This window comes from Coturnix japonica, chromosome 7 (assembly GCF_054131305.1).
Source record: "Coturnix japonica strain WE chromosome 7, WE-NBRP24, whole genome shotgun sequence".
Classification (NCBI taxonomy): domain Eukaryota; kingdom Metazoa; phylum Chordata; class Aves; order Galliformes; family Phasianidae; genus Coturnix; species Coturnix japonica.
This window is the reverse complement of record NC_140669.1, coordinates 7483333-7627511: the sequence shown is the minus strand read 5'-3', so window position 1 is coordinate 7627511 and position 144179 is coordinate 7483333. Positions and strand designations below refer to the sequence as shown.

Here is a 144179-nt window from a genome sequence, read left to right as displayed (position 1 = left end):
GAATATTTTAATAAAACAGTGATGTGCTGAAAGGGGTTCACAAGAACTCACTAGAGGCCCTTGTTAAAATTCTGCCACCCTTCAAAAAATTATTCTCTTGCCTCTCAAGGAGTTCACCCCCTCTCTGGATACTGCTAAATCATTTCTGCCAGGGATGAGTTTCATCCCTTGGGGCTCATAAAGATACTTCTGAAGAGCAAATTGTTTGCCTTTGAAATAGACCAGATTGCATGAAATAGCAGACACTTTAAAAATAAATTCCTGGGGTAGCAACACTTCCCTGCTCCCCCCGTGCCAGCATCCCATCCGAGCTCCACCACCCGTACCTCTTATTGTGTTATACTATCAAGTACTCAATCTATTTCTCAGGAACAAAGTATAAACAGTTCCAGCAAGTGCACTTAATGTAACTTTTTTTTTTTTTTTTTTTTTTTTTTTTGCCAAGTGGCATTGCCTCCCTCCTAAGCTGTGGTTATAGGAAACCTTTCATATATAAAGGTAAAAGAACAATGGAGCCAGGTTCACCCTGCCAGCACACTGCGCCTGAGTTTAATTCAGTTTAAAGGAGGACATTTTTGTAGGACTCTGGTGTTAAAGTATTGTAACATATGACTGTAATAAAATAAAAAACATATTAGGTGCAATGAAAAAAAATGCAGTACTTGAAATAAAAATCAGAATTCTGGTAATGTAGCCCAAAGTGGTTAATTCTTTTTTGCTTATTTTGATGTGATAGAAGTTCTAACTTAAGGCTGTGTGTACTTATATGTGGTTTGCCTGGAGACCTGATGTCTCAGTTCCTACATATGCCAGACCGTCTTTTTAAATGCTTATTCAAAAGAAAATATCTGTGTTGAAAAACCCGTCTCCTAAATGTGATCTTCCCAGTCACTCAAAAATGGGATCTAGTCTGTACCTTTGTGCTATGTAGGATGCCCATGCACCATATTCTGTTATCACAAAATTTTTTCTGAGATATTCTTCTTTGTTTAAAAGCAGAAGTAAAACGTTGCACATGTGATCTAAGTGTAAATGAATAAATACTGTTGTTTTTCATTGGCCAAAAAATTTTTAAAAATGAATGGTCCTTTTTCTTCATTGGTTTGTTAATCTCAGAACATGAAGAGGACTGCTTAAATGGAAAATGATTAACTCCTTTCACAGCAAAATTCAAATGGCCCATCTGAGACATAGTATAGCTTTGCTTTGATTGCTTCTGCCAATTCAAAGTCTGTGGAAACTGAAAGGAAAATATAAAACACCATTTAAAATAAATATATCTTAATATAACAGCTAACAAGTATAGCAACTATCCTACTGTTGCATTGTGTGTTTTCAAACACTTTTTTAAAGTGCTGTGAACTCTGAGGTCTTGCTGTTGTAACCTACAGAGCTAAAATCCTCTTTAATGGTATCCTGCTTCTAGGCAAGGTTTAGGTTTGCTACTTGTGTTCACTTGTTCATTGACATTAGTCCAATTTCTGGGGCCAGTGCTGGATAATAGCACTGATGTGCACTGATGTGCCTCGTGTGATCTGTTGTATGGTCATCTTAATAAAAATTAACACACCAAGCAGCAATTTAATAGAAACTATCACTTAAAACCTACTCCAAGAATATGCTGGTTGACTCTGAAACTACAGTATCATTATATTGTGAGTGATTTCTTTGCAGGGAGTAAAACATGAGTATGAACAGGTAGCACTATTTGGAAAGAGCATCAAAAAGCTGAAGCTGTAATCCCTACTGACACACTGAAAAAATCTGGGGAAGCTACTCAGCCTCCCTGTGTTTTGGCTTCTCTCTGTTATATGGTGTAAGATATTTACCTCCTCTGTAAAGAGTTTTCAAGTGAATTTTGATGAAATATGTTAAAGGAAATACAGATACTAGTAATATTTTGATAGACTCACAGAATCAAAAGTGGCTGAATATCCAGGAGAATTATCGTTCTCCTTAGTAGTTCACAGCTGCAGTAACTTTTGCTGACTTGCAAATGGCTAAAGCCTGGAATTTCTGCTTTATTTTAAAGACATGAAATGTGTAATTACTCACTCAGAAGAGTTAGAGTTGAAGGCAAATGTATAATGTATAAACGTGTATCCAAAGATACTGCTTCCTATGCAGTTTAAAGTTAAGGGAAATAAACTTTTCTGTGAAAGGTGACTGTACAGATACCTATAAATCCTTAGGTTATGTAAAGCTGTGGACCAAAAGATTAGGAGAGAATCTTTCTTAGTTTTTTCTTTGTTGTTGTTGTTTAAGGATATTTTCTCTGTCAAGGTTATCTTCACAGCTGTAGCAGAAAGCTCTTATCTGGCATTTCTTGTATGTCCAAGTCCATAGCTGTAGCCAAAGCAGGATTCAGAGGGATGTTCACTGACATACTATTAAACAATATCTGTATACACATTTATTTATTTATTTATTTCCCTAATCACATTGGAAAGAACTTTATTGGGCAAGAATACTCACAAACTTACTTTTCAGTTTCATTTGTGATCTGCCTTTACAATATGTTATAGAAATATCGGGACGGGCTACAGTTGTTAAAAATTACGTATACTGTTTAATGCAGTGGCAATGATTTATGTTGTTACGCAGTACAAGTGCTATGGAGACATGCATTACAACATTGGATGGAGATTGTTACAATGATAGTGCAGAGCATATATCTGCCAACTTTTCAGGTGATGGAAAAAGAGAACATATTACCAGGACTCTAATGATGAATTTAGAAACAGTTTTGCTTCTTTGATTTTGCATAACATATAGCAGCCTATGAACACTTCCAGTGTGAAGACAGACATGAGAGTTGTTACATATATTTCATTTCTGTTTAGATGATGAGTTGATGAAACACCATTTCACAGTAGCAAATTGAAGGAATATGTCATATGAAAAAAATGTAGACATGCTAGTATTTTAATCGTTGCAGTCCTGCATAATGTTCTGATCTTAGGATCAATTAGCACAGTGCTGCTACACATCTACAAGGTGTTTATCGACTTGTTGGACTCTGTAATAACAAGTGCTTGGGCCTGAATTCAGGTTTTAATACAATTTGGATCATAAAAAATATATATGTGACTCCAGTAGCGTTCAGCAGAAGCTGGTGAAATAGTTCCTTCTCTAAGGAAAATATCAAATCATTATTACACAAGTTGCTTTGAAAGTAATGTTTCCTATTTATTTCCATAGAAATGGCAACAGATACAAAGAGCGCAATTACAATACTTCATAGAGAAAATTCTCAGCAATAAAATGCTATTTTTTTCAGCATAGGCTCCACCATTAGCATAGGGAATCACCACTATTAGCAGTTTTGCCAGCAATGAAAGGAGCCTGAATGTCATGCTGTTAAAAATCTGAACCAGCGGAGGTTCTGAACTGCTGAAACACACCTCCCACCACCTCACTATTCTAACACCACTGTTGGGTCTCCACAAATGTTCAGCAAGCATTGATGAATATCAGTGGGTGCCATTTTTTTCCGCATGGAGGAATTCAGTGACATGCCTTTGCTTCATCCATACTTCCATGTCAGGTGCCATTTTGTCAGAATGCTTCTCTGCTACTGTCTGTCACACAGCAACAAAATGTAGTGGAATATTGGTGGGAATTCATTCTCTACTGCCATTGCACCAAAATCAGTCTCTGATATCATGAGCCAACATAATAAAACAGGAGGCATCAGTTTTGGAGCAGCCCTCATAGTTACTGTTATACTACAGTATAGCTATCAAAAATTTCAGAATGGAGAAATTTAAACAGAAGCAGTGACTTTATAATTAGAAGAGGACATAGGAATTTCTGACTAAAAAGTCTTTAACAATAGAGTACAGTACTTCTCACAGTGCACAGACTGCGATGCCTTACTATACTGAGCCATGTCTACAATACCTGACTTACTCTGCTGCATGGGGAAGGTCCTTAGGCAATGATTGTGTTTTCTTATCTGAGCTGTGGGATGCTTTACTCTCTTCTGCTTTCTCTTTATGCCTTGAAACACTTTCCTTTACAGGTTTAAAGTAATTGATTTCTTGTAACTCCACACTTTCTTCTAAAACCCAAGCTTTTGTGATACAGGCTGTTAATTCTTTTTTTTTTTTTTTTTTTTTTTAAAGAAAAAAAAAAGTTTCTCACACTGATGTGGATTATGTTACTCACTATAGTCCATTATGTTACTATCTTACTATCTATGGCCCAGCATTTTCAGTCATGCTTTATTCCAAGCAGAAATAAGGAGGTTTGCATTTCTGTCTTTGTGCTTTTTTTCTATGCTACCTGAAATGGGACTAGGCATGGGCTCAAGTGTGGGACTGCAGGTTGAATGCTCAGAAATAGTTCCCAGTGTTTAATATGGGTTCAGCATCAGATCTGGCTCCCTGCACTAGAAATGGTCTTCACTCTGGCTCTGCTCTGGGTAAACAAAATCAACAATCCATAACTGAGAGACAAAGAAGCATCACATGGGCACCAGGTGCCTCATAGAGCAGACAGCCCATTGTGCTTAGTAGCTGAGCTAAAGCCTGTGCTTGCCACATGAAGCCAGACAGGCTAGAGAGAGAGAGAAAGAGGTCTCCAGCCATGAAGTTACCCTTTCTTTGCAGTAGCATGGTCAAAGAAAGTTCTTTTAAACTCAGATGATACATTCCCCTGTACTACCATAATTAGACATGACTATAGGCAGCAGATGAACAGATACTGCAAATGTGGCTTCAATGGACTGAGAGGCTGTGTCGATGGGAGTACCTAGGAGCCAGAAACTAGAATCAGCATTATCCAATATATTCACTGGTGAGCTTTAGAACAAAATTATTTTCATACTGATTAAAATTTTTAGACAACAAAACTGAGAAGTAGAGTAAATAGAGAAGTCGTTAAGTTAAAAATTCAGAGTATTGAATATTTTGAGGCTTTGTGTGGATCAAGAATAGGTTAAGTTCCTGTAAAGAAAAGCAGTGTGATGTATCAGACAAATCTGAAGATCTTGCCAAACATCAGTGAGTTTGGATAGACTTTTTACGCTACCAGTTCTGTCCTTTTTTGTCATAAGACTTTTTTTGTTCTTGTGCTCTCTCTAATCACGCATATGGGCCAACAGCACAGTACAGTAAAATTGCATCATTTCAAGGTGTGAATACTCCAGATACCTTCATTATATATGGACTTTTAGTCCCAAATCCATCTCACCTAAGTGCAAGCACTAGATCAGGTGCTCAGTTATGAAAGCTATATAGGATGAATCCAAACCTCACTGGTGATAATTAGAAGAACAAGTCCATCCTCATCTGCTCTTCAAGCAGCATCCTTACCTCACCAGTTATCTTGGCAGAATATGTTTTTAGTAGCAAAAAAGATAAAGGAAAGTGTCTTGAGTCCACAAAGGAAACCACAGAGATGGAGCAATATTCCAAAGCATGGAAAGGAGGCAACAGCACCAGTTTCCCTTGGGATCCAACTGTGCAAATGTGTTGAATCATCAGAGGTTATACTGAATAACTGTTAAGCAGAGTATGGTTTGAAAGAAATTAGTGTCTTGTAATAACTGTAAGGATGAAAGAGTCTAAAATATCCAACTATATATAATACCTCTGAAATTAAGTTGCATAATGTAATGACATGTTATGCTACCATTAACACGTTATAACTATGTAATTTGGAAGGCTAATTTTTTTTTGTAAAACCACTTAGCTACATAAAATTGAAAATAATGATTATTGCAACTACTTCCATTTTTTGTCTTTAGAAGTTCAAAATTAAATATGCCATATACAGTTATTTTATGGTGATGTGTAATTTTATGAAATGGTCGTATAACATGTACAGTAATTATTGACATAAAATCCCTAAATACATAAATCATAGTGTATAAAATCTGTTATAACACATTAACTTTACCAGCAGCCAAGGTAAGTCACTCAGCATCTCATTGACATAACACCCAGAGCTGACCAAGGAATCCAGATAAGATGACAGGAAATTGCAAATCTCAGCTAAGGAATAAAAATAATCATTTTGGACCTAAAAGTTCTCCTTTATAATTATGTTTGACTTTCTAGTACCTATTTATTTCAAGTCTTTGAAGAGAAACATGGAAAACTGTAAAGTCTGACAGGTCATCCATATGGCCTTCTTAATCTAGTTGTAAATGTTTCTTGCAGTTGAGTTCCCATCAGTCCCTTGGAGACTATTCAACTGCCTAATTCAGCTCATTTTCAGGATTTTTTTTTTCTGATAGTCAAATTTTTTCACTATTTCTCTTGCTAATATGCTTTAAAAATTTAGACTGTTATCATTCTCCCCATATGTCTTACTTATGACTGTGTGAAATTATATGTATACATGTCTTCCAGCCTCATAACCATTTCTATTAGTCTTCTCGGAACTCTCTGTAAATTGTTGCTATCAATTAGAGAGGTCTTCTGCACTGAGTCATAAATCCATATATATTTCGGCTACTTTGGGGAAACCAACCTTTTCTGCTAATGAATCAAAGTTATTAAAAGGAATATTTATTTCATGTCAGCAGTACTGGAGAGGGAAAACTCAGCTGTCAAATCAACAGCAAAAATGTAAGCTCACAATGAATTAGAGCTGATAAAAAAATGTCAATCTCACATTTTAAATTAGCCTTCACTCCAAAGAAGTAAGATTTTTATTTTTTTTTTTTGTAATCTTCCATGAATTTTAAAAAAAGAAAGAGATAAGAAACATGTTTTGAAGTATAATTTGCGGTAACAACAATAAATCAGGTACACAAATCTCTTCACTCTCCATACATTTAGTTTATTACCACTATTAGGTACCTGCAGGTGGCCAAATACCATTTTATCACCTTCTACTCAACCATGAAGTATGTCTATTCTGACTTTGTAATTTTAGTATATATTTAGATAAATCGAAGTATTAAAAATAGTAGTAGTGATATTATAATGAATGCTTTACATTATCAACAGACTTTGAAGTCTTACATTTGAAATTTCAACAAGTGTACATTAACTGGGAAAAATGTTTCACAGACATTTTTCGATCAGCTCCTGTCAAGGAGATAGACCTAGAAAAGCTACGTTCTCTAGCATATCTTCTTGATTTCACAGACTAAAATAGGTGTTTGACAGTTTCAAAGCACTTCTAATTCTATTATACTGTATCCTTAGAGAATAAGGCTGATGTACTAATGGGCACAGAGGGTTTTATAGAAAAATACAGAAAGAGTTTATGTGAGTTATCTCATGTGCAAGAAAGGCTTTGCAATCTCACATGAAAAAGAGATTTTATATGTTCTTTGTAATGTAATAGTCCTAGGAAGTTTAATGAGCTATCATAGATCTGAGCAATTTTGGTCATCCTGGGCATCTGGAAGAACATAGCAGGACAGCATATAATAAAGTCTGAATGTCCCTCCCTTCTCTAGAGTTTCTCCATAATCTGTCTTCTGCTGCTGCCTTACAATGCCAGACATCTTCCAGAATGGATATCTCACAGAATGGGAAAAAGGTAAATAGGGTAGCCTATGCTCTATGGTTGAGTACAAGGTGATAAAATGATTATTGGCCTCTCGCAGATATTCTATGGCAGTAATTGACCAAGAGGATGGAGAGTTAAGGGATTTGTGTACCTGCTTTCCTTTGTGCACCTGACTTATTTCCACTGACCCTTATTCTGGTCTGTAAGCTGTGTCCAACTAGAAAACAGATCTGTCTCAGACTTAAGATACTGTACAGTACTGAAATATTAGAGTTTCCAAGTAAGCGTGTCTGATGGTAAAAAGCAAACATAATCAGCTCAACATAATGATGTCTCTGCTTCCCACTGATACCGAGTTTGTGGTATGATGGAAACATGAAGTGTAGGAGTGCCATCTTGCCAAATCCAGATAATGTTTTCAGCAGCATTGGGTGAGGCCCAGCATTTTCTCCTAGCAGACAACTATTTGCTTCTCAGAAGCCTCCTTCGGCAGACTTTCATAAAGCAGACTCCAACACATTGTAGAGGTTACTTAGATTGCTTTACCAGTTACTGTTTAGGTATTTACTGAGGCCAAGTATCAAGAGAGCAGCAAAGTATTCATACGAGATCTTTCATAAAACTCTGTAGGTAGTTGGACAGATCTAGCTAAAGCATTTTTACTAGCATTCCCAAACTTTTATGCACTTGAATAATTTATTTCATCATGCATAAACTTTGCTCCCCAAATTTTATTTTCTCAAGATTGTATATCCAACATGCCTCTGTAAATTCAGCTGAAATGCTGGAAATCAGCATGTTTTTGAAAATGTTAAGTACTCATTTCAACAAAGAAGAAAAAATTATCAAGTATTTAAGAACCTTCTAAGGAATGGAAAGCCATGGTGTTAACTGAAAAAGAATAAATATTGTTAAAAAATGTCGACAGAAATGAAAGCTATTGAATTTAAAATTTATGCTGCCACTCAGACTAGCCTACGTGTGAGGAGGTGACAGTGTGCTAATAATATTCAATGGTATTTTAATGCTAAATTTTGTATGAATCCCAGATATCACCGGTTTGTTTTCTTTTGCTATTAATGTCAGCAAGAATTAGTATCAAGAGGAGGCTATAGATCCCCAAGATATTTTTTCATAACATTGAAGACCAAACTATGGAAGATCAATAATGTACCGAGGACACATCTTCTTCCTAGCTGTGACATACAACATGTTTTTTAATGTCAAACCTCAGGTAGAAAACAGGCTACGTGAATGGGAAATAGCAAATCATTTGGCTGGCTCACTTGAACTGAAAAGCATTTTCCAATGAGAATGTGGAGCAAAAGACAAGTAATTATTACTGATTCCTGTTATGCATTTTTATGGATTTTTTTTTTCAGAGTAAATGCGATATCCTACTGCTAACTGGCAGTGTTCTATAGTGTCTGTTCTGCAAGCCTGTCACTTTGGCTAACAAAATATTAGCTGGCAGGGTAACCTCAAGAAAAGCCCAAAGGGAGCTAGGTATCATCATGATGCGTTATATGAACAGCTTGGAGTTGAAAGGTATCCTGCAGTAACTATTCCATTTATACAGAATTTCTGCAAACAGAGTTAAGAAAATGTTTTATACCAGTATCCTGCTGGCTTTTGACTGTGGATAAAGATGTTGAGTGTGGCGCCTTTGAAATATGGGCTCTAATTTATGCAATTTGCACTATTTTTAGCGTCAGACAGCTGTTATAGCTGATTTTTTTCCATTCAAATAAAGAACATTTGGGGTTTTTTATAAGTTATTAATATTACTTGATAATTTTTGTGTAATATCAAGCTCAGGAAGCATGATTATATTTAATGAGGAATAAATTCAGAATTCTGGAAAGATATAATGTGCTATAATGGCATTATTTCCCGTAAATCATATTACATGATAATTGTGAGGGAAAACCTGTTTTAAAACTTCCTACACTCTTCCAAAGAGAGTGATAGTTGCTATTGAGAGTAAGGTCAATGAAAAAAAAAAAAGAAAAAAAAAACACTAAAAATGTGAAGAAAATCAATAAATACCTAAATTATTTAAGGATAAAATACAACGGGGTGTCTTACTGTCATGCACCATACCCTGCATCGGAGAGCAGACAGGTGGATTGTCTATAACCAGCGCTGGTTTGGACACTCTCTCCAGCATGCTCATTAGTAGCTCTGCGCCTGGGCTCCCTGTTAGTAGAAAGGCAGGGATCACAGCAGGGAAGTTAGATCTCAGGCTTCTCACATTCCTGCTCTATCTTAGCAAAGCTTTGCAAAGCCTTTTCTGGCAGCTCATTAGTAGGTGCACTGATGCATAAGAGAAAGTCATTAGAAGTGTTTTTCAACATTGGCTTTTGATCAGGTGACTAGTAGCTTCGTAGAGACATTTACTTGCATTGTTTTCTATAAGAGATTCTGTTGCTATATTGAGAATGACATACATATAAAATGTGGAAAACTAGCTTGACCTTTCTATGACAAAAGAAAAAAAAGCTCCATTAGTTCCCCGAATCTTGTCTTTATATTGTCAACTGTGACGTAATAGAAGCACAAAGTACTCACTCTTTTAACTTTAATAATCTATGCCAAGTTCAACTATATCATTTGATATGAGGTTATGACAAGAAGGACACCAGTGCAGTGCAGAGGAATACAGTTGGCATGCCTTAAGCTTTATGAGTTACCTTTAACGATAAGTATTAGCTACTTTCTTTCTCCATACAGACTGGCATTTTTAGCATTTTAGGACTAAATCTATCTACAGGGCAAAGTGAAACACACAGTAAAATTTTATTGGATCAGATAGGACGGAATGCTTAAGTGCCCTAAGTAGTATCTTCACTGGGAGGATTTCGTATTTCATAGGAATATTTTTCTAAATGGTAAGAAAACTACGAAAGTTTAAATGGAAATGGCTTTAACACAAACTATACCTAATATCTGATTTTTCAAAATCAGTAGAAAATGATACTGTGCACATAAACCAAAGAAGTGGAAGGTGTAGAAGTAAGACTTCAATAGTGGATGTGTTTCTTTTGTTATTAGCTTTTTCCAGACACCTGATTTTTATATAACATTTCCCCTGCCTATGTGGTGATACTCGTCCAACCCCAAATGCTTGCAATAGTTCTCTAATCCCTTTTCTCCCCAGAAAAAAAGTCATGTTAAGTACATGCAGTGACGTGCAACCAAAACAAGAGGAGGTAAACCTGCTTTTGTAAAAGTTTACTGAAACAAAATACATCAGCTTAATCAGGCCTGCTTCTGGCTATGTACGAACATGACATGCCAATTACATAAAGTTCCAGCTCAGCTAAGACTCCTGCTGACTAATTCAGTGTTGATTGTTTTCCGCTACATGGCTTTCAGTGCTTGTTAAAGCTAAAGGAAAAAAAAAAAAAAAAAAAAGGGAGAAAGAGAGGGGCCACAATTGTAGGAATTCTTTGCTTCCATCAAACTGTCTTATGATTGCCAGCAATTAGTTAAGCTCCTTGGCAGTAAAATGACAAGATGGGACTTGACCAAATACAATGTGTGGAGCACATAGGCATCTGCCCCAGCTGAAAGACATTACAATGTTTGTTAACCTTAAGGGTCATTCCTGATTCACTTCTGCAGACAGAAAACAAGATTTATATAACACAGATCAATACAGCCCTAAGACTTTCGCCATTGAGGATGCTAGATTGAGGCACTTCTCTTTATCAGTTTACCATGACACTAATGTATTTTGCCTGTTTTGCCTGGGCAGTGATGAATCTGTTGGCAAGAGAAAACAAATAAGTTCTGTTGTTGAGAGACATGTTGTCTATGATTTGTCTCAGCAGACATGCCAACTTGCTGGCCAATTCATTTCCTATTTAATTTAAGTGGCATATCTGTCTTCCCCTTTCTGGTATGTCTTTTGTCTGCTGCGCACCCATACTGGCATAGTGAAGAAGAGCCTACAGTAGATCTTTACAGGTACGACTGATACAGCCAGAACTGAAGCAAAGTATAGAATCAGAACCCCTAATTTTTAATTAGGAATTATTATTACTATTTAGTGAATAGTCCTTTTTGCTCTCTTTGCAGTCTGAGGAAATCAGTTTAATCATCTATTTCAGACAGACTGCAGTGATTTGCTTTACATAATCACAACCCAATACCCTTTGAAAAGATGTCCTGTAATGTGCTGTACTGACATGTTCTTTGAGATACAGTAGAAGTTATTATTTTTTATTTGTGAGAACAATTTAAAAGAAATTAATTTGCATGGGAAATAAAATGTATGTTAGAGGCTAATCCAGCCTTTGCTGGGCAGGGGTAAACTGGGTGCTTTTTAAAAACGTTATTTGCACCATGTAAGTCTTTTCTTTCACTACAGAATGAAAAGCACAATTCTGATGCTGTTATTTTCTGTCTGTCCCAGGTTTGTTATTCTTTCATTAAAGATTAGAGCAATTAGTTACAGTGGTTGCTCATTTTTTCTGAAAGTCAGATAGTATACAAACTCTATATAAAAAAAGTATGTGTCCTATAAAACCTACTGAAGAGAATGCACATTAAATGAGCATTTTCCAAAAGAGAACCAATATCTGGAGGGGTGGGAGCCAGTATCAGAGTCTTCTCAGCTGAATCCCCTTCAGCCCTGGAATTTTCTTACCCAGTTTGTTAACCTCTAGGGCAGGGTGCAGAGCCCATGTGCTCATTTGGGGCCAGATCCTGCCACTCTTATTTATTTTGAGTGGTAGCATGCTCCAAAAACAGTTAGATCAACTCCAGTGGGACCATATGGTTCTACTCAGTGCAAGAAATGGTGGCAGAATCAGGGCCTTGGGCTTTTTCCAGAAATGCATTAGATGTAACAGATAGGTGTTTTGTTTTGAGAACAATAATCTTCTTATAACTCTGTCCTTATTGCTGTGATAATAGATTTTAGTATTCTGCATTCCACTGGCAACATGACCTTTTTTTTGATTCAGGAGACTATGTCTGTGGGCACAAGCTGTCATAAATTGAATTATAAAATAATTAGAATATTTGAAGGGCTACAAGAGATGGGGAACTAAAAGGTAGCATTCAAATGGCTCAATTCTGAAAACAGTTGCTGTCAAGTTTAATGCTCAGTACCAAGTACAGCCTTATCACCATCAGTTTGTCCATCTACCACTGCACTACTGCAAGTTCTTAGTTTCAAAAGGACCACATCCTAAGATAGGAAGAAGCTTACTGACGGCTGGAGAGCAGTGTAGGTTAAAGCACTACAGTTCAGCAAGGACAGAATTCAAGCAGTGGAATAGTTAACATAAACCACACTACTCAAATATGCCAGCTAAATCTCTGTGGCAGAACACATTAATTATAGCAGTCAGTTTACCTTTATCCTTCACAACATTTCTGATTAAAATTTCACACATTACAATGATATGTGTCTTTTCTACAAGCTATGAAATTTACTCAACGTCAGTAAGTTCTTATTTTGTTATTGAAAGAGCTGATGCATGTATAAAAAAAAAAATCGACTTTTGATCTCTGACAGTGAAATCAAAAACTTAACTTCTGTTTTGGATACAGTCATACTACCTGCGTGCATCATGTGTCTGAGCAAAGCAGTCATTAGCAGTGCTGGATAAGAAGGAATAAAAAAATCCCTAACTTTGCTGCCAATAGAGTGTGTGTGGTTTCAAATTTTATATTTGCTAAGCTTAATTAAGCCATAGATTATGTTTTGAAAGGTATGTTCAATTAACTGAATCCCTCATGAGGAATTATGTACAGGAAGAGATAATCACAACATTTATCTGGTTTACAAATGTATATGCTTAGGTTAAAAATGTTTTAGATTTTTATTCCACAGAGATATAAAGATTGATAGAAAAATAATGTAAACCAATAATTGCAAATACTTACAACATTAATGTGTATAAAAGTTTCCAGTTATTTTTATTATTAAGGATATAAAACTATCTTTATTGGTAGATAATTACTGATGAAGGTCTCTTATATAAAATTTTATTTGTATCTTATTCAGGAATTAATATTTTAAATAAAGTTGCACGCTCACAACCAGTAGATCCAGTAGGGCATGTTAAGTACCTAAATCACCTTGTAGAAATTCACCTCTGTGGAAAGGGAATGTGCAGAGAGTAGGCCCTGTATAAACCCTTATAATTAAAGCATAAGAGTGCTTGAATTCTGTCTATATTTATTCTCCAAACCAGCTGCATAAACCTGAAAATACATTAAGCCAATCTAATAGCAAATATGTATTCTATATTTTAGAAATTTCCTGTATCGTCATGTACAAGATAAAAATGAGTATGTAATTCCATGCACAATAATGGAAGCAAAAATAGAAAGTTTGACAAGGGAGCAAAGTTGTGTACTGTCAAAACAAGTGTCTGGACTTTGCCTACACATATTTTTTGCTAATATCTGTCCTTCCAAAGTGACATTTATTCAGTGGGGCAGCACTTCTCCCAGACAATTCACTGACTATTCTCATTTCACCAAGAATAGTTCAGACTGTGAACATTTTACTTTGCTTAGAATGTTGCTCATTGATTTAAATAGGAGCTGATAGCCAAGCAGACTTGGGGCTTAGCAGGAGGCAATTGGTTTGATTGTTGGGAGGATGCAGCAAAATGTTATAAAAGTAGTCTAGTGGAGAAGTGCTCCTTCTTTTTAAATGACACCCTTGGGGAAACAAGTTGGAGGCATGTCCTCCCCTGTCTGTGGGAGTGAAATGCAGCTCAGGTTGAACACCTGCCTGGAGGACACATCTGCAGAAGTGATAGCTCTGCTAACACAGTGCTCAGGGCATGGGCAGCGCTGAAGGGAAAGGTGGTTCCTCTGGGCAGACATTTGTCTGAAAATAGAGTGATTGAAGAACTCTCCTGGTACATGAGCATTTTAGGGTTTAGATCTTCATCAGGATGAATGTCTAAGACTGCATATGAATATATTTCAGTAAGAATGCCCAAATAACTGTATTACAGACAAAGCTGAAACTGGACAACTATCTAAATTAATGCTGAAACTATGCCAATGTATAATACAAAATTTAAGAACATAGAATGAGCTTGAGTTCATAAAACTGTTTAAGGACAGCTTGAGGATAGGAAAGGATCATGCTCTGCTCAGGAACTGATTATTACATTTTCCATTGAGTTTCATGGTCTGCAAAGTGAGGAAATAAAGGCTGACCCTTGCCAGAACAGCTGGAAGATGCTCTGATCTAGTAATTACCAATATAGAAAGTCCATTTCTGTCTCATAGGCAGCAAGAGTGTTATTTTAGCTGATAAATAAGCAAGGCAACTCTTATTTTGGCTGAAAGGTAAATGTTATTGTTCTCTGTTCTACAATTGTCTGCACTCACTGATTGCTTCCAAGCAAAATGCAGTTTTTTGAAAGCACTTCAAGACTTTTTCATTTATAATGAGCTAAAGAAGGCCAATGGGATGAACTTTCTTGTTGAGAATACTTGCATAAAAGACATCGTGCATAAAAATAGTTTAGATAGAATTCTTCATTCAGATGTTCTGGGAATAATGTCTCCAAAGTAAAGACCCAAAAGGCCTCTCTTCTGCTAAATTAGCAATCTGTATTATCCTGTCTCCATAAAGCATTTTATAAATGCTTATGAATTTCAGATTAGAAATTTAATACTGAAAATTAATAAAGTGTTTAATTATAGGGCAATATCTGTCTTCTTATCTAATCAAACTCAAACAGCTGAACAAGTTGCTGTTTGTTCTACCAGATTAACCAATACATGTTAGCATCTCTCCTTATGAGAATTTATAAATAACAGTAATATAGATAGATTTAATTCTACTTGGCCATTTCAGCCTACAAAAACAAGATGAACGTGGCTTTTTTTGTCTTTTCACAATGATGAATGTTTTTCTGACAAGAAAATAATGTCATGGCATCACAATTCAGCCCAGTGGATGTTGTCATAGTATGTAAGAATGCACTCCAAGATAACATCTAAATTTCCTACAAAAACTTATTTTCCTGAAACCCACCCTTTGAGTCTACATAAGTATGCAGAAGTATCCATTTCCCAACAAGTGTTCCCTTTCCAAAATTGCTCAAGTGTATTATACAAACCAGTGCAAGAATATTAAGTGCTATTATACTCAGGATGACATCATTTAAAATTTCATGACCTTTTTATATTCAAAAGCAAACAGATTGGTTGGGTTTTGCTTATGTTTCTTTTTCTTTATTTTATTTTATTTTACTTCTAATTTTCTAAAATTTATTTATTCATTTATTTATTTTTCTCTAAAGTATTCTTAAAGTATTCTTATCTTCTGTTAACTTAGAAAGCTCTGAGGGGACGTTTGTCCCTGGAGATTTCTGAGAAATATGTAGATGTGGTACTTAGGGACATGGTTTAGTGGTCAGTGTTGATAGAAGGTGGATGGTTGGAGTAGATTATCTTTGAGATCTTTTCCAACATTCATGATTCTATGTTGAGCTCCACAAAAAGGGCTGTTTGGAGCAGCCTCATCTTGCCTCTCATGGGAAGATGCCCCTCCTGAGACCCTGTAGTGGATATGCCAAGTAATGACCTTAAACAGTAATTGAGCACCTGCTGGTAGGCAGGACCAATCTGTGGGAGCTCAGGTGCATGTAGTGTCCCTGAACGAATGACCAGATGGGTTGGATCCTGGCTCCACCCCTTCCCAGACCTCATCTATGGGTTTGCAGTGGAGTTGAAATCATCTAGCTGAAATTTCCTGCCTACCTGAAGTCTTCCAAAGGTAAGTGGCTCCTTTACTTCATTTTTGTGTCCTTGTTTGCTGCAGCCAAGTACTTTGTTACCTTGCTCTACTTTCCATCACATTATGACATTACAGCCCCTGATGTCACAATGCTGGTACCTCTACAGTGTGCCATGGTGCCAGAACAGTGCACAGAAGTGGATCCAGTATGCTCAGGTTTCACATATTGTTTATATTTACCTCATTTCAGTCAGAATGTATTTGTTTTTGCAAGAAGATGATCATGAAATAGAGGTGTGAAAATTTAGATAGCAGCTAATTAGTTTTAGTAAGACTGTTACAGCGTATAATGGATTTTCAGCTTTCTCTATTCTTTATCCTCTGACTTAAGGCAATTATTTGACAGTGCTGGTGTTGTAAGTTATTGTTCATAATTTCACAACATAGACTGCATACTTAAGCCCATATCAATTAATTGAATTTATATGAAAATGTTTATTCAATTTCAATTGGATTGAGCTATATTGCAGCCGGTATTGAATTAACTTAAGTAGTGGCTTTTCAGTTTCATTGCTTTATTACAAACAGGGTATAAGTTACTGAGTGCTTCTTTCTATCACTTAAAAAAAAAAAAAAAGGCACTTTCTTCCTTTGATAGTTGATAACCAACCTGTAAAGCAAGACTGATTTGGTTTAATGCATGTGATATTTGAGGGGGATGTGGGAATAATATTCAGTATGCTTCCCATCATCAGAGACTGGAGATGTGGGAGAAGGCCTGGGAAATCTGTATCTTTCTAAGAAATTGATTCAGCTCGGTGACTACAGCTGTAGCAATGCCCTTTTCTCATGTGTGCTGACCGGTGGACATATATAAAGCTTCTTTCCTATGCAAAATCTTATTTCACTCCCATTTTCTGCCTTCTGGCACATGGTTGCTCCTGCAATTGCTACCAAAAGCATATTTAGAGCTACATCCTAACTGCTAGAAGGAGAGTTGCGTTCTGATCTGGTAAAGCTTTATGTGGGAAGTATGGATATTAGGAAGAATTTCTTCTCAGAAAGAGTGATTAGACTTTGGAACTGGCTGCTCAGGGAAGTTGTGGTGTGACTGACCCTGGAGAAGTGTAAGGATGGGGTGCGTGTGATGCTGAGGGACAGGATTTAGTAGGCAGTATTTGTGTGCACGGCTGGACTAGATGATCTCAGAGGTCTTTTCCAACCTTAATGATTCTATGATGCTTTTTCAAGGTGTGACATGTGGCAGTTCTGGCATGAGGTGTCAGGTTGGTCCACAGCACAGAGAAAAATAGGGGTCTTCTTTGAGAGATTTATTTATTTATTTGTTCATAAAAAAACTCCTTAGGACAGTTGTGTTTTGCTCTCTGATTGAACTTGGAGTGTTCACTGTCATTGTTTTTCAGCTAATAAAAAAAATCCAAGATCCACCTTTCCTGACTCTTACTTGAAGCTCTCAATTCTGTGGGAAAGAGATCTATTGCAATCTGTTATGCTGATTAGACCTACTGTCAGGGCTCCTAAAAGGCACAGTTGTTTATTTGTTTGTTCGTTTAGTGTAAACATTGACTGGGTTGTTAGCTCTGTTTCTTATTAAGTTTTCCCAGCAAGTCCCTTTCTAAAACTCTGTTTCCCAAGTGTCTGCCAAATTTGAACCATCTGAGGTGAATTTTGCTATGACAACATCTTGTAAGATTCAGATGTTCCAAGAATATGGCTAATTTAAAATAAATAAATAAAAAAAAATAGTGGTGAGATTTGGCAATTACCTTTCCTAGCAGATCGAGTATCCTTGGATTTTAGAAAAGCAATGTTTTAGAATCGCAGTTGTATGTGATAAAAGTACTTCTTCCACTTTAGAAGCGAAGAGTCCCAGAGGTGGATGTGCAGAAAGTGCGTGCTGAGATCCCATGTGTGCTGTCCTGGGGTGAGAGGAGAGGCGTTGAGTCCTGCCCTGGCAGGGGGCGCAGGGCTGGGGGTGTGGGAGCTGGCAGCAGTGTGACTGTTAGTGCTGCCTTCGCACATGGTGACGTGCAGCACCGGGCGGCATTGAGGAGGGAGCTTGCTCATTAACATTCAGCGACAGCAAAGCTCAACTGAGTGGAGTGGGGGGGGTAAAGCATGAGACTGGGATGAGGGAGCTGGTGAAACTGGGAGTGACTGGGCAAGGAAATTATGTTCGCTGTTGGTGATTTAGATTTAATTAGCTGATTTTTTTTCACCCCCTCTAATTCCCAGCACCTCCTGTCAGTTATAAAAACAAGTCCATTTGGTTCATTAAAAATGTGTGTTTCTGTACATTTGAGCCATTTGGGAGTTCTTAGAATAAAAGAGCATGGAGAATATTTTGAATTTTTAATAATGGGATCCCTTTCAACATGTACAGTGATGGACTGAAATTGTTCTGCAGTTGAAATTAAATGAGAAGGCAGGGGGGCTTTTATTTATATCTTAGCATTGCACTTCTGGTTAGATATTACTTCACCTGAGAGTCATCTTTCAATGACTTGAGTGCTTGGGGATTTTTATTTTTTTAATTTTTTTAATTTTTTTTTTATTTTTCTGACCAATTTAAAGCAAGGCATGTATTGTTTTTATCTGTAAGAGGAGTTTCTGTTTCCTTTATCAACACAGAGCTTCCTGCCTTTGACTAACGTGAAAAACAGCTTTTGATTTTTCTATGGTAGTTCTGCAAAACTCTGGTGTTTTGTTCCTCAAACAGAAGGAAAGAAAGCACCTTAAAGTGGCACATATTCTAGTCAGTTTAATTGCTGCATGCTGCTGCATGTCATTCAGATTCACTAACTTCAGTCTGATTTAACAGTGCTTGAGTAACATGAATTTCACTTCAACTTAATTAAACAGAAGCATAAGCATTTCAGGAATGATTTTGATGCGGTCTGGACACTTCAAGCCTCGTTGTAATCTTACACACAAATGAGCATGCGAAATGTCACTTGAAAGACAGTTTTAGGTACTGAAGTTGTAGAGGTAAATTATGCATTTGTGTACAACAGCGTAATGTTTAAGATTACAAAATATTTATGTGTATCCACTGAAGATCCACTGGGAGAAAAGGACTCTTCAAATTGATTTTCAAGCCTTAATTTAAAACACAGAGCAATGAATTTTAAACTGAGATGTTTGATTCCTTGATAGCAGATCAACAATTTCTCTTTTTATTAGTTTTATAGGAGAAAAAAAATCAGGGGGTAGCCTTGTGCGTGTGCATGCACATGATTTTTAAACTCCTTTATTCAGACTGAAATTTAAAGAGAAAGTGGCATCAGATAATATATGGGTTGTCATTGCTAAGAAGTATTCATCGTACAACTTTCTCAGCTTCTGATGGCTCTTTGGATTCATTTGATCCTTGCTGTTACCATGACTAGCAGAGGTAAAGAGGGGAGCACTTCTACCAAAAATCATTTGAGTGAGCTATTTTTGAAGAACAGTCCCCTAAAGCCACACTTTCAGCTGCACCTGGGGAAGATTCGACATGATAGGGTTGGGACAGTGACAAAGTCAGTCATGCTAAAGACATTAGAAAATCACACTGGGTTTTCTCGCACATTACCATGCAGCGCTGCCTCTGTTACCTGGACCAGAAATATTTCAAGTCTCTAGATTGCAATCTTGTAGGACAGCCCTGTCATTTTGATTTGTCACTCGCTGGGTACTGTAGTGCATCATAGCCTAGTCTCCCCAGCCAAATGCCATCGGCTACTCTTCAGAAGAGTAACCTGTCACAGGGAATAGCAAAGGTATACACTACCAAACAGAAAGTTTATGGCTGAAGTCACCACTCTGTGCTCTGTCCCTGTGGGCCTGGCAGGTGGTATCATTGCCCCAAGCCCAACCAGAGAGATCAACAATTCCAGCTGCAGTGGGTATGTATGCATTGCTGCAACTGTACCTTGCCACAGCCTCTGGAGCGCTGTTACCCTACAATCCAAGTTCAACAGTGTCTGTAGCTCAAGCTTTTTTCTAAAGCAAGCATTCATTGGATAGAACAAATGCTGCCTCAGGTTTGGCTGCACCACCAGTATGACAAAGCTTCCTCACCTTGTAAAGGGAGTGAAGGCAGCAAAGCCTCGTGGTTTGTTTACATGTGTGAAGATGGCATGGCACAGTTCTGTCTTCCCTGAGTTGGATTTTGGGCTTCCCCTTTGGTCCACCCCCACTGAAGCAATTAATCAAAATAAATGAGGCAGCAAACATCTGATAGTAGCTGACTTCAGATCGCAGTACATTAACTGTCTGCTGGAATTTCAATTGCCATACTGTGCAGAACGCGCTCTAGGCTTTACTCCAATGTTTTGAAGTATGAGTTATTGGTAGAATACTGACTAGCATAAGGGATTAGCTGATCTTTGGTTATATTGTTTATAATTTTTGGAATGTCTGTATATTTAGCACTAAAGAAACCATGGGTGTTGTCAATTATACCAAGGCGTTCTTTACATTTTTCTGATAGGACAGGAGGCACTGAAGTAAGATAAAAGCTAATGTAAGTCAAATAATCAGAAAGCATTTGAAATTTAATGAACAATAAGTCATTTTCATATTTAAAAAAAAAAAAAAGAAAAGAATTTCCTATGAGCTGCAAGAAATCAAACATCTTTCATCAGGGATGCAAAAGTAGATATATTCCAATATTTAAAACAAAGATACTTGCCAAAGGCAGAAGGTAACACCATTTTGGAAATGCAAAACTTAAAGGAAAAGACTTTAGTAGTGGTATCAGCAGTTATCCTTGTTAGAAATTCTGTGCTTATTGGTTTTGATTTAACTAGAAATCTTGATAGACTTCATAGGTGGAGGTTTTTATCCATCACCTTTTTGTTAATTCAGTGTCTTCAGGGTGACATAAGAAGGGGATAGCTGTGAAGTGTCCGCATCTACTATGGTTTCAGCAGTCAGAGAGCAGATCTTGCCTTCTGAGAATGCCTTGGTGATAAGTACAGGCTTTTTTCTCTTGTCCATTCCCAGGTGATTTTACTGTATTGTTAATTATGGATGGGGAGGGAAAAAAAAGACATCAAATAAACCATAGTCTTTATTTTTTCTCCAGAACAGATCCCTGGATTTTTTTGCTATAAGCTTTGTCATCTAGAAGAGCCTTCAAATCCCTAGTGTGGCTAATAAGACCTACCTGCTAATATTACTTAAAAGTAATTAAAGAGCACTTCTGTGCAAGGTTTAAGTTCCTGATAAAAGAATGACTCAATGGTGCGCTTATGCAGATTCCTAGGATCACTGTCCTGTAATAGCAATTTATAATTGAAAAGTTTCTGAAACTATTTAGCAGTTTTCAGTGTCTATTTGAAGAGGTAAGTTGCCAGATTTTGCTAAGAGATCTTACTAAGCATAAGGAAAGGTATGAAAATTAAGGCAAGAGAGTTTGGAAGGGGCATCAGTAGAACTGTAGCTCTTGTTGTGGAGAAACAGAAACAAATAGTTTCAGTGATTTCATCAAGGTGAGAAAAGGAGTCACTGGTGGAATGAAGATTTGTGGCGGGGGTGTTGTGAGCTGAAATGATCCGCATGGCCGGGGCAATTTGGTATGAAATGTTATTTCATTTCAATAAGATGTAACTAATTAATCACCCCTTAAGGCCTTTCAAGATGTCCTTCCTTTGATTTAGTTTACATTTTCATTTTGAGAGCAAGATTTTAAAAATCCCAAAAAGTTGTTGCTGAATTCCAGCTTCCTTTCCAGCACAGCCAGGCAGATGTGTCCTCCATGCTGTGTGGCTGGGTTCTGCTGCACAATCAGGGTAGTGTGTAGGGCATGGTCAGGAGAAAAATATCCCCCAGAGGCAGAATAACTCCTGTACTGAAAAGAAAGCCAAAGAAATGCTCCATGTTCAGTTTCTCCTACCCAGCAACCATTTGAAAAGAGACTGTCCTGAGCACCAAAGGGTTCTAAGATCTAAGTGTGTTGGGGGTTTCCATCCTTCTTTGCCTCTCTTACACTGTATTACTCTGCACTTACTCTGACAGGGATGCAGTTTTTTTTTGTTTTGTTTTTTGTTTTTTTTTCCAACTGAAAACTATATTGCATAAATACAATATGCTTATTAAAATTGTAAATGCTGTACTGTTTGTTGGTATACCTATGAAACACTCTGTAGAAGGATTACACTGGGTCCCTAAGGAGTCATTAACTTGCATTATACAGAAGTATTTATTATTGTGGCATATGTAATGGATAATATTTGTTTACATTTTTAATTACTCACATTTTCAGCCAAGAAAATCTCCAAGGATAATGTCTCATTTACAAGTGTCCTGGCAAAAGACAACATAATGTAATCACACATTACTAACAATTCCATGACAACCTTGCCGTGGTTTAAATAGGTATTTTAAGTGAAGACATAATTATGGTAAAATATAAGAAATATATTTAAAAGGCACTGTTGCACTGCAACACTGAAATGAAAGGGAATTTTCTGTAGCTGCTCTAGATTTTTGAGCTTGTGCCACGGCCCTGCAAAGCCAAGGGAAAAAATCCAATTTCTGTCAACTGTCTCTCACCACGAGTAATGGAGCAAGCAACTGGAACTTGGTACAGTGAGGATTTCCCAGTATACTGAGTAATATAACTAGGACTGGAAAACATTTTTATTTTTTTTCCCTAGGAAGTGCACAAATAAATAAGTTTAATGTCTTTTTAATTTAATTGATAATAGTTTTATATTAAGATTTAAAGATGTCTTCTCTTTTGCAGTTTTCTGCAATAGGGAGGTTGTAGTAGACTGTGCTTGGGTGATAACCTCTTGCCATCAGAATCAGCCAGTGAATAGCTATGTTAGCCTACAGACTTGGTTCAGTCATGAAATGTGTTCAGCCAGTTTCTCAGAACCATCCTTTACAGAGCTTAATGTAAGCTATAGATCCTGCAAGAATCAATAGTCCATTGTCTCAATGTCAATTTCAATAGACTATAAAACAGATTTTAGGGAATAATATGTACAAAAATATTCACTTTGAGGTATTATATAGAAAATAATTATTTGTGGCTTTCATGGAGACTCACCAGATCTGAGACAGAGATGTGGCTTTCATCCTAAAAATAAAGTAAGAAAATAGGTATTTTGGTAGAAGCATTATGAGGAACATGAGGGTCTTAGCTGCTTTAGTGATGGGGCAATGACATGACTATGCACAAAATATATCTTTTCTATTCCTAAGAAATGTATTTAAATTAATTCTCTTTGACCTGTGTTTTCATTTCATTCTATTGCTTATGTTAACATAAGATGAAAATACAAATCTTACATCCATAGTGCCAGGTAAAGTAGCCATCTTCTTTTTAGATAATTTTTTTCTACCTGTGACGTAATGTGCCTTGGTATTAATCTGGAGTACCAGAACCTGTATCTTAGCTTTTGTCTACAGCATATTTTTGAGTGTTTTTAAGAGAACTGGACCTGTACAACCAAAATATCTTTACAGTAAACCCTCAGTTTTGCTACCTGTAGTTACTGAAAGAAAGCAGACCAGCAGAACAAAGTGCAAGGCATTCTGTTCCAAATTTCAATAAAAAGGCAGGGGGGTTGGAGCTTCATGATCCTTGAGGTCCCTTCCAACCAATGAATCTGTGATTCATGCACTTTGTTGCTTCAGTGGAAGGAGTGTATTCCATGCTGCTTACATAATATCTTTGAAATCAAACTCCTCTCTTAAAAAAAGATTGTTTGAGTAAATTAATGAGAGGATTACAAAGAATTTAGTTTAACCAGTGAGAGAAGTACAAACCTTTAAAAGGTTATATTGTAGAAGTCTCTTAGTCCCCCAGCCAACAGCACTATTGGATGCATATTGCATCAAATATCTTTCTTCAAAATAAGTTTGATTAGAAATACATAAAGTTAATGAATTGTCAAAAAGCAGTGTTCTTTAGGAGGCTATTTTTTGAAAATGCCTATTTTAATCTTTGCAGTACAACCATCTCTGGTATTTCTGTCATTTGATAATGCTTCCAGACACATTCATGGTGGTCATCTTTGATTGTATAAATTCAAGAGATTCCAAGGCTTTTTCTATTTGCATAAAAAACAAAGAAAGCATTGTCAGAAATCCCCAAATATGCATTTTGAATCAAGTTTCACCTAAATGCTATACAAAGACTCAGTGTCTTGATGCTAATTTATTGAAAATGCCTTGGCCTTTAGGAATTTCCCATTGGCACTTAGTAGAGCTGAACTAAAAGTGGCAATGGCAAAAAGCAGCCATTGAAACTGCGTTCATGATGACATCTAAGCCCTGGTGCTCAAATTATGAGTGCCCTGAAACAAAATACTGTGGAAGGAAAAGCAAAACATTAAAAAAAAAATTAAAAAAAAGCTTTACATGCCAAGATTTCACTTTTAAGGGTTGGAGGGGAAAATGAGCTTGTGCATTATTTTTTTAAAGTGAAATCTAATGTGCTAAAGACTTAGCACAAAGAAAGGATTTAATTAAAGTTATGTAAAGGGTTTGATGTTTAATGCACAGCTCTGCTGTGAGTGTTTTACATCTATAATTTGTGCATATCCATAACCATATTTAGATTCTGACATATGGTCTGTAAATAACATATGTAAGCAGGATTGTTGAGTGAGATGATTTTTTTTTTTTTCCTGCTGAATGTACGTGTTTATTTTATGAGCAGAGACGTGAAAAGTTCATTCATGTCAAAATGTGTTGCTAAGTATAAACATGCTGCTTCACTTTAGGCAGGATCAGGAAAGACCCTGGGTGTGTAATCTGTGAATTGACTCTATGCTGATGTTGCCCAGGTTTTGTATTACTAAACTATGGCTCACAACAACAACAAAAATTTAACCTTTAAATAGAGGCACCAAAATAATTTAAAACAGATTGGAGAGTTTAAAGGGCTCCAAGAGTAAGCAGCTCATATTTCAGTTCCTCTCCTCTAGGGCCTACCTATTTGGTGTTCAGAGTTCATCTCATATTGCAGCTGCTTATGTTCACATTTTCTGTGGTGTGCAGATGAAATGTCCAAGAAAAGGAAAAAAGTAAAAACCCTCACAAAAAAAATAATATAATAATAATGTAAAATATACTGCATTAAAAATATCCTCCCTAAAACAATGGTTTGGCTGTTATTGGGCAGGGAATAAAACAATTTCCCTGGAGGCTTTTAAGTAGGAACAATGAAGGGGGGGAGGTGGAGGAAAAGAGAAGAAGTGTGGAGATTTTAAAGGGACTTTTAGTTTCAGGGGACATTTTTTATTCAAAGTTCTTTCAGGTTATAGAGCGCATTATTTCTTTTTGTCCTTTTATTAAAAATTTCTTGGTAATTCATTTGGACTTCTTTGCCATCAGGCACAGACAGATAGTAACAGCAAACAATTATACTTCATATTTATCACTTTATTCTGTTTTACAGTGTATCTTCTATTATGGAAGCAATACATTTTTTTGCACCTTGCTTTGGTTACTATTTGTCAAGAGCAGCCTTTATAAACAATATATTTTCCCATTTTAATAAAAGGCTAGAGCTGCACTAAGTGCATAGTATATGATTTGAAACAAAAACCTATCAAGCTTCTAGACTAAGGTTACAAGTGTTTCATTTACACCACCCCATCTTATAATATGAGTTAGGAAGCCCTGTGTCTACTACATTTTCTATCCCTTCTATTCAGATATAGTAGGAATCTCTCTAATTAAAGAATGGAACTAATTACACCAGAATATCATGCAGTGTGGTCCTGCAGCTGGTGCACTTGTGATTGCAAACAATCCACTTGCACCCGACATTGGTCTACAAAATATCCAGGCTTTGAGGAAATACTCTTCCTAATTTATAATCTGTTCATTTTCTTTAGCCATTACTTATGCATGTGTAAAGATATTACGAAGGATACAACATCCTTTGAGTGAAAATCTGTCCCCTTTGAAGTCCATCTGAATTTTGTGAAGAGAATTTCCCTCTGTCTTCCTGAGTCTCCCTAAGTAGTTCACATGACTTGGGTTTGAATATAACAGAATAGTATGTATGAAAGTGACTGGCAACCCTAGTGGTTACTGGAGCTAAGTCCAATAGTTAAATCCAAACAGTGATAGAAGATATGGTAGGTGTTGTCCTGTGGTCTGTTACTCAATCCTCTCTATATGTCCCACTCCATTTCCCTTCTGTCACAACTCCCCACGGTGTTCATCTCAAAATTGGGGAGAATACCTTTTAATTGGAGGTGTAATCGTTGTGACTTATTTTAGTATTACCCCAGCCATCTGTGCTGGTCACTCCTGTCATGCACAAGAACCGGTCCCATAGATTTTGCAGTGACAATATTGATGACCTACTGATTTCCCTTGCAGCTCTCCCACTTATCTCTTCAGAAATTTCTTCCTTTTGACTTGCATTAGTAGAGTGGAACATATAGGCCAGGGCAACTAATCTTCTGGAGTAATATTTTAATTAATAACTAGATGAAGCTTGCGCTATCAAGATGAAAATATTTCTATTGTGACTAAATCTTTATTTTGGAAAAAGGCTTCATGAATAATGTTTTGAGCCATCACTTGGGAATAACAAAAATCAGATGTTTAAAAGAGTAGATTTCCAACAAAGCAAAAGTATATTTACACACATCAGTGGGAGGCAAGTACAAATTTCCATGAACATAATCAAGCCAATACACCACCTCACTTATTCTACCTCCTGCTCTAGGTTATCTCTAGACAAAAACAGCCTGTATCTATGTTACCCTTAAACATATATGGAGGATGATCCTTTTCTGGTTAAGGAAGACAAATTGCCGCCATACAAAACCTTGATTTAAATTCAGTACTTGCTTGGGAGGAGTGTATGAGAGTCAGCTAGTTTTGTTTCTCTTTCATGATGTTTCTAGATATCTGCCTGAATATTAAACAATCACGAAACTTGCTTCCAAACGTAGCAATCAAGATACTGCTAAACAAGTTTAATCCTGATCTGGAATATCCCCTAAGTTTTTGAATGATTAAAGTACATTACTTATGGTCTGTATTTATTTTCTACATATTTATCTGAAAGGTTAATGAAAATGCAGATGCAGTGGTTCCCTTCTATGGGTTTACCTTCCATGAGTGCCAGTTTTCAGGCTAATTGATTATGTCAGAAGCTCTATAAATATCAATAGCATATGGAAAGGTTAAGCCGAGGTCCCTACATAACTGGATTCATACTCTTTATTGATGGTACAACCATTATCTAACCATAATGGAAGTGCTTTGAGTGTGAAATAGAGTAGAACGTTAGCTAATTTTCACCAACAACAGACTGGAGGACTTGGATTCAATGACTGACTTATGCAAACTAATGAACAAATGGATGATGTATAATGTGTAAACTAAAATTAGAATTTAAAAAGTCAAGGGTAATGTAGAATATAACGTAGGTCATCATCATTTTGCCAGTCTTAGTTTAGTATTATTTATGGTGCCCTTTGGTTTCCTCTGAAATAAAAAGTGGCAGGCTGTGTTAGAATAACATCTTAAAAATAAGAGGAAGTATTCAAGTTCCTGCTACTCAGCTTTCTCTAACTGATATGAAGATAATTTTTCCTTTTTCTTTCCTTAGAAGAATTTTAGGTATTAGTTCTTTGAAAATGTAACTCTGCTTTGCTATCTTTTTTAGAGTATGTTAGCAGCAGTTCTCAGAATGATGTTACTACTCTCTTTTTGTTTTTTGGGTTCCCCCCTCACATAAATTACTTTCTTTTTGGTAGGACACAGAGAAATAAATCAACCCCTAAGTTTTGTTACTCTGGTAGCTCTCTATAACAGTGGTGTGGTCGTTCTGTTACCACTCCCCAGACTGTTTGGTGGCTGGGCCAGAGGAAGACAGCAGCTTTGTCAATTGCTATAACTGTCTCTGACAATGAAACCTGTGGCAATTTATGACAAGTTTGAACAGTTTTCAACTTGTGTTCCACATGCTGTGGGATAGCAGCAGGGGCACACTCAGGAGGCCATGTGGAACCATGACCCTGCTTTCACACTCTTGGCTGGGCTGTATGTGCTACAGTTCACTTGCCACTCTGCTCAGTCCAAAATGTTTTGCATGCTGGACAGCTTTGGCAGGAAGAGCAAGCCCTGGGCTTCACTGCAGTTGCATGTTTAAAACTAGGGAACGATGCTTTGAAAGTAAAACCACTGTATTTACTGAAGATTTCTAACCAGCTAGCAATTCCAGCTAAAATTCAGCTAAAAGTTCCACACATTTTCAAATCAGCAGTCAATATAGTGATTGATTCAGTAAGTAGTGTGGGACAGTGGTTTGGCTTTTCACATTAGGGATGAAAATGGGGCCATCAGAACAGTGTATATATTTTTCTGCATGGTGGAAACAGAAAGTAATTGCAAGTATTATACTCTGATAATGAGCATGCATAGGCCTTGATGCTTCTGTGGTTTGCCATATAAGTTTCCCTTAAATGCAGTGTATAACAGTAACTATGAATGCTGCCTTCTTTTGGTTTAAAAAAATTACTTGAGAGAATTTAAGGGAAAAACAGATATAATCAATTCCATCTTTAACATCTGTTTCTAACTGTGTTCTTGCATGAAGCTACATGTGGGAGTAAAATTCCCGTACCAGTGAAATCAAGAGCAAAATTCCTATTGACTTTATCCCAATTGATTAGGCCATTCCTTCAGGGCCAGACTTTTCCACCCTAATTCACATACTCCACATAATCTCCTCTAAATCAGTGTGCAGGAAGATGTACTTCACCGTGACCCCTGATTCTCAAAAACATACTGTGTCATCCAATTGATAGAGTATATATCTAAGATTGGTTTCTCCTGCAGAAGAGAAGTCATAAGTGACTTTATGCCAGATTTACTTTTCTGTTTGCTAGGCATTGTCCACAGCAGCCTTTGAACTCCAGCATCTAGCTGCCAGTGGAGCAATCCTTGCTGGACTGTTTGCATGGGAAGGGTAAACTGCTGCAAGGTGTGATGTGTGCAGCATAGACTGGAGGTGACCCACAGCTGTTCTAATTGTGAACAGCTTTGGTAACTCTGTTGAGTGCAGATGGCAACTGATAGGCTAGGTCTAGTAGTGGAAATATTGATTGAATATATGACTACAGATGCTCTCACATTTCTCCCTCCCAGTCTTCATTGATCCTTTAGAACTGAAAAATGGAGAATTTGCAATGGACACAGGGCGAAAAAGAAAAGTTGGCTTTCCTTCTGCTAACAGTGGAGAAAAATATCTTTTAGCTTCTGATATGAATGTAATATGATATGCTCAATGATTGTAATCCAAACCAATTGAAAATGAAAGGTCATTTAAGTCATGTAAAGAACCCTACAAAGCCAGTTTGATTAATGTTCTTCAGGGAGAGAAATGTAACTTTCAGCCTTATCAGGAGAGAAGAAAAGTTTAAAGCCATTCCTCAGAATTGCTGTTAAAGACATTTAAAGAAGAAAAAGAAAGGAAAAAAAAAAAGCATTAGATTGACTGAAGTAGCTGAAGAGTTCGTTAAGGCCTGGATTTTCCTTGGATCTTGGTGGAAACACCACATACTCTCAAGGAAAATGGTGAAGGTGCTGTGTAGACTGATGCTTTGCATGTCCCCTAAATGGAAGAAAGTTACTGAGAAGTACACTTAAGAAATCAGATTACACAAATTATCTCTAAAAATAGCAGCATTAATAAAACACTGGTTTATTAACTGCTGCTCTTTTCCACTGAGAAATGTGAAGGTCATGAGAAAAGTCATTGCTTTTTCAAATTTTTAAAAATAACATGAAGATTGCTATGACATGAATCCCATGATTTCTAAAAAGATCCCCAAATCCTTGTAAACAGACAATACAATACGTATGCTATTGTGAGAATGCCCCTGCTTCTGAACTGTGCTTAAATAACCTTGTACTACCGTAATTAGATTCACAGCATACCTATATTGTGAAGGGCCATCTTCTCTCTCAATTAGTTGGGAAGGATTAGGCACACTGATAGATAGTACCAAATGCTAATGGAGCAGATCCTAAAGCCGTTCTGCTGTTTTCATCCTGTCATCGTGCAGGCACTGATTTCACTAGAGTGCTGAGGAAAACTCAAATATAAACATCAGTATGCAGCTCAATATTTTATAGGGTGTTTTTTTGTTTTTGTTTTTATTTTGTCTTTTATATCTTTTAAAAATATTCTCTTACTATTCTTTAGCCAGAAGAGCAAAAAGAGCTACTTCAGCACTGGGGGGAAAAATAAATTAAAAAAAAAAAAAAGGCTGAGTGACAGAACTGAGGTTTGAGGAAGTACAAGTTTGTACATGGGCTTTTTTATCATCTCTAATGGCAAAATTAAAATTAGCTCCCAATTAAAAGAGAAAAGCATGAGTACAATCTGAGAACAGCAGATAAAGGGTGGCATGAAGGGAAGATTATTAAGCAGCATAGTATAACAGGACCCCAGGTGCAGAAGGGCCTCATTATACTCACATTTTTGTGCTGCAACATACGGATGTACAGTAAACCAAAAAAAAAATAAAAAAAATAAAAAATATTCCAAAGGACAATTTTTCACAATGGCTACACTTGAGATGAGTACATGTTTTTTGAAGACAGACCGTAACAACTTGGTTTTTACTTCCAAAATACAGTGGCACATTAATTGCTTGATCAGCCAAATGAAACTAAATGTAATTAAGACTAGTGTGGGGTTAATTTGGTCCATAATTATGTTATATAAAGTAAATGAAAATTGTTTCTTTCCCAAATTGCAATTCATTAAAATTACAGATATTAAAATAAGATACTATAAAATTACATGAAGCATGTACACATTAATAGCCATTAGTAATAGCTTGATATTTCTATCTAAGCAACAGTTTATTAGAATGCCAAAAGGTTATATTTGACAACTCACATGACTGATTTTTTTTTCTCATCTTTTCTGCTCCTCTAAGAAATTTAGTATTACTACACACATAGCATGTGCTATGTCATATTTAAGCGTGTTAGACATACTAGCTTTACATTTAGATTTGTTTTAATAATAATTACTATTTCTTAAAATACTCAAAGTTGATAGTTGTATCTCTGGAATGGACCACACAAACCTCAGCTTCAAGAGGAAGTCAGTGCTACATCTTCCAGCACAATACAGAGCTCTGTTTTAGGTCCAGAATCTTCTTGCTATATAGGCAAATGCATGCTGAAATACACTTGCTTTAAGTATAAATTTGAAGCTAGATCCATGCTTAGTGATTTTGCAGTGCTTTAGCAGCATTTCAGAAGGAACTGGGTAATTTGTAGAACTAGGGACATTGGTTTTCACATTGGAATCAATGGAGACGGTTGTGGAGTGCAGGTCCTGAGCTATACCAGTTATGAGATGCAGTATCCCTAGGTATTTCTACAAAGACTTGTAGAAAGACTCTCAGATATTGTTATGTTTTTTGCAAAGCTGTGAGCAAGTGAGTTTTATTCAATTGTTTTCTTATTTACATGAAATACTAAGACATCCTTTGTTGAAGGATCTGCTACTATTGCTGGGTCTTGGTGCGTGCTTTTATAGTATTGTCTGTGCTGCTACTAGATTTGCAAACAAAGTCATATTTATTTTTAAAATCAAGTATCTCTCATGTTTGTAGTAACTCTGAGTCAGGATGTTTAGTTTCTAGAATCATGTTATGGTCTGCAACAGTAAATATATTTGTATATCAGTCTTAATAATTAATTCCAGTAATTGAATGTTTCATAAAATTGGATTATAAACTGATGATAAAAGATCAGCACCCTACAATGTTGGTTATACCTGTACAAAACATTCATACAGTCTTGTTTAATAAGCAGACCAATGATAACATTAGGTGGAATATCTTAATGATGATATCTTACTTTCAACAAACCAAGAGATATGTTTTGCAGTATTTAATTGAGCAAATCTCCCAGTGGCTTCAGTGAAAGCTGTGCTTGATTAAGGACTACAAAATTTGGCCTTAATAATATTTTATCATTTATGCATGGATATGTAGGGTGATAACAGTTATTAGCATTCTAGGTATTCCGTTTTGCTCATGCAAATTATTCTGCTATTACACAGTGAGTCAGGTTGTATTTAATACCCCCAAATAGTTATGTATATTTAACAGGGAAATGACAATAGAAAAAAATGGATTTAGTTCAGTTGTTGAGCTGCTATGTAAACCAATTATCTATCCTGAGGGAAACAGCTCTGTCTACAACTACTTAGGCTCTAGGGCCTATTACAAATCCTGGAGTGGGCTGTTGTTTCAGTTCTCAAGGGAATCTGCCACGTCACACTGGAAATAGTTGACAATAATTAGAAAGCCTGCTTCTGCCAGTATTGCAGACATTTTTAATACCTTTCTAAGTGTTATGGGAGATAATATACAAGGTTTTTAGAATTCCAGTCAGGCTAAGGTGAACCATGGAAAGGACAACTACACAATAGCCCCAAACTGGACTGTGACAGGCTAATTATTGTGGCTTCATTATAAACCCTCTTTTTGCATAGGTCACCTGGGAAGTGTAATTAAAAATGCATTATTGGTGTGTATTTTTATTGAAGCAATTAAATTAAAAAGCAAAAAAAAAAAATTATTTGACGACCAAATAATAATGTTGGTCAACAGTGTTTATTTAAGAAAGAGAGAACATGTTAGTTGTTCATTAGCAGTAAATGTGTTAACTGGAATGTCGTTTGAAAAATGATCCATAGAACAGCTTTTAAATACTCAGATTAAAGGATTTATAATGTCAAGTTTAACACAGAAATTATAGATAGTATTACACTGCTGTGAGTAATAGCACCTTTAATCTGACTTACTAAAATGATTTACTATACATGGTATGCTTTTCACGATTAGGCAGCTATATATCTATCTAATATCTAACCTCTGTCAGCCAGGTATGGGATATCAGCACACATGTATCTACATGTAGGTGGACATGCACAGGTATGTGCAGATTCTTTAAAACTGTACAGCATCTGCTTCAGAAAAGCTTTTTTCTGAAACCTACCTCAGCAACACAGCTGTCATGGAGCCCTCATTAGCTGCTTTTTAGACCTTCCTGCCATGAAGCCTTATGGATGCCATGGAAGCATAGCGAGACACAAGGAGATGCTCCAGGATTGTTGTAGACTCCATAGCATGGGTTTCCTGGATAGTAGTAGGCAGAACACTGCCATGCTAACACCAACTACCTGTAGCACATATGCCTTGTAGGGATGACTCCTTCCAGAAAAACTGGATTGGATGAGTGCACACTTGGCAGTTACTTCCCGTGTGATGAGTTCTGGTTTCTTCTGAGGGTGTCACACTGGCTGTGCTGCTCAGGCTGTCTATGAGACATCTGTGGTAGGATGGAAGCCTTTATTTTAGGCTGTTTTGCTCACCACAACTGTACAGAGTGCTCAGAATATAGATGTACCTCAGGCTTACACAACTATCTTCTTTACTTATGATAACTCCAAGCTTTCACTTTGCCTTTTGGCTGACAATGTGCTGGACCTTCTAAAAGACTCACAACCATCTATGAACTCTCTCTGAAGATGAGTAACTTAAAACCTCTCCTTTTGCAGATGCTCTTAAGGCTGCTTTCTTCCAGGTATTTACCTTTCATTTCATCTGCTGCTTTATTAAGACATTTGTAAGACCTTTCTGCCACACTTTAAATATCAATTTACTCCTGAATCATTCTCCTCACTTATAAACTTTGCCATTTCACTGCTAAGCATTTTTCCAGATAATTTATGAATATGTTGAACAGCACAATGCCAGCACAAATCTCCAGAGGATTCTGCTAGTAATCATCCTTCTCTGTGAAACTGACCACTTACTGTTGCCCTTTGTTTCCTTCCTTTTCACCAGTTGCTAATCCCAAGGAATATCTTCTCTTTAGCCCATGACTAATCTTGAAGTTTTTGTTTCTCTAAGAGCCTTTGGTGAGGGATTTTGTTGAAAGTCTGTTGAAAATCCAGTCACACTGTATCAACTGACTGCATTATCCACACATACATTGATGTGATCTAACAACTATTAAAGATTTTGGAGCATGACTGCTGTACAAAAGTTAATCTTGACCCTCTTCTTATACTATTTTTTTATTTTTTTTTTCCTTCTCCTATGGTCTCAATGTATTTAACCTGATGCAAAAATGAACTTGCGGGACTAGAGTTAGGAGGATCATTTGCAAGGACTTTTTGAAGATTAATGTCACAGTAATCACATTTTATTTCTTTGCCTCTGTGTGCCTGCTTTGAACCAGAGCACCATTACGGTTTGATTTTGTGCACAGCCTCTTAAGATGGCTTGGGTGAATAACATCTCACCTTAGCAATTTCTTCCTGTCCCGGTGTGCTAATGTTCTACACTTTTCCTGTTCTATTGACAACACAGTTTTCCACAATTCCCCATTCTCTGCCCCTGCGTAGTGGTGCTGGTGTAAAAGCCTTCTAATTGTTAGAGAGTTAAAAACCCAAATATGTTGGATAGCATGGAGAGAGGTTTACTTTTTGATTTTGTTTTTTAATTTTATTTTTGATGGCTTTCAGTTCTTTTATGACCATGCTAATCTTTTTTTCAACCCACCTTAAATATTATTGTCACATTTCACAGCCAAAAAATATATATAAATAAATAAATAAAAATTAAAAGAAAAAATAAATTAAAGGCAGATAAATGTCTACAATTGGCCATTTTGTGTTCAGCTCTGCAAACGTGCTGTGCAGTGACATCCAAAACAGCAGGCTCTGCTCCCACTTTCACTGAAACTTAGAGTTTGCTGTTGGTCCCCACAATGGAACACTGTTGTGGCTGAGCACTGTAGTATTCTCATCAGTAAACAAGAAGTTACTGCATTTGATTTGAAGACTTTTTCAACAACAATTTATGTGCAATGTTATCTTTTCTAAAAATAAGCTCTTCCAGACTTTTTTCCTTCTTTATCTGCTCATGTTACATATGTTACAAGTATGCATAGAAGTATGGTTGTACTGAAACATAATTTTCTACCCTTTTATAAGTTTCATTCTTAAGAGCAGAACTTACGTCCCAATTTGAACAAAATGCCTAAATCTAAAAACAAATTAAACACACAAAGTTCTGTTACCAGTTAGAACAAAACCCTAAGGGTTGCATTCTGTATTCAATTATACAAGTGTTACTCCCATTGGAGTCAGGACTGGAGGGCAGAATTCAGCCTAAAATTGTAAACAAGAAAAAACTGAACTGAGCTTGTGCTTTCCTTAATATGCACTAGTGTGTTCTAGGATACTGTCCAATACTGGGCGATATTTGGAAAAAAGTGTGAGAACCAGAAATCCAGAAGCAAAAATCAGTGAGCAACTGTGGAAAGATTTTTCCTGGGTGGAATTTGCTGTCTTGATGTTTTGATACAATAGGTTTCATTAACGCCAGAAAAACTATGTTTTAAAACTGTTAAATTGAGTTTACTTTGTGTTACTTCTTCTCTCCATGTTGTGTCTATTTTATGGTTGCTCATCCTGTTGTAGCTCACAGTTCCCTCACCTTTTTCTGACACCAAAACCACCATACCCACTCCTTTCTTGATATCTTCATGGGTATCAAAGTTGCTCTGGTCACTCTTGTTTTGAAGTTTAAGGCTTATCTGTGTTTTACTCATGGAAGTTATGGCCTTTTCCTCTGGAAGTGCTTTTCTTTCCCACACTGTGCTGTTTAAAGCTTCCAATTAAAAGGGATGCTTTTCTTTTTGATGAAGTACTTAGTATATTTTTAATACTGCAGAGTACGGAGCAGAGGGTGCCCACAAGATGCAGGTTGGACTGGAAGGTTCACATTTTTACAATATACCAGCTCTCCTGCTCTCTGCACATCTCCATGTCTTGGGAAACCTCTATGGTTAAACAGACATGAGGTAGACAAGTTTATATTCTCAGCAACTGTTCTTCAGTTCTCTCTTCAGGAGAGATTCTGAGCACTTTAAGGTGTAAGTCATGGCTTGGTGTTCAGCTGAAGTTGGAGGCAGAAGAATGTTACATTTCAAAGTCATGTGTACGGCTAAGGTGACAATAAAAGCAGATATTATATGAAAGCCAGAGCATAAGACAAGGCTGATATTCATGTACTTTCCACAGAGGATGCTGTACAGACAGTTACCATTTTGGTGTATGAGTGGTCTTCCTGTCACACAGAATGGGGCCATTGTTGGCAGCAGCAATGCTCATGGCTGGCCAAAGGGCAGCGTGGGGGCTACAGCCCCCAGGAAGGCAGTGCTGAGAGTATTGGGGCTGATATGCAGAGCACCTACTTCACACACTTCAGCTGCTGCTGAAGGATTGATGCTTCAGAAGATGTTTTTCAAGAGTTTTCCATCCTTTGTCATCTCACATGGAATGTGACTGATATGGGATTTTGAAAAGGAATATTTTTCAAGTATACTGCCTGAAACATGGTAGGGAATTTAACAATATTTGAATGTGTTTATGAAAAGTATTCTTTTAGTTTGTCTGCATACATCTTGAGGTGCACACAGAAGCATGGAATATGCTGTTTTTTAAAAGCTAGCTCAGGTTGAACTGAGATGCCCCATGGCCACAGCTATCTTTTGTGTAAGAAGCTTGGGAAACTTGGCAGCATGATGTACTGTCCAGTTTACTTGGGTTTCAGATCCCTCACAGAAAGCACCATCCTTTTTCATGGTGAAATTGTGACCTACTGGCCCAAATACCTCATCTGATCTCAGGTGCTATGATATCTTTAGACATAAGTAGGACTCATGCTAGCCATGCAGTGATCCTAATCTTTGAAATCTTTACACACTCAACTTCATTCTGGCATTAGAGAAGGTCTGGTAACCATGCAAAAAATGTTAGCTCTCTCTAATATGTATAACTGTAATAAATGTAGAAATTGATGAAATGAGCAAATGATTATGGGCATAGTTAGGCAATGCACAGGTTCAGGGAAGATGAACTTTTCCTTTTTGAAAGTTCTAAAACTATCTATAAAAGTTTAAGTGGCAACAAGCATGCACAGACTCAAGTTCTGAACATTTCTTCTTGGAAATAAATGAAAGGAAATTGTTTTAAATGTGAGGTAATTAATAACCTCTATGACAAGGTATAAATTTTATTTTCTTTGGAAGAAGTAAAGGCTGACTTCTTCCATTCTGCATGATACGTGGCATTATATGTGGCAGCTGCATCCCAAATCTAATCCTGAATTCTGATAGTTTATTCCATTGTGGAAGAACAAAGATTTGGTTCTTGCTCTGGAATACCAGGGGTCTGAGAGATTTGAAAAATCTGGGAAAAAAGGGAAAGTGGTGTAATGAATATGACATTTCTGGAAATATCATTTTAAGTTTGGTCATGAAGGAAGAGGAATGGATGGTTAAGATCATCTGCTGAACTGGCATTTCAGTGCTTGGGCAAGCAGAGAATTGAGCAGATAGACATGTCAGAGTCATGGGTTAAAATATTGCTTTGAAGTGTAGACCATTGTATAAGTTACAGTTCTGGGTACATTTCTAGTTCTCTCTAGTCTAAGCTCGTGATTTTTTTTATTCTTAATTATTTTCTGTCATACTGATGACCTGAATACAACAGATGAGTTTGTCCCATTTTAAACCTTTTGCAGTTGTTTAGGGAAAAGGGGCTGAGCTGGTGGTACAATCTTCCAGCTCTTGAACAAATCAGCTGTTCACAACTATGGCAGAATTCAGCTTGCATATAGCAGATAGAGTCCCAGCTAGCTGAAAGCCAGAGGGAAAAGTTTCTTATTATCCACAAATATTTCACGTTTCTGCCCTTCACAAGTGTGTAAATCATAAGGCAAAAAATGGATGCTAGTTATTTTCCAGTTTTCCACGTAAACCACAGAACTTCCCTGAATTTTTTATCTTCTGATCTTACACCTGTGGTTGAACTGACTGTGTCTTTCAGATAAATATGTGATCTTAACCACTTAGTGGACATGAAAAGTCCTGTACAGTGCTGGTATTCTAATTCACAATGCCTGATTACCTATACTGTTAAAGATACAAGCCTTATGCCTAGTCTGAATTTTTCTTAGTTCTGTTTTCAGCTGTTGGGTCTTATCATATCTTTCTACGAGACTGAAGAACTCTACATTTTTCCAAAGTACTTTTCTCCATGTAGATAACTATAGATTTGAGCAAATGTGCTCTTTCAACCTTCTCTCTGATAAGTTCAGAATCTTACCACTACTGCATTGGTAACAATGCCCAGACTAAAACTTGAGCAAATATCTCAAGGCAAGTTGGCGATTCTGTATTATGGGCCTTCCCTTGCCTCTGACTCATATCATTTAACTCCATGCGTACTTACCCTTTTTTCTACATTTGTCCTAGGAGTATCTAGAGGGTATTCTTCCATATAAGCTGTAAGTTTCACCACTACTGATTGTATAATTAAGAACGTCACATTCTCAAAAAATGCTCCCTCCAAGAGTATATTCTTTCCAAAAGTAGTAGAAGTAGATTTGTCCAGACTAGATACAGAGTGAGCTGACTGAAATTCAGCGTGGTTGATGAGGATTCTGGACTCAGTCGTGAACAAACTGAGTTAAAATAGTTTTACCACCAGCACTGTTAATCCTCACAGTAATGTTTTTAAAACTTTTCAGTCTTTCTCTCATGTCTTTTCTGAAGCATCTGATTTTTTTATTTTTATTTTTTTTAAACAAATGCAGACAGCAGTGTTGGATTGCAATAGTGTGAGCTCCAATGTCAAGGCAATATAAGCTTCAACTATATTTTATTCCATTGAATCTTATGCCTTCTTATAATAGCCACAGTGTCTACTCATAAACAATTCATGTTCAGCTGAGTATCTGCTATGATTGCTTCTTTTTTAGAAATACTGCCTTAAAATCTTAGGTCATATTTAAACGTATGAAATTCCTGGCCATATATTCTATATAGATGAACAGACTTTCATCAGTGGCACTGAAGCACGTATTTGACTGTGCTTACTCTTTATATAGTGCAGATTCTTTTGCATCAATGATCTGTTTTTATCTTTATTTATTACTTATCAGTCTTTCTTTTATCTGAAAACTTTAGAAGAAATTAGGTAATTAATAAAAATAGGACAATGTGGGGAGAAAAGAATCCCAGTAACATGCTACCAAAGAGAACTGTTCAGTGATTATTTCCTTCTTACAACTAGTATCAAATGATTTTTAAGTTACATAATATGTACAACAGTTATTTTACATAGTTTCAGATCCCCAGTTCAGACCTTCAAAAAAGCACATCAAATAATTCATAGATCTTATTACAGGAACAATATTGTCATTATCAAGCAAATTTGCATTTTCATCAGATAGTTTGATAACATCTGTCTGCCATAAACTGAAGTTGATCAACATTCATTAAATTCTCCTGTTTAATACTTCAAAACAAGAGGTCACCCCATTACTGCTCGACATGAGTAGGACTGTACCTCGTAGTATTCTAGTACATGCCTGTTTTCCTCATGGTAGTGGCAAGCTTTATTAGCACTTATTGAAACCTAAGCAAGGAGATACTGAAGTCTTCTGTAATCAGGCTGAGGAAAAGCTTCTGCATATTCTGATTTCTTGTTAAATAATTTTTAATAGTCAGACATGAAGAGGACTTCATGTTTGTATGGCTCCAGTGGAAGTAGCATATTCTTTAAATAAAAGTGCTCCATTCCTTATTCTTTGCTGAGGATTTCTTAGTGTCTTGAAGGTTGAACTCTTAATGTTGAAGTCCTGCAGTATTTGTTTATAATCCATGGATAATAATCAGAATTTCTTTACATTTACTTGTGAATCTCTGTGCTAAGCAAATCAGACTGTGGCCTTCGTTTCCTTTGAGCAATAGCATGGTAATAAGTTAATGAAAAGCAGGATGAAGAAGGATATGAAGGAATATTAATGATAGCTATGTATTTGCATGTACAGTTTATTTATGCAGTGCAATAATACTCCAAGTAAAGCATATTTCTGGGATGTGTGCGACAACCCATGAATCCATAATGTAAGTACATACATATAGGTTGTGTGTGTGTGTGTGAGAGAGAGAGAGAAAGAGAGAGAGAGAGAGAGGGAGAGATACCAAGCAGGAGAAGTCTGCATGTAAACCAAAGTAGAAAGCAGAGGAGAGTGAGGTCCTGTGCCAGGAAAAGGAAGCTGGGATGCTTTTCAGCAGTGAGTCTGGGGAGTGCTGGCCTCTGGTAGAGAGGAATAGGAGAATTGTTATCTTGACTTCAGACAGCTGGAACTTAGAAAGCTTTATGTTCTTTCAGTGGAGGGCTACCATTAGCAGCATGTGCAACGGTAGCCCTCTTTTTTGCTAGGAAGCTGGCAAGCTTATGTCTTCTGCTTGAGGGTCTCAGTCCAAGTGAGGAAAAATGGTGGCTAATGAGAAGGCATTGCTGACTGGCCGTCCTCATCTTCCAAGTCCTTTGCTGTCTGTGGACAATGTGAGCAGTTAAGAAACACTGATATAATGGCATGGGGCTGCCACAATCGGTCTGTTTCCTCCTTCATTCTTATTGCCAGTTCTTTCTGTTTGTGTTCTAATTCTAGTTTTAGACAGTAGCCTCAGTATGTTTCTGACTGGTTTTCCCAGTTCTGGATTTCGTTAGTCACCTTTGGTCATTTGGCTGGTGACATTATGAAACAGAAGCTGTAAAATTCTTGATAGAACAAACTCCAACTATGCAGTTAACTGTTCAGTTAACTACCATATTTCAAGGAGTAGCTAGTCTTGCAGTTATTATTCTTGTTGCATAAATCTTTCACTTCTCATTCCTGTGGCAAGCCAGTGTCCATTCTGATGTATCTCCATGTGCAAACAACTGACTCATGGAGCTGTAGCTGGAGAGGTCTACTATATATCAGTAGCTCTGACCTCCTGCCATAGGTTGGTATAACCCAGTATACTACAGGTCTGCCAGAAGTCACTTAAGTCCTCACAGTTACTCCCATAGTAAACTCAGTGAGTTCTGCTTGACTGGAACATAACTTCCTTGAAAGTATCAAGCTCTGATCAGAAGATACGAAGAACTGACATTGCTTGTAGAGTGGCTATGTATTTATTTTATATGTAGTTTCTTGCTCATTTGAATTTTTCTGGTTTCCACTTGCAGTCAGATCTTGTCATTCAGTTTGTCTACGCTAAAGAGCTCTTTAGAGTCTGTTTTTTCTGCATGTAATCAAATTTGTCACCTCAAACTATTGCATCCAAAAGAAAATCCAGTGATAGATGTAGGCAAAAAAATCAACATCTTTGTTACCACTGTTATCAGAGAATATAAGGAAATAAAATAACATAGAGATTCAAATAATAAAAGCTGGCAGCATATTCTTGGAAAGCTTACAGCAGTGTTATTGTGCTGAAAATCACAAGCGCCAAAACAAAGCACTTCACTTTCAAGAGCAATCAGCTTCATAGCTTTATGTGTGCAAAAGCACCGTATGTATATACAGTGTGAAATAATTCTGCTTCATCTTGTATGACTGATATAATTTTAATTGCATGGGAAAACGTGACAGTATTTCTAGAAGCAAAAGATATTTGGGAACATCTGTTCCTGATGTTCTGTGTATAAATTTGTTCAATTTTGAGATGAACTGTTCATTGAGGAATTGTAGCTAACCAGTCTAAGAACTGACTTGACAATGTAACGTACCTGTATTGTTAATTCATTTTTTTTTTCTCTCAGAATTCTGCTAATCTCTAGCAAAATTATTAATAACGTGATGTCATATTCTTTGGAAGGAAATTAGTTTCAATACCTTTCCCAGAAGTAGCAAAGCTTTCTCTGAAGTTTGCCTTATTTTCTGTGTCCAGCTTGGTTGGACTTTAGAATACATATATGGAAAATAATCCTGTATGTTCATGAGGAAGACCAGAGAATATAGCTGAGCTCTTGCTTTTATAGTTTTTCAATATCCCCTGAGGTCGCAGAGGTCTATAGAATGTTTTTCATATTGTGAATCAGAAGGGAAAAAAAAAGAAAAAGTAATTTCTCAGATACTTTATTTTAAGCCAAGCACTGGCCGTCATCCGTAAATGTGCAGTGCTGGATGCTCCTGACAGCTCCCACAGTCCTGAGGATGGGGTTGGACCTGCTCAGCAGCGGTCGCCTGGGTAACCAGCAGGGCCTCTGTGCCAGCAAAAAGCAGCTGCTGTTTCCCCCTTTCCAGGATTTCTGCATCACTTAGAGGCGGCAGCCGCGCCCTGCCTCAAACTGACCTGAGCAGGGGCTGGAAGCGTGTCAGGGAATAAGGCTGTGTCAGAGGACTAAGATGTGCTGGATGATGAAGGGTTGATGTGATCAGGGGGTTCAAGTTCTGTGGCTTCGTTTGTTCACAGCTCAGCTTGTAATACCCACCACCACTAATGCTCAATAACTTCATGCATGTGTGTGTGTGCATGCATATACAGTAGTATATGTGTGTTGTGTTCTTGTGATAGGTATAGTACAAAACATTAAATGGACTAATGCTATCTTGAATATATATAATGCATGTTGATCCTTTTATTTAGTCACTGTGACTGTTGGGATGACGAGCCGTTGTATTTTCCTGCCCATTTCAGTACTTTTCCCAATAAAATCATGGCTCTATCCAGCAGACCTGGGCTCTCTCAGTCTGAGTGCTGCATATGGCGGGAAAAAATAAGTCAGAAACTCTAAAATTGCTTTTAGTCATTATTGAATGATGTGAGCTCATTAAAAATGAAAATTGTCCTCCAAAGTGCAGAGTAAGAGGGACCCTAAGAAGGTGTGTGGCTCTGAGGCTGCCTGGAAGCTGGGGTGTATTGCTTCCCATTAGATCAGAACCCAACGATGAAACCCAGGGATTACTGCAATACCATTGAGCACAGCATTGAGTGCGCCTCCCCATCCTCTGCAGCCATTGCACCCTGCCATTGCACCATTGTGAGTGGCTGGCTTCTACCTATCTTTACAGTGCAAGTGTAAAACTTGCGTACATGTTGGGTAGGGTCACAACCTGAGCAGAAAGAGCATTACAGATATGTAGGAAAGCCTAGAGAGAATGGCAAGCTGCAGAAGAAAAAAAGAAACACATTGCTAGTAGAAATAAGGGATTGCTTATTTCTGTTCACCAACTGGATTTGCTTTTCTTCTTATTAAATAATAATAATAATCCTATTGTCAGTAGCTTTCCAGTCCAGCCATATGAATCCTGAAAAGCAATACCAGCATTTCCTTTCTACCAGTCCCTGGTTTTCTACTTTCTGTTTGCAGCTCAGTGCTCTTTCTATGTAGTACAGTTCCTTTGGCAGTAGAGGGCACTTAGAATATGGACAAAACAAAGAAATTCCTTCTAAAACTTCACTCAGAAAGCTTTTGTTCAGCTATGTGAAAACCTTAGTGCTGTTAAATATTCTCAGGTTTAAAATAAGGAGATTTTAATTATTTTTGACTTTGTAGATTATTTAATAGATTACTGTAGATTATTTAATATTTCTGTTTAAAATAAAAATGGTTAGAGTCAGCTTTTAGCATTGCAAATAGTCTGTTTAGGTTTATGTATTTTGCCCAGTGTGCTATCAGCAAAGCAACATTAATTTATTATTTTTGCTGACACTAGGAGTAAAGGAAATCATTTTTCCTTAGAAAATGGTGAAAAAAATTTTAGTAATATTTTTGGTTATTCTGGGGTCAAGTGAACCCATTCCAAAATAGGGAAACTCAATTATACAAGCAGTACAGAAGAAAGATACTGCAATGAAAACCTAAGAAGTGGAAAAATGTGCCCCATTACTACATTTTGATTCTTCTAGGACAAGCATGACACTTCCATAGTGGCTTATAGAGGAACTGGTTCTTCAGGCTGCTAAGAACACTTATTAACCCTGAAGGACCTAGAAAGATCTGGATCTCTGATAGAAATTTGAGCATGGATGTTACCGCTCTATTCAGAGTCAAATGATACATTTCAATTACTGCCATTTATAAATATTACTGATGTGAGGTAGACTGTACTTCACATCTGTATAAACTTCAGTGATAACTCTTATCAACTTAACCTCATGTGATCTGTCCTTTAAAGTCAGTGGCATTTACTCATGAAGAGCATGTACCAGGTTTATGTGTAGTATTTTTTGCTACTTACGGAATCTGGTATTTTTAACGATAATTTGCTAAGTATGAGAAAACATAGCGAGCAGGTGCTGTTCAACAGGACAAAATAGACAGAGCTTTTCTCCTCCTGTATCTATTTGTAGGTGTTGGATCAGGTCCATAAGTGGAATAAACTGGTGTAGCTCCAGTGACTGAAATGAAACTCTGCTGATTTAGAGCAACTGAGGAACTGGTGAATTGTCTGTCAAAACACAGGAGTCAAGCTGTGTGGGTGGGTTCTGGTTAGATTAAATTACTGTCAGTGTTTGCAGTGCTTTTGAGAACAGGAAAAGAAGACCTTCTTTTCTAAACCTTCTTTCGTATATAGTAACAATGTTTTAGTAGCTCATTCTTTTTGTTTGGCCTAATTTGTGGTATCACTTGTGGTACTTCCCAACTTCTACAAAAGCAAAAGATTAATTATTTTTGCATGCATAAACTGTGGAACGTTCTCTGAGTCACACCAAGCAGTTGCAGCAATAGAAAACTTAATTTAGCAAGGCCAGTCATACAGCCATGCTACCAGCTAACCTTTCCTGTTCATTATAATAAATTCTTTCAGTGAAGCATCTTCAGCAAGTTTCAGCAGCAATGATGACCCTGCCTTCCAAAATCCCATCTTGCTCATCCTTGGGCCTCCCTACCTATAGAATTCAGTTGGTCTAGATGACCTTTAAATGTCACTTTTAACTCCTTGCATTGAGCAGGGTCACCTACTGCTCAAGCAGGTTGCTTGAGAGTCCCTTCCAGCCAGACATTCAAAAACGTCTCCAGGAATGATGCTTCCACCACATCTCTGGGCAACCTGTGCCAGTTCCTTACCACTCTTTTCTAAAACACTTCTTCCCTCTATCTGATCCAAATTTCCCCTCTTTTAGTTTAAAACCATTTCTCCTTGTCTTATCAGAACACGCCCTGCTAATGAGTCTGGCCCCTTCTAACAGCTTTCCCATCCTCTCCTTATATGCTGAAAGGCTACTGTTGAGTCTCCCCAGAGCTTTCTCTTCTCCAGGCTGAACAGCCCCAGCACTCCCAGCCAGTCCTTGTAGAAGAGGTGTTCTATTTCTTGGATCATTTTTGTGGCCCACATAGGCTGCTTCTGTGGAGATAATGGTGAACAGAACTTCATCACTCAAGCCACAACGTGGCTAATAATTAACTTATCTATCCCATAAGTGGATATTACAGATACCATGTACCTGGATGCAGGATTTGTGCTCTCCTACTGATGTAGCTATCAACAGGAGAAAGATTCTCATCAGCAGGAGAAGAGTATATCAGGAAGATGAAAGTCCTGGTTGCCCTCTGACCTGTTTTGGTGAGACAGGCATAATCTGGTGCAAAGTCTGCTACATGTGCTGTTGTGAAAGCTGCTGCTGTTGCACGTTTACACAGGTGTCTGCAGTTCCTGCCCACAGAGCTTTTAGTATCTGGTGTGATGGCTGCCCCTTCATTCTAGCATGTTGTTTCTACCAAGAGGTATCAGCAGCTTTCTTCTCTCTTTTGTACACTGTGAATGAAAGGCACTGTATGAAGCAGAAGTAATTACCACAAATGCAGCAGAAACCAAGTGCTTATTTTCAGCTCCACTTTCAAAAGCTGAGGAAAAATGTTAATTATATAAGGGTCTTTTGTTTGAGCACTAGAACAGGAGTAAACAACCAGTGGAAAGGAAGAGCTCAAGTTTTGTCCAATTTGTACAGTGGTTCACAAACATTCTCCCCAGTGCTTATTTCTTCCTGCCTTTTGCTTAGAGTCTGAATGCTGCTTATCACATGGTTAAGATTCAACTCATAAAAACATGTCTCAGCAATTGGAATTTACCCTTTGACCTTTGTCGCCCCCCACTCAACCCCCCCGTCAGACCCCTGCTGTGATGCACAAGCTTTGTCTTCACCAACATCACGGTTCCACTGGTGGAAACTGCTTTTTGAACAAGTTCAAAAACTCACCAGATAGCAAGGATGAAGTTTTTATGGATAGAAATACATACGTGTGGCTGATGCATTTTCTCCTTGTGCCTATGGAGACATCAGAATTTTCTGGCTTTTGCCATTTTACATGCAGTTATATCTCTCTAATGTCATACACAGTCAAAACAGTGCTAAGAATGGTAAATTACTCAGTGTGTCATAATATTTCTTTTCTTTTGAGCACTTTTTGTACTGTGTTTAGCCATGTTCATGCCTATGTGGGGCTAGGAATAGGCATAGCTCCCTGCTCCTGTTCTCTAAACTTCTGTGTGGGGTCAATGAGAAGGAGCAGCACATCTGCTTATGCTGGTTATTTGATGACATATGGTAATAGCTGCAGTGCTGTAGCTGAATGTTACACACCACAGCAAGTTAAGCAAAATAAACCTGCTAGCCTTTCTCCCCGCCCCTAGCTTAAAAAAAGTGTTTTTCTTTTTTACAGTGAAGAGCCATTATTAGCTGTGGGGAAAAAAAGACTCAAGCAAGCATTTCAAGTGCTTGGTTGCTGTGTATGTATGTGTGTATGTATGAAAACAAACCAAAGATGTGTTTCTGCATTGGTAAGTAATACATCTTATACACAAAAAACCATGTATGTGTACGCACATATGTTCAGAAATATTCGACCAGCTCTTAAGTAAAAATAATACCCTCAGACTGGAAGTTGAGCCTAGTGTTAATCTATCAGGCGCGCAAGTACAGTGTGTGGAGCAATCTGAGGACAGCTCTACTGCACAATTATGAGATTACATCCTCTTTAGAGGGTATAATTATGCCTCTTCTATATATCTTATTTAGAAGGCATAATGTTTCTCCCTTCAAAGAGAAAAAAACTACTGTTTAGAGTTGCAGTGATGCTTTGCTTTCAGCACACAGAAGATTGTAGACATCTGGAAAGCTGTATGCAGGATTTCTGGGCTGCAAGGAACAAGGCTGGACTCCTAATATGTACTTGGAAAAAAACAACAAAACAAACTCTATAAAATCCGTGACTTTTGGTGATAGGAAGTTAGGTCTTGTAAGAGTTTCTCCAAATTCATTTTCACAGATGTCTTAGTAATGATTATTTGACAGCTTAAATTAAACATGCCAGTCAGTAGCATCAGGACCTTTCTTTGCCAGAATAAATTGGAAGACATTTTTAAATGAACTGTACTTTGCATTTAGCACTGCCAGCTATCAATATAAACAGATCTGAATGTTACAGATTCAAGGAGGTGCGGAAGAGGTGGTAATAAGGCTGTGGCAAATTTTTGCCAGAAGGCAATCTATAATTTAGTACTTTGTTTCTCATTTTGTTGCGCTGTTTAATCTTCCTAGCTCAGATCATCGATGGCTCATTTGAGGTGATAAAGCTTATTGCTACTGTCCAGTATATGTGAGGATCACTTAATAATTTGCACCATCGTAGGGCATAGCTCTTTTTAGCTTGTTTTAAAAGATGGTAAGAAGTCTCTCTGCTATACTCTTTTTCATAGAGCTGAGGTTGCTACAAACCTAAAGATAAATCTGCAAATCTATGTGGCTATTCTTTATCATTGTCACTAGCTTAGTGGTGGTCTGCCATTTTTCTTGAAAGCCGGGCACCAACTGCTGGCCAGAAGTATTTTTCACTGAATTCTTTGTACTTTAAATAAACTACTGCTTCAAGAACTGCCAAGTGTTCCTCATTCATCTTCAGGACACAGAGCTTCATGTATATCTTTGCAAGCCTTGACTCTGTGAAATGTTTGTCTCATCTCGCTGCCATCTAAAGCAGTCTTTGAACTCACTTCAGGTTTATTGATGGCCTTGACTAAATTAATGCAGATGTATTTTATTTTTTTTTTTAAGGAAAAAAACAAGGGTTATGCTATGACTAATTGTATGCAAAATAAACCCTCATTTACAGCAACTCATCATATATTCTTCTCCTCTTGTTCTGAAAGGTCTTTATGGATCCATACAATAAATGTCACTGAAAGTGTAGGGAGGGGAAAATGTTGTTTCTTTTGGCATTTCTCATCTGAAAGTGGTAGAAGAGTATGCATTTGCTTTTCCCGCTGGAGGGGGAGATAATATGATAAACTTCTGATTATATACATAAACGGGAACAGATCGGCTTCTCTTGTGGTTCATTTTTAAGGGCAAGTTCCAGTTGGATTGTGCTAATGCACATATTCATGAATCTCTCCAAACAGGATTCACTGCTCTCCAGGGAACTGTTGAAGTATGCATCATTGTTTCAATGAAGTATCTTCATTATAAAACATAGGGACTATAAAAGGTGAATACCATTTGCCTCAGCCTAATATAATCTCTAGTTTGACTTTCTCCCACTGTAGTGATTTTTTTTTTTTTTTAACAGAATCAGAGAGAATAAAATGAGACAATTTGAAATGAAATATTACATTGAATTAGGTACATGTGCTTTGATGAAGAGAGTATTTTATTTTCCACTGTTTTATTGAAATAGAGAGAAATTAGTAGCTGTAGAACAAAAAAGGATTTTTAACATCAGGTATCTGATTCAAAGCAGCTCAGTGGGGATTTTTGGTCTCTAGTGGTATGTAGTTTCATTCTTAGGTGCTTTGAAACAAATGAGTATGATAGCCTGCAATGCTGAGTAAACACTAAGATTTAGGCAAGGAGGCAGATGAGATCTGTGCTGAAATCAATCATAAAAACGTTTTACTCATCACAAAGAATGGTGTGATGTAAATGTCTCCCTGGACTTTTTATTGTTAGTCAAGCATCGTGTTGCTTGGTCTGTAATTATTCTTTAAAGAGTTCAACAATATTATCTACTATATAATATGCACCTTATAAGCAGCAGTTAACATTGCATTTAAATATGGTGGGGAAAAAAGGATGCGGTATGATCTGAAGAGGCTTCTTAAGTCAAGTCAAAGAGCATTATGGTGAAGAAACACAATTGCTTTCTGTAATCAAAAATATATGTAATAACTTATATTTTTGCACTCATAAATAATTGTAATTTTTTTTTTTTTTTTTTTTTTCAGGTTACTGTGAATCAACAGAGAAATTCTTGGGTTGTTTGTAGCACTCTAGGTAATGCATAAATGAGGAGATAGGCATGATCTTTGTTAGCAGAGCTTGTGATCTGAGCAGGATATAGACAGCTCTGTTTAGATAGGTATAATATACTATGTAGTCTAAAGGTCCAATGTTAAAAGTATTAAAATAATATTGGACTGTTTTATTGTTTTGTTTTGCATTCTGGAAAAAATAACATGGTATTCAAGGTAATATACTGGCAAAGATATCTAGCCCTGGATGTCCTTGTAACTACACATAGTTCTGCATTACATTAGAAAAATGCTTTATATTTCAGTTTGTTTTTACAGCGTAAAATTCATGCTTGTGTATAGGAACCAAACGTGGCCTATGGCCCACTTAAATTCCACTCCAGCTGTATTTGGAAGCTTAAGTGGGGCTTATATAGTGAATAGGACTTTCCCTGGCACTTTGATCCATGATGGATTTCTCTTGTTGTAGCAGTGGTGACACAATTCATGTGCTTTATAATGACACCAGATTTATGAAAACCTGTCATGGTCAAAAGCAGTCACATGCACCAGGGGGAAAAAAAAAACAACAAAAACCACAAAACCAAAAACCTGGTGCTACATCAGTAGCTACGTTAGAAGAATTACACATATATTACAGCTTGGTTTAACGTCACTAGATCTCTAACAGCAGATAACTGACAGTCATATTATTACTGGGAGCTGCCAGCCATACCCCTCCTCTTCCTCATTCACCAAATTCTGTTTAATTGCATACATTGGCAACTAGACCTTGAAATATGGTTTGCAGTCAACTGCTTCCTTCTGTAAGGTAAAATATCAGTGAATTTCTATACCATTTTGTTCCTGTGATGGTAGCCTTGCTGGCAAACTGGTGCCTACAGCACATACTCATGCTAACAAGATATATCTCCATGGCAGAAATTCTGTATTGTTACTATATACTATAAATATATAGTATATTAAATCATAGTAAATATTATAAATAAATATATAATAAATATACATAAAACTATATAAAATTGTTCATTACTATAACAAATAATTTTTTAGGAACTGCATGAATATACTATATTTATATACATTACTACATGTAACCATCTACACACAATGTATTATTTAATATATAACATATATTTATTTGTAGGTATTATTTATAATGCACAGAACATAAAATGCATAGAAATTAGTTCTTATGTGTTTTATATATATATAGTATTATGTATATAAATAAAATGTATGGTAATAAATTACATTCATCTTATATATGGTTATAATGCATAAATTACAATATTTGACTTTTTTGTTTCTAAGACCAATTGCAAGTTTTTCAGTAGAATTTCAACCTGACCATTTAAAATTTGAGCTGTCCTCTTTCTACTAGCAGAAGAGGTCATTCAGTCTTTCTGTTTCTTTCTGGATAAGAATAAGTCAAATGTGATGAAACCCCTGTGGCTTTAAATATCACAATAAAGGGAACTGTTTTGTATAATGGATGAGCATATACCAATGTATGCCATACTTGGAGCATCATATAAGTATAAAAACCAAAGATGAGGTCGTATGTCGCACAAACCACTCATTTTTGAAAGGAAAGGTATGTGAAGAACTTTGTCTTTTATAAGTTTAATTGTATGGGATATTAGTCTCTGGCTTTCCTTCCTTGTACCTCCAGGTACTCTGTCTTATCTCACCTTCAATTTCTGGAGTATTCAATTTCTGTAGTTGTAGTTGTTCTATTTAGGATATTTATTTATTTCTAATCATCTTCTATATAGAAAATTTATAATGTGCCAGCTGCATATCTAAGCTTCACCTCCATCAGTACAATACAGAAAGAATCAGACCTATTTGGATCAATAGATAGGTAGAAAACCATCCTTAAAGAGAAAAAGGGAGCAGATGCAAAAGCAGCTGATTCATCTCCCCCCATAAAATAACTTGTTTTTGTTATGAAAATGCCCTGTGAAGGAACTGTGAGGGATGAACCTAAGTAAAAGTTACTCAGTAGTGGTTATGGAAATCTGAGCATAGGCTTCAGTGAATAACATCGATGCCTATATTATTTGCATTTGTGACAGTAACATAAATACCTAATGCTGTTCTTAGTGTTTTATTTTTCCAATATGTTGTATTCCTAATGTTCAGTAAAAAATAACTTACAAATAAGTAAAGGCTTTCATTATTCCCTCTCTACTTGGCTCTTGTGAAGCCCCATCTGGAGTACTGTGTCCAGGTGTGGAGCCCTCAGTACAAGAAAGACATAGAGATTTTGGAAAAGGTCCAGAGGAGAGCCACGAAGATGATCAGGGGGCTGGAGCACCTCCCCTATGATGACAGGCTGAGGGAGTTGGGCTTGTTCAGTCTGGAGAAGGCTGAGGGGTGACCTCATTGCAGCCTTTCAATACCTGAAGGGAACCTACACCCAGGAGGGAAGTAAACTCTTCAAAAGAGCTGACAATAGTAGGACTAGGGAAAATGGATCCAAGTTGAAGGAGGGAAGATTTAGGTTGGATGTTAGGGGGAAGTTCTTTCCTAGTAGAGTGGTTAGGCCCTGGCACAGGCTGCCCAGAGAGGTTGTAGGTGCCCCGTCCTTGGAGGTGTTCAAGGCCAGGTTGGGTGGGGCCCTGGGCAACCTGATCTAGTAAATGTGTATGTTTGGTGGCAATGCTAGGCAGGGGGGTTGGAACTACATGATCCTTGAGGTCCCTTCCAACCCGGGTCATTCTGTGATTCTGTGATTATCAGTGGAATGACAGAACGATATAATTATCGTGTCATGCACCACAGCATTTTGCAGTAAATAATTTATGTCATTATTGCACATTTTTAAATAAAAACTACTATTTTTAAGTGCACATTAGTGTCATGAAGACATCACACTACACCCTACCTTGCAAGGTAAGTTTTACATAGTCATACACTGGGGCCCACAAAAGTATTTATTCAGATATCTTCAGACATAGGTGGGACTCAAATGCTGTCAATGGGGTTTGCTTGGTGAAATTCTTGTTCCACTGAATGCAGTCCTCCCTTGGATTTTAGTAAGGTGTGACTTTCACTCACTGTTTTCACACTGGGCCATAACATAAGGCATCAAAAAATGACTTCTGGTCAATCAGGTTTTAGTACAGATCTTACAGTCTGAGAGATAAAGTAAATCAGTGTGGATCAAACCTCTTCTGAGAGGATCTTAAAGGTCAAGTTGATGGTCAAGTCATTGTGATTGTTTAACTCTTCAGCTCCGTGTAGAGACTTGCTGATTATCATGCTGGTTTTGGAGAGTTGAGTAGGACAGATCTGAGTCCTCTAGATTAATCCAGAGGTGATTCCACTGTGCTAAGACATTAACCCTCTCACACAGAGTCTGGAATGAATGTAGGACTTCTCATATTATAGTCTTAAACAGTCTTTCATCTGTTAGTGAGATTTGTTATAAAATTGCATAATAATATTAATATCATAAATAAAATTAAGTATGAAATCCTACCGTTACAATGGATTCTGTTTGTTGCAATTTTATGATCAGTTTATATTGTAAGACAGAAGTCATAACTTGTTGAAAAGTTGCCATTATTAAATCAAAATTAAAGATATAAAGTATGATTAAATGAAAAAGGCCTAGTTTCTTTTTCCCCAATTTTTCATACTCTGAAGGGCAAAGGAAGCTGGCCCCAGCCTGCATCTGCAGTCTCAAGCACATTCTTCAGAAGGTCTCCAGTATTAGAGCCGTACAGATGGCAGGAAGGAAGGTATAGCATTCTTAGTTCTGTGTAAGAAAGAGAAAGAATATTTAGCATACAGAATTTTTGTCTGTCTCAATAACAAAGCATACATCCTAGACCATAAGAACATGTTTGTTTGTTTTATTTCTTAAGAGAAATAAGAAGAAAAGGGAAGAGAAAATTACACTGGAAGCTAAATGGCCTTCACAATAAATAAATAAGTAAATAAATATTTTTTTCCTTTCTGTACAGTGATCCTAATACATTTGTATGCTAAAAGTGATTATTTATCACATTCCCTTTTTTTTTTTTTTCCTTTTCCCCAGAGGAAGGATATTATACAGCGTATACAAATACGTAAAAACAAATTGTCTAAAAAAACGCTTCCCTATGTATTCTTATAAAGTAAGAGAGAGAGAATGATGCTAGTGTGTCAAGAATGCAATAAAGCATAATTAATTAAATAAGTAATATGTTACAGATAAATAGAAAATGCTCTGAAATTTTTCACAGTACACAGGAGTGAACTAACCATTCAGTCCCTGTCCCACTTGAGCTCTGGTACAAAGCATCAAGCAGCTCTCAGCTGGAGACAAGTCTTGTACTTACTCTTTCCAAGTCATCTACTTATACAGTTTAGTCAAATAATAACACAAACTCCTTATAGGTCTCTTTTTATATTCTTTCAGAACAAATTTGTTTTCTTACCTTGTCCTATTATAAATAAGTTTCATGGATGATAAATAAGTCATCATTATTAAAAACCAATACAAATTCTTGGTTGAAAGTTCCATCTGGCTTATCTGGCATGAGCTCAATTTGATGATTATGACACAAGCTTTACTAACATCAAAGTCATTTGAATTCTTTAAACTTCTGAAAGAAGAAAGCAGTAGCCATGTACTAGATGTGCAGCTATATAGTGGCTGTTATTTTTCCATGCAAAGTATTTTAATAACTAATCATACCATGATAACTAAAAATATGAAAAACAAAATGAACAAACAAAAAAAACCACAACAAAAACATTAAGAACATTGAGCACAGTCTGCCAGTATTGATGCATGGACAGAGCTCTGAAGCTTTGGGTTGACTTTTTAAGTTAAAAAGACCTCATCTGTTCTGCAGAGATGACTGAGAATCAGTGAAGAAATTGTGAATTTTGAATCATGGAGACTTGTCTAGACTGTGCAAGTCCAAGAAAATAATAAAGATAAATAATAAACTAAATGTTTTGAAATCACAGGCAAGGTTAAATTCAGGTTTTATTTTCATTATGCAAAATCTACATGTGAAGAAGAAAGCCTTTTTCTTTGTTTTTGTTTTGTTTATCCCAACTGCTGTCTTTATCCTGTATAAAGGAGATTTCATCAAGTAGTAGGTTAGTATTATTTACTTGTGAGATAGTACACAGGAGTAAAAAATTCTTCAATAGACTATTTACCTGATTCCACTGCAACATATTCCTAAAGAAAAAAAAAGAAAAAGAAAAAAAAAAGGCTGTCTATGTCTATGAGAATAAATTAGCAGGCAACTATTTATCTTGATGCAGAGAACAAGTAGAGCTTCTCACCCTCACTCTTCAGTCCTGCATAGCAGAGTCCCTGTAGCCTCAGCTGGAGGAACTGCTCTGCTCTTCATTGCCACAGTTCAAAGAGATGCAGCTGTCAGGTCTGTAAAGCACACTGAGAATGGAATCGGTCAAGAAAAATGTTTCCCATACAGATAGAGGTCATTATTTTAGTGACTCAAGAGCTGCCACTTCAAAACACACCGGTATCCTGTATATTTCTGCCTCACTGTATCATCACAAATACCTTTAACTAAGAGCTGAGCAGTGACATTATTAGCACAAAAGGAGGGATAGGAACCCTACAATGCTGACTGCACTTTCGAGAAATAGTCTGTATATGGATTTTGTTACACTACCAAATCAAAACTATTACCTCAATGAGCTTGGCAAGTGTTTCAAAACAGGGAGTCCAAGGTAAACTACATCTTGTCTCCACTTGCCCTTGCTCTCTGGCTTTGCTTTCTCCAAGAATCCTTGTAAGAAGGAGGAATTTTGTCTGCATTAGACAGAAACTGCACAAAATAGGAAGAACTTAGCCCTCACTGCAGGGAGCGTGACACACCACAGAACAAGCATGGCCATTGCAGAAATTCAGCTTTCCTAGAATTGCTTGTAGTCTGAATCTGAATGCAAAGCTACTTCCCACAGGATAAAGCTGAAGAGAAATGACTTGCAGATAGATTGTCTGCTATATTCAGTACAGTTCCAACTGCAAGTCATCGTTTCAGACTCCTCTCTCATGGGTACCCTTAGACCAAAGCTTGGCATCTCAACTGAAGGCTTTGTAATTTAAAAAAATAAATAAATCTCAGCTGAAATTCAAGAGCTTTGCAGGCTTGGTTTCATTCTGCTACTAGGATGGTTGTCAGAGGGGATATGAAGCTCTTCGTTAAGGATGGAGGACTAGAAAGGTGTAAAACTTCTTGTCAAAAAGATTTTCCAGATTAAGTGATTTTAAACCGGATGTATATTCGGTATATTCGGTTCCAGATTCCAGCTTTCCATTCTAAGTACATTAGGGCTGGGAAACAAAAACTGGTTGTGCTAGATTTGTCTTAACCTTATCTTAGGCTTTGCTTGGGATTGCTCAGAGAACTGGATGAAGGTTCAGACAAGCTGATCTCTCATTCATGAGAGTTGGCCCATCTCTAATCATAATGCTACAAACTAGCTTGACAGCTCCCACAACCAAGCTATTAACATGACCTTGTCATTTCAATTTTTCACACATTTTCTTTTCTCCCCGCCCCCTCCTCCCCTCCCCCCCACCCTCCACTGCCTGTGTACCATATCGCACTAAAATCTCATCTCTCCAGCCTACTGCCATGGGCTACTAATCTGTAATACAGCTCCATTTCAGAAATGTCAAATAGGATGAAAAAGGTAAAACTCACAAAAGAGAAACTTCACTTGGCCATCACTTATCTTGTGAAACTTTCTCTTACTCTTCATACCATGATCCTGTCCTGCCCAGGATCCAGGGTCTGTGGGGTTTTGCCTTGGTGACACATGGACAATGAGGGAATGCTAAAGTTCTAAAAAATAAGAGAAATAAAGGTACTGCAATCAAAAAATATTCCTCCTTTTCAGACATTAAAAAAAAAAAAAAAGGCAGTTCATAAGATTATTTTTCTAAAATTCACTAATCCTCATTCAGTGTTCCTTGTTGCTAAACTCTTCCCAGTGCCTGAGAGTATCAAAAACCCATAGATTCCCCTACCTCTTCTTACATTCACTATGACAGCAATACTCATACAATCAGGAATAATGATCAGTAGATTATTTCTAATTTTTCCATCCTGTGGTAATACAAAAATAATTTAAAAAAGAGTAAGCTAGAGCAATTAGTGAACTAATAGAACTAATGACTTTCTTTTTGCAGGTATTTTATAGGCAAGAAATAAAAAAAACTAAATTTATTTGAAAAACAATTTTGAATTACTGGTGCAGTCTTAGCTGTGTATACTCCAAGTCAGTGGTCAGAGCAATCTATCAGGCTTCCAGCCTTGTCTGATCCAGCTTTTCCAAACAAAATCTGCTAGGAAAGCGATGACATGTGTAATAAATATTTTTTCTAAAGCTCACACTGTGATCCATGTAGAGAACTGAGGGTCTTGGCTTATGCCTGGAGCCTCCAATTTTCTGACCATTTCATTACAGTAGAAAGTAGTTACTTAAGGATGATAACTCTGCATCCATAGTATGTTTTACACACAGAATAAACTTTATCAGTGACTTTCTACATGACAGAAGGGAATTCTCTTTTACCTTTGTCCATTATTCTGAAGGGCCAGAACTCTTCATCTCCTGTGGGTGTAAGAAAACACAGCTTGCCAAAGCATCAGATCAGATGTGGGTTTTCATCTCTGTCCATTTTCTCTCACATGAAAGACTTCTGGAGCAAGCAAAGCATGCTTTTGTTGACCAGAAAAGATCAAAAAGGCAGATTATTTTTGTCCTTCAGCCACTAGACTGATACTCTCAGTTCTGTTAACATTCTGCCCCCATTTGAACTGGACACTTTGGAAGTATCAATAATGCAAGTTGGAGGACTGCACTATTACTCATCTTGTGTTTGCCTCTTCTACAAAATTAAATCAAGTCAAAATCAAAGGAGACACAATCTCAGTCATATAGGCAGAAAATCTCCTGTAGCTTTGCAGCAATTCTCAGTGAAATATTTGAAAATATTTATGTTGGCAGAAGTGACTGATCCACATTGTGAGCACAGAGTTAACAAAATACTTCCACCCTGCAGAGACATAAACAAAGTGTTGGAAAGCACTTATCATGCCATCCACCCTCTCCTGCTTCCTTGACAGGCACATCTTCTGAAACAGAATGTTGTTTTACAGGAACATCAGAAAGTGCAAAAGTAACTAATAAAACAGTGACAGTCCCACTGTAACCACAAGGACTACAACCAGTAAACGATGCCTCCCTATTATTTATGAGTGAACAGAATATATGTAGCTATCAGAGCCCTTTCTTAACATCGCCGGTTGGGTCAAGAATAGATTCTGTAAGAGAGCTCAGTTCATTTCTCTGTCTCAGACTATTTCCATGATGAATGATCTTACAGGATTTAGATGATTCACTGGATCAGGAACAGAAATGTCAGCTGTGACCAGCTATGTCAAATATTGTTGTTCTCTACCTTAGCTCACTGCTCTATGCTCACAGTCAACAGCAGCACTCTTATTTTTGTAATTGGCAGAATTATGTTCAATGCACCTGTTGTTGCACGTTTCCTTCCTTAAAAACATGTGTTTAAGAAAATTCAAAGACAGAAACACTTACGTATAAAAGGATTGTGTTGAAAATGCTGTAGAAATATTTACCTACAGCTGAGATCTTAACACTTTTCTGTAAAACAAAAAAGAGTAATAACATCTTCCCATGGAGAAATACACTTGATCATAAGATTTCTAATCTGTTAAGCAATTATGTTGTGCAATAGGTACCACATGGATTCCTAGCTGCTGCCCTACTTAGACATCCCAAGCAGCAGTTGGTAACGAAGGAAGCTTTCATCTACTGCAAACCCAGCCCGGTCTGCATGGTCTGCAAGACTGGTTGATTAGTGGCTCAGCCTCACCCTGGGCACCTGCTCCCCTGAGCAACAGAGATAACACCACAGTCTCTGGGCTCCCCTAAGACCAACTGCAAGATTTCTGAATGCAAAACACAGGAGAAGGTCTCTTGTACTCCATTAGCCTCTCCAGCAACGGCTGGTAATAGTCTGAATTTCAAAAGCCTCCTCTGCCCAGTTACACAGGTAAAATTGCTGGTCACTGTGGAGAAAAGATGCAGGAGATTTTCAAGATACTCAAGCAAGACTTTGGCCTGATTTCAATCAAAGCTGAGAAATGAGAGCTTTTAAAGCCTGAAATTTAACTCCATTTTCTGCTTTTATACACACTTTAAATAATGAGTTTTCTTGCTGTTTTTCACTAAGGTCTGTTGCTTTCTTGCAATAAGAATGGATCTAAGAATAATGAGACACTCGGTGACATTTTCATCCCAATAAAAAAAAACCCTTGCCTCTTTCTTTCACAGTTCTCAAGTGATGCTCGCATGTATTTCAGTATCTTATCATTTGCGGTTAGTTTCAGATCTCCCTCTTCACCCAGCTCATGCGCAGTCTTTCCAAACATTTTTTATAATCTTCAATGGCACTGCATGCCTCCATTTGTTTGCTTTCTTTAAAAAAAAGAAAACAGTGGATGGTTCTCCATCGTGAAGATTTTATAGACAAGCAAAGTAAAAACAAGCCTCTTTTATCCTTGCTTCCTTTCACACTAACAAGTGAATAGCTTAGATGTACGTTAAGTATTTGAAAGAATAATACAATTTAACCAATGTACGCTGCTTGGTGACCTAAATCACCTGCTTTCATAGACAGTTGACATTATTTACATTGGGTCTTTTATGTAGAGAGGCATTTTGAATGACCCTTCAGAGTGAATATGCGCAGTAGGAATGCTATCCAGTGTATGTGCACCTACCACTTACTGTAAGCTTCCAGCTACCATGTATTTTTCAACCAGGTGACTACAACTCTGACAGAAAAAAAAAAAAAGCTGAATTTTTTTTTCTTTTTTTGTCAGTGAAATCACTGACTTTAAGAACATGCATTGTACACAAACAGAACTTGATTTCTTTCACTGATGAAACATATCCAGCATACCCTAAACCTGAAGTCTCCTTCCAGGGAGTCAACCACTGACAAGGGTGAAGCCAACTCTGGATAATTTCAAGGCAGACTGGAATAAGCTTCCTTTTTGTTGCAGTATCTGATGAGGCCACAGACATAAAACATTTGGAGACCTGGTTGGTGTCTTTTCAGAGAAAACTATTTAAAGATGAAGCTACAGATCAGACAGCTGAGCTGACAAAGCTTATGGAAAGTGAACACAGTAAACAATAGGAGAAGTCTCCAGACGCTGCAAGACAAGAAGAACAAATATTTTCTTCCTCAGGAAGGCAACTTGTTTTACTAATTCCTTATTTGACTATATCCCAGAGGTGTCAGATAACACAGGAAAACAAACAAACAAAACTACATAAAGATGTGTGTTGGTGTCAGTATGGATTTAATGGGAAATACTACCATTATAACATTATGATTTTTAAAATCACAATATTCTAAGTTTTGGGTTTTTTTTGTTTTTTGTTTTTGTTTTTGTTTTTTTTTTTTAACTGAGCCTTATACATCCACAATTCTTAAAGAACTGTTACATTGTTTTATCTTGTCTATAAACAGTTGTGAATATTATTGTGTTATTGGACATTCCATGATACATACTGTAATATTTAGGGACCATTATTTCCCAGTTTATCCTTGCTATATAAAGTCATTATCTGCACGTTTTGACTCCTTAGATCTCCAAAGAGTTAAATGTGAGGAACTCACCGAATAAACATACGTGTGAGCCAAACCTCATATAAGACAATAATAATCCTATAAATAGATATAGCCTGGTGGTACTAGGTAGATGAGCTTTGACCTCATTGGGGCAACTCTAGCTCTGAATGCCAATCTCAAATCTTACAATTAAAGCACTAGTCTTAAACTCCTAAGCTGGGACATGTGCTGTCTGCCCATACACAATTTTGTGCTATGGAGCTGATGAATTTAAATCACCTATAAGGATAAGTTCACAGCCAACTGTAAGGATCTAGAATACTTGTGAAGTATCATCTTTAGACTCTTCTGCCTTTCTCTTTCTGACATTATCTGACCATAACCATACAGGACCTGTTTTTGTGTTTCTTCTATAGCTTTGCGTTTACTTCTTTGACATACTGCATGGACTTCTCCAACAAATTAGAAGCTTACTGTCCCAGTCCACCCAATCAGGATTGTGTGGTACTGAAAGTATTGACTGCAAGAGTTATATATTTTATGGCATGCCAGCTTCTTATAATATAAGAACCACTGTCATTGTGATTACCAACAGAACATATAGCAACTGGGAAAGTAAGGTGTTCCAAGCTCATAATTATCAGAGTTTGCATATAACATTATTAGACCACATGCAGGTAACATAGAAGATTTCATATCTAATTAACTTACCTGCAGAAAATTCATGCTGACTCCCGCCCAGGGGTGCAGATCTCCCTGAAAGAGAGCAAGACCAGAATTGAGGAGTGGGGAAAGAATTTTTACAGCCTTCAAATGTCCATTAAGCAAAGATCTGCAAAACTCAACCTGATGCTGTCTGTCTTCTTAAGAGATGCATCTTCCAAGAAACCCGAGCTTTTAGTTTACAGATCTCAGAAGAATGTGAGAATATGATAGTCTGCATCTCTGTGGGGACCAATTATTGCTGGATGTTTTGCTTCTTTTTTCCACAAGTAGAAATGGCTCAATTTCAGCATGTGGAAAACCCAGGAAGCTAATCCGCGTGGTGCACTAATTCTGCTCTCAAACACAAGAACACACACCGTTTCTGAATGTATGTGGTAATGACCTCCAGTATGATGCAGAAATGTAGGGGTGGCTTTTACAAGATATCCAGCAATGCAAGGCTGCTACATATCGGATAAGATCCAAGCCCTTGCTGTGTAACCTCCACAGCCTTAATGATGTTCTTAACGGATATGTGGGCTGAAATTTATAGTTTCAACATGAGAGCTGAGAGTTGTGAATGTTTTATATTATTATTTTAATTAAATAAATAAAGAAGACAGAGTGATTATAGGGACAGCAAATGCAAGTTTTTCTCATTTTTACAATATTCAGGTAGCCTACCATGGTTTCTCTTACAGCATCCCATTAAGTTGTGAGGCAGACTCTGAATGCCAGATTTAGTTTCAGAACTGTGATATGCGTATCTGTATGCATGTATGAGAGACTACAGAAGTAGTATATAGATACCCTGGACTTCTGAGAAATGTGGATTAAGTTCCTTTTTCTACCTATCTTTACGTACTACATAGCAATAGCTGTATTGTATAGATGTATTGTCTTTTTTTTTTTTTTTTTAAAGTCACATTTGGAAGTATATGTTAATTTCTCACACTATACTGATGCAAGATACAAATCAAACTGCTGAACATAATCTGAGCAGGAAGCTGAAGAGAAAGATTAAAACAGCAGTTTAAATTTAGCCTAGTTTACAAATGACCCTTGACTCTTCCTGCTTGGTATATCCTCAGAAGGAAGATATATGTAAAATATGTTTCCTTCTCACTTTATCAGGTCTGTGTTATTAAGGGCAAACCAATAGCAAATAAACCAAATACAAATATTTTTGAGATGGTCTTATTATAAACTAAAATTACTGGACAAATTATTAACAAATTATAACAACTCCCTACAGCCATTTGGAAAACATCGGTTGAATTTTTGTTAAAAAACATCACACCATATATTTTTAGCTGCTAAAAGCTATAACGCTGCTGTTGTGTTTATGGCTAAAACTCAAACCAGAGCAGAGTATACGGACGGATACACACACACACAAAAAATAATTTAAACAAGAGCTATTTTCACTAATAGCTTTCAAATGATTTTGCAATATAATTTTGTTGAGCGTTAGAATATATTTTATTTCATTAGTTTCAAATATATCTTTTTTTTTTCTTTTTTTTTCTTTCTTTTTTTTTTTTTTTTCAGTTTTTGAATTTTCTAAGTATTTTATTCCATTTCAGTCTAATGATAAAATTTTGTTTTAACTACAGGATATATTGGTTTTTCCACAGTTTTTCTTCTTTTTATTTTAACCACTTGAGGACTTGAACCATAGTGAGAATGTCTCTTTGTTCTCTCTGTCTGATTTAAAGCAAATTGCCCTATGTACTACAGTAGTTTTGAATGTATTAAAAGTTTTTAAAATTGTGAATTATGTGAAGTATTCTAACAGTTTAAGTTTAAATGATGCAATTAGCCAGTTACAACTGGAACTACCAGGCCTTATTTAAAATAATGAGGTCTGACAGTTATGGAGCCTGAATTATTCATTGATAACTAGCTTTTCCTCTTTTGCAAACCATGGCTAACATTAATAACAGAGGTGTAAGTGTGATAACAAAAGAGTTTGACATTGGGAATACAAATAGTAAAGTGCTAAATTCTTCCTTAATTAAAATTACTGCAGTAGTAACATCTCCATAGGAAAATCATTAGGATTATTTTGTCATACATTTCAGCATTTGCTTCTACGTGGAGTCACTGTTTAAAGTAACAGTTCATGGCACCTTATCAAAGAGAATATTTTAAAAATACAGTTACCTTTTTTGTGTGCAATATTTTAAGTAGTTTATCTTACAAATAACATACAGCACTTTCTATTTTGACTCCTGAACTTATCACACTTCTTGAAGTACACACCAATGGCATAGAGCCCGCCCTGGTCTTAAAGATATACGATTTCCTAGCATTCACCATTTCACTGATTTGCTTCATTCATGACCATTCCATCAGCTTTAAAGTCAGCTGTTTTTTGTCAGATACATGAATACAAATAAAACTTTATTCTCTTAACATGCATACTAAGAATGGTATCTAGTGCCTAATAGCATTTTTACAAAAGCCTGAATTCTTATGTGTAATTTCTTGCTGTAAGCCTGGATGTTATTAATTAGCACTGCTAAAGGACAAAACAAAATATCCACATAAAACAATCTAACAATAACAAATGTATTAGTCTTCTACTTATCCAAGTGTTCATATGCATCTGCATGTCCTTTATGAAAGAAAGAACTTATACAATCACAGCAGCAACTGGTATACTCTCTTGTTCTCTCTCAAAATAAAGCAAAGAAAAACAAGATGTATAATCTTTCTGAAAGTAGAACATGCTAAAATAGCAATTCATCTACAAGTAAGAATGATTGAACTTTGTCTAGAACTTTTGGTTACTACAGCAGATAGATAACATTAAATTATCCATGATATAAAAGTAGAGACCATAAACATGCAGAAGCACAGACTCAGTTTAGGATGACCTGTTGAGTTACTGTAATTACACAACTCAACTCATCAACAGAGATGTTTAGAAGGTAATTATGCAACTGATTCTCAAAGTATAGGTGGAATACAGGTATAGGTGGAATTTTATGTGAAACCTAAATAGGCTGAACCTCCAATTGGATGCAGTGTTTCCTGTGCACCCAACTGGAGCATCTTGAAGACTGTAGCCTAAACATGTATTTTAATAAAGTGTGCTTCTGTTATATTGTATTCCTGTAGAGTTCCCTAGAGGAGGGAGATCAGAGAGGCGAAGGTCAAAATAAATGCTATATAGATATCGAAGTCTGTTCAGTGAGACTTTGCAAAGGAGGATTTGAAAGATGACTGTTTTTATTAGTGCAGATGCATACAATATAAACTGATTTTTTTGTGTGTGTGCAAATGTCAATTACAGTATACATATTGTTCACTGATGATTATGTCATTGGTCAAGAGGGAGGAGAGTCCCCAAATGAATGATTAATAATCAATGTGTCTGGGTTCTTATTTTATTCCTGAGAAAGGAAGAATGAATTACTGGTGTCTCTTCCAAAAATGATAAAATCTCCCAGAAATAGGTCACACCACCCACAACTGTACACAGAGGGGCCCCCTATGTAAGTGGATTTCCTTGTTTTGAGCATGGAGCCTCAGCCTCCCCCTACTGTATCATTGCTTCACCTTCTTATACTCTGATGCAATTAGGGAGGAAAGGCAATGTGGCTCAGAATCCTATTAATTTTTCATGTAATCATGAAAAGCTCAGAGAGAGGGTGGAGAAATACCTGGGGAAAAGAAGTCTGAAGGAGGTCCACAGTAGTGCCTAGGCATGTGGTCTCTCTGTAGGTGAACCCAAGTCTTCTACCGAGTTTGGGCCAACAGAAGGCAAATCAGACTGGGGCCCCAGGGGAATGAGAGAGATGAAGAATAGTTCCTGGAGAAATACTTATTCTCTGTTTTTCAGGGAAAAACTATGCCAGAGTAGATGCAAGATCGATTACATATTTGCACATATCTGTAAATTTAATGTTATCATGGACCATCGTTCCTCTTGAAAAAAAAGAATCACATCACTTTACACTGATAAATGTAAGTCAGATGGAATCAGCAGAAATACTTTGTAGGAGCATATGGTAGTTTGTTTGCTCCTTTCCCCCCCAAAGGGAGAAATCATATGTTAGAATGAATGGTTTTGTAATTATTCAATCTCTGTTAGCAGCAGAGTAGGGAATTCCTTTAGCTTACTCCTGTGTTGTGTCCTAGGTGCCAGTTAGATATGCCTCCAGAAAAGTTTAACTTGTAGACTCTCCGTTCTGTCAAGTGCTCAGCTAAGCTGCATGCTCCCTTTCTTTCTTTTTCCCCTCACACTGACCATCTCTCTTCTTTATCCTTTTACCGCTGCTACTGCTTCCTAGATGAGATCACAAAAGCCTGAACCTGATAAACTGAAGTGCTGGCATTCAAAAACACTGCTTGTTTTATGCTAATGAACAAACCATCTAGTAATACAATATTTCACTCGTGCCCTCCTGGTGGTAGCACAAAATAAATCCAACAGTGTCTTTAATTAACTAAAGAAAGTAGAAACAAATCTCTGTGGGTTAATAATATTTATGGCCTAAACTGAACAAACCAAAGAAAGGCAGAAAAATTAAGAAGGGCAATTCGGAGGAAAAACATAATTAGTATAAAATTCTCATGTATTCTGGAAAGCACATCTGTAAAGAACTGTAAATAAGACACAATCCTATATGAGGCAAAGCACTAAAATTAAGGTATTAAGGTGATCACTGAAGAGTTAGTTAGAAAATATGTTTTTGTATTTGTAAAAAAATTTAAAAAATTTAAAAAAGATAAAGAATGAAGGCAAATATCTCCTGAAGAAAAGCTAGATCTTAGTGTCTACGCAGGAGTCAGATCGTTTTTATCCATAAAACACACAGTATCATATGATGCCTGAACCTTAATTCATGTAGCTCAACGACATGAATAAGAAAATGCCAGGTCCATTTAACTGTGTCCTTTGTCAAATGCCAATAGAAATGGTGACTTTTTATAAATATACAGTAGTTAGAAATATAAAACACTGTAAATAGATAAGGCTACGTGGGTTGTATTAATGTGGGAATGTGGGGTCATTTCACCCGTTTACAATTCCTATTCTTTGACTAGAGACACACATTTCATTCTGGCCCTTAAAATATCCTGCGGATATCTGAAGCTCTGTTAGAAAAAAGTCAGCACAGACCTACATCAAAGAAGATCCCAGAAAAAGCATCAGGGCTCGGTATCACCTGGCTAAATCCAAGGGATCTCAGAAATTTAACTCTAGAGGAAGTACAGATGTACTTTCAGCGGCATAGCCATATTGCAGACTATTTCATTAGTTTCTTACTGGAACGCACACTTTTTGGATTGCATCTAAGGAAAGAATCCATGTACAACTAGAAGTCCCAGCAGTGCACCATCCAGTGGAAAGCAATTCAAGAATAGGCAGCTGAATCTGCTGTTGTTATTGAAAACTTTACACGAGCCTGTGAGACTTGTTCTTTCCTCAAATTACTTTAATTTAATTGAGAAGTCTGTATTCACACTGGGGCCATTAGCATTCAGGGATTAAAACAATGATTGTTTCCTCAAGCTTATCTATTTGTATGACAGTGCAAAGGTTGAATTAACTAGCAGGTGTGCAACTAAGTATAGAACAATGACAATACAACATAATAGAAATTTGCCTTGGCCACATGTGCAAACCCTGTGAAGTGCTATGAAGTTATTTGTAGCGCATCCCCTTCCTGCTCTTGATATTTTTATGCCACCTTGTAACACTGTAATGTGATAGAAAGTACAACAATGATAGCAGGTTGGCAAAGTTTTTGCCCGCAGCAACTGAGGACAACCCCAAATACAGCAGCCATAGATACAGATGTGGAGGAAAAGCGCTGCTTACCTTCCAAAGGCCTCAGATAAGCAGACATCTTCAGCAAGATACTCTTGTCCCTATTGCCAGCCCTTAAATGAGGTCTGGGATGGAGTGGATCCTGGCTCCACCCTTTCCAGTCACTTAGGAGCATTGCATTCACCTGAGTTCCCTTGGGTTGGCCCTGCCTTCCCACCAGGTGCTCAATCTCTGGTTCAGGCCCTCACTTAGCATTTCCACTACCTTTAGATTGCTGTGTCTTGATATCACTGCAGCATTGTCTGATTCAGAATTTACAACATTTATTGACAGCAGGAAAACACATTCCCCCTTAAAACTCTATAATTCTTCAGATTATAATGCTGACTATGATCTCATTGTCCGTTGCTCAATGTCTAAACCATGCTGTTTAAATTGAATAGACGTTTCAGGATGATATGTAAAAAGATTTGTTAATGTTATGAGATCAATTCACTGCAATGAATTTAAAACAGAGAATGCTTACTGACATGTTTCACTACATCACACAATCTGCTGATACACAGTCTTGTTTGTAAAGCCTAAGGGATACTACAGGTCCACCATAAGGTAACCTCTAAACAAAAAAGCAATAAAATGTGCCAATGAGGGGAAAAAAAAAAAGAAAGAAAAAAAAATAACAAACACCATGAAAACACACAAGGAATTATGAGAAATATTTTAATAGTCATCCTTCCAGTGATAATTTTTTCAACTCATTTCATTAGTGCACTTACTGTCTTCCACTACAGTTGCAAAGCATTGTCCAAAGTTACCTCTCCACATGGTGATGAGAGCAGGGAGTTTCTCCTTCTCCTTCCCAAGTCTTGCACCCATTGGAGCAGTGGGAGATGAACCTGCACAGAGAAGTAGAATTGCTTAAAAAGTGCTGGGAAGAAGCAAGCATTCTGCAGCCAAAGAACAGAGCAAAGGAGCCTCACTACAAGACATACGACATGCAGCACCTTGCATGCTTCCTTTATCCCTACTGTGAGAGTTTGGCTGAGTGGTCACAGAGTGATACCGTGTCCTCATCACCATTATCTCTTCTGTCCTCAGGAACTGCTTAACCACATGCTTGTAGCACCTTTATTTTTGAGAGCTACTGCTGCAACTTGCAGGTCCTCTGCCAGTTGCACAATTTGTGTTTGCTTTCCCTTCCTGCACAGTGCTGATCGACAGAGATGGATAAGGAAGATGGTGGGTATATTAGGAAAATACATAAGAAATGAACAAGCCAAACTCCATCCACACCAGTAATCTACCAGATCCCCTTCAACTCCACTGAAGATATCATGGCCCAGTAACATTAGATTCTATTTTTATATTGCAAATATTAGTTCATTTGATTTTAAAAAATTAATGCCAATTAAATGTCATTGCTAATCTACATACAAGACAAACATGAGACAGCATACTAATTTTACACACATTACTCTTTATGTAAGTGGAAATGAGTCACAAACGCACATGTATAGAAGGGATACATGTAGAACTTCTATTTAAAGTGCCTTTTCCAATTTTTTCTCTGCTCATGCTAAATGATTTTTGTCAATATTTTAATTTCAGTTGGGAAAAGTGGAATCAAAGAGTGACATCTGAGAAAATTATTGTCAGCAATTTAATGACTACATACCATAATTATGAAATAATTTAAAGAAGGAAGAAACTTGATACAAATTCTATTGTATTTCCATGAATTTACTACTAGAGAATCAAGTGGACATATATAGAAATAAACAGAACAATATTCATCAATGTATACTATACTAAGATGTACTATATACATAAATGATCATTTCTGTAATCATAAGAATATTAATGAAGTAGCTAATAAATAAAATAAGCACCAAAGGACAAGCATATGACCTTAAAATCCTTACTCAGCTGCCCTATTAACTTTCTGAACATCACTGAAAGTGTGTGTCAGCTGTTTAAATTAAAGGGAGAGTAATTAAAATTACACAAATAATAGGTGACTGGGGTCAGTCTCCATTACCCTATCTCCTATATTTCAGAGCATTTTCCACTTTTTTTTCCCATCAATATACAATCTTAATTTTCCCTGCACATCTCTCAGGTACTCCTGGTTTTAAAAACAACTTATCATGATAAGCTTAGCTGTTAACTGATGGTCAGAGCACAAGTTTTGGGGCTATACTCAAATCTCTTCCCACGGCCTATCAGGTGAGTTGATTCCTTTGAGTATTTTTCAGTATCTTTTTTTAAGCAAGTGCTTTGAGTACGGAGGGGAAAAAAAGAAAAGAAGAAAGAAAACTCAGATCTATGTTTCAGATCTATACCTAAGGTCCCTTTTTTATGACATGCAGCAAATGAACAAAAAAGTCACACTCATACTCTTCTCTTGGACATTAAAAGTTACAAGTAGAACAGAGAGAGCCTCAATAATAACCCAGACATTCGTATTTTTACTGTAATAGTAGTAATAATAGTAATAATCATAATAATAAAAGAAGACGTGAAAAAGCAACACAGGGAATGTAACCAGGCAAGACAAAAAAAACCAAAAACAACAACAAAAAAAGCAGAAATATCTCCCCATAGGGTTCTGAGAGGCTTCTCTTAATGCCAAAGCATTTTACAGACTTAGCTGTAAGTCATTGCACAGGTACAAATTATTTAATAATAACCATGCTGAAATTTCTAGGCATTCTAGTATTGTCTGTAAAAAAAGTATTTTGAAGGTACAGTCTGCACGCAGCATCTAATGCGTTTCTTCAACAACTCCTGGAATGCAATAAGTAAGTGCAGTTATTATGTGCTGTTAGTAGAGGGGATTGCTAAGGGAAAGGGGAAAGTTCTAATGTAGGTATCTGCTTCCTTTTCTGGGTGGATCTTCACCCCACAGAGGCAGGAGAGAAAGCAGAGAAGGGAGCTGCAGCTTTATGGAGTCCAGTATGTCTGTGTTCCACAGGTGGCCACACAACCTCTGCCTTTCACTTTGTGGCATCAGTCCAACTCCCTGTGATAATTATGGAGGATTCAGAAACAACATAAAGAGGGATCAGCAGACTCTGAGATATGAAGCTATTATTACTGTTCATCACATTAATAATTATTCAAAGCCTTTGCAGTTTCATGTATTGACTCATTGGAGATAACAATGGATCTTTACCTAGCTTTACTAACCTTGGTGCCACTAAACCTTTTTCGTAACTCCCTCTGTGTGATGCGTTCCCTTAATCTGTTATAAAATTCACTCCTCATAAAATACTCATGATTATTTTTCCAAAGGATTTAGCAGAATGGAAAATATTCAGCTTTCTTCTTCCATGGTCCCACCTGTACAGGTCAACACATTTTTTTTGTTGGGGGGAGGGAGGGGAATGCTATGCTCTGGCTTGGATTTGTATGTGCTCTTTAAAGCTTTGATTTCAATGGGACCTTCAGAGATTTGTAATGAAGTCCTGCTGTTAGTGCTATTAGCTTTAGCTCTGGAGAGCCATACATGACATTTGCTGTATTGTGCCTTAGGGTAAGGCCAGCTTTCTCATCTGGAAGAGATATTCTGATCAATGGTGAGTAAAACTGATTCATAAAATGAGAAAAGGAATTCTCCCAAAATACTGGCAGAAGTATGGGCGAACACAAGCAAGAGTCAGCACAGGCTTTAGCACTCTCATGTCTGCTCTCATAAATTCCAGCTTTTTCATCTTGTCTTTCTCCCTTGAATCGAACATGGCAAAATTTCATCAAAGCTGGAAGTTTTGTCTCAGAATTTACATAGTAGTAAATCAGGTGGACTAAAATTAGAACAAAAAACCTCAGAACATAAGAAAAGAAATCAAAATCTACAACAACAAAAGGAAAACAAGTTACCTACAACTACTTTAAACATCATAGCTCCTACAAAGTGATGATTAACATCTCTAGCTCTGGTAATATCCAAGGAAACATGTTTATCTTTTATATACTGGTACTTTTTTTTTTTTATTATGTTTCCAAGGCTTTTGAGTATGGAAAGTCTATTGAGAGAGAAGATCTCCAACAGAGAGCAATGACTCATTTGGCACAAAATAAAATTAGACTAAACCAAGCCAAACAGATTAAGCCAGTCTGCATATCTTTTACCTCCCTTCTGACTCTGAAATTCTCCTTTATGTGTAGCTCCATAGAAATCTTACTCTGCATGATACTGAATTCAGATAGGATTCAGCTATGCCACTTAACCAACTATTAGAGATGATGGGGAGTTTTCTCTTTTTGTGCAAACTCAGAAATGTACAATTCTGCCTCATGACAGAAGAGCACAGCAGTGGCTACACACTCCCCTTGCCAGTAAAGTAATCCTCCCTCAAAATCACACCTTCTCCTCAGGAAAGATGTGAGAGGCTAAAATACACTCCCTTACCATACCCCACACCTTGCTGATAAGAGCACTTCAGTATAGATTTGCTGCTGTGTAGGGTGATTTCTTGTGAACTGGGCCTTGGATGTGTGTGCCTGGAGGTCAAGTTAGGGCCACCAACATCCAGCTGCCTTCTGCACAGCCATTCTGCATGGGGAAAGCTGGCAGCAATAAGGTAGAGCACTGACTGACAGAAGGGCTTTCCTTAGGGTTTTGCTCTACACATAGTTTAGAGGTTTTCCTGAATTACATTTCTTTCCTCAAGTAGATAAGGATACGTAGTCAATTCACTCTTCAACTATAACATATGGAGACTAAGTGAGCCAGTACAAAAATAGAAATCTTTCTATCTGTCTATCCATCTTCTCACTTTTCTAGTATTCATCTCTTTTCCTTGTATTTTTATCACTTCTCACTAACACTGAAGACAGATGGGAAATGTAGTTTCTTACAAAGTCATTGCTGGTTAGATTGTCACTGAACTTGAAAGGACTTTATTGCAGCCTTCCTAAAAATGGTTACTCTTCAGTATTTTCCTAACCACCACCTTTTTGTGATGGCTGAATTTAAGAAGGAAATTGTCATTTTAAACAGTCTGTTTTTACAGCAACTTATCAAACAGTGGCCTTTAGCTGTTGTTTTGTGACAGCCACTCTATTAAAATCCTGATGTAAACAAGTGGAGAAGGTGAACTAGAAGTGCAGATATTTGCACAGCATTACTGTCAGGTAAAATTTTAAAGATAGGTTTTATGAACCCATTATTTGCAGTCAAGGCTTTTGACTACAGCATCTGAAATCATTTAAGTAGACAAAGTGTTTTGTCAAAACATACTGCTGGGAGTCAGTATGTAGCTTCTTTTTATGTAATTCAATTTGGCTCTGTTGTTTGCATGAGAGTGGGATATCTAGCTGGGCAGCAGTAGTGGAGCTGTGTATGATCACAATACGGTGACTTTCCACTGTAATTAATGTTAAATGCCTCTTGTTTTCATTTAGTGCCTAATGCATGCATAATTGTACTATACATACAGACCTACCAAGGGAGACGCTTGAGGGCTTCTAAATACAAACAACAAAACCCAAAGATTTGTACAGCTATCTTTGTAGGAGTGGGAGGTGCAAAAGAATGTGTGTCTGCTTTAAAAGCACCAATCTCTGTGTTTTGTGCAGCACAGAATTTGAGAGAGATGGGCATTTTAAGGAAGTAGAGCTATTGCTGCTTTTTCAGTACTGAGCCCCCACCCAAGGTGATCCTGAGCCGGACTGCCCTTTGCATGCTGGCTTGCTGTGGCCCTCTGAGGAGCTGTACAGGGGCAGCACTGCTAGAGTACAGTATGTGCTAGCAAACCTCTCTCCAACCCAGAAACCCCTCTGAAACTGCTGAGAGTGTCTACATGTTATGCACCTTTCTGAAAAACACAGCCTAGACACTCACCAAATATTTGCCCAACCACTTTAGAAACTATCTGGTCTTCACATCTCCAGCTCCACTACTTCATCTGGAGCAGCTGGAGCAGCACAGAACGTGACCAGGGAGTTAACCAGAAGTTCAGCAAACCTGATGCTGTTTGCGAGTTATCCTGAGATATGAGGCAGTACCCCTTAAATGTGGACTACAGTATAAATTATCATTTCACCAAGCCATACCTTATAGTGTTCTTCATTTTAATTTTGACTGAAACCAGAACTTCTCCAAGTGTATAGTTTCAAATGTAATTTCCAATCTTACTTCACTTAGATACTGCTGTCAGTAGAAACCATGATGACAGGAGAAGGAAAAGCATTTAGCTCCTCACACGGAAATAACACACGCAGTTTTAAGTAAGCTGAAGTAAGCTAAAGTAATAAAGCTTCAAGACATGAAGATCAGCTCTTCTCCATTAGCATATTTGCAGAACAGCAGTAGATAAATGAGGAAATCTACAAAGATAATGAGAAAAAGAAAGCATTTATCAGGCAGTAGCAATGATGAGTGTAAGGAGAGTAAGATAAGCAGTGCAAAAGTTGTCAGATAAAAAGTCAGTAACTTATTGCAGTAAGATTATATGTCTTTTAGCAGATCCTTTCCATCAAGATCTTCCTTTTAGAAATTTATTTTGATCTGCTATACATCAAAGCCAGATAAATTATGTAAAATGCTCAGGCATCCTTTGCCTAGACATAATCCTACATCTGTGCACATACATCAGATCATTTAACTAGTTATTACACTATTGCAAAAGCTAACAAAAGGAAGAAAGCCACAATCATTGATGTATGTTACTAAGAGCTCTGTCTACACAACCATTTAATACCACTGTAGCAGCATCAGTTAAGGAAGTTATTAGAACACTCTAGTTCTGTGTATGCAATTTATTTGAAGATAACTCCTACCTTAACATAGCACCTACCTGCAAAGATGGCGCTGCTGTAACAGTACACTCCACATAGGCCTCCAGAAATTTCTTATCAGTTGATCTCAGTTGAGCCACAGAGCTGTAATGTTCATGGATTTGTAGTACCACATTTCAGTTCAGTATTTCCTTCCTTTCAAAATTAGTCCTGGTTGTACCATTTAATCGATGCTGTTTTCTAAGCCAATTACTTGGTGCAGTATGATGGCTGTTAGTATACCAGCCTGAAGTTCTGTTCTGCCACAGCTGCAGAAAGGGCACTGAAATGGCATGCCACCAGCCTAGCTCTGTTTGGCCCTGATCCAGCAAATCACTTAAACACCTGTTCAACTTAAAGCATATGAGTAATCCCATAGAAGACAAGATTATAAATTCTTTGAACAAGTTCCTGCCTAGTCTCGTAAGCTGTGAAAACAGAAGGGAACATCTAAACATCTTGTCTGACCTCTTGTATACAGTACAATTTCCTTCAGTTCTGTCTTGCTCTTACTTTCTTTAGGAGAAAAAAATTCAGTTACAACACTGAAGTTTTTGATTATGGAGAAACTACCACAGTTCTGCTTTTTTTTTTCCATGATTAACAATCCTTGCCAGGAAAAAGATTTACTTTTCTTTTAATCAAGATTTTACAGGCTTCTTTGGATTCACTGAATACAGTTGTCTTTTTCGTAATCAGACTGAAGAGGCATGGATTATCACATTTCTGTTTCATATACACACTTAAAGACTGCAATTAAATCATTCCTTAATTTCTACTTTGATGAACTGAGAAAGTGCTTTCTGAGTTCCTCAGTATACAATAGATTACTTATCTACTAATCATACGCCTGTCTGTTCTGTGATCCTTCTTGTGTTGCTCTGCATCTCTACAAATTTGGTTTCTGGAATAACACTTGATATTTCTGGAGAGGTCATTGGCTCACCTTAAAGGCAGTGGAGATTCCTGCTTACAGTCCTGTTTTTCTTCACCAAGTGTAAGGTGGGACCTTTTGGCTCAGGTTCACACTAACACTTTCCATAGAAGTGACACATCATGCTTCACCTTTCAGCCAATTTCTTCCACTGTAACTGTTTTCCAAGATAAGTGCACTCTTCTTTAAGCATCCCTGCACATGCTCTTTTATACCTCATTGTATGATCTTACCTTCACTGAAATGCAATTTGGTTGTTCCTAACTCTATTGTTTTCAAAGTATCCTATAAGAGTTTTCATTATTCCTTAATCTCTTATTTATATGTTGCATTCATACTCTTATCATTGTCTACAACTTCTGGTTTTTTTCTACACCATGAATTAAGATAAAAAAAGACTAACAACACATTAGAAATGTGTATTCAGTGGATAGCTTGCTATTTGCAACTACATTTTTAAGAACAATGTCATGTTTAGTATACTTAATATGTACCGTATTAATCTTCTGATATTCAAGTTTTGTAATAAAATATTTTGCAAAATCAAATCAAAGTTTACATAAAACCTGTTTCTCTCTACATATGTATAACATCCTAAAGTTCTCATCAATATATATCAGATTACTCTTGACAAGATCTAAGTTTCATTAACCCTTATTGATTTGCTTAAATTATGTTTCTCCTTGCATAATATTAAAATCTCAATATCACGTTAATATCTGCTTGTACACTATCATGCACATACAGCTACAAAATTCAATACAGTAATTATTAATATATTATTATTGTATAGGTTTGTGATAGAAATTTGGAGAACAAGACAGTAGATACACAGTTGTGAAGAAAGAGCCCTGGGACTGACAAGACATAATATTCACCTCAGGAACTTTAACTTCTCAGAGGTGAGAAAAGGTTGGGAAAAAAAGAAGAGAAAGAAGCAGTCTCTAAGGGAGAAAAGAAAGGATTTAAAATGTTATTTTAATGAAGAAGGAAAAACGGTAAGGAGAGGAAAAAATCAGCTATCAAAGATGCTCAGAAAGACCATAGTACAAAGCAGAGTGGGGGTTGTTAGAGATGACAGAAGAATATTCAAGGTAGTTCTAATGCTAAATAGAGGACTCCGGGTTGAAGGATGAGTGACAGAAAGCAGAACACAAGAGCAAAGCACTAACCTTGTGTAAGCACTGCTTCTGTGTAACTAAATACTAATCATTGTTAATCATTGGTATACACAGGAGAAGCAGAAGCCAGGCACATACAGAGTCCAGTCTCATGAAATCTATCCACAGAAGTGACCAAGCCTCCTTTCAGGTACCCTAGCCATAGACAAACAGGAAATGATGCCAAAACTGGCTGGTGCCATTGACAAATACAAGAAAGTATTAGAAGTTGGCACGGTGGGCATATTCAGCTAAGCCTGCTTTCTCTTTTCCCAGAGAAGAGTACTTTAAAAAAAGGAAAAAAAGTAGTCTTTGGAGAAAGACACTTTTAACAAGATCTTTTCTGTTTGCTCCATTCCCCTGTGAGGGTTCAGAGCAATGGAATTTCTGTAGGCCTCTGTTTGAAAATAAGCAGCTAATGAAAAGGTATGTGCATGGCTTACTACCCTAAACTAGTCCTCTTAGAATATCCTGGGATTTGCCAAAGCACTAAATGACGTTGGCATAGAACACTTTAAGGGAAAAGTCACCTTTATTCTTTGCTTTTCAGTATTTAGAAATGTAGCTTCAGTTTCCTTTGTGTTTTTCGTATAAAAGAAATTCATTTTGAATAGAGATGGGTCCATTTCTTTAGTTTTGATCTCAATGGATACCGAAGCTGGACTGCTGCGCCTTCCAACTCTTGCAATTTCTAGGGGAAGAGAGGGCAGCCAGGTTTAGATGAAGAGGACTGAGCAATAGTGAAAAAAGAAATGTTTAACACGGGAGAATCTCAGTTTCTGAGACTAGCAGAGTTAATGTAATGCCTAGCTATTTATATGGGGATTAGATAGATTTAGAACTTTTGCTAACACTCTAGGCTATCTTATTTATTTCTGAGTCAACAAAATTCCATGTTTCAGTGAACCATCTAAACAGCCATTGTAACATGTGAGTCTACCGTGTGCTCCTTGAAGATGAAGCCATTCAGATCCTCAGGTTTAGGCAGAGCATTGCAGACACTTGATGCCAGAGAACATATGCTACTCAGTGGAGAACATGGTCCTTGGAGATCACAGGTAAGCCTCATTTTCCATATATTATCTATGACTTGGGATTTTTTTTGGACATAATGGTTTTTCAAATACATGGTAGAAGCACAAAAAGCCACTGCTGTTCAGGGAAGTTCTACATGTGCTCAGACAGCTTTTCTTCCTCTGCTTTGGATCTATTCCATCCCCAGTGGTAAAGCATAGTATGGAATCCTATGATGATAGGAGCGGTTGATATCTTTGTAAGAACAGAGAGCTGTCTTTATCACATGTATGCCTTTAGTTCAATAAACAGTCTAGGTCTAATTTTCCACTGAACGATCTAAAAACAGCAGAGAACTTTTGCAGCATGGTACTATGTTAATCTTTTTAGCTACAGGTTTGCTTGACTATAGTGAGTTTTTTCCCACTTCTAGCTTTAGGGGTAGGAATTCTATTGTCTGTGATTTAAAGTAGATGATACTTTGTTTATATTCAAAATAACATTCTATTGCATGTCAGTACTTGATGCCTAATTAAACAAACAAAATTTTAATCCAAATTAGAAAGAGAGTAGAGAGAGAGAAAGAGAATAACCAGTAGGACACTGTAGAGATGAGAGTCTTGGCAACAGTATATTAACAGAAACACTTAGGGAACTTGCTAAGGAAGTGTACACGAAATCTGTTGTTATCACAAGTATCTCTATGAAATTCAGATTTTCCCAATGTTTTTTAAAATGAGCAATCTCTTCCTGGCTTTGTCTTTGCAATTGTATAAGTCTGAGCGAGAGCTATTTATCCTGAAATTTATCCTGTATGTCTTGCATCATTACTGCCTATTGACTGCAGTGAAGAAAAAAACATTTTAAGAAAATATGTTTCAATGACAGAGCAAAATAAACAGTGGAACAGATAACTGATAACTCATTAAATATAAAGTCCATGCTTTTATCTGGCTCTTCAAACACATTTTAGACACTTCAACAAGATTAGAAAAACACTTTTATGCCAAAAAAGAAACTCCTTTAATCACTTCTCTTCTAAGTAGATACCTGCATGAAAAGAGGAGAATTAACCTCTCTGCTGCCACTGCTCTCTTGGCTGGGGAAAAAAGAAAAACACCAAAAAAACAACAACAACAAAAAAACCAAAACTGAAAGAAAAAAAGAATTTTAATCCCTTTGGTTCTGTCAGATGGAAACACCCATGTTTTAAAAAGCATTATTAATACAGGAGGATTTTTTCAAACATGTATCTTGCTGGACAATTCTTGGTGAACACTAGATTGTCATTAGTCCATTCTGATGGAACAGTGTCCTAATTTTTGCACCAGAAATAAGGCCAGTCCATCATGTTTGTTATGGTTTAATACTACTTTTGTTTCATTAGCTTAATTTGCCATGCTGCAGTAAAGGGAAAGGAGGGAAAGGGAAACATTCAAAAACCTCTAGCAATTTAGAAAGTAAATGAAGGCAGGAGAGAAGAGATGAACTCCATCAAATGCATGCTTCTCAAGGAACTGGATGTATTGCCTTGAATTGAGTATAAAATAATTAAATTATGTGGTCAAAACAAAAAGTAAATCAATATATATGTAAACATCTAGCATATGGAAATGCATCTTAGAATGCAGTAAGATCACATAGCTTTTGGGTGGTTTTGCTGGGACTTTCTTCAGGATCAGCTGAAAGCCTGAATGTCAAGCAAAGTCTTTTACAGACTGGATATCTCTGCCCATTTCCTGTCTTTTCCTCTGTCCTCAAGACTGGCCAGAGTAAGCCTCTTGCAGATGACAATTTCAGCTGTTGGTACCATCTCCTTTCATTCTTCATCAGGGATTGGCGCTAATGGGGAAGGTGAAAGCACATTCCTGGACCACCTCTCCTGCTACTGCCAGGTGTTCTTAACATTGTCTCAGAACAGAGAGCATCTGTGGTTTTTTGTTTCTTGTTAGTTTGTTTGTTTGTAAGGCCTGCTTGCACAGATGGTATAGGTTAAAAAGAATAACCTCAGTACTACCTATACCAGATCTTCTCTGAAAGGCAAAAGTTCTTTAAAATTTTTGTCATCCTTTTGGAACTACCGTGCATTTCTTGATCCCAAAGTACAGTGAAGTAAGACTACGTTTTAGTCTGTTCAGACCCATCAGCAGTGCCTTCACATCACAGCAGGTATCCTTCTCATTTTTTGGTTTCTCCAGACAGTAGGAAAACTGGATACTTCCCTGTCTTATGATAGGCATTCTTTTGATGCATGCCTATAGGAACCTTAAACTTGGGGTCCTACTACTATTGTGTCCAACAAGCCGAGACAGTGCAGTTAAGGAAGATGTTATTGTGAAAATGACAGAATATGTGCTCAAGGGCAGTGAATAAGTTCCCTTTCAATAAAAGCGCACATTATGTCCAGGAACAGTCAAAAGGGTTAAAATACAATCTTTCCAGATAAGTTTCTAGCCATATCAGGCTCAAAAAGTCAAAAGATTTGAAAGCTATTAGTACTTCTGTAGATCATCCTCTTCCAGACACTTTTTTTCTTTTTTCCCCTTTAACTGACAGGTTGCAGTTAAAAATTAAAGTAAAAAGAAGCCCTCTTTTTGCTACATACTTTTAATGGAACTGAAGCCAAAATAAGTCAGACTAAATTATGGGAGTAAATGACCTCCCGGGAAGTATAATACCAAATTCCAAAGAACTGTAAAGAGTTTCCTTTGATCTTTTTAGCTTCACAGCCTGAAATTCAAAATCTGTATTTAATTTTAGATTGCATATGCCAGCTTTTAAGTTTCCTTTCTAACATGATATATCATTTTAAATGATAGGACACCTTTAACTTGTATTTCTTGAAAATGCTGACTGTCCTTTCTTTATTCTTTTACACTATAAAAACAGATATAAATATTACTAATTGCAAAAATAATTTGGGGTTGGGTGCTGTAATGGATAAACCATTGACCTTCACTTAAGAGACTGTGCCTTCAAGCTCAACCTGAGTTTCTAAGTGAAATGACTTTGATCTGAGACACAAGTAACTTCAGTTCAGTGCCCTAGAGGATATAGATCTAGAAAAAAAAGACAAGCTGTGCACTTCACTGTATATTTCTGTTACAATTTAAGAGGTAGACAAAGGATGCTATTTTTCAAATGTGGCATAAAGGGCCTATTTCTTTCTGTGGCCACAGAGTCACACTGCAAGGACTGTGTTCGTAAACCAGAAATCTCAAAGGCACAACAAGCTGCATTAGCTCTTGGCTGGAAAATTCTCTGACCTATGCACTTCAACGCAGACTTTAGATATGGGAAGCTGCAATAATGTCCCTCTTGAGTCCAGAAGAGAGCCACAGAGGTCTTTATGCCATATACAGCATGAAAGAAGGCACCTTTCTTGAGGAAAAGTAGATGGCAGCAGGTTGGTTGGATGCATAACATGCAAGAAAGGCTGCTAACCTGTGAACTTGTACTGGAAAAGCCCGAGGAAAAGTGCTTAGACACTATGTTTTGTTCTGTGTCTGTCTGATGACTGGACAAACAAGGGCATAAATATAGCTCAGAAATTTACAGTAGAATAAAGTTACGGCTTATATCCTGGGGGAATAATTTATAATGCATAATTTATTCACTGAATTTGGTTTCTTCTTCTATTAATAAAATATCTACACACTGGTCCTGATTTCCTCACAGTTGTTTTTTTTTTTCCTAGTCAATCAGTGTTATTTTTTAAACTAAGGGAATGATTGATAGAAGTTCTCTTGGATTATTTGGAGCTTTACTGTGGTTATTTAAGCTATAATGAGATAGCTCCAAATGATTCAATACATTTCACAAGTTTGTTTCTTTTTTCAGAAAATGAAAACCAATCAGCCAACCAACTCATTTCTTTACCACAGCATTACATGTATGGAAATACCTGGAGTGAATGTAGAACGTACCATTTTCTTTGCTGTGAACCACAGTAAGGGGCTCCAAATTTTCTACAATTCTGAAAAAGAGGAGAATTTTTGATAGTGTAAAAAGAACAGCCCTTGAAGCAAGAGGTACAATTATCTGGGGTTAGTTTCAAATATAGATTCAAATCCAGCCCTTACACCTTATCCCAGCACACCCCAGACAGCAGTTATTGTTACCTCTCGTCTCCAAGTGAATTGCTGGCACCTAGTCATTCTGTTGGTTTCTGTAAAACAAAAGAAACCAACTGTATATAAAGTAATTTTAAAAGAGATGAAAATAGAAACACTGGAAGAGAACAACGTAAAACAGGGTTGGGCATAAGCTTTTTCACTCACTGACAGGATAAAATAGATTGATGTGCTTTGAGGCTGTGGGTGCTATTTCATAAGCTTTTCTATCCAAAGTCCATGTGGAGGCAATTAAAATATTTACAAATAATCTTCCTCTCCCTGTCCAATCAAGAAGTTTATCACTGCTTATTTAACAGTGATCTGGTCTTCCACTCTTCTAAAGAGACAAACCAGAACAAACACAATCTGGAGAACCTTGAAATTCCTTCGGTTCCATACTGGCCATCAAAATTCTAAACTATCTCAAAATTGGGGATATCCAGGTCTCATTTATACCCTTCCTTAATGCTGTAATGGATGTTATAATTCGTTGATTCAGGCTTTCCTATTTCTAATATCACAATACCAGCCAGCAATTACATAAAAGTTAATGTTTATCCAAGCAGAAGTCAATTTATTTGTCATTATTATAATTTTAAATAAATTTCTACAAAGACAAACAACAAAAAACAACCTCGTATTTCTATTAAAAAATAAGATACAGAAACTCTGGATTTGGGGATTGGTAAATGGTTATTTTATAATGAAAGATGCATACTTTTATCTATTAATTTTGCACATGACATTTCATTCCCATGTACAAAGGGTACAAATTCATTACAAATGCAGAAGCACATCTGTCCAACATTGCTGTGAGTAAGCATTTTCTTTAGCTTGATTGGTAGTTTTATGACCAACTGAGAGAAGAAAATTGAGCTGAAAATCAGATAAGACTCCCCATGAAAGTGCTGGTCGTCATTTAAACTTAAGCAGACAAAGCATTCCAGAACACATTGTTTTTTACTGTGAAAGTGTAGGAGATAGAGAGAAGCACATTTAAATTGTCTGAAGAAGCTCCCTGCTGACAGAAAGGTAAAGAGATGTTACATATATTTAAGTATGTGTACATTAGCAGGCCAACATATTATCATCCCACACTTCCCTACCACATCTATAGTGGTCTTGCATCTGGCACTCAGGTGATATCATACCAGGGCCGCACAGCCTTCTCCCAGACACAGGGTGTCAGGGCTGACAGGCTTCTATAATGATTTTCTTACTTCAAATCCATGCTCTTAAAAAACCAGTTCTTGTGCTTTTAACAACTGTATGAAAATAATTTCAATAATTTTATGTCCTGCTGGTGAATCTAGGTGCTATGCAAAATATTTCCTTTATAATTTTTACTCCTAATTTATGTTATTTATTTATTTAATTTTAACTGTTACAAAAGGTTTTTAGCAAATTGGAGGATGAATACAGCACTAAAAAATCTTAGGATTTTACTGGCAGCCAAGGAGTCTTCTGCTTTGTAACACAGAGGCATCAAACACTTTGGAACTGTAAAGAAACATGAAAGCATATTAACCACCATTTTCACCCTCAACTATATCTCTCACATTCCTCAATTATTTTAAATTAAAGATTGGTAAATTCCTTTACTGTGAAGCATGTAAAATTTTACAGTTACATAATCTGATGCAGTGTCAGTCCATGACACTTTCATTATTCTGTTTCTGACCTTGTTCTTGGTTTCATGTGTGTAAATTAAGGGAAAGAACTGCCTCTCCTCTTGCAGTCGTAGAGTTCTTTTGATCCTCCTCGGGATGGGAGACCACATGTTTGTACACACACCAGCATGACAGGGTTCCAAGCTCCACCACAACAACTTTTAGGTACTGTGATAATGCAAATAATAAAAAGAACACAGTTGATTTATGTCCTTGCACGTATGAGTGTCTAATTAGCATTCAGGAGACACTACTTTCAATTGGGTACATGGATATATACAATACACTACATATGTGGTTCATACTGACAAATGTAATAGAAGTAATAGACTTGTTTACTTGTTTGCATTTAATTTAAAAGAAAAAGGCTTCTGATCATCCATCTTTACAATTGCATCAAGTCATTGTCCCAGAAAACCCCTACATATATGTTTATTGAAATACATTCAAAGATTGGGTGTGATAAGTTGGACAGCCATTTTTTCCTTGTGGATCTAATGTATCTCCCATTAACATTAAATTATGTTATATGTGCATGTTAAAGGAAGAGTATTAGTGATTAATAACAACCTACATTTTACAGTGTGCTGAACCTGGTGTAGGTCCACAAAGCTGTACAGTTTAGCTAAACTACACCTCAAATGTACATGTGTTTTAGAGCTTTAAACAAACCCAGTGGATTCAGTGATCATTTCAAGGTCATTCCACCGCTAACTTCTGACATACAACAATGAAGCTGAGTATGCTTAAAAGTAGGAAACCATATTAATTTCAAAGCTTACAAACAGTGATGGCTGGTCTGTCCACAATTCCTACATTCGACCATTTTATACTCTAAGAAGAACTGAGGCTATTTTTTCCCTAGTTAATGATATTAACTAGTCATTTGTTCCTGAAAAAAAAGAAGGAAAAAGATGTGTGTTAGGCCTATAGTAACTTCAATTAGTTGTTAGCAGAAGATTTTATCCTGGTAGCAAAACCAGGGGAAAAAAAATCTTTTAAATTAATTTCAAGATGCCTACATTTAGAGAATGGCATTGCTTTAACAGGGCTATGCAAATGAGTCCAATTTAGCATCTTGTATTCAGCTGGAAACCATTGCTAAATGATCGGGATAGCCAGTCACAGATATTAAAATGAATTATATCTAATCTGAATTTTAGTCACGCTACATTAACTAATAGAAAGTTATTAACATTTCAAGAGAAAAAAAGCTTTTGCCTGCAAAATTAACAGTGGCTGAGATGTGACCTGTGAGCCATGCAGCCTGATCACTGTAATGACAGTGTAATGGCATATTTACATTAAAATCTCTGCAGCTAATATGTGATTCAGAATTGGACGTTAAGTCGAGGATTATTTAGTCTGGCCTGTTGGCCTTTCTCTAAGTAGTTTTTTTTTACTTCAATACAAATCTGAAACTTTTCATTTCATGACTATTTATGTGACTAGTTTCTATGGCTATGTCTCTCCATCTTTACATCAGCTACTTTATATGGTCAGCTTACTCTTTCATTTTTCCCTTCCTTTTTCTAACATATTTATCATTTTTTGTGGGCATGTAAAACTTCAAGAAACCCACATTAGTTACAAGCCAGCGGGGAAAAGGGAAATATTTTGCGACTTCATTTTTACTGCTAATTTGCTTCAAAAGGCCGTATATTTTCATGTTTTCCTTCCTACACTTTTTAAATACACCCTGGAAAAAAAAATGGATAATTCAAAGACATCTTTATCTGGATAGAATAAAATGTGCAATTATGCAGTCATTCTTAGCAGTCAATGACAACCTGATACAACTTATCCTGCCTACCAGTTCATTTGTACCAAAGCAAAGGCTTTAAAGTTATGGACATGATAACGTGGCAGTTGTATAATCTATAGCATTTGTCAAATTTGTGAAATATTTGCATATATGAATTTGTTTGGTTCTTTATCTAACAAATACAGCATCATCTTCAATCTAAAATAAAGCAGAAAAATGCAACAAAATTATTAAAAAACAAAACGGATAAAAACATAACTTTGATTTAGTAATAAGACCACTATTCACAACAAGTCCAAATTAAAGATGAGCTTGATTGGGTTTGTGGTTATTTGTACAAAACAGGACACTTTTATAAAGGCGCAGATTCAAGCGGATCTTCAATGCTGAGAAAAAAAGGTAGATACATTTTTATTAAGGCAAGTTTGTGGGGCTTTTTTTGTAATGGTAGTATTTCTTTTTGCATTACGTGTGTGTTTCCTTACCATTTCCTATGCTAAAATGCTAGAGCTAGAAGTGGTAATCAATGACTAAAGTAATATCATACAAATTACAGACCCATGTATATATTTCCATGCACCAGGCAAACATAAATTATTTTTACAAAATAAGCAATAGAATTGTCCCATACAGTACAGCCATTATTCTCACAGATTTTTCTGCTGCTATTCTTTCAACTCTAAATGACCAAGAAAAGACTTGTGTGACTCCACTTTTACACTGATTTGTTTTATCTTTACAATGAATCTGTGTTGTGATTCTGCTTCAGCCTAGACATAACATATATACTATCATGATAGGTGTTTGTATTTTTAACATAATCATTTATATCAGACATTATCTAAATGCTATCTCACCTCTATTTCCCAATTAGATAAAGAGAATTAATATGGGGACATCTGTTTGACTGACAAGTATCTCTGCAGGTAGAGCTCTGTGCACAGATTTGTAATAAACAAAGGTATAAATGCACAGCTTCACCATATTCCTGAAATATTTATTGTGACTCAGTCATACAGTAAATGCTGATTGAAGAAATAATCAGAAATTTGATCTGATATAACACGGTAATTAGCTGAACTTCATTTGATATTTTTGAATTCATCGCTGATTTTCCATTCAGAATGTAAAGATATCACTGAGCAACTGCTATGGATATTCTTCTTCATGGTCCCAGCTGGACCACAGCTGCCTTACCCCTCATGGTCGGTCGATTCTGGTAACAGTAGGACCAAAATTTCCTCCCTGATATTATGGGGCTACCACTGAGACTTTTCAAGTAAATGTTTCCTCTTATTATTCTTTTGACTTAATCAGGTACGTGGTAAAGCTTTAACTATGCTGCAGATCAGACAGGACAGATACCACTACTGAAAATTAAACCAGCTCTCAGAAGATAAAGCCAGAGAATTTACTTCAGCCATAGTTGTAGGATTAAGTTGTTCTTTTTGTTCAGAATGATGTATAAACACTTGCACCATCACCACTACCACACACTAGGGACCTGCAATACTCTCTTAGGATTGCATTTGACTCTTAAAAGTCATGTTTTCCCATTTTAGTCAGAGATTTATTTTTTTCCCCTAGATTGCCTGTAATAATTTCTGTCATTAATATCACTAATTTGAACATTTGCTACACAAATGCCAGAATCATTTTTTATACTTTTATTTCTATAACTGCCTCAGTGGTATTGTTGTATTTAAATTCAAAAGCCAGTTTAATTAACTGGAAACATAAGGCATGTAAAAATAAAATGGCATAATCTTTGATGTCCCAATTGACTAGCAGTATCTGTGGATAGTAGAAGAGATTAGGAAGATAAGAGGGAGAGGTATCTAAACAGGAGTGAGCTGAGACTCAAAGATAGATCGGATTGTTTGCCTGTGCTAACAATTTTCAAAGCTTTGAAGGCAAAAAATGGTGTCTTTCTAACATCAGGTCTCATTATAAAATGGAATAATTTTGTAAGCTGATCTTACTTTTGAGAGAGGAGACTAGAAGGATAAAGCCTGTAATATTTCTAATGTTAGGTGGTTCTCAGAGAATCTCTCCAGAATGCTGTCTTCTAAACCCGACAAAGCAGGTTTCTGGGAATTCAGCAGAAAGAGTACATCTCTCTTGGTCAGCATCAACTCCATCCTCAGAACCACCTTGTGAAAGCAGAGGTTTTCAGGGTGAAAACATTCCTTTTATCACAGAGACAGGTTTGGTGGATAGTCCACTTCTTTAAGAAAAAGGCTAGAAGCTTGTACTTCATTAACAAAAACTTCTCAGAAGTCAAGTGATAATCTACCAGTTACTGCTGGTTCCCTATGAACATCACTGTCAATGAACAAACTACCATCAAAAGAGTTTTTTTTTTTCTGGATGTTTTTCTTCATATTAGACAAGTTTGTGTACTTAATTGTTTTCCTTCTGATGTTTTGTTGCTTACATACCAAAAACAGGGCAGCAGACAATATTGTTCTTTGCCTTTGTTGTGAGTACAGACAGATGTGAAATTAGATCAGCTTTTGAGGTGTGGGTTTTGCTATTTGAATGTGACTATCTGCAACCTTTGGCAACAAAATAGTGAAGGGTGCTTACAAACATAACAGAGATATACTCACTTCTGAGAAGTTCACAGACCTCATCTATCTCCCTACTGCCAGAAGTACCTGGAAAAGGAGACTATCAATAAATATCTATAGAATGATAATCTGATGTGGTACAGGTAAACCCAGGTTTTTCAAACTTATCTGCAAAGAGATGCCATCTGAAGATATCAAAAGCTCTAATTTTCAACAAATAAACTGAATTTTAATAGACCCCTTTAGAAAACACTGTTGCATTTTACAGGATTCATTCAAGAATGATTTTTTTTTCTCTTTAACTCCCTTCCTCCATTATTGGTCTCTAAGACTTGCTATAATTTTCTTTGATATCATTTACTGATTATGAGGTCTATCTACCATTTTGGACAGCCTCCATTCTTTATCTGCACATCTATCTCTAAGCCATCTCCATGACTTTTTTGACATTATGTGGTATACATGTAAAAGAATCATTCTGAAAACCCAAACAACCAACCTAAGCCTGTGAAGCAATTGAACAACTCACCATCCAGACCTTTACTAAGCCTAATTCACATTTTGAAGCTTACAAAATCTGCAATACTCTAAAATAAAAGATAAATACGAAGAAACCTTAGAATGCAAGTAATGATCAACTCTAAGCAATACACATACAACTCTTTTTAGCCATGAGTGATCTACACTGTTATCAATGTTTGCTTTTATTTTTTCCTTTCAGTTAGTTTCTCGGCTGCTTTGTCTACTAATTAAGACTAAAATTTCTTTCAGACATGCTTTATTACAGATTCTATTATCATTGGTCCTTTTCCTGATTGCTGGTTCATGTCATACCAGTCATATGTGAAAAACTGGCCACAGATATTTTCCGTATCTTACATGAATCTTGCAATTTAGTTTCCTCCTTGTTATTTCTTAATTCTGTTTTGACACTCAAGGACTAGGCAAAGATATCATCATTATTAAGGCTACTAAACAAGGAGAATTTCTCCTAAGTCATGCATCTGAGCAGATGGAATTTTAATGAACATGTGGAAAAATAATTAATAATCTACACATTAAGATATGCCTTATGACAATTGTGGAATAGACTTAACAGAAAAGAGAAGGACACCAGTTAAATAACTTGAAATAATGTGTCAGCAACTATTCACTTAACAAATAGCATCCTATATCCTTCTCAGCTTTCTGTGCCACCACTGTAGCCACATGAAACAGCTTCTGCCCTCAAGAAATTATACATTCCACAGAACATATGAGGATTCAAATAAGAGAAGAGAAAGATGAAAATCACCTGGAAAACATGCTGTTATATGCACAGTGTCTTCATCCCAAGATCATTGCTGGCATCTTTTCTTTCAAGTCAGATGAGGAAAAAAGAGGTCAGTCGGGAAACATGCAAGCACTGTAAGGAAAAACACCTTTTGTTCCTGGGCCTCAACTAGAAACTCTCTCTTATAGCCAAGAACTTGACCTGATACAGCTGTAGGAGAGAAGGAAGATGTATGAGCCATCAAGCTGTGTAACTTCCATCTGACAGACTCTTCTGCTTTGGAAAGTCTACAGCAACCACCAATAGGAACCAGACCAAACATCCACATGCTTTTAAACAAACTGAAGAATCATAAGCAAAAGCCCAAAAGACAAATTAAAGTATAAGCCAAAAGCTGTGAAAGATAATATTCAGTGAAAAAGAATTTTTAGTCATTAAATAGTCCCCTATCATATTACTGAGAAAATAGTTGCATCCAGAAGTCTGAGTTCAGAAAATAAGTGTATATAGAGACATATAGCTTGTAAAAATAAAGAACATCAACGTGTTGCTCCCTGCAATGCTAACTCTAGAATCCTTTTTAATAAAGCAAATTTTTGAGGATGATTCCTGACAACAGACTCTGATTTCCCTTCCAGGTCATGCTTCATTTCCCCTCTGTCTATACACAACAATTATAAGTACTGGTTATATCAAGATCTTGGCTGGAAATATAACCCTTCTGAATAGGCACATGGAAGTGACTAAACTTAACTAAGGGCATTTATACTTGAATATTAAATACAGCAAGTGTACCACTACCACTTATGTAACTTAGAGGTTCTGGTGGTCATTTGGCATAATCATAATACATTTGATTTACTTATAACATGTCAGACTTCAGAAGCACAAGAACAGATAGAATACAATTAAATTAATTCTGACTAATAACTTATTGGTCTCGCAAAGTATAGTTTAAATGTGCATTTCTAATATTAATCAGCTAAGTATCTCATACTGTATTTAATTTTTCGGGTATTAAAGTTAGATCATTCATACTATAGACAATGATGGAAAATGCAAACTTTTGAATTTAAATTTTCTTTAAAAATTCAGTTTGACTTTGACCTTTACAAGGACACTTCATGTAAAACTAACTCACATTTCAGTCCTAAAATGTTAATGCACCACAAGGTTAATTGCTCTTATTAATCCATTAAAAAAGAACTGTATGCCCTTTCTTATACTAACCATTATTTACTTTTTACATTCTTCCATCCAAAGTCCAAAAGCTCCTATCTTTGTTACAAAAAGTAACAAAATGTTAGTTAGCAAGATCTTACAAAAATTAACTGGATTCCATTTGCAGACCTCCACAAGTTCTAAAAGTCTTGGCATAAGAAAACATGCAGCAAACAGGGTGGTCAGCAGTTTGTTGTGATCACTTTCAGGAGCAGTTCAAGGAACTTCTTTAGTTAAAAAAATATTTCTTTTTTTCCCCTTGTCTGTGATTTGAGAACAAGAGAGGAAATTTTATGTGCATATATAGCAATGGTAAGCAGCTGTAAAAACCTCCCACCCTAAAGATTGATGAATATATGTTTCATTAACACGAGCACATCTGAAAGGCATTTGACACTTTGGAAGACCAACTATGGTTTCTTTAAAATGCCTCAGCTGAAATTCCTCAGAATATGGTCTTTAATGGCCATTCAAGGAACCTTAATTGCCTTCTCCATTTGAAAATATATAAAAGCCTTCCTTTTGAATATATCTGACTGTAGCCTAGTTTACTTTGCTGGATTGTTTGGAAATACTCTTACATAAACAGATGTGTGACCTGCATCAGCAATATTTAGCCTTTCTAAAATCTTTTTAAATTCCTCTATCTTTTCTATACTGTTTTATTGCTTGTTTGTTTTTGCTGTTTTTTGTTGTTGTTGTTTGTTTGTTTGTTTTAATTCACAAAATTGGTCAGGGAGAACAGTCATTGTTTGTGACTTTAAAGAATCATCCCACCACATAAGTACCAAATAATTAATAACCATAGAGCAAATAATTTGTGACCATCTCATGCCATTATCAGTGAACAACTCTGAAGAATGGTCACATGTGCAAGGTTCAACATCTTTATGCAGGTATAATGCGAAGAAATCCAAAAGCTGAACTAAGTAGATAGCTGTTTCCTGCAAATAACGTTTTCTAAGTACTTCTAGCTTTAACACAACCCTGGATGGAGGCCATCCACCCAATGCTTGTAAAGAAATAGCTCTCCTCCAACAGGGTGCCTATCAGTAGTACAGGTGGAGGACCCTACAGGATGCTTGTCTCACACCCCTGGAGAAAAGATTGGCCTCCACTAATACATGTGGTAGCACTGAGGGCAGGCAGGAAGGTTTCCATGCAGACTCAGGTAAGCTCAAAGGCTTTTGTCCATTCAGAATGAAAAGTACATTGTACTTGACAATAAACCTGCCATTTGAAACCTCAGGGGTTTTAATCTTATAAATAATAGAGTTCAGAGAAGAAGGGTTTGCCAGTCTGCATAGCTCTGCCTGGAATTCAGATTTATGTAATGCACTTATAAGAACACAGTGCTGAAATGCATGCAAGTGTTAGGACATTTGAGATTCAGGGACTATATTGCACAAAAAATATGCAACAGAACACTAATATTTCTCTCTGCTATGCTATTTTCCTCTGCTGCCAGGAGAACATCTATCATTCAATGGCACATCAGAGCTATCCAGTTGACTGCATGCTGTGACATAGCTTTTTACTTTCTACTGAAGATACTGTAAGTAGGCATGATGTCCACATCTGAGAAGACTGTTTGAAATCTGTAAAATGAGCCTTATAAATTACTAATGTGACTGAACATGTACAATAAAACATTTTCATTTATTAGGACTGATAACAACTCTGTATATGCCAGCCTGCATAGAATCATTGAGTCATAATATGGCTTAGGTTGATAGGGACCTTAAACATCATCTAGTTCCACCGAAGTAAGGCTGATTGCCACTCATCACATCAGGCTGCCCAGGGTCCCATCCAACTGGCTTTGAGCATCTCCAGGGGTGGAGCATCCGCAGCTTCTCTGGGAAGCCTGTGTCATTGCCTCACTGCCCTCAGAGTAAAGAATTTTCCCCTAAGAGCTAACCTGAATTTCCCTTCCTTTAATTTAAAGCCGTTACCTCTTGTCTGACCAATATCAGACCATGTAAAAATTCATTCTCCCTCCTGTTTATAAGCTCCCCTCAAGTACTGGAAGGCAGCAATGGGGTCTCCCCAGAGCATTCTCTCATCCAAGCTAAACAAACCCAACTCCCCCAGCCATTCTTCATAACAGAGGTGCTTTAGCCCTCTGATCATTCTTGTGGCCCTCCTCTGGACCTTCATATCCCTCAGTTTGACCAGCAGTGCTGATTTCCTGCCTCCTCTACTTGATTTCTCATGCTGGAGGATGGAGAACTCTTCTATTCTCAGAAAGGATCTTTTATATTTGAGAATATTAAAAAAGCAGAGTTACTGTTTTTTTTTGTGTTTAGCGGAGCCCTGAAATGATTAATTTATGAAGTATATAGAAATATTACTTATTTAGACCTATAAAACAAAAGACACAGATTTTGCTCCTCTGTTTCTCCAGACAGATTGCTCCTCTCTGGGCATGAGCAGAAAAGTTGCAGCAGTTCTACTACAAAACAAAACCATACCGCAGATACATTCAGGCATCAGAAAATAAATAAATAAATGAATAAAATCCTACCATTTTATAATGCAAAAGAAATGATTTGAAAAAGAAATGATTTGAAAAAGTAGCAAGGTGAAAAAAAAAAAAAAGTATCAAATGCATTGTGGGGTATCTTTGTCTGGCAAGTGCATTCAGGAAATTGGGAGCATTTCTTTGCACTTTCCACTTATAATGTCCAGAATATTAAAATAGCAAGCGTGAAGCTGTCAGCAGATGCAGTTTCACTGTGGGGATGTTATCACATGCAGCTTTGCTGCGTTATTCATTGCTTGCAGCTCTTCCAATCAGATAACCTTAGCAAACATGGTGCTATCAATTGCCAGATGTGGTACATGCTATGCAGCATCTAGTTTTTGATGGACTAAAATGGATCCGTGAATTCTTCTCTTTATCAACCATCAGTCACACTATGAGATTCACAAGGAGTATCTGGAAGTGTGCTGTCAAGTGCCAATTAGTGATGTTGCTGACCCACAAGATAAAGAAGATCGTAGAAGAAGCAGCCCAGTATAATTCTACACTCCAGTGTCCTTAAAGCAGACTATCGTTTGTGAATGTACTCCTGCAGATGAAAGGGAAATAGGAGGTCAGTAGTTCCTGTCTTCAACAATCTTCTACAATCCTATAATGAATTGTAAATAGAATCACTATCAACTTGCTCTTCCTGTGCTGGAAATCAGTGGGAATAGTTCAGGAAAGCCAAACACTGATAATATTTCTCACAAGCTGAAGGCTACTGTCTTTCCTCTGTGCCCCACATACTGTGTGGGTCCATCTGGCAGGAGGTCACCCTTGGTTCCTGCAGTGCTCTTTTTGGCTTGGTGTGTCCTTCTACTTCCCCATCACCATGGGGTATAGCCAGTCCACACAGCTACTGTGCTAGGAACCTGATCACTTCATCATTTGAAGACAATTTGAAGATTCATGAATCAGTGGAAATGTCTGCCTTCTTCTCAGAACAGTTTTCAGCACAATTTGGCAAAATGGTATTATTATCATTTAATATGAATTTATCACAAGGTATCCCTAATTTCAGAATTTTAAATGATTTTTATAAAATCAGAAGCAAAATTTCATGCCCAGATCCTTACCAGCTTGAACTGCAAAATAAAAACCTCTTCTTAAAAATGCAACGTCACTACCGTGTGCAGAGAATATCTGACAATTTTGGATTTTAAGGGACCAGCCTATGTGCAGTCCTTTCCACCTAAGGGTTATTGTATGCAGTAGTCACTGTAGATGCAATGCATTATTAATTAGCATATATAAAGCTTATTTATATTAAAGAAGCATGCTTAGTGAAGGAGACATAATTCCTGTTATTACAATCCCAAATAGCAGAAAACAAACATTGTATATAAAACTAATAAAAATACAGGATAATGCAGAAGCAAATTTGGAGTACATTTGTGCTCTACACTCACTATTTTATACAGGACTGCTATCTGTCATGGTAGATTGTGTGTGCAAGAAGTATTTTTCTGAGGATGGCCCTATACTCAAATAGTAATGTTCCAAAAGAGTAGTACTGGAGAGATGTGCTGTATGATCTGTGACACTTATGCTACACAGCTATTGTATATGCAATAGATTTATGACTTCCTTAAAGTATACATGCATGGAGGAGGTAAAAATTACTTCAGAGGTTCCCAGGCAAATAAAATAGGGTGCAATACTTTCCTCCACACCACAAAGCCACTAAACAGTTTGCTACCAAACCAGTCACATTTCGGAGTCTACTGAAGTTGTGACACCTCCCCACTACTACAGCAGTTCAAACACCATTGAAAGCACATGTCAAACAAACATTAAACAAAGTCAACCAGATTCTGAGCTTATTCATGTATTGGGTTTTATGGCAACATAATAGAAGCCTGTCAATAAAGCAAGGAAGACTGGATGAAACGGTAGAACTATCTCCCTGTGTCACAATTTAGCATGCTAGCAAAACTATTCTCTGGGACATGCCAGGCAATAAGAGGACAAGTCACAACAACAAAGGCATTCCTAACCAGTGTGAACATTTGTCAAGGTATGGAAACAATTTACAATGTTTTCAGAATCGTGGTTCAGGTCAGTTCATTTTTATACTCTCCCATATGGTTCTGCTCCTTCTATTTCCAGAGTGAACCCTATTTACCTGGACGGTTGCTGTAGAAAATATATTGTTTGCAGAGAAAGTGAGAGTCATCAATAAAGAAAACTTCTCAAGATAGGTATATTGAGTATGTGCATTGGTTTGATCTGACAAGAGAAGAAAATGGCAAACAACTTGTTTTCTGCTTGAGAGGTATCTGAGAGCAGAGCACCGGTCAGACTGTATTGTGCCTTCCGGAGGCTCAGCAATAAAGGGACAGTTTGGGCAGGGAGAGCAAACAAAAGTGGCTTTCAGTTACATTTTCCCCTTTAAGATACTGAGCCAACCAGCATACTAAATAGCATTTGTGCCACATTTTCACTTCTCCACAGCTCTGCAAACAGATACCAGTTCAACTCTCCTGTGCATAATCAAGAGCACAGACCACTCCCTGTGGTCATGGCTCTGCTGTCCCTGAAGATGGAAACACAAAGGTCACATGCCATTCTCTATGCCAATGTCTTCACGTCACACCGCTTCTTAAGAGTCTGGCCTTCCCTCACCATAAAAACAAACCAAAAAAACCAAAACCATAAAACAAAACAAAACACTAAGAAATGTTCCTCCAGTTCCTAAGAGTAACACAGAAATTGCACATTAAAAATGCCTAAAAATAAGTCTATGATTGCTCTAGCTTTATACTAGAATAATATAGAGCATTGAAAAGGCTTAAAAAAGGGGATTATTTTTTTTTCTTTTTACCTATGAATGAATCACGCAGTCTGTTGTCCATACTGAGATGACATAGTAAGCTTTACCTTCAACCGTTCAGAAGCATCTAATGGGAGTGCAAAAACAAAGTTTATGATGTCAGAGCGCATTTATACTGGCTCACATGAAACTGAAACAATAACCAAAGCACTAGCCTGTGGCCTAGGAAAAAAAAGCAGGACTTTGGGGGTTAGTAGAGATTTCATTGATGGCAACTGCAATGAGTTCATCTTAAACAGGGGATTGCGGTATTTACCTGAAGCTGGAAAGGAGCAGTAGTTTAGTACCTCTTTCAGAAAAGGCAAAGTTCAAGGCAAAGCCAGAATGTCTTCCCCATGAATCTGCACAGAAAAATACTTTTGCATTCATGTGACATTGAGAAACAAATGACAGAGAATTTTCCATTGATAATTTAATTTGGGGGTCAGAGAGCCATCAATAACGTCATAAGCATACAACATAGAGCCAAGTTTATTCCTGAGACAAGCAATCACAGTACAAATCTTTACAGCATGTTTGAATTTGTGTCTATGGAATGCAAAATCTCAAAAAATATAAATAAGTGGTAGGGACAGATTCTAACCCACCTCAGATCATCATGACTTTTTGATAAATACTTAAAATACAGGAAAATGAATCTGTAGATCTGGGCAGTTCGGTAACATCTCTGTCTCCTATCTATTTTAAAAGAAGATACAGAAACATCAGACAATTGTCATCTGTCAGGGTCATATAGCACAAAAATTCATCCTTGGCAGCTAGAATCAAAAATACATTAGGAGCCTCAATTTCTGGAGCAAATTTTACCCATACCAAGATCCAGGTTCCTTTTGTGGTGCACATCTGCCACTGAAATCAAGAATTTTTAGCAGAAAGTATGTTGAGTGAGGCAATGTTTAAACACTAGGAAATGAGGAAGAGAAGCTAATAACCCAAAATCATATTTCCCATAGGACTAAGCTATGCACATAGAGCCCTCAGTTAAGCATTAAGACGTAATTCACATTCACAGCAAAACCTTCTGACTCACAGGCGCTTTGTTCCTCGAGGGCTGGACAACTGGATTACTCTTTAATTTTTGAAGATGGATGGTGGTGATGCTGCTGCTCGTCTTTTATAGCAGTGGTTAAAGCACTCACCCAGAAACTGGTGAACTGACTATGGTTCAGTGACTTCCTCAGAAAGAGGGGGTTCAAATCTATAGCTTCTAGCCCAGCTTCTGGCTGCTAAGTTAAGTCACAATTACTGGTGATTTGGGCAAGGAGGGCAGAGCAGGGAAAGAAGGAAAGGGGCAGTCGGCTTCCCGCTGGTGCTGCATGGCTGTTCAGCAAAGGATGTAAGATTTATAAGGCCTGAGAGAAAGAGAAAATTAGAAAAATGGAGCTTGACTCTAGCCTAAACATGAAGGCTTCCTCTGGGAGTAAGTAAGAGCCATCCTCTTCAGTGTTGCTAATGCTTCTAATTAATTTCATTTTAAACAAGGTTTTACAGTAAGATTTTCATATGTGTGAGTTGGAGTCACTCTTTGATACATTTATCAACATTAATAAAAAGGTGTGTTTACAGTAGATGCCTGATAAACGGCTGTGTTGGGATGTGGAACCATGCTATGTGCAGGGTGACACTGCACCCTGTACCATCATTCCAAGACCCATCTGCATCACTGCCCATGCTAAGCAGCTGTGTTACACCAGCAGGGAGCATGTGGGCGCACTCTGGAGCTGCAGTCCCCTGAAGGCATTTTCCTGTCTTCATGCCAGCTGAAGGCCAGCTACAATGCAGCAAGCCCTGTGCAGCTACTGAGATTCACCGGTAACACACTGGATAAATGATAAAGAAGTAGCTGCTATGAAGGAAAACTGATAGTAGAGTGAGGACAACAGGGGATGAAGTTGTAAATGGATACTCACAGAAGCAAGCAGGACGAATCTGGCTGCCAAAGGCAGTCTTCCCAGAAAGAAGGAGCAGAGGTATAGAGCAGGCTTCCCTCGTGCCGATGCCCATGTACACCCAGCTCTGTTGACAGAAAGATGAGGAGTGTAAATGAAATGAAAGCCAGACATAGGCAAACTTCAGGATGCCATTTGGGTGCTCTCTTAAAGCAGGATGAAACCTAATGAGATTGGTGTCTTCTCAACTTTTCAGTACATTAAATGCTGTTCTGTTTCGATTGCTTCCAAATTCATTCACCAGTCAGGTTACAATTATTGCTGCCCTTGGAAGAAACTCCTAATTTCCTCACTATTGTTCATTCAGACACTTTAGTTAGTCGCTATTTGGGGCAAGTACTGGAGATGTCACAGGTTTACTGATTTCCTTTTTAATTTAATCTCTATTTTATTTAATCCTAAAGAGTTAGGAGATCAGGATCTATGCAAAAAAAAAAAAAAAAAAATAGCTTCTTTGTGCAATGTTTGCTTTGGTTGGCTGACAGTGAATTTGTAGCCACAGCAATGGCTTTGATTCACCAGGGAGAAAATCATGCTTTTACCTAATCTAACCAAACCAACCTTGTTCAGATTGATTCAGCTTCCAGCCTTGGCTCTGACCTCACCCTTACCCTCAATCCTGCCTCACTTTCACACTGAGTATTTTATACAGCCTCTATTTTCTCTCTGCATAGCTTCCCCCCAGCCCCCTCCCAAACCAGCCTCCATGTTCTCCTCATCAACCATTGCTTTAGAAATCTTCAGGCTGGATGGGCAGGCATGCAGTGCTGGCAGGTGGTGTAGCTGTTAGGCAGCCTTGTGTATCACAAGAGATCTGATGCTATCAAATTTCTTTTCCCCCAAAGACTAAAGAGAGCAAGCCTTTGTAAGCATGCAGGAGGGGGATGAAAACAGTTTGTCTCCTGAGCAGCCAGCCTTTGTCATTTTACAAATGAAATCACTTTGGAAATTTAGAGAATTAATATCATAATGAAGACGGGAGTACCCATTAGGGTGGTCTAATGTTGCTCTGGAGATATATGATGGATGTCCAGTTGCTGTAAGCCCTTATTTGCAGAGAGTCACCTCTGTAGTTGCCATTATTAGGAAGATGTCTGAAGCGGAGGATCAGACACAACCATTGCAAGATGAGATAGTGTTTGACTGGTTTCCAGGGAACCGAAGGATACAGCCTTAGTTGTACCTGTCACTATGGCTCCCAGCTTTTTTCCCCCTTAATGTCTTTTTTAGCTGTAGGAAGTTTCTCTTTAAAGATTCACTGCTTCTCTAATAGCACAAAAAGCAGTAATAGGAACATAAAAAATGTTACCTGGATTGCAGAAGAGCTTCAGTTTATTGCAAAACAATTGGTGTAATTCATCATCAGAGCATTGCAATATGCTGTATTAGTTAGCTTTTTGCAAATAAAGATAACCACGAGATCTAACCTGTGGTGCATTGCTTGCAGTAACTGGAAATATTCACCTGCTGCATCCACTTCTGGAGATACCTATCGCTTTGTCAGAAAAGTGATGCTGCGATTGCCATTCCTGGAAGCACAGCCTCAAGAAAGTAGTACTTCCAGGAATTATCTTAATGGGCAATTGAATCATCATTTCTAGCACTCCAGCATCTTTCCCAGAAGGACAGTTTTCCACAGGCAGTGATTCCAGTTAGAAGAAAATGTGGATATCCAGATCTCAATTCTAATCCTTTCCTGGCTGGTTTGCTGAGAACAGAAGCTTGATGCAGATCTTAAAATTGGGAAGAAAGGCACCTGGGACATGGGATTCTGGAAAGCATTCAGCACAGTGATTTTGTCTGCACTTCATTTTATAGTCGCTATTCTATCCAGGTCATTTATTTTCTTCCAATTATCTGTGTTCCCTCAGTAATTGTCTACTGGTCACTAACGCTGCTGCTTTGTTGCATTATTTCCTGGGAAGCTCAATAGCTGGTGTAAGCTGTCGTGGCTGCAATGTCTTCCATGAGAATTTACACCAGGGCAGTATCAGGGTTTAAAGAAAACCTGCTTAAATTTCCCTAATGTCCAGACTTTTTCCCAGCTATGGGTGCAGGCAGAACAGCTTGCTGTTGCTAGCCTTTTCAAATAAATGCGACATGAAGGGGCCACACTTCATTCTATATAATCAGTACTGATTTGGGGGAGTAATCAGTGGTAAATAAAAATGAGTGCTGTTGAAATACCCTTTGTGTGTGTTCTCATGAATTACTCATGAAACAGGGGTTACAAATTTCTGCCCTGGTAATGGATCTGTAGTGCCTTTATTTTTTTGTTAATATACAGTGGTTGTGGTGTAGAGGGGGCTGGTTTTGGGGATTTGCTTTTTTTTTTTTTCTTCAAAATTCCACCTCGTTCCCCTAAATCTTCAGTTTAGTGGCCAGATTCACCTTGGTGGGAGCAAATGCAACTCTATCGATAGCAATGGAATTGCGTCTGCATATGTCAGCGATGAATTTGGCCCCATATTTATTGGAAATACCTGGGCTGTAGTGATATGATGTGGTAAATCATGCTGAGAGCAAATCAAACAGACAGGCTGTGGCTGCATCACTATTTCATAGAACTCAGGTCATAATGGACAGGACAATGCTGTACTGCAAAATTCAGTGCTAAGGAAAATACATTCTTTCTAACCTTTTATGAAAATACTTCTCATCCTTCAAAGGACAATTTAGGCAATGTGACCACTACTGGAACAAGTACAGAAGCATTTAAAAGGCAAATAGAAAAACACCATTGCTCGAGAGGAGAACGAGTGTCTGTAGATATTCCCATGCTTGTGCTATTCCAAAATTCCCATCAACTGTTGCATACACCCTCCAGAAATAAAGATAATCACTCTCACTACAACAAATGAAAGCAATGCAACATACCGGTTTTCAAGCCTAGCAAACTACAAATGCAATATCAGCCAGAGAAGAGCTAATGAAAACAATCACATTAAACATAGCTCTTCAGTGCTTGGTGCTCAATAAGTGAGCAGCAGGCTTTCTCTGCCTGGCTTACAGAAAACAGGAGGTAGCAGTTTGCAAGGAGCAGCGTTTTAATGTGATTGGACTATAACAGACAATCTATTTACAGCATGCTCTGGGGAGCTTATAAACAAATGTTGAGTAATTTCAGCCAGCAGTAATTACCCTTGCAGCTGACAAGGATAGCATGATACTTTCTCCTTCACCTTCAGCCCAGTCCAGAAGGCACTGTACACAATGGCACTTCTAATTATTTCTGCATTTCTATGGCTAAAGACCAAAGTGTGTTATTAGAGAACATTTTAGAAGCTTTTTAAAAGCTTGTTTATTGGGACAATTAAAAGTCATCACTATGACAGCAAATAAAAGGTTCCATTCCTCGGCACGCGGCGGCAGCGAGGTTCTGCCCGCTTACCTTGTCCGCCTTGTCTACATGAGGCAAAATTTACAGCCATCCCTCACCACCGCTAATATCAGCTCAGCTGCATCAGTGCTAGCGAGGTGGGCAACCCTCAAGTGCGCAGAGAATTGGGCTTTATAAATATCGTATTATCTAACCCTGCTTAGAGCACGTTGAATAAACATGGTACTTAAAATGCTGTTCACTCATCTGTGCTGGAGCTCCCGACACAGCTGAAGGCAGTGGGGGTGAAACCGTCAGAGCGCTGAGGAGATTTTTGCAGAGAGCCTGTGCTGCAGAGAGGGCTGCGGACAATCTGCCTTTTTGTCTTCTGTAAAAAAAAAAAGAAAATTAGAACACAATTTCCTAAACATCCATTAACACTTAAATACTGGGGAAATACATGGTAAGGATTTGTCTCCAAGGCACAGGGCACACAGGTGGGTTAATTCTGGGCTGGGTGCAACTGCCATGAAGGAGCCAGATAGAAAGAAGGGGCAGGGCTGGGACCATTGATGGCACAGGAGCCAGGGAGTGCTGCTCTTCGAGTTCCCCTCTCCCCCTTGAGAAAGCATACTTAGGTCTTTTCATTTCCAAAAACCATGAGGACATGGTGCAACTCCTGGAAAGCCCCCTCCTCACTATTATGGCTTTGGCCCTCCAGTGCAGATTAGAAAGCAGTGGTGGGCTTCCACTGCTGGATGAGGTATCCAGCTTTGCACAAGTCTAAATACATGTGCTTTACCTCAGTAACTTACCGATAGGACAGGAACGCTCATCCTTCCTTCCTGTCCCTTGGCAGGACCAGTGGTGGTAGCTGTGCCATCAAAGGGGAGATCTGCAGCCCCAGAGCAGCCTCAGGACCTCAGGGAGGCCTCAGGAGACTGCGTGGCCTTCAGCTCTCTCTTGTTTGGCCCAAAGCATTGTTTCATTTTTTTCTCTTATGTCATTACTGGATCTCGTGCTCACACTCTATGAGTTACATTCTACCATGGGAACACTACAGCAATTTTCACAGAGCAGTTTTAGAAATGTACAAAGTGCCATTCGCGGTGAGGCGAGGCATAATCAAAATGATCGCTGTAGGCAGTTGTAATTAACACAATGATTTAGTCACAAAGCCATACACAGCTAGAACTTTTATTTAACATTGTAACACACTCATATATGAGCCAAACTATCCAAAAGTAATTGGGAGAGGCAGTGAACTGTGATGTGTGCTGGTTTGCAAACACCACGGACAGTTTGGCGTTCGCTGAGCTTCCATCCGCCTCAATAAATTCAGTTCAGACTCCTGCTATAGGAATTGACAGCAGATATCTAATCCCCAAAAGTGGATTATTTACATTTTTTGATACGTTACATTGCATTACATCCTGTCATGTTGCATCTCATCACAGACAGATATAATATTGCATAACGTGATGTGACATGATGACAGACATCAGAAATGTTTTTATGTTGTGTTTTTTGTTGTTGTTGTTGTTGTTTTGGTGGTTTTTTTTTTTAAGTTTTTTTGTGTCTGGTGTCCGAAATGTTTCTGAGTGATTTCTAGGAAGAACAAGTAGTAAGATCCTGAACTGTGTGCTCCTCAGGCAGCCAGCAAGCTGCCTCTGCAACACAATGTTCTAAATTGAGCAGTGTTGTTTTGTGGCTTTAGGAACCCTCAGCAATGCAATTCTGCACATATTTTGCAAATATTTTTAAAAGATTCATTAGGAAGGAAATCAGCAGAACACATGTTCAATAACAACTCAAAATGGCAACAGCTGCTACAAATTACCCAGGCTGAAAGGAAACCCCAGAAATATATTGCAAACTTTAACAATGTACTTGAGCTGTTGATTGTTCCTACCGCTGCTCGCCCCTCGTCTCTGAGATACAGTTGGTGAAGGAACATTAATTTGTCCTTGTTCTTGAGACTGGCAGGTGTCACTTTGCCCAGTGTGGGATGTGAGTGACAGATATTTTGCAGCTGATGAAATGAGAATGCAGAAATTCAAGAGTTCCTCTGGGATTTCACTGGTCATTTGTGGCCGGCACAAGGGCAGGGCCTGCTGCTTCGCTAATGCAGGGCTGGCTGATGCTGCTGGCGCTGCAGCCTGCCACACATTCACACCATTTTAAATAATATTTGTGTTGGGAAGCTCTTCGCACACACACACGCACACACTTGATGGGAGTGTGTAGTTCTCTTCTTTCCAAACTGATTCTTTCTGGGAAATTGTTCTAACAGTTGGTTATTTTTCTGCAGTGTGCTAAAGCCTTTCTCAATAGGATTTTACCAGCATCTTCTCTATTTAATTCTTTGGATAATATAAATTAAATTGACATAAAGCAAGGCATAAGGTAACACAGGTGAAGTTGAATTAAAAATAAGAGCAATATTAAAAAAAATGCAGTTAATAAGATAATTTCACTACACAGAGGGCTTAGTAAGAAACTGGGGAGATTTCTATCAATTGAAGTATTTCTGTCATCTTATTTATAAAAATGAATTCCAGGTAGAAGTGCACAATGCTTAGTGAAAGAAAAAGAGGCACAGGAAACGAGCACTGCAATGCTAAAGAATTAAGACTGAAATTTGCTGAATTTTAACACTATCCTGCACTTTGTCTTCATCTTTCTTTTATGTCTCAGACCATTTTATTTGCAGGGAACACACAGGCTATGATTTCTAACATTATGCCAAAAAATAATTGTAAGTACAAGGAAAAGAGGCTGTCTAAAACGGATATCTCAGATAGACATTTTCAGCCTTCATTTAAATAATACTTTACCTTTTTCTACATTCATCAATTTTATTTGAAAGGAGAGGGGTTTAAATTGTTCTGTCATTTCTAAAATATTTTTTATAAGAGCTGCAGTGCATATAAAAAGGAAAACTGTTCTGTAAATGCTGTTAGCATTTTATTAGAACTATGCGTTATTTTTGAGGTGGTGATTTTCAAGAAAACCTGAGGATTTCAGAACAAGGGCTCATTTTGCTAACCACGTTAACTGTGGTACATATAGAACAGCGTAATTCAGAGACCCACTAACAGCATTTTCAATTGTGATAAAAACTTATTAACATATTTGCCTCTTTAATGATTAACTGTCTTTGAATATTAAGAGATTTTTACAACATCTTATTCACACCGAGAAGACTCTGCAAAAGGCTGAGCTTTTTCTTTATTTCATAAGCGAGGCTTCGTTTGATATGCATTCTGATTTTAAAAGAACCATAATATTTTAATCGATCTCTCTTTAAAGATTGTGATTATTATAAATGAGATACAGCCGTGCACATCAAGCCTGACTGGTAGATAGCAGGTCATGAGTCAGGAATTATATGAAGAGGGGAAGTAAAAACTAGAAAATTTTCCAACACGATTGTTTAAAGGAACAATCACAATATACTGACACACGAATTCAAGACTTCAACTGCAAGTGCAGAGTTACCAGCCTTCATTTTATATTAATTTCCTTCCAACTAGCCTGGAAAAAATATCATTTGCAATGAAAAAAAATAAATAAAAAAATTAAACCTCTATATTATTAAGAAAAACATGCAAATTCATACTGAACTCTTCACACTCATGTAATGGATGACATTAAAAATCTTCACAGAGAAACATATCTGATGAAAATGTTGATACAAACTCAGGCTGTGAAAACACTGGATAATGTCATTTGCCAAATGTTATTTTAATGTAGATAATTACTTATGTTAAATAATTTGAAAAACACATAAAGATAGCATCTGATGTGATACGAGCTTATTATTTTAGCCTAATTCCATTATCAGAATTACAAAAATCCTTTCGAACAGATATTTTTCCTATTAAGCCTCTATTCACCCCAAACCAATACTGTTTTATTTATATGCCTGCACACACAGGCACACATACAACTATATCTACACCATTTCAATTGATATTTCCCTCCCTACTCACAGATGCAAAGATACACTGTTATCCTTTGGAAATCAAATATTTTTTCTAGACAGCATGCTTCTTTAATTAAACTGTATTCTTTACAGTGATCAAATATAATTAGCAGTAACAAGTATTTAATGAAAACAAACTGCTTCCCTTTGAAATCCCTCCAACATGCTGTACTTTAAGTTCATCACTTCCCTGAGATCATCGTATCATAACAACTACAACTAAGTATATGATTAAAAAATTGCCAGTTACTGACTCACTGCACACAAATCAAAATAGGTGAGGCAAACACGGGAGATCCTGATCTGTGTCATGTGCAAATTGCATCCTCTAAGATACTGCTTGCAGTAAACTAGTACGCAGTTGCAGGTTCGATCTGCTATAGATTTGCCTTTTAACTATCCTATTTGATATCATTATGTAGTAAGACATTACCCCAGTATCTTTGATTAATACTGAGCGAGATGAGAAGGAAGTGAGCTTGTACTGGACTCATTGACAGCGAGGTGCTATAGCAACTCTCCTGTAATTAATTGTGAGTGAAAGGGGGTTTGGTTTTTGCAGCCTCGTAAAACTTTTCCCACATGGCTGAACCCACGGTCAGGAGACGTTAGGCAACATTAACTGCCTTCACATTTCTGTAAGGCTCTGGAGGAAGCGGCTCGGCACTGGGGCTCCAATTCTGAAAACCTTGGGACACAAGACATCAGCGTCTACCTTTCATCTTAGCTGAGATTTGGAGAGGGTTCAGACCACAGAGGCTCCTTAATTCTCACTAATTCATTTGCTTTCCTGATTCACTTGGCTTGGGATAACCTGCGAATGATAATGAACCTGTAAGGGGAGCGCTTAGTCCCTTGCCTTTGAATGTGCTCGGCATGGATTGAGGGCTTTCTGTGAATCTTGCAAGAGGAAAAGAATCTTATTAGCACTGATTGCCAGTCATGAGGTTGCCTCTAAAAACTGCTCTTGTATTTTTAACTCTTGCTTGCATATAACAACCCTGGCCAAGGAGAGATGTGTTGTTTACACATTGAACACAGCATTGTTCTCAACATTTACTCATTTCTCTTTGTAATTTGATCTAATCATAACACATTTGCTTTACGTATGTCATTACTATACCACTATGAACACTTCATCATTTTTCCCATGATTATTCTACAAGTTCATAACTAGCCAAGTCCTCATCTCTTCACCCCCAGCTAAACATCCTCTTTGCATAAATGTGTGCTCTCTAGAATAAAGGGTCTCATTTTCTTTTTTTCCTTTTGTTATTAACCATTTCAGCAGAGAACAGCTAATACTGCTTTCCCTGTTGCCGGCAGATTTCTAGCGGGTTTGAGGTTCACTTGTGTTGGTTCTTATATTTTTTATAAAGCGTACTGTGGTATGAATAAGAATTCAAGCTCTGGTGGGAATATATGAAAATAAAACATGGCAAAAATGGCCTTACTCTTGCTTCTCTCTGCCAAAGGTAAACTCATATTTGCACTATTTTATTTTTTTTCCATTCATTTATATGAATTTAAGTAACTGTAAAGCAGCAGCAAGTTGAAACCCAGAAATCTGTGTTTGATTGACTGAAATGAGACCACCAAATGCCTTCTGGAGGCAGTTTTGCTAGTGCATATTTTCAGAACTGGGGATTTAGAATCCAGTTCCTCATGTGTCCTCATCATTGTCAAACCAAAATTCAAATTCCTTATTGAACACTGGGAGATATCAGCCTTAAAGGCAGGCTCTGCTCTGATCCCATTCTTGGAGACTGTATCTGGCTTTCCTACCAAGTCTTCTTAGGTAGAGCATTTAGAGCGTTTTCAGATGGACGATCCATCTTGTCTGAAAAAATATTCTGCTGTGGTTCCAGCCTTTTAAATATATAGTACATATGCAGTTCTATAAAACTAGTGGTCTGGCTTTGGTATTTAGTAACAGGTTAAATTAAAGTCTGCTATCAGCCAAAGTGAGCATTGTGCAACTTCCACATCTGGGACATCTATTCATTAACCATTTGTGAATGCTGCTGTACACTAAGACAGTGAAAGATTATTTTAGACTATTTTTTTTTTCTTATGTACAGATGAGGGCGGCACGGAATTTGACAAAATAAAAAATTGCTTCTGGATTCAGATAATAAAATAAGTTACTAGATTCCCCTTGAAATGAGCTTTACACCTTTTCTGTCTAATTTGATATTTCCTCAAAAGAAGCTCCATGTGACAAAACATTACACCCACTGCTTCTTAAAAGAATTTGCCAAAAAAGAATAATTATGTGAGACTGCTACAACTCAAATTTGAACTGGAACTTCTTGTGTAGGAATATGGATTTCTATTACATTGATAGGCTTAATTCCTTTTCAGGGGGCATGAACAAGAGCTGATCAGCAAACAGGATTTATGTTGCATGGGAATTCTAACAGTTTGACATTTGCTTGTCAAATCATTAAACATTTCCATAGGACAGTTACCAAAAAAAATCCCAACTTGCTTTGGAAATGTCACACAAAAATATCTACATTTTGCATCAAAATGTCAAAACAAAACATTGATTCAAGCTGCTATGTTTCAAAATGTCAATTTGGTATTTTTTTATCAGTATTTTGGCTGTATCTGATGCGTAAATTCTATTTAGAAATTTTTTGAGAAAATTTCATTGAATTTTGCTTTTCTGTAGTAAAACAAAGGCTCAAAAAAAAGAAAACCAAAAACCCACCCTATTTTTTTCAACAATAATTTTTTTGCTGGAATTGTCTGCACAGCTCTATTACAGACAACAGTACATGGAAAAATACTTCTTTTCTAAAACTTCCTCACAGGTACTTTCTGCCATTTTTAAAAAGTGCAAACGGTATTTGCAAATACTGTTAGACAACAACAACCACAAAAACAACAATGGAAAGGAAAAAAAAAATGAAAAACACTCACGGTTTGCTGAATCTGTGGCCAACAGCATGGAAAAAATCCTCCGCTGTCATGTGCAAATTCCACCCTCGTTACATTTGTAAATATAACTAGGTAAAGAAAGACAATTTTTGTTCATGGTATGAACAAGATGTTTCAATGACACCTTGTTCATACAAAGTACAGTAGATCCCTGAGAGCCCACCTCAATACAAACCGTCCTAATGAGAATGTTTTTGGATAGACAAAAATAAGAATACTCAGTGAAGAAATCAGTTTCAAAGTATATCCATATCCTGAGGATCAAGCTGCTTGTTTGACTACATGCTATCTCACTGGGTTTTTCACTTTTTCATTTTTCATCTAAGCTTTGTCCCCTAGTATAATCATAGAATCCTAGTATCATTAGGTTGGAAAAGATGTCTAAGATTATCTAGTCCACCCATCAGCCCATCACCATTATGACTACTAGCCACATCCCCAACTGCCACATTTACTCTTTTCTTCAAAACCTCCACAGAAGGGGACTCCACCACCTCCTTGGGCAGCCTCTTCCAAAATCTTGCCACTCTTACTGAGAGGAAATTTTTCTTGATATCCAACCTGAACCTCCCTGGCGTGACTTAAAGCTGTTACCTCTCATCTTAATTAAATGGCTTATGTATCCTGGCTGCATCTACCACATAGAACCTTGAAAACTGTGGGAATTACAAGGGGGGGTCATCTTAGTACTATGTTACTGTCCAGTTTTTTGTTTGTTTGTTTGTTTTTCTCCTGTTATTTTCCCAATTGGATTTTCTTGGGTGTTTCTCTGCTGGGATAAGTTATATTCCTAACCCCCTAGGCCCAATCATGAGCCCATGAAAACCTCTGGGAACTGAAGACCAGGAGCTGGCCATCTCATAATCTGTTAATCAACAACTTACACATTTTCCTCTCCACCACTCATAACACTTCCAAAATTTCTGTACAATGCTAAGCAGTTTTACAGTAATAAAATACAGCTTTTAACTAATCTATTATCCCTCCATGTCTGAGAATGTGAGCAAAATCGGAATGTAGAACTCAGCCACATTTTTCAGCTCTACTTGCAAATTTGCTAGAGAAGAAATTATTTTCTCCTATAACATTCTGGTCAAAAAGCATCAATTGGCAAGTTATGCTCATTTACATATATTTTCTATTAAACTTTTCTATCATAAAAAATTGCCTTTATGATCCAGACACATAATTTATTATGCAATGCACCACCACCATCATCACACTGAATTGCATTTTACGTGTTTATACTAACAGGGAAGGTGATCAGCTTTAGCCTTCTTTTCATTATATGCATCATTCATCCTCCAGCACCAAGATCTCTGGATTCTGTAGCATATCCATCATTATCTAACTGTCAACAGTTTTCAGAGGTTCCACTGCTTTAAGCTCATTATTTCTTCAGATTGGTGAATCTACAGAGAATCTTTCCGCAACATACAGAATTCAGCATGGTACATATGTGCAGATGAATGGTAGAGGCTTGTCCTTCACAGGCTCTTTGTACCTAGCTTTGCCCCAGAACTGCAGCATGTAATGAGCAGCAAATGCATACTCATAGAACTAAAAATAATAAAAAGTTAAAAGGCATTAAAAATAATAACCAAATAGCTGCACCTTTGTATAGATGAGATGTGAATAATTCTAGCTTACACACTGTTCAGTAGTTTGGGGTTACCATCTCCTTATACTGCAGGCTACATAGACAAAGAACTGTGCTAAGATCAGGAATTTTTTTTTTCCTGTCTCTGTTTACCTTAGTGCATTTAATTTAATCAATAGCTGAATGGTGAAGAGGAGGAGAATTGGATGGTTCAAGAGACTGATAATGGGATATCGAACTTTTCATCTCTATATCATTGATTCAACATAGGAATTGACACACTGGTTCAGAGCAGTGGTCCATCTTCTCAGATATATCTCTGACAGTGGTGTATACTAGATATGCTTCAGGAAGAGGCATCAGAAACCCTGTAGTAAGCATTTATGAAATAACCTGTCCATAGGAAAGGTTTTTTTCTAACTCTCTTATTTACAGCTTGCCTGATGTTCGCACTCAGGTTAGTCTATAACTTTTCAAAAATCTTTTAAATTCTACATCTTGTGACATAAATGGTGCATTTACCTACATCCACATCTGACTGCCTCTGCAAGCAGTTGAAATCTTGGCCACCAAGTTGCAAAGAGTTCTAGAGGAGAATTATAAATGGTAATAATGTCTAATTTCATTGCAATCCTTCTTAGCTTGTCATCTTTCTAAATAAATAAGGTCTTCTGCAGTGTTTAACTTCTCTTAACTAACCATTATCACTAGCAGCCCATAAGTCATCTACTGACTCAAAAAATAATTTAAAACTTTCAATCTGCCTTGAAATGAAGGGTTTTGATACTTCTAATTATTTCTATTTCATCTCTATGCTTCATCTGTTTCAGCTGCATTCTCTTTGGGACAGGATAACCAGAACTGAATGTAGTACACAACTAGGTCAGAGCATATTGCTGATGTACTTAATGACATTCTAAGATTTTTGCTGTTGTTTCTTTTCCATTCCTATTGCATCCTAAGCATGCTTTCTTTTAACTCCATACATAGTAAAATGCTTCATAGAACCATCTAGTATACGGCATAGGTCTTATCTTGAGTGACAACAGCACTGAATTTGGGTAGCACAAATTATTCCTTATGTTAGATTTGTCAAAACTAAACTGTTATCCTGACTATTCAACAGAATGTGTTAAATTCACATGAAGTTTCTGTACTGCATTTTTTTTTATATAGTGAATTTTCTGAAATATCTGAGTTTCCTTCACTGTCTTTTTCTTATAAATATGATACGCATTTTGCTTAACTAAAATACAGGAGAAAAGAAGCCAGTGTCAAACCTTGCCATGAAGTCTGGAAATCCACCCACATGTATAGACACTTACTAACTTTCTGTAGGTTTGCAATGTCTTTTCATAGTTTTCCATAGTTTTCATAGTTTTATTTAAACAGCTTCTAATCACTTCATGTATTCTCCTCCTGTGGCTATTATTTCATGGCAGCATTTAAATAAATAAATAAATATGTGTACATATATATATATATTTCAGAAATTCAGTTAAAATACATTGCTTGGTTAACATAGCACATTCTGGGCTTTCTTTGTGTCACCGTGTCACTTTCTGTCATGCTGTTAATGTCACTATTATATAACACTAAAATCACTACGTTATCATTCCAGTGTTAATTTTAATTTAGCCATAGTGAGTTGGCATTTCCAGGAACTTTCCTAAAGCCTTAGAAAACAGCCTCAGTCCTTGCTACTTTGTTGACAATGGCTGCATTACTGGGACATTATGTATTTCCAGGAACATCTCAGACACTTTTTTTTTAAATACCTTTCCCAGTTTTGGTATCATGCTAAGTAAAACCTTTCAGCTTTTTTCTTCTGAGTTCATGACTAAATGAGTGAGTAGAAGTGCTGAGCCCATCCAGATTTTAAATATTCTTAGCAGGAAGTAGAATGGTGTGACACATATTAGCTAGGCTGCAAGTGAAGGGTTTTTAATGTTACTCTAAGACGAGATAAAAAGTACTTTTGTTTGTTTCTTTTGCAAAACAAAGCTCTCTAATCCAGCACCTACCAGGAATGTTCATTGCTGGCTATATGAGCCTGAAGACCACCTAGAAACAGCAGTTTCGGAAGTGCATAAGTCTCCACCTTCATTCTCTTCTGCAGATCTAGCTGGACTGAAGTGTTCAAACTGCCAGCTGGAAGAAAAAAATAGTCAGCTTAGTTACACTCAAGATTTGCATCACTTCAAAGGCACCGAGGATCAAGGAGGCCCACACCCTGCACCCAGCTGAGGAGAGAGGAAGAGACTAACAGTGTGGGATACTTCTCAAGAGAGTGCCTCCCTCTCCCTGCACACACCCAGCATTCCCATTGTATATGGGCACTAGGCACAGCTTTGGGCACAAGAAATTCTGCTTTACTTCTCTGCCCACATCCCTCATAGGCACGTTCAAATAAGCTGAAGATCTACCCCATAGCAAGGGAAACATACATTATTCTCAACATTACTTGTGCCATCAGTGTTTTCAGGTTAATTTGTAAAAAAAATATGACCTGAAAGCCCGAGTTTCAAATGAGACAGTTAATTCAAGGCTTGGTTTAATAAACCTAATTTATTATGTGAGATAACAGAGTTCTGCAATCAACTGCACAGCTTCATGGCTGAAGTTAGTAATTCCTGTGAATAATGCTGCTAAAAGTATTATGTAGTCAGTCTACAACAGTCAGTTGTGGTGCCTCGAAAGCAGCTATCTGCCATTATTGCTAAAATGAGGAAAAACCAAGAGGATGAGTCATCTCAGCTGTAAATAACTTAGTTGCAGGGGCACAGCTGGAGCATCACAGCTCCCTACTCTTGCAAAGCCTTTTCTTTAGCTGCAGCAGCATGCCACTACTGAGGGCCAAAGATGAAGAAGTTTTGTAGCTTGCTGCTGCCATGCTTGCAACAAAGCATACTCTTATCTTTAGCATTTCTGAGTCTTTCTGGTGTCTATGTTTAAAGCGTAAATGTAGCACTCCTGGATGCCACCCTCAGTAGATGAAAGTGGACAACGTTGTAATAAACAGTATAAAGCACTGCAATTACACTGAATGTGCTGGCAATGCCAGAACCAAGGTCAGGTAAATAAGTTATGAGTTGAGTTTACTGAGAGGGTAATTCTGGGAGTGCAGGAAAATGCTTAATTCCAATAGAATAAATAGAAGACTGAAAGGAGGGGGGGAAAGGGAAAAAAAAAAACCAACAAAAAAAACCACACTGCAGGAGTCAGTAATTTCTCTCCTTCAGCCTTCAGATGAGAAGTTGCAAAGCTGGCCAAGCACAATTATGAATGATTTACCTACAATGCATAAGGTATAAGATACTGCTTTTAAGTCAGATCCACCTGTAGTCCTTTATCCTACAGTAGCTTCCCAATCTCCTCTTCTGCATCTCACACTACTGTGATTATACAGATTATAATCCATTTAGAAGTGTATATCAAAAGCAACATCAAAAATATTTTGAAATACAATCTAGTATTGCAGTCAATGAACAGTCAGAATGCTGGGACAAGTGCCGCAAGTTTGTAGGAAGATGCATGTGGGCTTTGCTCTCATTTCTACTTCAGCCAACATTGCTAGCCACAGGTATAAAAATTTGGGAGGGTGAATTGCTACAACATTGATCAGCCACAGAAGAAAGTAGTTAGAATCTGAAATCTAAAGAAAAAACTCCCCTAAGAGAATGCATGAGGTCTGCATCTTCAGTTGCATCTTCATTACAATCGTAGGCAAGTACACGCCTGTCAGACTCACAGCCAGTGCTGTCTGTAGCATGCAGTACCTGGAGGAAGGCATCCATGCAGCACAGGGCGTTTGATGAGAAGCTCAGCAGCACACGGGACCTGCTGCTCAGAGCCTGCTGGCACGCCTGCCCCACAGCACCGCTGAGCAGATGGGGACAGAAGCCAGGGCAGTAATGCTGTGGGGAAGGTGGCTTCTTTGTAACACTTCCACTTCAAGCAACTTCTTGTCAGCAGTCAAACTTTCAGGTTCATGGAGTTGTGGCCTCCTGAAACTTGCTGCAGGAGTGACATAGTTGTTAGTTTATCTGACCAGCTTTAATAAAGGGATGTGATACTATAAGGCTTGCTAAGGGATGCTGGTTCTCTGTGCACAGCAGAATGATGGTTGGATTAGTGGCTTTTCACACTGATTTTCCATTGCTTCAGTGAGATAAAGTAAACCTAGAAAAATCTAAGAGACATACCCACCTTTTATTTTTTTTTCCCCTGAGTTTGCTAATATCACGATGTGCTGCTGTCCTTCATAACAAACACTTGCTAATATCCAAACTACAGAAAAAATCATAGTACTTTCTGCTTCATTCATAGTTGGATATGAAAAAGTGAATTGGATGTTCTCCAGCCTGAGCTGTATGGAAGAAAAGGACTTTTCAGAACATTCTTTGACAGTAAATCTTCATCACCTTACCCTTCCAGGTGGGAAAGTATTTTTGGTTTTTTTCCACGTTTTTAATCATACTACAGACCTCTCCGCTGACAGCCACTCCTTTATTCATGAGTCTTTGTATGGCTTAAGGATGATATAACCTCTTAATAACCTTAATCAGGTTATTTTTATTGTGTTTTAATTCATTATAATCCCGGTAAGTCCATGGAAACCTGTGGAATCAAAATTTGTTTTTTTAATGACTTATCTTTAAAACATTAGCTACAAATGGCATTAAATTATTATTTGTCAAGAATGAAACTTGTGCATTGATAAGAAAAAACTTTACAATGCTAGATCCAGAGGTTTTATTTAAGGAGAACAAAGCAAAATCCATAAGGGGTTGCCCTTTCTCCTTAATTTGAACTCACAAGGTAATGCTAATTTGTCACTAACTCTTCAAGTTACTACTTCTTAACTACTCCAACAACATCTTTTGGCAACATCTAAGATGTCCTGCTGCGTACAATTAATCAGTATGTTGCTTGGCATGTAAGTTGTACTACAGCTCCCAGTATGTACATATTGTATTGGTGTTGGGTATTCGACTGCTGGTCAGTGAGGTTGCAATGTAAGCACAGTAGATGATGTTTCTCTGAGACGTAATGAACTGCTATTCTACAAATTCAAACTAGCAGTTCTGTTTGTGTGTTGGCACTGGAGCCAGACAAGCGCTCTAAGAACACCAACTGAGCAGACAAGTCTTAAACCTCAAGAAATTCACTGCACTGACTTTGCATTCCTGACAGCACTTACTAATCCTGTGTGATTCAGACACAGTTCATACTTTCAACAACTCTCCTAATTAAGCCCAAAATTCAGAAAGCACCACTTTAAGAGACAAAAGACCAAGACAAGCAAGAGGAAAGTGAAAGAAAGAAGCAAGGAGTTGAAGAATAGCAAGAAGATTTTAAAGCTAGATTCTATGCACTTAGAGAAAAAAAAGAAAAAGTACACTTAATACTCTGCTTCTGCCACTTTCCTCTAAAGTATTGACTACTGTCAGAGACAGGAAATTGAGCCAGATGAGGCTTAATCTAATATGGTTACTCCTGTAATCCTATTTCCATGGAGATCTGTTATTTCACTGAAGGCAGCAGAACTAACAGATTCTGTTATTTGATAATTGTGGATCTGTTTTTGAGGATCTAACTGCAATAAGCTGTCTACTTGCCCTTCCTCAGATAACAGGCCAAATTCTGCCAATGGGTCTTTGGAGTCAATGTGAGACATAGAGATGCTGTTAGGACAGACCTGCACACTGGTGGTCACATTCCCCACAAGTCAGCCTGTACTGTGCATTTCTGTTTTTCCTGTAGGAAAGGAAAATTAATTCTTAAGCCAGTAGTTCTAGTGTTCATTTTCTGAACTTAAACTATTTCTTAAGAGGCGATATAGACCAACTGAAAGTATAGAGTTAAAAAAAAGGGGGAGGGGGGGCTGGCGGAAGAGAGAAATAGAAAGGAGAAGGGGGGGGGGGGGGGGAGGAAGAAGAAAAGGAAAAGAAAAAAAAGGGAAAAAAAGGGAGAGGAGAGGAGAAAAAGCTAAAAAAAAAAGTGAAAAAAATGAGGAGGGGGGGTGGGGGGTGGGGTGGGGGAAGAAAAACTGAAAAGGAATGGTGTGGGCATTTACTTGTAAAGCATTAGAAAACAACACTGTAAATAATAAAATGTAAGTTTATATCATCAGTTTCCCTATAATCTGCCGTCCTCAGGCTTCCAAACACAGGCTATTGCTGTTTCTGCCTGGTTGCAAACACTTCAGCAGCCACCTCTAACAAAGCACATCACAGCCATGAAGGAGCACAGTGAAGACCCACAGGCAGGTGCACAGCACAGCTGCTCCAGTGGAGACGGAATACCTGCATCCCTCTACTGTGGGTCTCAGCTCTGCAGATATAACTCTCATTTGTTCATGTGCTCTTACCAGTTACGGGGCAGTTAAAAAAAACAATGAATATGGTTAAACATGTATTATTAACTTGTTGTTAAGCAATAACAGCTAATGGGAGGACATTTCCTAGCAGTTAATGATTGACCAGGGGAGATGACTGGGGACCTTAAAACAGTCAGCCATTAAATGTGGAGCAATACCCTTGCTTTTATCCACTGTTGCTACTTGCATTTCCCCTCTCTGTTTACAGCTCCAGATTTCTGCACTCCATTAATGTGAATTTCAGTTTCTTTACTTAGCTATGTACATATTCCCAGCCCTTAGTAACTAGCAAATGAAATCTTCATTCACAATAGTCTAAGAGATATTCAATAAATTATGCTCGGATTGCTGATTAAATGAAGATCATTATGAAATATTAAAATGAAGATTTTATCCACATTTTAGTGGTCACAGATGAAAAAACTAAAAAGATCAGTGTAATCCATTTATTGGTTTATGGAAAAGTCCTACAGGGAGTGTCACAATTCCCTATGCTATCCCTGATGCCTTTTGCATTAGAACCTCTGATTTTGCTGAAAGATGTAGAAAAAAAAAATCACACACAGCCAGATCCCTCCTGGCTACACATCTGAGAAGGCTCAGGAGCACAAGGTCCGACACAGCAACTCATGCTCACAAAATGAGCCCAGAATCACCTGTTTCAGATGTTAGTATGCAAAATTTTTCCCAGTCTGGAGCTTTCAACCAAATGACACCACTTGGGTGACCTGTTTTCCCTCTCCCTTCCTCCTCCTCCCTCTTCTCCCATTACCTGCCAGGCACACAAAAACTGCAGAAGCTAACAGGCAGCAAACTACAAACATACAGCAAACTATTTCATGGAAGCATATTTTAAGTAAAATAGTTGTTTATCTTACTCAAGGAGTCTCATAACAGATCCAGATTTTTCCCATTTGAACAAAAGTTTTTGTAATAAAAAAGGAAAAGAAGAAGTAAAGTTCTTGAAATCTCAAAACAAAATGTTTAGTCCCTTCCAGGTGGGAGCAATTTGTAATGCAGAAAGAGCCTACATCCAGCGAGGAGGATGGGATTACTTTAGCACATTTCAGGATTCTTGCAGAGTGAGTTGACTCAGATTTTGCCCAAAGCTATATAATGTTATTGGGATACTGATTGACAAAGATCAATTTCAAGTTAGATTTCTCTGATCATAATCACCTGAAGGAACTCTTTTGAGTAACTATGTGCAGCTTGGGCGACTTGATGGTGCAGCTCTCACTCAAGGGGGCAGCCAGCACTCTCCTGCTCATGAGCCTTTGCAGTCAAACGCCCGTCATATTCCCAACTTCACTTTGCCTGCTTTTGTTTCGAGACTGAATATCTCTGTTTCACTCATGTCTTTAAGTCACAGGAAGAGTCAGGCCTTCCTTGTGGTAGGTGCTTTTCATAGAGATTGCTCCCTGCTGCCTCAGTGAAAAGAGTTTACGTGTGGGATGAGTGGGTCCACCTCCTACTCACGGCCTCTGTCCTTCCGCTGGCCTCCAGCTCTGCCGCTCCTTCTTTCCTATTCTGTTCTCGACCTCTTCTCACAATTGCCCATCTCTCTCTGTGGATGGTCTCTCGGCTGTTCTCTCTTTCACCTAATATGCGTTTTGATTTGCCATGGGGGAAAAAAAAAAAAAAAAAGACCCAAAGAAATAACGTTGGCTTTGAGCTCTACATTTATGCTTCCTGAACAGAAACTCTGCCTGCATGAAAATCAAATAGGGAAGAGAATAAAACATGGTGATTTTGAGACCAGATTTTCCCTGATTCCCAGAGAAGCCCAGAAGTCAGAAAGTCACTGTCAGCTCCCTGTTTCTGTGTTTCAGCCTTATTTTCAGCACAGGTTAGAGCTTTATGCCACCACTCTTGGCTCTTATTCTGTCTTTCCTGGACTGGGAAGCTTGTGGGAATGCATGACAGATCTTAAACTCCTGCAATCCTGAGGTGGTGAATACTATTACAAATTAGAGCAGCCCTGAAAGTGCTCCAGCTTCTGCCTAAGGACAGCCCCAAACCTCCTTACAATCTGCGCAGGCTGATCTCAGCAAGGTTCTGCAAGACCCCAGGTTTTCTCTCGGGAGGCTCACAGGGTGTTATAAGAGGGCAGAGCTCGGCTCGGCGCGGCTAAGTAGTGTCAAAGTGAGACCATCCGATGATAAACACAACGTGAGCTGAAGTCAGAGGCAGCAGCAGACTCTGCCTCTCAAACCATGACAATGTTCTTGTTTGGCTACAACTACGTACCTCATTTACAGAACTGCAAACTAACAATACAGTATGAAAATGCAAAGCATTGTGCTAACTGGGAGTTTGGCAGTGTCCTCCTTTGGTACCTTTGCCTCAAAATTAAGGGATATATTTTTTTGTCTGTGAATAATAAACACTAAGAGCTCAAATTAATTCAAATATTTATTTCTCCCCTATCTCGCTCAGTAAAATAATAGAGATATTCTAGGCTATCTCCTATTGCCCATTAATGTTGTGTATATAAATAAGCCAGGTTATCTTTTCCTTGTGAGAAATGTTTTATCTAGCAGTCTCTTGTCTAGTGGTTCAGTACTCCACCACTCTAAATTAGGATACTTTATCTTAAGGCTTCATAATCTTACGAGACTATAATTGGAAAGTTTATAAAAAAAAATCCTGCTTTGTAAGCTTGGCAGCTGAGATAGAAAGAGGGAATGAGAAGGGCTACAGCAGAATTACACCATCACTGCTAGCCTGACTCCGCTTGACAGAGCCGTTTAATATTTTGACAAGACAAAATATAAAGCAGCATTTTATTCTGTAGAGACTTCACTAGACACAAGCATGGAAGTGCTTGTGATCAATAAAGTTTGCGGTGGAGAGTGATTTATTTACAGCAGGGTATTATGTAGAGAAAGAGCTGTGATATTTCCACAGGCTTTGACGGCATAATGGGCCCCTCTCAATCCTTACATGGAAGGGTTAGATTGTCATGGTTGCTCAGGCAGTATTCAAAACGTTATCTGATCAGCCTTAAAGACTTCAGAACGAGACAGATGATTAGTTACCCTAAACGATCCTCATCATGCAGAAATTGATGATTTAATATAGTCAATGACAGACGATTCCATTTGTACTAGATAAAGTGTCTGCGGTTTGTATCAATCATAATAGAGTTATTATTGAGCATAAAAGAAAAGCATGTTTAATATCATTAATTCCAGATATGTCGCTTTCCACATCTGGCATTCATCCATAGAGCAGAACCACTCCAGGCTATCATTTCTGCCTGTGTGCTGGTGACTCCAGTGTTTTTTGTAATTTCAAAATGTTTTTCAGCACCTCCAGCTAGGTGCAATAACAGTTTACAGATTACCTATGTCATCACATTTTGACAAACTTCTCAATCTGATGTGACCTTCATCTTTAGCCATCTGCTTGCCTTTGTTTCTGCCTTTTTTTTTTTTCTTTTTTTTTTTTTTTTGATAAACCTCTGCAGCTTAAAGCTGTAGTGGTTTGTTCCATATTCCTCTAGGTCAACATTTCACCTGTGTAAATCCAGAAACACAGACTGAAATGTACAGACAGTAACCTGGGTTCAAGTCTCAAGGTAGTTGATTGTGGTAAAACGTGTGTGCTGTCATCGCTTACAGCAAATGATTTTTAATTGTTAAGGATTATCAAAATCCTCCCCTTCCCCCCCAAATAATAATAATAATTTGGAAAATAACTGTTGCAAAAACAGCCCTTCTGCAGGGTCGGTCTTTTACATTCCTAGAGAATGTAGGACAAAATCTGGATGTTTCCTTAACCAAGAATAAAAACCTTTAAGCGAATGAGAAGAACCCATGGAGCTTAAACCCCTGCATGTGCAATTTGCTAATTTGGCATGGAGCACTGGCCCTCACCAGAGAATCCAAACACATGTGCTACTGCACTCTGGTTGATATAGACTGAATTCCTGGAAAAGCAATGCAGCTATTTGCAGATTTTTTATTTTTATTTTTTTTTGTCCCTGTTTTCCTGAATCCCTAGTAAAACTTCAAATGAGGAAAGGGGTGCCTATGGGATTTTGTTCCTTTCCTTATTCTGATGAATGATTGTATGGTTTTAAGAGATAAATGCTCAAAACCAGAAAATAAAAGGATTGTGAGCAAGCTTGTTTTTAAACACAGAGCCCAAGATTTCTTGCTATATTGTTCAAATCAGAATATTGGTGAGGCATTCTTTTACATGTAGTCGTAGGGGCCTGCTCTCTTTTTTCCACTGCTTACATGAGTGTTTTATACCAGTGGGGAGAGCAATCCAAATGAGTTGGCTGCCTGCCAGTTCAAACAGCAGGAAGTTTACTGATGCTGGAAGCTTTATTTATTTTGTGTTTTATTTTGGAAAGAGGAGTAAAGAAGGCTAATAACATTTCAGGGGCAAAGAGTGAGTTGTTGTCCTGCACTTCAGGCTCTGCTATCAACCAAGCATTGCAACATTTCCTACACTGCAAGTTCAATTTAAAGATCAAATCCGCCATTACCTCCTCCTCTCCTACCGTCACTCCTCCTCCAATGGAACAGACAAGGAAACTATATCATCTGAGTAACTACTACTATATAAACATGTATTGCAATCAGGGGAGGGAAAGAAGCAGTAACTAGTTTGTAGACCCCACTTAATTCAATGCAAAATAATAGGTTCTCTACGTACTTTTTTTCCATATATTACTTTGAAAAATTAAGTAAATAGATAAACAGAAATTACACCAGATTTGAAAAGATCTTTGCCATTTATAGGAGAAACTATACAAAAACATCCTTGCAAGCTGTTACTGGCAGAAGACGTGCTCTACCAGTCTTATCGTCAGCAACAGCAAATCTCAGGGACCTCAGGTAAAGGACCTCCAGCCACAACTGAAGTTGCATGAATGACCAAGGAAGTTCTATATGTGAAACCACCATAACCAGCTTGTCTTAAGGCAATTCACCCTTTTGGCTCCTATTTCTACTTATACATGAAATGGTCAGCCATTTAAAACAAAAAAGAAAAAAAGAAGAAGCTAACAAGGAGGATATAGGGAGCAAACTTTACCTTATTTTGGTCACTACTTTTCACAATAAAAACACTTTAATGGTTGAGAAAAAAAATAAAGGTAAAAACGTAAGTATTCAATACAGGAAGCCATAAATATAAAATATTGATTCTGAATATAGCATATGGCTTAAAGCAGTAGTCATCAGTCATCACAGGAACTCAGATTCGCAACTGAATCTGTCTGAAAAGAGTGACAAGTGCCTGATTCCACAATAGCATTAGACCCATAACACAGTTATTTTGTTCTGCATGTGTGCTTGCATGTGTGTAAAGGTAAATGGGAAGAAATCCTGCCAGTGAGTTAAAAAATATTGGAAAATGTTTTCCATTCTTGAGGGTAGACTTGACAGAAAATAAGAAACTACTTTCCTCTAACTGTGCCCACCGGAAATTACCATCAAGCTACAGGACACCTACCTTTGGTCTTCTCATATGTAGCATGGGACACGGGAGGAAATATCTGGTTTCACAGGCATCGGATGACATTAGCGTGCTTGCATCATAGTCTAGGTCATTCCATGACAAATCTATCAAGCATCTTTTGAAAGTAAGAAAAAAACTCCCCAAACCTGAAAAGACCATTCAAATTATTCTTTTGCATATTAAAAGAAAAGTAAAAAGATAGGCTCTGAAGGAAGATCTAGGAAGAGATGCAAAAATGGGATACATAGGATTACAGCATTGAATATATGGGCAGAGAGATTTAAAGAGTGAATTATTGTCTGAATAAGATTTCCAGTCTTGGAAATTAAAAGGTTCAGAGAAAGCTCTTGAAATCAAAAATATGAGAGGGTGCTGACAGTACCATATAAAATGCAGAAGGTGAAATTGTCTGTATTGTTAGGAGATAAAAAGAAGAGTAATGACTTCTTTAAGTGAGGTGTAGATAAGGAGCTATAATATAAACTGAAGAGCTGACCAAGAAGAGATACAGCCAGTGGTCACTCTGTCCTTTGGTGTATATATCTGGTACTCTCCACCCAACCTGGACATGGTTTGGCCAAGGGAAAGCAGGTGTTGGTCCCTGGGGAGGGTGCAGGGATCCAGTCTTCTTCACCATCCATTCCCATTCAGACTATAACAGCAGCAGCATGGACGTGATGTACAGCTATTTGCAGTCACAGCCAGTCCCTCCAGACACCAGTGCTCAGCAACAAACTTCCATTTCCCTGACCTGCAATGAAAACTAAAAGTAATCAGAAGTTTAAAATAAGGGAGAATAATAATAATGGGAATTGTTACGTAATACTGACAGGGGCTGAGGACAGTATAGGAAAGTGTGAAGAAGGCATGTGGCAGTTTTACCTTTGGGTTGGTACCAGCAGAACATCTCCAGCAGGCATGCAGATGAACTGTGCAGCCCTATGTCACGGTGAAGCTGGATTCCTCAGGCTGTCAGAGCCCAGCCTTGCTGTCTACACAATTTTGCAAAAAATCTGTTTTCTGGCTAATTTTGGAAGCCAGCTGTGATTTACATCTCCCTGTCCAGCAGCAGGATTTTCTCATGAGAATCAGACTCTTTTCAAGTTCAGGACTGCCTCTAAAATCTCAAGATGTTTGGTTAAAGTGACATTTCAGCCACTTCCCTTCAGCAAAAGTGACACTGAACACAATAGCAAAAGAACTGAGAGAGGGCCATATGTAGACAGGCAAGAAAATCAGACTCAAGAGCCAGTGCTGTGTGGAACCACTTAAAGTCAAGACATATTATTTTATTATTTCTTGCCTTTCAAGCAAATACGTATCTTTTGTGTCCACTCTTTAGGGTCACATGAGAGAGTGAAACCTTGGAGACCGGAAGGAAAGAGAAAATAACAGACCTTGCCATAGTGGCCACAATCCTGAGCAGTTCCTCCTATTTCCCCCCCACACGCACACCCCCAATATTATCAATTAGCTTCTTGTACAAGAATGCAGCTTTAAAAAAGCATAGTGAATTCCTTTTCTAATTTATCAGAGTCAGCTTTGCTTCAAACCACTGTTAATTACTTACATTTGTGTTTTTTACAAAACTGAAACAAATATCTGTAAAGGTGTTGTGGGGCACATCGTCGTACATCTTGCATACTTACACACATATGTTTTAATATATACACAGTTACATCCATAGTATATTTTTCAACAAGAAACTGCACTGAAGTTCAATTCAACCTTGTGGTTCAAAACCACCCAGCAATTTTTTTTCTTTTTTTTTTTTTTTTCAATACAGGTCATGCATTCAGTCATGCATTCAGTTCTATCAAAATGATGCAGTTGATCTGATTACTAGTAACAAAAGTAATTAACTTCAGTTCAGGGTCGTTATAATTGCACTGCTACTAACTTCACAGACTCCAGAAAAATATAGGAGCATTGCTGAGGGGAGATCACTGCACTGCAGCCCCAGTAAGTACCAGCTCATGTCTTTGAGGCCTCCCCACAGCTTTTGTACTGGCATATTATCACCCCTTCATCTTATAAACAGTCTGCATTTGCACCCCTGCAGTTTAACATTATTTTTCCTTTTCTTACTTTGTTGTTTGGCTGCTGGTCCACCCTCAGCATCACATGAGGCCAAGGACCTCTTTCCCTATCACATGGGTTTTGCATAGCTTCCCCAGGCCCTCGGCTTTCCTTCTTCAGACCTCCTCTAAGCATTTCCTTGTCTGCAACCTTTACCTTTTCCACCATCAGAAATCCTGCTCTGCTCTTTCAATCTACACATTTCTGATACCTATTTTGCTTTTAAGAGCTAAAACCATAGGTTCCTCTTCATCTTGTTCTCTCTCACTTGCTGCTCAGAAATGAATAAGTGGGCTCAGAAGGACCATTCACAGGGAACAAACCAACAGTGAATGAGGCAGAGAAGGAAAGAAATTAAGGTTTAAGAGGACCTGGACGATGCTATTGGTGATAGCACACATTCACTCGGCTGGCTCAAGCTCTCCAGATATCTCTGGAAGTGTGCATTTGCACTGGAGTGAATCTCAGGCTTACTTGGTCTGATGTTCTCAACATGTGGGAAGTCACCTGTACTTAAAACAACTTGCATAGAAATCTGTTCATATCAAGAAAATGCAAACAAAGATGACTGATTCAGAGTCTGAATGCTCGGATGGCAAATTATCTCTCAGATGATGTAAATATACAATCCCTGGCTTGTTCCAGTCTGCTGGGTCTCATACACAAGGATCCGTGAAAGCAAATCCTGTTAAGAGTGCTCATATGCCTAAGCCTGCATAGTCCTGGGTTCCAGCACACTCCAGTATCCCAGTGAGCTGGACAACAGCTTGACATCATAGCTTTGATGGGATTTTCACCAGCGTGATGTCCTAAAATCACAATGGAGAACTCAGACCTCATCTCCTAGAATGCCCTTAAGCCAGTGCGATATGCATGTGTTCTTTATCAGATGGACCAAAAAGCTCAATTAAGAAATGCAGAAGAGTCCAATTCAGAGCGTTAGTCATCCTTTCCCTTCATATGATAGGATCTTTTTCAAATAAAAATGCACTGCAGTATGTATTAAAGCCGAGGTTGTGAAAAATCAAAACATCTTTGATCAAACTTGTTGGAAATTAAAGAATATGAACCTTAACAACCCATATTATATAAACAGATATTAAAGTATAGATGAATAGATTAACTGGTACCCCACTTTGCATCATGCACATGCACACCTACAGTGCAGTAATATACATTACTGAATAATAAATCACACTTTGATCCAAGTAACCCAAAGCATTTTACAAACACTAATTAAAACTTGAAATTTCTCTCTCAGGTACTTAAATAGCAATGTACATAATTTGTAGGTGGAAAAAGCAAGCCAAGGGAAAGGTAAATTGACTCAGAATCAGAGGAGGAATCTGAAAAACCAGTAAGATTATATGACAGTCTGTACCCCACTTTGTGCAAACTAAGGGAATGTGTCCTTGCTACATCTAAGGAACCTGAACATTAACATAACTCTGAAAAGATTTTCCAGAGAGTTTACTTAATTAATATAAATTCTAAGCATTTGTTTTTAAATAGGTTTTATTGCTCCACCATTTTTTGATATCTCAGGACTCTTGATGGAAAAAGGCTCATAATAAGAACCAGCTCAGCACCACCTCAATACAGCAGCACATGTTTTCCCACAGTGACCACTAATTGGTCCTCCATGGCAGGTGCTGCTGCCTGCAGGAATTTGCATTGCATCGCGAAGAAGCACAGAAACGAAAAAATAATTACAGAGCAGCTAAGGAGAGAGAATGTTGCCACAAGCAAAGTGTGATCCCTCAACAGCCTGGCCTCTCCCCAGGCTCTGTTGTGCATTGCATGGTGGCAGCAGGGCCAGCAGTGCCCACCGCCCCACCTCTGGCTGCACAGGCAGTACTGATGGGCTCACCCATCCTCCTCCACCCCATCCCTGGAGCTAACATTTTGCCTAACAGAAACTGTATCTGCTCTCATGAAACTATCTGAACTGCAAAATAACCAAACTAAAGTAAAAAAAAAATAAAAATGGCCATCCTTATTTTTGAATTTTTTCTCTGCCTATGAGAAGGGCTTGTTCATCAGCACCAAGTGAGAAGGGACAGGAGGAGGGAGGCAGCTGTATAGGTGTACAGGAGCAGTCCCTCAGACAGAGTTTTCTGCTAGAATTGTTCATAAAACTTGCAGAGCAGCAGGGGCAGCTTGATGACATTCCTGGGGTATTTAACATTATTGATCTTTTTTGACAAATGAGTAATGTAACATGCTCATTACCATTAATCATCCTTTTTCTAATTCAGGTAAACAAGGGGTTGTTTGGCTCATGCTCAGCTAATATCTGTTTTTGTAATTATTTTTACAAGGATCCTGTTTGATGAAATTCAAATCTGTATTTATTTGGAAAATAAAATATTGATGCCCTTCTCATTTTAACCAAGTATTCCATAAAGGATCAAATTTCCTAATTGTGCTATTAAAAAACAAACAAACAAAACAAAAAATCCCCAAAGAAACAAACATGCTATTATGCCTTAGAACTACATTTTAATTCTAGTTCTGCTGTTTTTGGCTCTGCTAACATAGAATTCAGCAGCAAGCTTCACAATGAGGCCAGGCAGAGAACAATCACATTCCCATCCTCTCGCTTGCCTCTGGCAGCTGGGTTTTTATTAGGCGCAGTTAAAAACCCCATATGTTCCCACCACCCAGTGCTCATGGGCTGCCCAGTGCTCGCTGCTCCCAAAGGAGTCTGCTTCCCTCCCCAGGCACTTGTGATGGTGTGAGACAAGGGGGCACACAGCTGCCAGCTGTAGCACCAGCTCCTGCCTTGCTCCCAGCAGAGAGTAGCATCCCAGTCCCTCACAGCACCATCCTTGCTTGGTGTGTCAGCTGCCCTGAAGGGAAGAATCACCAAAACATTGCTATTTTCTCAGCATATCTGTCCATGAGCCCTGTGCCCTGCTGCCAACAGCCGTGGTGTCACAGCACCAGCAACACTTCCCATGCACCCAGCTTTTCTGCTGTTTGCAGCTACATCTTCCAAGAAAGAATGAAGGTGATATTTTCCCCAATACCACATTAGTACTCCAATGCTGCTTTGTGTGTACTGTTCTGACAAGCTCATCAAAGAACAATTTAAATAGAGATGTAAAAGCACATTTACTTATTCTAATAAACATACCAGTAAGACTTCTGCTGTGATACCTGTTTCCTGAAAACCAACATGCCCTGAAATAGTATTGAAAGGACCAATTACTTGAAAGTTTTTAGAAAACAATATGTATTGAAGATCCAGAAAGTCATACTAATAGGAATCCTCCACAACACACAACTCCATAGAGGATAAAATGTATGAAAAATGCTCATTTTTGTTTTAAAAATACAGTATGAAGTATTTAGCATGTCATCTACAGAACGGAGCAGAGGTAAATATGAGATCTTAGAATAAAAGGGTACTATTAGTAACGTGCACTATTAGATAACTCAGAACACTTATTTCAATTTTCCAGTAGAGCCTTAGTTCCCAATCATCACAATAGGCAGTCCTAAGAAGGGCTTTTGTTAACTGGTTCAATAAAATACTCTTATGCCTTTGAATGAAAAGAAAAAAAATAGAAACTGGCAACAGTGGCGTGGTTAGACTTTCTGAGAATGCACAAAAAGAAAAAGAGTGGTTGGTAAAAAGTGATTTTTAAAATTAATGTGCTCATTACTAACATAAAATCTGTTCAGTTACGTAGCACTAATAAAAAATCCTGATCATGATGGAACCGCTATAAGAAATAATCCACAGTAAACATAAACTCAGTTAGTTAAGATGTATAGTAATGAATACAAGCCTGACAGAATTTTCTAGTAGAAGGATTTTTAGGGAGCATGACAAAGGTCTCCCCACTGCCCAACTCCTCTCTGCTTTCTGATTTTTACACCACACAGACAGTGATACCAGAATGAGAAAAGCAGCTTGCTTCTACTTCTTGGCCCCTTGAATGTCTGATGGCTGGTTCAGAGAGGAAGTTTGAAGTGAATCACTTCAGAGGAAAAAAACCTAACAGATGATAGCTCTGAAACAGATCAGCCAGTCAAGAGAGAGAATTGGGGTTTCACCATGCTTCAGATGCTTCCTACAATATCACATCGGGGGGGGGGGGGAGGGGGTTGAAGACAATGAATTGAACATTAAGCTACAAAGAGAATGGTTCAGTATAAATCATTAAAAAGGGGAAACTGAGGTATAGAAGAGCTTGACGTGGCAAATAGTCAGAGTGCTGACTGGGAGATATGCAGAGACACTGCCCTTGTTACCTCAGCGGTTGTATGCAAGAAAGATTGGAAGACACGGACACCATCCAGCTCCCTTTACATGCCTGCAATTACATCAGGACAAACATGTTTCATTAAGGAAAGACTGGAAAAAAAAATTACATCATGGAACTATCTTCAGAGAATGCTGCCAGAATGAGTCAGCAATTAGGGCCAAGTTTGGTCACTGGGTGCAGATGTGTTGTGTCCAATCACAGTGCTCTGGCTCATAGTTTCACTTGTGTCACTTTTCAAACACAGAACAAAAGGCAGAAAGTTTTCTTCTTACATCTGTGTTATAGTTCTACACTAATTTACTAACTACTGAATCACTCCTATTATTCTTTTAATAACACCTAATATTACCATCATGTACCTCTGCCATTATTAATAATATCTGCCTATGACTATACACAGGTAAATAGTTGCTACCAATCATAATCACTTCCTTGGATAATAATCCTCTACAGAGCTTAATTTTATTTGTAACATCTTTCTGTCTTTCTATGAACGAAAGGAATTTATAAATAGCATAAAGCGAAAGGTGAAATTCAGATACATGGCAGCTCTGTTAAAATATTCCCTGATTGTCTTAGGTTACCTGCTGGCTCTATTACTACCTTTCAAAAATCAGAAATCAAAGACCAGGGAAACGTTCTCAGCTTTGTAGTGTTTGTAGTGGGCTTCTTTGCAGCTTCAGAGAAGCTGCAACATTTTAGCAGTTCCTATCACTGACCTTACCTGTATTTTTGCAGTTTCAGCTTGAAGTTTGCTTGCTTTGATATAAATCATTGCAATGCTGCATCACCATGGAGCAAAATCACACAACACTGTAACAGAGGAAGCTGATAACCTGGGCTATGGCTGATTATTATTCTTTGCCTCAGTAGAGGAAGGTACCTTGAAACTCAAAACTCCCCAGCAAAGGATCCTCAGGCTCTGAATAGCTTATCAAGTTATTGTTCTTAAAGTAGCATGATGACAGGAAAACCTACAGCAGGCTAAAATCCCTGTTGTGCATACCTCTCCTATGACTTGATACTGGATGTAATCATGAAAGGGATAATTTGTTCACTATACACAAATTTTGGTTCTGATGCCATATATAAGGTTAACACGAACCCCAGCTAACTCAGCATGCCTAGCTTAAAGGAGCTGATGCCAATCTATTTAGTGGAGTACAAAACCATAGTGCAGATAGTTACGTCCTAATTGGACCATTTAGATGGCTTGCAGATATTCTTTGGTCTTAAGAATGGGTTCAGATTTGCATTGATAAATGCGGTGTGGAGAAAGGTCAGTGTCAGATTTACATATGAGCATACAGAAAGCAAAGACTTGTTCCTGGAAAAGTGACTTAGGACGGAGAGGGTGAGAATAAGCTTGAACCAGTTGAAACTGGTTGAACTGGGTCCAGGTATTCTCCTGTTATCCTTTCTGTGTTTAATGTATCTAAGCCAATAGTTCCAGGGTTATTTAGAAAGCAATTTGTAGAGATTTCCATGGTCCTGTCTAAATTCCTTAATGCTTGTTTTCCTTACAGGGTGCTGCTCAGCAGTGCATGGTGAATTCAATAGTTTACAGGCTATTTCTTTAATATTCCCGGAGAAGGAACTTCAAAAGAAAAACAGGATTATGCGCCTGATATGTTTCCTGCACAGAGTACAACCCTCTTTGGTATTACTGTATTTACAGCACACGGACTTTCCAACACAAGTCTTGCTTATATGAATTTGCAATAATGATTTGCACTATTTTTTCAGATTTATTTTTCCAAGCAGACCTCTTGAAATTAACACTGCAACCCAAATCACTTTCTGCAAGAAAATTTAAACAAACAAACAAACAAACAAAAAAAAGAATAAAGAAGGATTTCTTATGCATAATTATTTATAGCCCTTAAACTTACAACATTGACTGCTAACAAGTAGAGAAACTACCTGTACCTTATACTTACAAAAAAGCCCAAGTTTTATCTATTGTGACTTGGTATTCAAATAGCAGATTCTTTTTTTTTTCATTACATAATAATTCTCAGATGTGTTACTTGGTGAAGAGAGAGAAAACTGGTTGCATTGTGGGAAAAAAAGCAAAACCTTGTGTAAAGCAAAGATGGGCGATAAAGATTCAGGGTAGTAAAGAATGCTTACCCATTTCCATAATTTCCCCTCTATTAGTTTATATTTATACCCATGAAGGCAAATAATGCACTAATTTCTGGGATGAAAGTCCAATGTGAAGAATAATCACCGATGAGTAGCTCTTTTAAGAGTGATTTCAGCTCCTTATCATCAGCAGTCTGAATAAGATTTAGTATTACGGGAAACATCTTTATTTTCTTTATTTTTAGCCAGGATCTCTCTCTGCTTACCCATAAATACATTGGGGCATGTAAATAGGTGCCACTGGACAGAGCTACTGTAGCTCAAGCATAAGATCACTACTGACTTTGAATTCCTGAGGAGTGGGCTGCTCCATTCTTGAAAGCAGTCAAGCTTGCACTATCTACAGTCTATTGACAAGTGACTTATATATGGTTGTGTGGAACATAATGATAGGATTTTAAAGTATTTCCTAAACTAATCTCATCCAGATCAAATGAACCTGTTAACAACTCTGCTGAAATTCTATAACAAGATTATCAATATTTATATTACTGTCTCACCTGTGTGTCCAGGTCATAGATTGGTGAGCCACTGGGTCTGGCATCGTAGGAATCAGGGAATAAGAGGACCATCTCATGCAAAAGGCTGAGCACAGTGGTTCCCATGGTTAGCATTTTCAGTGGAAAAGCTGCAATGCTTCAAATACTTGAATGACAAAAAAAAGTAACGCCAGTTTTTGGGTCAAATTCCAAATCCTAGCCTTGCGAACGTTCTTCCGCCTACAACAAAAAAACACAAGCCAACACCTTAAGATATGCGATTAGAAATATTGGTGTAAGAAAACTGTTCCAACAATTGCCTGAGATTCATGGGAATACAAAATTGAAATGAGAAGTGGGAGACTCAGTTTAGATGAGTGCAGATTCCCACTCAAATGTCACTACCAGGTAGGTGAAAACCCTAGGTTTCCAAGCAGAAACAGCAAGCATCAAAAGCCCAAGCTTTATTTGCTCCTGGGGCTGAGCTGCGGGGAACACCTACACATTACAAAATTGTTTTTATTTCCTCTTTCCCTTTCCCACTCCTCAGTAAGGGCACTTTGCTCATTCAGGCCAGCTCTGATCCTTTTTTTCTCTTATTCTCTATCCTTTTTTTGGCTTCTGGGCATCTTTAATATGCACAACAAAGTGTCAGTTTCATTACCAGCAATCTGTATTCAAGGATATCAAATTTGTGTAAATTCCACAGCATTGCACAATGTTTCCATTTAACCTGAATGAAATTCAAGTGCAAATGAGGTGTTAGTCATTCATGAATAGAACCCTTAATGTGTAGACATGTTTTTTTAAGGTGAATTTAGTACTCAGCAAAAGGTGCCAAAGTGACAACACTGAAAACTGAAGCCCTCTATGAATTATTGTAAAGGCTATGATGGGGGAAAGCAAACCACACTGCTATGTATAAGTCTGCTGATAACTAGGAGTGTCTAGCACTAGAGATAGAAATAAAACTCAAATATTGTGTCCCTTTAAGGCTTCACTCTATGTAAAGGGAGTACTAGTCACTCCACGAGTCACAATCTACTGTTTTGTGACACAACATTTCAGGGTATGGAAAACAGAAATGCAGAGTTCTGAATCATTTCACTTAAGGCACTCTGTAATGAGATCTAATCAATGCTTAACATCCTAAGGGGTGAAATTCTCCCATTTTTCCACAGATGGACTTTTGTTATACTCCCAGGATGATCCCTAATTTGTTATTATTAAATGAGTGCTGTCAACCTAAACTAATCAAAATGACTGCGAGTGCTAGAGATAAATATTACAGAGAAGGTTGAAACAGTACTTGCATACTGCAAACTGCTCTTTAAACAAACATATAATTCGGAAATGAAAATGACAAGTGACTCCTAGCCACTAGAATGGATTCTGGCTGGCCATGGAAAGAAAGGCCTTCCACTGACTATGAAGGGATTGTGGCCAAATCATCCCCCAGTTTCTTATCTGTAAAGCATAGGCTGTAGCTAGCCCTGGCTTAAAGTGGTTTGACATATAAGAAAAAGAAGCGCACAAGAACAATGCACGTAGTATTTTCTTTAAATACCTTTTATACTACATATGCATGTGCAAGAACAATTCTGCATTTACAAAATACAGCGTGCGTAGGAAAAAGGCTGATGGACAAGATTTGCAATGGAACCTTATGAAGCTGCATAGCTGATGAACTATAGATAAAATGAAACAGAATTTCATCTATAGATAGATGAAATTCAGTATGAATGAACAAAGACTTATAAGAAAAACTCTCAACTTCAAATATGAGTTAATATTTTCTGTATTAATAATTGTGATTCAGCAATAAGAATACATACTAGACCCGAGGAAGAATTAGGTCAGTACCCATTATCAGTCAAAGCAGCAAATAAAGTTACATGAATTTTTAGGAAGGAATAGTGACAAACCAGAAACCAACAGTACGCCTTTGAATAAAGCGATGATTCATCCGCATTTTGAATGCTTCTGCAAATATAGTCTGGTTTCTAAAAGGTTATAGCCAAAATAGAAAAGGCCAAGTAGGCTGATGTACATCTATACGTGGAACAACTGAGTATTCCAGGACACCTCAACTTGAAAAAAGACAACTAGGAGACAATGGAAGAGCCTAATCACGAGAGCCAGAAGAAAGTGAAAGGGCATTGATTCCCAGGGCAGCCGTTATTCACTGCCTCTCCCAGTAAAGAACTGTAGGAGACAACAAACATAGCATGTAGCTATAACTTTCTGATAGCTGAGAGCAGATAACATAAAGCTATAAACCAGGTAGTTTTGTTAGCACTGACTGTAATATCTGACCATTCAGCCCTCTGGTGCTTCTTACATGCATCTTGACACTTATCCTCACAGTGTACCAGAGAAATACAAGCACATTTGTGCACGTATGCCTGCATGTGTGTTATGATACAATGCTACTGCTTTGAATTAATTCTTAAATTAATTCCCTCCCCCCCAGCCCTCCCTTCCCTGTCAAATTGTAGATGAGGAAGTAGAGCAGCTACCAGCTAACACTCAAGGCAAGGAAAAAAACTTTGAGTGACCATTTGGAATTTTCCCCTGATTATCATAGTCATACTTCATCATTTTTTTAAATAAAAATCCATATCTAAACAGAAGCTTTATTCCTCTATCAGAAATGAAACTTTATTCATAGTTATTAACCACTATGGAAGACATACTCCTTATATAAATATCTATAAAGTAATGAGTCTTTCCTGGAATAAGATGCATATTAATTAGATCCTACAGCACTTGAGAGACTTTGGTTCAATTCCCACCAGTAAGGTCAGGAAATGCATCCACAGTAGTTAGCAGCTAGTTTCAAAATCTCAATGCACCAAGCACGATGGGGTCATTCAGTGGAGCAGGTACCCCAAGGGAAGGGTAGAACAAGAGCCAGGGATTATTTCACATAACTGAACGGGTAACTCTGCAGCAGTGACGGACTTTCCATTCAGAGCAGAAAAGCTTGCCAGCATACTGTCCTTGTTGCCCACCCTCATTAGGAAGAATGTAGCATGTGAAGCAATTAATTGGATGATATTGGCTGGAACAAGATAAGAAGACTGGGGGTGGGGGGTGTGCATGCATGTATGGGGGAAACACTAATATAATGGTACAACACTAACATAGCCACTCTAAAACAGCCCTGTACAATTAGAGATAGGAACATCTTTATATGACATAGGAGCACCAATGCTGAACAGGGTATAATAATGCAAAAAGCCTTCTACCCACTTGAATTTTAAATTCAGACGATGATTCACTATTATGGAACGATGGATTAAATATCTCATCTTTGCCCATGGACTGCTAATGAATCAGGCTCTAAACACGAGACATCTTTATGCAGAATATGGAATTTCCATGGGAACGAGATTCTCTGAACCTCTCCGTGTTATCAGTATTTTTTTAATATATATTTCTGTTATTTTATCAATTGTGACAAAGCGAACTGATAGGAATATCCACTGTAGCCCATTAATTTTGTTTGGTTCTATATTGCATCACAGCATATAAGTGGAGCAAAAATAGAGTACACTTACAATAGGTTTTACAAGGTTTTAAGAATTGATAACTTTATTTTTTAGTGGAAGATAAGATTCTTCTGATGAATTCAAGCCATAAAGGCAGTTGTCTGGGAGAAAAACTGTTAACCAGGTTAAAAAAAATTATTCTCTGATAATCTTTCACCAATAAATAGTTGTGTTGAAATATAAATAAATAAATAATCCAAAGTCGATGAACACTCTCAATGCTTCATAGTACAAGACACACATCAGAAATGGCAGAGTTGTGAAGCGACCAATCCTCATGGGAAAACTACTCCATACAGAGGTGCTACTCTTTCCCCTGAAGCATTTGGTGCTGGCTACATGCAGAGCCATGCTACTTGGCCATCATGACCTCTGATCTGCTCTGGCTTGGTAGTTCCTGTGTTCTCAGATCACAGGCTAAAACAGTGCATTGCCTGAATGAATTCAGTGCTGTTTATCAACATGTCATTTACTTAATACTCTGGCAATATGCTATAAGTAACCCTGCTTTAGCAAAAGGTGGTCTAGATAACCTTCAGAGGTCTCCACCAATCTCAGCCATTCTGGACTATTATGAGGTAAAGCCAGTCTGAAAAATCTCTGCCCAGTAGTGACCAATTGCTCAATAATTTAACTTACCTCAGTATGTATTCAATTTGCAGCATAACAGCTTTGGAACCTTTCCCGTTGCTTTACCCCTGCCACTGCTATCCCACATTCTTGTTAAGAATGGTTTGCATGACTTGAACACATTTTCCCTGCCACAGGGACAAAGAGAGAAGTCATTAGAGCTTGTGCTTATGCACAAGATTATAACAGCTCTTGATTATGCTGAGTCTCATGTTGTGAATTGGAGGGAAGATTTTTTAATGTCCAGCAGCTAAATATGTTAACCATGACATTTGTATGTGTACCAGAAGAAAAACAAAAACAAAACAAATGAAAAACCAAAAAAAAAAAACAAAAAACCAACCAAACCACAGAAACACCACTTCTTTGCATTTGTTCATTAGCAAAATATTTGTTTAACTCCACTTTGATGCTATCACTACTTGCTGCAGCTCCAGTTTTACAAGCTATATATATTATGGCTTTCAGAGCCAGACTTCTTTACCCAGGAATTTTACTCTTAATTAGAAAATAATCTACAAACAACATTCTTACATTGCCCATAACCTCTTCGCTGTTAAAGTGTTTGTTTACAATTTCTTCAGATGAGAAAATGCAATTCGTACCAGGTTTTTATTGTAGGGGAATCTCATTCTTATTCTTACAGAGCTATTACCTGAGATGTTAAAATTTAACTTACTTAAGTTATAAATACTATGTGAATTAATAGTCAACATTGTTTGGAAGGTTTTTTAATTGGCCTACAGGGAGACTTCTTTCTGTATATATTAAACAGATCATATGTCTGAATTGCAACTAACCTACCTTTAAATTTCCTTTGCACACATAAACCTCAAAACTGTTTAATATTTTTGAGAAGTATTTGGTTTTATAGTTCACATTAGTAAATGACTGTTAGAAGTCAACTTAAATCAAAATTACTGATTGGTTCTTGGTGATGTCACGCTAGTGTCATAATGCCCAATAAATAAATAGGTTTAGCTGTTCTTCTTATTTTTATTTATAAATTCTGTTTCATAACAGCAGTAAGATGCTCCAGGCCATGCAGTTCTTGGGGATTATTGCACTTGTCAGGTGTTTAAAATCACTCAGTCCTTTGCCTGTGCCTTATAATACCACTGGAAGCATATAATCAACCAGGAATGCACTGCCTGGAGTGTCTTAATGCTTTATTATGACATATCTAACTTTCAAAATAAATTATTTATTGGGAAGCTTGAAAGTACCATAATGATATCCAATCAGTAGCTGAGAAATATATATGAAATCAGGACAACATATCAGAAAGAGAGAGACAGAGGATAGAAAAATATGCCAGCTCATCAGTCATCCCAGACTAAAACAATGTGTGTGACTATGCCTATAGACATAGCTATGTGTGTGCACATAGGAGTGGATGCATTCATATATGTACATAGATTTGTATATATTGAGCTTTACACACTACGTGCATTTATAAGTTCATAACTGACTGCTGATCCAAGACAGGGACACTCTGTATTGAATCAATATCCCAAGTTTTTTTTTTAAAAAAAAAAAAAAAAAAAAAAAAGAGCAGGTTAAATAATTATTAAGAACTTAAACCTCCTATTAAACAGACATCCAAGACATCCTGTACCAACTCAGTTAAGTCATTCAATACTTAAGAATCAGCTTCTGTATTTCAAGGAAAGGAAGCCTAGCTACATCAGCTGACATTACAAATTGCATTTCACATCATTATCATTACAATCGCTAAACTACACGCATTATTCAAAAGCAAAACAAAAGAAAACAGTGTCAAAAGAAAAAAAAATAAAAAGAGAACAAACTAACATATCAATTGTATAACAACCAGAGAAATTCAGTACTCTGGGGTTTAAATTTCTAAATTAAATTCCAATTTGTAAATTATTATGTGGAAATAAGGAACTCTACTTAGGCAATTGTGCTAAATAAGAGTGCAAGCCCTGCAGGGGACCAAATTATCTTTTAGAGAGGAATATGAAAGTTTTTTTGGAAAATGGCCAGTTTTAGGTAGGGGGTGTTTAAAGCCTTGGGAGTTACTGTAGCAATAGAAAAGATTAATAATTTGCACATGTGAGACTCCTGGCAAGCAGGACGCAGCTGTAAAGAATTAACCCCTCCTGAGAGACATAAAAACATAGAGCAGCTGAGAAGAAAGGGTGAAGGGAGAATGCAAAAGTATGCAGAGTACAGATGTCCTAGAAGAGAAAAATATGTAAAGTAGGGTTGGAGAATGTATGGAGATTTTATTATATTGGGAAGGAGGAGGACAGTATTATTCTTAGCAAAATTTGGGTATACGGGGAAAAAACGAAATACCAGCAGCAAAGTGATTCTCTATTAATGCTAGTAAGCAAAGCTAATCTGAATAAAAATCTGAAAGCCCATAACTCCTTACTGAAAGGATACTCTCAAAGTGATCTGGCCTAAAACTAGACCAAACCGGCTTTGTTTTGGTGTTCATGCATGCCTGCCTCCGCTCTGCATGCTGACTCCATCATTCTTGTATGCGGGCAGGGTGCTGAAATACAGAAGATTCTTGCTGAAGGGATTGGAGGGCAGGCTCTCACACATGCAGAAGTCAAGCAAGCAAAGCAGATGTAGGGGTGAAGCTTTGTGTGACTGTGGGTCCGAAACTGTGGAGAAACCCAGCTCCTGATATTTGTTCTTCCTGGCTGCCTACCAGATTAATTTCTATTGTGAAGGTCCAATTTTGCAGCTGCTCAGCATGACAGAACTGCACCCCTCCCCCAGCCAAATTCAATAGGGCTGGTGCATGGGTATAGCGTGGTTGCACCCTAACTCAGATGATAACTCTTTTATAGTCTGGGACAAGGCCAAAGCAATCCAATTTTTAGGTTGTATTAGAAATTTGAGACTATTACCCTTCAAGAGGAGAAATTAGGCTTTAGAGGGCTGAAATATGGAATTTTTCTACTAGCCTTCAGTTGCTGAGATTTTTTTTTCTCTAGGAAAAACAAATTGATAAAGGGAATGTTTGAGGTGATCATTAACAGAGAGAAACAATGAAGAAGTTTACTCAGATTTAAACACAGCAATGTCCTTTTCTATTAAAATAAAGAAATGGTTTTGAAAGTAATGCCTATTTAAATGTTACATGGATTATCTAGAATCTGGACAATAGATTTTCTTTTACTGTGTAATAAGAAGAAACTTAAACAGATTACCTTGTTTGGGTTTATTGTGTTTAGTTCTAATAACAAGCCTCAATCTCCTATCCCAGCTAGAGCAGATTCTATTATAAAAAGAGAAAACTAAAAAGAATACACTTTAAACATAATAAATGTCTTAGTAGAGTACTTCTTGGGTAGTCCAAGTCCACTCAAAGACACCTCTGGAGAATTCAGAAAATAGAAACAGTAAGTTCAGGAGGTGAACATGGTCCAATCCTCACTACTCTTGTTTTCCATCATCTGTTTAAGTATTTAATGGTCCCACAGATTTCAAAATGGTCCTCCTCCTCTTTTTCCACAACTCATGCATCTTCTACAGACCTGTTCTATTCATTTTATTTTTTTTTTCCTTACAATTTCCTGTATGGTTCCCACAGGATTTGATACCCACTCCCACTCACTCCTTTCCAAACCTTTCTTGTGTGGAGAAGACTAGTGGATCACAAACTCAAGTACTGCTTCTTTGCAAGTATCACTGCTCTACTACCTTGCTCTGGACTTCTCTCTACCTCCTAGATTGGTAACCCCTCTTTCAGTGCTTACTTCTGTCACAGATCCTGCTTCTGTATATCTAAGCGACCTTTCTGATCAATTACAGTTGGCTGAAAATGCCATTGAGCCCCCCTAGATTTTGCTTGCAAATGTTTCTGTAAACCTCAGCTTTCCACGGCATCATGTCCACATGCCAACCACTGAGTTTAGGTGGCTGCCTGTCATACTGTTAACCTTGCACCTTTGTATTCCCACAGATACGTCCAGTCTCTACCTACTGTTCATGGTCTGTGGGCTCACTGGAACAGGACCGTTTTGCTGTGTGTTTGTATGAATAAAAAAGTTACTGGAGCTGATATTTATGAAATCTATTCTATGTAGATAAATTGCAACCTGATTGTGAGGTGGTACTTTTTGTGGAGAAAGATTTCTATTAGAGAACAAACATGCAGTTCAACTTGGTCAAGGTAAGTTGAGACAAGGCTTATCTTTGCACAGTCTCTACTGTCACTACAAGGCTAAATATTTCTCCACAAACTATTCTAAAATACTCATGTTCTGGGCTCACTGACCTTAATATTGCAATTAGGTGGGATATTCCTAAAGCTTCTGTTTGTAGGAAAAAAATAATTATATTTTTTGAAATGGCATCGTTTGTTGAAATATATGTCAACACTGTTGCTATTAGAAACTAAGAAAGAAGAACTATTAACCAGACTTTGTTTTTAAACATTCAGTGAATTTTTATATCCTTTCTATTAACTGGAGATGTATCAATCTGGGCACATTGCATATATGCTAAAACCTATACACACACACATATACATAGATGCCAGCAAAACTGACAGTTAGACATTCCTACAGGTAACACTGATGCTTTCAATTAGAAACCACTATCTCATTTCTTTCTAAACAGATTTCAACCAAGTGACAAAGTTTTTCAAGTCTGATATCATTTTGGTCCTATATACTATAAAGTTTCAACTAAAATAATCAACTTCATAAGAATATCTTTCATCGCTTAAATTTAATTTTCCAAATGCTATGTTTCAAATAACGAAAGGTCCCCTGTCCTTTAGCTCTTACTTACATAAGAAGAACACCAGCTCCACTGTTGTGAGTCCTCAGCGCTGAGCATGATGTGGCTCCATTTGGTCCTGGGCACCAACAGCTCCTGAAGTCACATCCAGATCTCCTGTCAGAGGAGACAGGCAGCAGGAGAGGTCCCATGAAACACAGCAGCAACAGCTATTACTAGCTTGACTAAAGGTGACCAGATGCTGAAAATGGGACCCTGGGTAATTCCTTTCCTTTCATAGGTAATATCCTCTGCTCCAGAAAGAAGGAAAATAATGTTCCTTATTTTAGAGATCTTACGGCTCACATTCTGCCCTTTGGATTTCCTCTGGGAGATGCATGCAGAAGTGCTCCTGTCATCCTGATACAATGAAGATTTATATTAGATACCTGCAAGTCTCCTCTAAACTATTTCTGGGCATTCTATTTAGAAAGCTGGGATGAAATTCTGGCCATACCCAGTTGTCAATGCTTGTGGAATTTCTCATGTGGAAGGTCTTGATGCCATGGGAAGCCTCCTGCTAACCATAGCAACAAACAGATCACCATCTGGGATCCTTTCTTGCAAAGCCTTAGGAGGCCATAAAGCTTGATGGAGTGAGGCTGGACTTGGGCTTCAAACAGGGATCATCCTGGGAATGAGGGAAACTCCACTGGTCACAGGCATGGGAACCTTTTGTTTTGAAGATCAAGAAGAAAGTCATTGAAGAAAATATCAAGATAGGCAGTGGGAGGTTTCTCCTCCCAAATGAGGACTAATGTCCCATTCTCACCCCTATGATGGCTGCCATTTTATCTAGGTGCTGAAAGAAGCGGTAGAATTGTCTAGCTATGAATTACTAACATATAGGTTCATTAAATCAATGCATACTAATGCAATTCTTCTTTTAGTGCATATGTATATGTAAGGTAGAATGATACAAAGATGGTAACAAAGACGGTAACATATATTCAAAAGGTTATTTAGGAGGAAAAACTCACTGATGTGGATACCTTCGCTGGGAAATGCTGAAGCAATCTCCACTGGGAAGCGATCTCCTAGAGATGCTGCCTTAGTGGTAGTCAGCCCTTAAATGAGGGCTAGAGGAAGTGGAGTCAAGCTCCACCCCTTCCAGGAGCACAGCTTAATTACTCTCACCTGTGCTCCCAGAGCTGACCTGGTACTTGCCTCAGCTGATTAATCAGAGCTTCAGGCTGTGATTACCAATTCCCAAATTGGTAAAATAAAATTCATGGCTAGCAACTACAGAGGAACCAATGGATAAGTTAACTCAGTAATCCAGCATGCCCTCCAAGACTATAAATACCTATGTAAAGGCATCACTAACCAATAAATAAATAAATAAATAAATAAATAAATCCCAAAGATTTCTAACAAATTCTGTGACATTTTACTTTCTATGAATTTATCTGATTATCATTGACTTTTCTGTATTTTTGGAATCTCTAACATTCCATAGCAGTGAGTTGTGATACCAACTCTTTTATGAAAAAGTAATAATATGTACTTTGTTTGCTTTATACCTGAGCCCTAACAATATTCTTTGGTGTACCCGGATTCTTACACTGTGAACAAACCACCATGTATATGCCTGGAAAACTTTACTACGTTCCTCATGATGAAGTAGGTTTGAAACATTTGAAATTAATTATGAACTTTTTTCAGAATTCTTTTCATTTTTCAGTGCTGTCCTCAAATCTTCGAACTCAGAGCTGAACATTTTTATATTTTCTATGTTTTAATTTCCCAGTTTTGTCAGAAAGAGACATGCAAATAGTGCAGACAGAATTCCTGTCGCACAGTAATTCAGCCTGGGATTAAGTTATAGAATTTTGTTATCAACGCTTCAACTCTGATAGCAAACTCTCTGTATAAGCGTGCATATATGTAAATAAATCGTATAGCTCATAGTATCATATCTACATTCATGGTACCATTGCAGCTATGCGGCTTCAATCAATTAATGCCAAAATCTCTTCACAATGTGAATTCCATGCATATTTCAGATTTATGGGAGAAAAAAGCAATTTAAATAACCATAAATTTCAGACAATCTGCCACAGGATTCAAGGATCTGATATCCACCAAAGCTATAGTGGAAGAAGGCAACATTTTTCTGCTCTCTTCATTCAAACAATTGCAAAGATGTTTTACTAAACCAATACATAAAGATGTACATAATTGCAACAACGCATTCCCAAATCTATGCATGGTCATGTCAAAAGGTTTGCATGATTTTCACAAACGTGTCTCATCCATTTACGGAACTGGGACACAAACCACTGTATTTTCATTATGAGATTGTCCGAAATAAAACTGCAAATTAAGTACCTTCAAAACTGCTCAGTCAGGTAGTATAAAGGTGCTATGCTTGCAAAGGTTTCTATATAGGCATTTTAATTGCATTAAGTTGTGACTAAGAAATGAGGTAGGTCCTGAAGTGAATATATTATGTAAATGCTAAGCATTTGAATGGAAAATTATTATTTTAAAAATTACAGAAATAAAGAAACCTTTTAACTTGCATCTAGAAACAATCCCTTTCTTGAATATGTAATATAAGATTAATTTTAAAAATGTAAAAATAACAGAAACACGTGGGAAATAAATTAAAAAGTGTAAGGAACAATTTAACACCCTCTAGAAGATGATACCAGGCCATACACTGAAGATAAGTAAGTGAAGAGATACTGTTTTAACAAAGATGAATATAAACATATGCTGATATATTTCCTGGACAGGGTCTGAAGGCCCTAGCACTTATCTGCTTGCAATTATGATTTATTTTAAGTAATTTCTGAATAAAATTTGTCAGAATGTTTCAAGGAAATCCACACACATGCACAAAAAGAAGAAATGCCCGTTCTCGTGAATGGGCAAAAAAAGTAATTAATAGCAATATCAGGCTCAAGCTGTAATTTAATGGACAGTAATTAGTTTCTATTGAAATGCATTTTTTAATAAAAGCTATAATAGTTGTTTGTTGAAAGAGAGATACTTTATGCTCTGTATCTGAAATCCATTTCCTGCCAACGTCTTTTCTCTAACACTGGGGGAAATGTTCTGTGAAACATCTCCCTCTTTAAACCTTGATAAAACTCTGGACTACATCAAATGTAATAAGTTTTAGACAAATGACTGTCATCTTCTTGAGCTGGAGAGCTAGAAGAAAGTACAGCAAGTGTGCTTATTTGCATTAACCACATGCATCGGTGTGGTGTGTGTGAGGAACTCTAATATGGCTGTTTTACAGCCGCTGGACAGATATTTTCTTCTTTGTCATGTTAAGAGGCTATAAACCTCAGAGATGTCTGTCTTACACAACTTAACTCATTCTACTTGTAATACAAATGGATCCTTTGACTTAGTAACTTCTTCAAGATGCTCTTTTCAAAGGACACACGGAAAAAATCTTTTTCCTGATTATTAATAATGTAGTTCATATGGAGAAAGTCTAAGAGTAAGAAGGGAAGCATTTCTTTCAGCCTGTAGAGACAGTACTTAGTTGTGCAGTTAGTTTCTTCTTCTTAAGTGTTCCAGCCATTGAATAAAGAAATAATTTGAAAAGGAAATAGCATCCATAGTATTTGAACTTGCCTTTCGCATAAAGTGTTTTAATGTTTTGAGTGTATCTTTGACAACTGAAGCAGACTTTAGCAAATACTGGTAAGAGTTCACTTTGTAATAGAAAAGTAGTCACTCACTGTGATCACTGTGTCTTTTTAGTATGCAGCCCAGAGGATTCAGAAAAAGATTACATTTACAATAATTAACATATATGTAAATGGAGATCATGGCTATGAATGATAAATTTTCATAGCAATTTAAACCTTGTTCAAATTAATCAACCATACAGACACTTGATTAATGAAAGGCAGCGTCACTTTAAAATGCAACATGTTAATATATATTACTGTTATCGCTGATCAAAGAATCTTTAAACATAAACCAATTAAAACAAAGTTCAATCTACATTTTTTACTGGTTTAATTCCTGTAGAATTATAAAAGTATTATAAAAATTTACGTATTTTATTTTCCTTCATATCTATTTACTAAATTGACTGTAGTACAGCATCACACAAGTAATTCTGCTACTTCATTAATATGATTGGATCTGAAAACTACCAGATTAGTTTTTCAAGCTAAACATATACATAATGGCTGATTGCAAAGTGGCAAAATGCATCCAATTTCATTCTTCATTTGTAAAACCAGCAACTCGCATCTTATCTCTCCTATTTTCATTTCCATTGCCAGCAGACCAGTCGCACACCAGATCTGCATGACTGGGAGCAAGTAAGCTGTTTAGGAAGACTGCCTCTGTGCATCTTCCCAACTCCACCCATCTTCTAAGTACAGGAAGGCTGAGGAGTTTGATGGCAATGCTAGATTCCTACAGAGGCCATCCTATGTACCCACATAGGTTTTGTCTAATTTCAGGGGGATTTTTTTTATATTTTTCATTTTTTTAATAACTATGGCATTACATCGTACAACTGTACTTCAATTCACTGGAACATTTTCATTATATGGGGACTGCTCCAAGGGTATTGCCTCCTATTTTATTGTGTTTGGCCACAATATGAGAAGCAGAAGTTGGTGGCAGTAGAGGCTGAGCTTTCCCACCAATATTCCATTACATGTTGCTGCATTACAGATGACAGCAGAGGGGTAGTCTAACAAAATGGTGCCTGAGATGAAAGTGCAGATGAAGGAGTCACCAAATTCCTCCATGAGAAAAAAAAAAACTGCACACATTGACATTTGTTGTCATTTGCTGAATGTTTATGGAGACCTAACAGTGGATGTGAGAACAGTGAGGAGATGAGGGGTGCATTTCAGCAAAGGTGGCAGCAACATGAACTACGTGCTGTGTTCTGGGTGGTCATGCACAACTGTCGCACCACAAAACAAAGAGTGTCTCATATCAGATCATCCACATGAATAAGCAGATTATGACCAGAGAACTGTGATACAGAACAGAATATTGGCTTCATTGCATTAAAATCATGGTAGCAATGTTGGAATATCACAAAGTTTGCACCATATGGGTCCCATAAATACTCACACAGGAACAGAAAAAAACAGAAGAATGTTAAAGGTGACAGTTTCCTGAATCACATCATTATTGATAATGAGACATGGTGTCATCACTATGAGCTGGAGCCAGAACAGCAGTCCACGGAGTAGCAAAACGTAAAATCCCCATTGAAGGAAAAGTTCAAGTATTTTGGAATAGGAAAGACCCTTCCAGATTTCCTGAAACCCAGAATAGCCCTTAACTCTGACAACTGCATGATGATGCTGACTAAGCTGAATGCTCAAACTTCCATTGTTAGGCCAGAGAAGACGACAACTTCTCTCTTGCAACACAATAACTGCAAAGACCATACCTGTTTGAAGACCATGGAGCACACTGCCAATCTTTGCTGACTGCCCAACCACATCCAGCATATAGACCTGATTTAGCATCTTCTGACTTCCATCTGTTTGGGCTGATGAAAGATGGACTGCATAGACAACATTTTCTTCGCAACCACACCATCACAGCAGCTGTGAAACAGAGGGTCACCTCAATTGATGCAGACTTTTATGAGCACCGCATTAAGGCTCCTGCTGAATTATCGCTGGTAAAAACGCACATCTAGTGGTGGTGACTACATTGAAAAAGAACTTTTTGTAGCTGTTGTAGTTTCTGTGGAAATAAAGACGAGGCGTTACTTCTGGAGCAATCTATGTATTTTTCATAAATTTATCTATATTAACATAGATTATTTATTTTTTAATTGCAAAGATCTTTTAACTTCCAAGCTGTACCGAGTTCTTTGCCTTACCTCCTGATCATGAAAATATATATCATGTTTTTTAACTGAAGCCTTAACGAAGACTACGCTATGGCATGAAAAGAGAATATATGCTCAGGAGTATATATATATCAGCAGTTTGTATCTCCAAAATCTGAGCTTATCAGCATACAGTAGCAGTGTTAAGTGAGTAAAAAGTAGTAAAATCAAAATAAAATCACTAATTTTATTAAAGAAGTAGAGACAAATTACTGCTGAATTTGGAAAGTGGAACCAGACACATAAATATATATAAAAGTGTCTTTGTGGAAGCAAGGACACATGCCCAATATTCTGATTCTGATATTAGGAGTTCGGCATATAACAAAATCTGATTGTTAAATATATCAATATATATATCAATATATCAATAATTTAC

At 37.5% G+C, this 144179-nt stretch overlaps 3 long non-coding RNA genes across 4 annotated transcripts; 1 reads left to right on the top strand and 2 right to left on the bottom strand.

Annotated features, from left to right (window-relative positions):
- Positions 1–56907: 56907 nt before the first annotated feature.
- Positions 56908–88917, bottom strand: LOC107317017 (uncharacterized). 2 transcript variants are annotated; one of them, XR_014948195.1, is made up of 9 exons: positions 87797–88917; positions 86542–86589; positions 82176–82332; positions 80501–80547; positions 80306–80355; positions 67307–67387; positions 60713–60757; positions 57934–57999; positions 56908–57047 (listed from the first exon to the last, which is right to left on the bottom strand). It is a non-coding gene; the product is annotated as an uncharacterized LOC107317017 (long non-coding RNA). The 2 variants fall into 2 exon arrangements; XR_014948194.1 differs by lacking the exon at positions 86542–86589.
- Positions 76268–90671, top strand: LOC116652598 (uncharacterized). Its single transcript, XR_014948196.1, has 2 exons — positions 76268–76423; positions 90465–90671. It is a non-coding gene; the product is annotated as an uncharacterized LOC116652598 (long non-coding RNA).
- A 4500-nt stretch (positions 90672–95171) lies between these two features.
- Positions 95172–113996, bottom strand: LOC146760057 (uncharacterized). Its single transcript, XR_014948193.1, has 5 exons — positions 113860–113996; positions 111938–112778; positions 110183–110309; positions 106541–106626; positions 95172–100012 (listed from the first exon to the last, which is right to left on the bottom strand). It is a non-coding gene; the product is annotated as an uncharacterized LOC146760057 (long non-coding RNA).
- Positions 113997–144179: the final 30183 nt, after the last annotated feature.